Here is a 141290-nt window from a genome sequence, read left to right as displayed (position 1 = left end):
ATCAACTTAGGAAGGTTAATAAAAACTTCTTTTTTTTAAGTTTTGAAATAAATATTTGAAACTTAAGTAGTATGGGGTGAGACAAATTGTCCCGCATAACCTCGTATATTTTAAAAATTTATGTGTCTGCACCCCATATTTAAATAGTGTTTTTTGTCTTTCTAAAATGCATAGATTGTTTAAGTTTCAATACTCATCAAATGTTAAATGTAGTAGGCACACCTTAGTTCTTTTATATAATAAAATTTAAATATAGTATTATTATTATTATATATATATATTATTTTATATTATTTTTCTTTAGAATACGTGTATTACCTTAAAAAATTGTATATATTTAATGAAGTGTCTTATTAATCAATTTAGTAGTACGATTAAAATTCAAATTTCACTAAAAATCAAAACAACATTATAACATTTTTACCCATATCTTATTACGCATGTGCCGTGAGAATAATATTGTGATATCATTTACCTAATTCATCTAAATAAGAATAAAATAAGTTAATTAAAAAAAAATTCAAACTTTATTTTTTATTAATTTTTAAAAAAAAAATCTTATCTAAACCGATTTGCAGACCTGCGAGCTAACCCGTATGCGAGGAGGACCAATAAAAAAACCACATATTTTATGCATGGCATACCTATGCGAGACGGACTGACCCACATTGCCATCCTTAAGAAAAACGTATGTTGAGACATTAAACTTCTAATAAATAGTTTTTGTTTCATATAATAAAGAGAATAGTGAAAAATTACATATTTAATAAATTTTGTTTAATTATTCTTATATATGATAACATTACAAGAAATCATTAATTATCAATTAATTTAAACATAAAAATAATTACTCATTAGGTTAACTAGGTTAAATACTATTTTGTAAACCAAAATATTATTGATATTCAAAGTAGTATGTATTATTAATACAAATTTATAAAATAATTTATAAATTTATATCTCACATTAGCTACTAAGATTTTAACTATTAACTACTTTAGATTTTAAATTAATCATTAATTTACTTAAAGATTAATTTAGTAGTTAATGTTACACACCAATTTAAAAAATACTTTTTAAAATTTTATTAGTAATAAAAAAATAATTTAAATACTAATAATTTTTATTTTATAAAATAGTATATGATATAATTAATATAATAATTAATTATTTTTAATTTTTAACTTTGTTGATATTTAATAGAACATTGTGATTGTGACGTAGAAATGAAAAGATATATCATTACATGTATTGTTTATATTTATTAATTATATTGTATTTCTCTTTCAACTCATTTTAAATAAATCAAGAAATACTTGTTGAATTTAATATATATAAAACTATCATTACATTTATTATTTATATTTATTAATTGTATTGTATTTACTCTTTCAACTCATTCTAAATAAATCAAGAAATATTTGTTGAATTTAATATATATATTATATATATATATATATATATATATATATTATATATGTCACATGCATGCACGTTAATTGGATGTATAATTTCATCTATTAAATGTACATTATTATAATAAAAATCACATAATAAATACAAGAATGATAAATAATTAAGTTAAATGACAAGTAAATATATATAAAAAATCATAATTCAAATATATAAATCAATATTCGATCCATTAATGTACAATTCATTTATAAGATGACACGATAATTAAAATTTTTATATTAAATATGTTATACTAAATATTAATATTTGATTTATTCTATAAGTCTGATCCGTTTGACAAAATTAGTTGATAACTAATAAATTAGTTGATAATTGATAAACTAACTTTTAGATATGATAGATAATAAATCCTAAATTTGTTAGCTTATAAGTTTTGAGCTCATAAACTAATTTATTGGATTAAAAATGATTAAACTAGTTGGTAAATATAAATTAATATAAAATAATATAATTATCTAAACAATAAAACTAAAATTTAATAAAATTAATTGCCATCAAAATTTAACATCAATTAACATAAATTTAACTTGGTTAAAAAAACTTTCATGATTAAATAAATATATAAGATTACATTAAATTTCGTTAAAATTATTTTTGTAATGTTTATGAAAATATTAAAAAAATCTTCATTATTTTTCTGAATTAATAATTTTTAATTATTAAAAGTTATTTAATATTAAGATAAATTTTCCATTTAATGATAGTTAAAATAATTAACTAAATAATATATTAAAATTTAATAAAATTAATTGCCATCAAACTTTAACATTAATTAACATAAGTTTAACAAGATTTAAAAAAATCTTTATTAATTAAATATACACATGAAACACTCTTAAAATTATTTTTTACAAATTTTTTTATTTTAGAATAAATCTATACTTATATATAAAGGGAACTCCCCTTTTTAACCGCTCTCAATTCTTTTCTTATTTTATTCTTATATCAATATTTGGTTTTATTTTATTATCATGTACATATTGTGTCATTTCCTATTTTTTCTAAAACATTTTGTATACAACGATTTTGAATTGAAAGAGAGGTAGAGGGGCAGGTTTTTTTGACATTTCAGTCATTTATTTATTTTTTTAAATATTTACTAAACAACTAATTGTTTTTATAATTAATTGAAAATAGTTTTAAAAAAACTGAATGTGTGAATGTGGAGTTGATTGTCAAACATAGAACGAGACAATTTATTAGGCGTAGAAACATTTGAAATAATTTTTTTTCCATATCTTCATCTCTTAAAAATTATAATTTTTATCTCACCTTATTATTTGATTTAATTGACATCTTTTATTTAATTTTTAATATTAAATATAACTATATATAAATGATAAAAAATAAAAAAGTGAATGCACCGATACAATAGCACATGTGTTTCTGCTAATATTTATAATGAACTTAAACAAAATTAAAAAAAAATCATTAATTAAATTAATTTCTGAATTAATCTCATTAAATAACTTTCTATCAGTTTTTTTCCGTGTAGTATATATATATATATATATATATATTTAAAATTCATATCTAAGAGCGCAACCACATTACACAACAAAAAAATTGAAACGAAAATAAATACTTGTAGTGTATTTATTAAATATTATTGGTACATAAATTGATACATCATTTTGGTTTTGGGTACATTAACTGTTTACGACAAGTGCCATGAGAATTGGGACAGTTTATGTGTGTTTTTCCATCATCCGAATAACAAAGAGCTATTTGATAAAGAGCGCTGGCATTGTGTGTTGGATCCACATAACAAGCAAGTTGAGCATCATGGTTCGTGTGTTGGTGAACTGCACTAAGAACAGCAGTTGTATCATAAAGGTGGGTTTCATTTGGGACAATAGCTGCCTTTGTAAGGATATCCATTAGGTTGTTTTTAGCATAATTATCCAACCCCAGCTGGAAATATTCTAGTTTTGGGAACTCATTCTCTGAACATGATCCATGCTTCGTCCACTCAAATTGCCAAAACTTCAAATCCGTACCAATTAAATTTGGCCACTTTTTAGTAAGTTTCCCTTTAATGGAATGTATATCCTAGATAAATACAAAACAGAGCAAACATTAAACATTATAGCATATAAAATAAACTCATTCTCACCATAACAAATTGAAATATACTCACATGCTCAGTAAGATCGCTGGTAACGTTGCAACCACTAATTGATTGACCATTCGATTGTGGCCATAGTCCATGAATAGTGAATTTATGTGGTCTCGATTTGCATTTTCGCTTTCCACCAACTATCACTTGGTATTCACAAAAGCCTTCAGGCCATTGTTGAACGAACATGAAAGATGTGTAATTTTTTTCAGCAATACAGAATTTGGGTACACCTAGGAGAAGAAAGAGAGAGAAAACAAAAAGCATAGACATGATAGTGAAGACTAAATTTCATGAATTAGTTTGATTTAGAACCGGAGAAGTTAAAGGATATTTATAGGAGGTGAGATGGTAAGAATACAAAAGAGTTGTTGAAGCACATCGACTCTAATATTACATGCATACCTTAATTAATGACATTCATTTTAAAACTGTTTTCATTAAAGGATAATTAAATATACTTTCTATAGTTTTGAACAATTCAAAATAATAACTATAAGAATTTAGAATATAAGATAGTTAGTAGTTAAAACTTTCGTAGTTAATAGTTAACACTATAAGAAAATCATGAAATGGAAATTATTGTTAGTCACAAAAAAGAATTAGTTGTTATAACGACTAAATTAGAGATTAATTTAAAGACTAAAAAAATTTGATTTTTAAATTAGTTTATATTATTGTTAAATGGTTTTTAAATTGGTGTCTAATTAGCAACAAGAAACCAAAAAAATTTTAGTCTCTAAAATGGTCTCTAATTTAGTCACTATAACAACTAATTATTTTTTGTCTCTAAAATTTAGTTTCTATTTCATGATTTTCTTGAAGTGATTAGATACCAATTTAAAAACTATTTTATAATTTTTTGTTACTAATAGAAACTACTCTATTTTAAATAAAAGCTTTCATGTTAGGCATCACTATGCAACTTGAGATCTCAATTAGTCTAACACATTAAGTAACAACAATCATTTGTCATCACATGAAAAAAGTATTATTAAAAAAATTACAAAAATATGGGGGGATTAGACCAAAACTCATATGTTAACAAAAACAAGATACATGGGTAGACTATACCTATTCATAAAGAATTCTAAGAATAAACTAGATGAAAACCTATTATACCAATGAAAAGATTATCTATGAATAAATCATAAATTAGCCAACTTATCAACACATGCATTCCCTTCACAAAAATTATGAGTAACCCCAAACTTAATTTTCCCACAGTAGTTAAGACAAATATTTCATTGATTACGAAGGATCCAATAAACATTTGTTCTAGCAGTAAACGCAACACAAACCAAAACAGAATCACATTTCAGCCAGACATTAGTAAGCTCCATCTTTTGAGCTTCCTCCATAGCATGTATAACCCATAAAATAAAACTCAGTAACTAGAGTAGTCTGACAATACAATACAGTGTATTGATACAATAAATAAATACAAATACAATTAATAATTCATTCACAACAACAAGCTTAATCAATTTAACCAAAGGACTACCATCATATATCAATAATTTTTTTGTTTATGAAATGATCTCTAATTTAGTCAATACATTGATTAATTATTTTGTTCTTTAAAATTAGTTTTTATTAAAGAATTTTTTGTAATGACATATGTTAAATTTGTAATAAATATTGTTTGTTTTTATATAATAATGGTAATCATGAAAATATACCTGTTTAATTTTGCATCCTATTTAATTATTCTAATATATGATAATTAGGGGTAACAATACGGGATGGAACGTCCCGCAAAAGTGATGTGAGTTGAATTTGTTGACTTGTCCCGCATAAGAGTTGATTCGCGTAAGAAAAAATTGTATTTTTTTTATTATGATGTTTTTTCTGCATCCCATCAAATTTTTTCATGCACCTCATTAGTTTCCATAATATAAAACTAAAATCCATAAATGAAAATTTTGAAGATACAAAAGAAATTTGATAATAACCTTTTCAAAACAATTATTTTACCTTCAAAATCTAGAAAAACTATTTTGACTTTCAAAATTCGATTTCGAGAAATGATGGGGGTACAAGAAGATATTTGATGGGGTGCTGAAAAAAAAAACTTTTTATTTTTACGTGGGCTGGTGGCCCCCACCCCTAGGTCGTGCGAGTTATGCGAGACAATTCTAAGCGATTGGTAGGCCAAATAGTGAGTTTGTCCTGCGTTTTCTATAGTGGGTTGCGAACAGGCCCATAAGGCTCATCTTGCATTGTCACCCCTACCAATAATGTCATTAATGACGGCTAAATATTTAAACTCTCAACTATTTTTAATCTAAGCATTTTTTAAATTTAAAAATGCTTTCAATCCTTTAGTTTTCCATAAATTCTTCTCTCTTTTATTTTATGGTCACTTACTCAAATACAACCTATATATATAAACATATATAAGTTTATATAACTTTTATATTTGAATTTGAAAATTTTCTTTGAAGATAGACATTGTAGTCAAGGGAAACTATTTATGCCTTGATAGAATCTTATGATAGATGATTTGGGAGTCAACAAGCATTTTTTACTATTTTGTAATCTCTACTTTATTCTTCTGCACAACCATCTCAACTCTCCTTATTTTTATTTTTATTTCTAACTTTATTGTTTTTGCTAACTTTTCTTGTTTGCAAATAGATTATGAATATTGATTTATTGATTTTACTATTGAATTCGTTGGGAGATGAATTGGAGTCATATGATCACAATATTATCTATCTAACAAAATATTCTAGCACTGATTAGATAGCTTACGCTAAAATTATTTTAAATTTAATAACATAACAACAACTATAAAAATATAAGAAAATTTATATCTCAATTAAAATAAGAAAACAAATTTAATGAGATATTATATATATAGTAATTCTATATAGTTTGTACATTTACTTTACATTAATGTCTTCTTACAATATGAAAAATAGTTTAAATATGAAAACAAATAAAGATGTCATGTTTAAATTTTACTTATAATTTTCAACATTATATGCACAGTGTAAAAAAATATTAAACTTAATTTATCTCATATATGAAATATCCTACAAGTTAAATGGCAAATATAATTTAATTGTTCATTTAATTGCATTTGGAGTAAATATATAAACCTAAGACAATACATTAAAGCGCGAAATAAAAATATAGTGGGAAAAAATGTTTGGATGAAATTAAATGTCACTAACATACATTAAAATTCTAAATAACTAGAAATTGTATTAATAGCCTTTTAATGTAGTTAATTTTTTTTTATCTATAATAATAATTAAAATTAACAATAATAAAATTAAAATTAATATTATAACACCTTGTATAACTAAAATATAGAATTGTTTTATGTATCAATAAGTTTTTAGTTTATAAAATAGTATTTAACTCGTGTAGTTAAATATTACACTACAAAATAATACTTCCTCAATTGTTTTATTAATGTCATAAATTATAAAAAATTGTCATTTTGAAAGTATAAAAAAAACAATAATTACTTTTTTATTATTTATATCCTTATACCTAGGGGTGGCAAAGCGGGCCAGCCCGCCCCGCACTTGGCCCGCAAAAATACGGGGCAGGTTGGTCCGCCCCGCAAAGTTATTGCGGATTAGAATTTCCGACCCGTCCCGCATAAGAGTTGGCCCGCGTTTTTTTTTTTTTTTATAAATTAAATATTTTTTTTTTACATTTTGTTCTTAAAAAATTGTCAAATTAAACCTATATATTTATTACTATCAAATCCAAAAAAAAAATTCTTCCTTTTCAAACATAGTCAAACATCAAAAAATTAAACATTAAAATAAATATCAAATATCACTATTCTTTCACTTCCAAAACATTAAACATACCTAATTCTAAAACATTAAACATAAACATAAACATTAATTAAAAAACATTAAACATAAACATTATTGACATTCTTCCATTTCAATAACATTGGATGTCGCCTTAGAAGAACTTTCATCCATTTTTTCGTAATTATAATCTGCACACATTAAAAAAATGACACTTTTTTTTCTTGCGGGTTAGCGGGCCAGCCCGCCCTGCTGCTGGCCTGCACGGGCTGCGGGCTAATGCGGGTTGAAAAGGTTAGCCCCGCCTTGCGTTTTTTACATGCGGGCCAGCCCGCATGGCCCGCCCCGCTTTGCCATCCCTACTTATACCCTCTCGTTTTTCATTTAATTTTTAATTAGTTTGCATTGATTGAACGTGTGACATATAAATGAAAAAATGAAAAAAAAATTATATATACTTTATTAACTTCAACTAGTATTTATTGATTTATTTAAAATGATTTGAAAGAGTAAATACAATACAATTAATAAATATAAATAATAAATGTAATGATTGTTTATATATATGTCTTTACGGTAATTATTTAAATTTGTCTAGAACCATTAAAGAAAATCCTAATTCAAATATATAAATCAAAATTTGATCCATTTCAATATAAAATTCAAAAATAAATTTAATTCCAACTAAACATAAGATGACACGTAACAAAAAAATATATTTTGAAAAATTTGTAATAAATATGTTTTATTAGAAATTATCATCTAACTTATTCCAGATAAAAACTAGTTGATAAATTATTTGATAGCAGATAAACTAGCTTTTAGATAATAAACTAGGTGATAGTTAACAAACTCTTAGCTTATCTTATATAAGTTTTGAGTTGGTAAACTAATTTATCGGATAAAAAATGTTAAACTAGTTGGTAAATATAAACTAATATAAAAGAATATAATTACATAAGTTTGATTATATAAATGGAATTTGTGTTTCTAAACCAAAATATATGAAATCTCAATTTTAATGTTCTTAAATAACGAAAGCCATGCCAATTGTGCAGCATCCGAAATAACCAAAGCCTACTCAATAATGCTGTAACGTTCCCAGGCCAGCGCAGCCCTGGTGAAAATGAATCCTTGTATTTATTAAATATTATTGGTGCATAAATTCATACATCATTTTGGGTCTATTAATAATTGTGTGCCAGAACAATTGCCAATAAAATCAGACACACAATTTTTGTATGATTTTCCATCGTCCGCATAACAGATAGCTATTTGATAAAGAACGCTGACATTTCGTACTGAATCGAAATAGCAAACAAGTTGAGGATCATGCTGAGTGTGTTGATGAACTGCAGCAACAACAGAACTTCTATTATAGTGTTTTTGTTCATCTGGGACAATATTTGCCTTTTTAAGGATATCCCGTAGATCGTTTTGAGCATAATTATCCAACGCCAGCTGGAAATATTCTAGTTTTGTAAACTCGTTCTCTGAACATGTTCCATGCACCTTCCACTGACCGTACCAAACTGCAAAATCTAAGCCACCTAAACTTGGCCAATTCGAAGAAAGTTGTTTTTCCAAGGGTTTTATATCCTATATAAATACAAAACAGGGCCAACATTAAACATTAAAGCATATAAAATAAACTCATTCTAACCATAACAAATTGAAATATACTCACATCTTCACTAAGATTGCTGTCAGTGTTGCAATACTTTATTGGTCGACCATTCGGTCGCAGTGGCCATAGTCCATAAATAGTGAATTTATTTGGTTTCATTGTACAGAATCCACCTATCATTCTACAAAAGCCTTTTGGCCATTGTTGAATTAAAACGAAAGAACTGTAATTTTTTTGAGCAATACAGGAATTGGGTACATTTAGGAGAAGAAAGAGAGAGAAAACAAAAAGCACAGACATGATATTGAAGTGAAGACTAAATATCATGAATCAGTTTGATTTAGAAGTGGAGAAGTTAAATGATATTTATAGGAACTGAGATTATAAGAAGACAAAAAGAGTTATATAAGTGGGTGTAAACCTTACCTTCTAAGTTGATATCAGGATCATTTTGAGTCTATCCTAACAATTGTTTATTGGGCTTATCAAGTCACTTGTTATCGGACCACTCATAATGTAGGGATATCGTGTGCGGAAGCGTAATAATTTCAACTAAAGAAATGATACCAGAAATGTGTGTTGCTGTTTTTGTGTGTTACATTGTTTGAAGGAAGCCACTATATATAGTGGTTATAGGAGACAACAATAATAAAGACAATTAATGGTAATTAACCTTCCTTTAATGACAATTAATTGTAGTAAGAAACCTCCATTTGATTACAATTAATTGTGGTGAGTAACCTCCCTTTGATTGCAATTAAGTGTGACAAGTAACCTCCCAATTATGCCAAGAAAACGGTTTAAGGTGAGTCATAACCCACACATAATATATAGTCTCACGCACGAGACTATATATAGATATTATGACCATTTTATAGTATATAAGTGGGTGGAAAGACTTAAATTCCACTTCTTAATAATTATTTAATTTTATAGTCATTTTAGTATCCTTCAAACCTACGTTATAGTTAAATAATATATTTTTCTTTATGTAGGCTTAGTCGATACTACCTTGTAAATTTGTGTCTAATTGGAGGTTCTCTCTAATGCATAGCCATCAAAACATTAGTTTCCATTTCTATTGGGATGTTAAGTCCACACTAGTCTCAGGAATAGTCTTTTTTTTTTACTCTTTGCGTCGCTTTTTTGTGAACTCTACCATCATTATTTCTTTTAGCATTCATCTAATTATTAATTAGTTTACATTGATTAACTGTTTCTTTTAGCATTCATTTAATTATTAATTAGTTTACATTGATTAACTGTTTCTTTTAGCATTCATTTAATTATTAATTAGTTTACATTGATTAACTGTTTCTTTTAGCATTCATTTAATTATTAATTAGTTTACATTGATTAACTGTGACATATATAAATGAAAAAAAAAAAGTTATATATATTTTATTAACTTCAACTAGTATTTCTTGATTTATTTAAAATGATTAGTTGAAATAGTAAATACAATATAATTAATAAATATAAATAATAAATGTAATGATTGTTTATATATGTGTGTTTTTACGCATGCTAATTATTTAAATTTGTGCAAAACCATTATACAAGAAAATCCTAATTCAAATATATAAAATTTACAAAATTCCAAATAAATATAAGATGACACGTAAAAGAAAATGCTTTTTGAAAAAATTGTATTAAATATGTTTTATTAGAGATTATCATCTAACACATTCTAGATATTTGATCCGTTTGAAAAAAACTAGTTGATAAATTATTTGATAACATATAAACTAGATTTTAGAAAATAAACTAGGTGATTGTTAACTAACTCTTAGCTTATCCAAAATCCGTAGGTAATTTATCTTCGAGTGTATGTGGTAACTGACACGAGAGTTACCTACTAACTCCATAACTTTAATATCTGAGTAAATCCATGATAATTCATCAATTTTATTTTTAAATTTTAAATTATTATTTGAATTTGTTTATTATTTTCAAATATTATTTATTTTCATTTTTAGGATTATTATTGAAAAATTGTTACATATGTTATTACAATGATTATTAATTAATATTAGAAATAAACTGTAGCGGGTGGGACTCGAAGTCATGATCTTTGTTGTCATGTTATGATGATTATTATTATATTTATTATTATAATGATCAATATTAAATATTATTAATATTCTAAATAGTATTAATATACTAGCGGGAATAAGCGTTGCACCTGTATATCCGCATTTTTTTATTTTTGTTTTTAATGTATATCAATATTTTTTTATTAATATAATGTATCCAATATTTTATTTCTACCATTATTGTGTATCTGTATTTTTTATTTTTGCTATTAGTGTGTATCTTTTATTATTATCATTATGTATCCATATTTTTTATTTTTATCATTATTATGTATTCATATTTTTTATTTTTATCATTATTATATATGTATTTGTATTTATTAAAATGAATTATAAACTCATACTCAAACATTCTAATTCATCATAAATTTATGTGTTTTTGTATTTTTTTTTAAATATCAAACTGTATATCTGCATTTTTTAGTTTTATCATTATTATATGTGTACTTGTATTTATTAAAATGAACTATAAAATCATATTATAATATTTTAATTCATCGTAAATTTATGTGTATTTGTATTTTTTTAAATATTAACATGTGTATTCACATTTATTTATTTATTTTATCATTGTTATATGTGTATTTCAGTTTACTAAAAAGAGCTATAATACATAATATACAATATATTTTATCATTTTTTTAATTCTATTTCGAATTTGATTTTTTTAAATGTATTTTTTTTTAATAAATTGAATGGTAATTTTAAAAAAACTGGATGCATATCATAGGTTCTAAGGTGGAGGAATTTACCTAATAATATAAGAAGAATGAATGCAACAGTATATTGTGAGTGAAAAGAAAAAAGTGAATACCAAAAAGAGAAAAAGAAACAGTTATAATGGAGAATTTTCTTTATAGGTACTAGCGGAACACAGGCACGCACTAACGTACGTGACTGTGTATCCGCATTTTTTATTTCTTTAGTATTTTTTTATTTTTCAAAAACAATTTCTCTTAATAACATTAAAATGAGATAAAGAGTAGTGGAGAGAGAAAGTGGGAAGTAGGTACCTAGGAGAGAAAAAGTGGAAAGTAGGATATGTGGGTTATGTGTAGTGGAGAATCATAAAATCTGTTTCTTAAATCAATTTAATAAAAAAAATATCAATTTAAAAACTTTCCGTGATCCACAAAATATTACAAATATCTTTAATTTTTTATTTAATAGAGAAGAAGATTTAAAACAGAAAAGTAACTAATCAATCTCTCAACTCTCTCTATTCTCTCCACTTTCCAGTTAAATAATAACAAATAAAATAAATTAAAAAATTATTTTATTAATTTTTAAAATTATAAAATGTCCAAATAACCAAAATAAATTAATACAATAAATTATTAAGTAAGGATAAAATGGAAAAAAAATTAAGAGTAGTTAAGAGGGGAATAAGAAATGACACAATGACCATAATACAATAATAAAATTAAATATTAATATAAGGATAAAATAGAAAAAAAAAATCAAGAGCAGTTAAGAGGGGAATCCCCTTTATATATAGTAAGTATAGATAAATTATTAATATTATCAATAATATTAATAAAAAAATTAATATTATTAATATTATTGTTATTAATACTATTATTAATGTCATTAATAGTATTAATAATATTATTATTAATGTTATTTATCTTATTCATGATATTATATTAATATTATTAATTTTATAATGTTAGCATATATATATATTAGTTATGATTATTATTATTTATTATTATTATTTATAAATATTAATTATAATTTTATAATTATTTATATTATAATAATATTTTTAATATTATGTATATAACTACTATGATTAATATTATGTATATTATTAAGATTTTAAAACTATTAAAATTATTTATATTTTTAGTTATTAATATTGTTAATAAAAATATTTTTATTAATAATATTATTAAATTTATTTTTTAATATAAATTTGTGGATAATAATTTGTAGATAATATAGATAAGTAAGGTTGAATTTACCTACAAATTCAAAATTTGAATTCGTAGATGAAAATCCATAGATAATATTATTTTTTTTATATAGTGTTAAATGACTTGATATAATAAGTATTAATCAAGTTTAATTTGCATTTATTTTTCAGATATTTACATTTTTATTTATCAATTTAAATTGTTATTACATTGAATTCCTCCTTTACAATTTTTATTGTATGTAATTCTCACATAGTCATGTAATGAAGTATTTGTTACCTCACCTTTGAATGTTTATTTTTCAATTTTAAGTACATAAAAAATCTACTATCTTAATTATATGAGTGAACTAATCCAATTCCAGTATGTCATAATCAATTCAATCAAAGATATTATGATATTATATTATTTATGGTTCTTTATTTGTATATATGTATTTAAAATCCATATCTAAGAGCGTAACCACATCACACATCACACAAACAAGAATTAAAGGAAAATGAATCCTTGTATTGCCTTTATTATCATTGGTGCATAAACAAATACATCATTTTGGGTATATTAATTCAGTGCCATAACAAGTGCCATGAGGATCCAAACAATTTTTGTATGATTTTCCATCCTCCTCATAACAAATACCTATTTCATAAAGAGCGCTAACATTTCGTAGTGCATCGAAATAGCAAACAAGATGAGGCTGATGCTGAGTGTGTTGGTGAACTGCAGCAACAACAGAACTTATATTATAAAGTTGTTTTTTATTTGGGACAATATTTGCCCTTTTAAGGATACCCATTAGGTCGTTTTGAGCATGATTATGCAACGCTGTCTCGAAATATTCTAGTTTTGAAAACTCTTTCTCTGAACATGTTCCATGCTTCTTCCACTCACTAGACCAAAAGTCAAAATCCCTGCCAATTAAACTTGGCCAATTCGAATAAAGTTGTTTTTCCACGGTTTTTATATCCTAGATAAATACAAAACAGGGCAAACATTAAACATTATAGCATATAAAATAACTTCATTCTAACCATAACAAATTGAAATATACTCACATCGTGACTAAGACTGCTGGAAGCGTCGCAATTAGTTAATAATTGACCATTCAATCCTTGTGGCCATAGTCCATGAATAGTGAATTTATTTGGTCTCGATTTACACTGAACACCCATCCTATTACAATAGCCTTTTGGCCATTGTTGAGCTAACATGAAAAACTCGTAATCTTTTTCAGCAATACACGACTTGGGTACATTTAGGAGAAGAAAGAGAGAGAAAACAAAAAGTATAGACATGATATTGAAGTGAAGACTAAATATCATGAATTAGTTTGATTTAGAAGTTGAGAAGTTAAATGATATTTATAGGAACTGAGATTATAGGAAGACAAACAGATTTATTGAAGCATATCAACTTTAATATTGAACGTAGACCTTAATTAATCACTTTCATTTTAAAACTCTTCTAATTAGTAACTATATTTCAAGATAATTAAATCTACTTTTAATAGTGCTAAAACAATACAAAATAATAATTATAAAAATATTTTTATTTAATAGCAATCAAATTTAGAAGAAAAAAAAAATAATTAGTCACCATATTAACTAAATTATATATTATTTTAGACTAAAAAATTATTGATATATAGAGTGATTCTATTAATAATAAAAATTTATAAAATAATTTTTAAATTGATATCTAAATTAACTATCAAGATTTTAGTCACTAATATTTTATATTCTAAATTAGTCTCTAGAAGACGGATAGATACTAATTTAGAATATAAAGTAGTTAGTAGTTTTTACTTTTAAATAAAAGCTTTCATGTTAGACATTACTATGCAATTTGACATCTCAGTTATGTTGATACCTCAAGTAACAACAATCATTTGTCATCGCATGAAAAAAAATATTATTAAAAAAGAAAAAAAATACAAAAATATTGAAGGATTAGACCAAAATCCATATATTAACAAAAACGATACATAGGTAGACTATACCTATTCATAAAGAATTCTAAGAACAGACTAGATGGTAGTATATTATACCAATGAAAAGATTTTCTATGAATAAATCATAAATTAGCCAACTTATCAGCACATGCATCCCCTTCACGAAAAATATGAGTAATCTTTAACCTGATTTTTCCACAGTAATTAAGACAAGTATTTCATTGATTACGAAGCATCCAAGGAACATTGGTCCTATCAGTAAACGCAACACAAACCAAAGCAGAATCACATTCTAGCTAGACATCAGTAAGCCTCATCTTTTAAGCTTCCTCCATAACATGTATAACCCCATAAAACTCAGTAAAACAGTTTGAACTTCAAGAAACGCAGAGAAAGCTCCAATAAATTCCTCCATACTCCCACGAAAAATACCTCCACAAGTAGCAAGACCAGGATATCCCCTAGCATCTAGTAGTTAAAACCTTGGTAGCTAATGGTTAGATACCACTTTATAAATTTTTATTAATAATATAAACTATTTTAGATACCAATATTTTTTTAATTTATAAAATTATTTATAATTTAGTCAATATAGTGACTAATTATTTTGGTCTCTAAAATTAGTTTATATTTAATTATTTTCTTGTAGTGTTTTAGAATGTAATGTAATTAAGCAGTGAAAGATCATTCCTATCTGATCAGATTTTCAAAAGAGTAAGTTTATATTTACTCAATAGAATCTTTGTCATCTTCTGCTTTTAATGATTTTGTCATCAGTCTTGGTGGGATCCATTGATAAAAATGATTATATGAACTTGATCAACCTTATACTGAATTTTTGTTATGTTTGGATTCGTGTTATGGGTACCCAAATTTTGTATAACTTTAATGTTTGAATTAGTAAATTTGTTTTGAAGATAGACATTGCAGGTAAGGAAAATTATTTATGCTTTGATAGAATCTTAGGATATACGATTTAGATGTGAAGTTGTATATTTAATTGATTATGTTTTTTAAAAAAAAAATTGTGTACTTTATATGAAAATTCGATAAGAATATGAATTTGTGGTCACATGTTTGAGATTATATGTGGACTATTATTTTATTTATGTATTACTTAAGTATCGACAATTATGTTGTAACAAAGATCCTCTTACTTCACTAATGATTTAAGTCACATAAATTATGATATCAGGTGATAAGAAGCTAAGGGGGAAGTTTTACACACGGTGACCATATGTAGATGCACGATTTGGACTGTAATGAAATTACCTTGGTCCATTCTCTTAGGTTCAATTGTAAATCTAAGTTGTATTTAATCAAATCTTAGCATATGATAGACTAATATTAGTATTCTGAAAGACGTTAGTTGATATTAATGTATAAATCCATGTAAGATCTATATTGTTGTTGTTCGTTGGTGAATGATTGAGATCTGTTGATTAAAGTGTCTTTTTTTTTATATACTTTTCTTATGTTGAAAATTTATTTCAATAACTCATTTTTGAATATCTTGTTTATACTGTGAATTGACAAAAATATATAAAAACAAGTGTAGAAACAATATCTAAAGGATAATAAAAACTTTATTTTATCTTTTTCTTTTGTAAATATGTGTATGCATATATGTATTTTATGAATTTTTAAGTTTTAATTTAAAATACATTATACTTTATACAAATCTTTTGTTGGATTTATAGTTTAGTGAACAACACTATACAAGTTCTTTTGTTATATTATAATTTTTATTATACTTATTATTATTATTAATAATATTATTATTATTAATATTAATATTAATATTAATATTATCATTAATATTAATGATATTATTAATATTAATATTGTTATTATTAATACTAATATCAATATTATCATTAATATCAATATTATTATTATTACAATTATTAAAAATATTATGTATGTAATACTTTATATATATACGGATACAATCCGTAATAATTATTTTCGCTTCATACGCTTCATGCAACACCTAATTTTATTTTTAGTTTTTTAATGGGCCGCAACACATATGGCCCAATTAGAAAAAAAATGTTATTATTCTAATTGAATTTAGATAGAGACGATCAATATGAAATATTATTATTGATACTAATATTTATATATATATATATATTTAATTTTAATATTATAAATTTTTGTTTAATTAAATTTTAAAAATAATTAAACTCAAATTAATTTTCTAATTTAATTATAACAACATAATAAATATTAAAATTGTTTCAATTCCCTATAACCTTCTTTTATATTTTCATTTTTATTTTCGTTTGTTCATTGCTTTTAATTCCCATAAAGAACTATACGAATTTAAATTCGTATGTAAAAATCCATATGTAACGTTCACTTTATATATGGATCTGGACCCGTATGTAAAAATCGGTATGTAACACTTACTTTACATACGAATCTGGATCTGCATGTAAAAATCGGTATGTAACACTTACTTTACATATGGACCTAAATCCAAATTCGTATGTAAAATCCGTATGTAATGCTCACTTTACATATGAATTTGAATTTGTATGTAATAACCGGTATGTGAATAACAAATTTCTTGTAGTGTATTACTCTTGTGAGATAAGTTATTTTATTATTTCTATAAAATAAAATATAAGCAAAATTTATGATGTCGATGAGAAAATAAATCTTGAATGAGATTATATATATATATATATATATATATATATTAATTCTATATAGTTTTTACATTTACTTTACTTTAATGCCTTCTTACAAGATGAAAAATAGTTTAAATATGAAAACAAATAAAGATGTGATTTTTAAATTTTAATTATGTTTTTCAACATTATATGGAAAATGTAAAAAAATATTAAACTTAATTTATCTCATATATGAAATATCCTACAAGTTAAATGACATGTTTAGTTAATTGCATTTGGAGTAAATAAACCTAAGACAATACATTAAAGCACGAAATAAAAATACAGTGAGAAGAAATGATTGGATGAAATTAAATGTCACTAACATACATTAAAATTCTAAATAACTTGAAATTGTATTAATATGAATTTTAATGTAGTTAATTTAGTTATTTTTTTTATCTATAATAATGATTGAAATTAACAACATAAATTTAAAATTGATATTGTAACACCTCGTATCAGTATAACATACATCAATTATCTACTCTGTTATTTTGCATTAATCTTCCATTCAACAATTGTTTTAAATAAAAATTGAATATTCAATAAACTATAACTCATAAGAACGTAACTCTTTTTATTTAAAAATGTAACTTAAACTATTAGTTAAGACTGTAACTTAAACTATAATATTATTATCATTTCATAATTTCTAATTATACTAAATTTTGATAAATTAACTTGTAAATTATAATCTTTCTAAAATAGTAATTACTACATAATAATTTATGTATCGGTAGGCACCGGACGAACGTGGCCGACCGACTGAACCCATAATAAATGTGAGGCATGTGTGACAAAGCTAAAGTGGTTAAGATACACCTCCAAAGAATAAGGAATACGCGTTTAAAGAAGATATGTTCCCCGGGCATTCCGGAGCACGATTGGCAAGACCTATCCACAACCACCCTGAGCCCAAGGGATAGAAAGCCCATTAGGCAATCCTATAAATATGTGCTCAAGCCAGAGAAAGGTACGTTTTTGATTCACTTACTAAAACACACTTAGAATCTCATACTTACTTGAGCGTCGGAGTGCCTTCGCAGGTACCCTCCCCCGCCCGACCGAAGGAGACACCAAGAAGGAGCGACCGACCGAAAGAGAAGAAGATCGACACGTCAGCAACTATACTACATCAACCGACCGTGCCTGGGCCCCATCTCTCCACTCAAGTACAATTGGTGCCCACCGTGGGGCCAAGGCAAATCTTCAATTTTTGAAGCTATAATGGTTGCGACAAGAAACAACAACGACGCTATGGCAGAACAGATTACTATGATTCAAACCCTCCAAGCTCAGATGGAGGAACTGCGACAAAAGGGGATGGAAGACCATCGTCAACCTGAAGAAGATAGACGCCGCCAAGAAGAAGAAATCGCCTTATTAAGAGAGCAGAATGCACGACTCCAACAACAGGTCGATAATCCCGAACGAGAAGGCCAATCCCATATGGCCGACCGAACCGCCTCTCGCATACCTACACCGGCCAATACCAATCCTGCTTCCAGAGCTGAAACAGTCGAAAGAAAGTCAAGTAAAAGGGGTCATCCTTTTACAGACGAAATTATCACCACACCACTTCCTGACAAATGGAGAGGTCTCGCTATTAAACTCCTAGAAACTCAAGTACATTTTCATCCTTAGTGTTTATGTGATGCACTAAATGATCTTCACATGTCACAACTTTTAATCCCTCATGATTTAGCAATGATTTCTCCTCCATCAGTAGAGGTTGGACAATAGCAGTCAATGGTGTAACAATCTTAGGTTCAGCCAGCTCAGCTTCATGCAAATCATTCAGATTAGCTTTAAAAACAGTTGATATGCCCCACTTCTTTTCGAGAGTGTCTATGGCAGAGGTAGGTGCTTCAATGCCTGGATCAAGAGTTATATCTGGATCACGAGGTGATTTCATCTCTTGAACATAATTTGCAATCTCTCCAATCATTTGATCAGTTTTCTCTCTTCTTGCTACAACATCAGCCTCTTGAATTTTTTCATCTGCCCATTCTTGAAATTTTATGTTAATCTCCGTCATTTGCCTCATCAACTCTTCTAAAGTTGGTTCTTCCTTTGGAATTGCAATTTTGTTAGCCGCCCATTCTTGATCATATTTCATGTTGACCTCCTTTATTTTCCTTGGTTCTTCCTTTTGAATTGCAAATTTTTCAGCCGTCCATTCTTGAAATTTTGTGTTACTCTCCGTCATTTTCCTCATCAACTCCTCTAAAGTTGGTTCTTCAAGATTACGAGGAGTATTATCAGTTTGCACAAATGGTTGAAAAGATGTTTGACTTTCATCAAAATAGTATTGCTGATAATATGGTTGCTGTTGAGGTTGCTCATAAGACGGTTGACAATATGGATTATAACGTTGAGGCTACTAAAAGTGAGGTTCACATTGCTGTAGAGGCTGTTCATATTGTTGATAATATGAATTATAATGTTGAGGCGGTTGAAAGTAGGGTTCACATTGCTGCAAAGGCTGCTCACATTGTGGATAATATGAATTATAATTTTGAGGCTGTTGAAAGTAGGGTTCACAATGTTGTAAAAGCTGCTTATAAAACTGTGAAGATTGCTGCAAATATGACTCACAATGATTATCATAATTGTAAATTTGTTCAGCTAATTTCCGTTCCATTTTAGAATTGAAAACATGGGAGATATGTAATGGACACCAACACCTATTAGACGCCTCAGAGCAAACTTTTTTTTTTTAATTGAAAAGCAAACCAAGTAAACTCCCAGGAAAGAGAGGTGAGTCACAAGCGGACAAACTTAAAAACCAAGTCTTTCCTAGCCAGAGTCTTCCCTAAATTGCTTTCAATTTAAAAACTTAAAGAGTAGCAACTGAAGTGTCTACCCTAAATGCAAAATCCTATAAAAATAAAAACTAATGCAAATGCTACACTTAATGCTTTAAAAAAAAGTTAGAGAGAAAAAAAAAGAAAAAATATTATGTAAAAATAAATAAAATATAGAAAATAAAAACAGTAAACAAAAACAAAAATAGAAATAAATAAAGATGACAAAACAAAACAAAAGAAATAACTAAAAACATAAAATATATAAAATAAAGACAAAATAAGATAGAGATAAAAGATATAAAGGAATAAAATAAAAAAATAGTAAAGATAAAAGATATATGAGATAAATAAAATAAAATAAAAATAAAATAAAGATAAAAGATATAAAGAAAGAAAATAAATTAAATCAAAACAAAATAAAGATAAAAATATAAAGAAAGAAAATAAAAACAAATCAAAACAAAATAAAGATAAAAGATATATAGAAAGAAAATAAAAACAAAATAAAGATAAAAGATATATAGAAAGAAAATAAAAACAAATCAAAATAAAATAAAGGGAAGAGATATCCTAAATATTAGATTTTTATTTTTTTTTCGTTTTTTTATTGCTATAATAAATAAATAAAAACTAAAAGGAAGAGAACACAGGTTAAATATGCAGAAAAAAATTAGGAAAAAAAAATTATGCAGATAAGAAAGAAAAACCTGATAACCAAAATCAAATTGGATTCCCCGGCAACGGCGCCAAATTTGATAGCTGTCGTTTTGCTATCAAATTAATATGATTCTAGCGTAGACTTGTCTAACACTAGAGATATGATAGTATAATTGTGGACAAATGTCCCCAAGTCGTCTCCCAAACGAATCCAATAGTAAAATCAGTTGATCAGGGTTTAAAATCTATCTGCAAGCAATAAAAGTTAGCAATAACAATAAAGATAAAAAGGGGGTTTGAGATAGTTGTGCAGAAAATATAAAAAAGATTAAAATAACAAATAAAAAGCGGTTGATCCCAAGTTCTTCCACCATTGAATTCTTCACAGGTTCTCTAAAGATTAATCTTTTCTCAATCCTCTAACAGAGCTAAACCAGATTGAACATGCGCCGATCTGATTCAACTGAAACTCACCAGTAAAGCATGCGTCTACTGGTTTAATCAATACCCACTTTGTTCCATGCGTATACTCCATGGGAATGCTTACCTCCTCTCCCTTGAATCATGCGCCCAAGAAATTAATTAGAACAATGTGAACTAACTAAGAAACCAAAGTTCAAGATAAGGAAGACTCTCAATCATGCGTTCAAGTACAACCTCTCACAAAAACCAGTTTTCCAGGAGATTAGACAATAAAAACAACTGCTATAGAGAATTAAAAATCGAAACTTTTATTGAACAAAACCTCAGAACTCAATGGGGAATTACAAAAGAATCAACCAAAAAGACTTAGCCTTCCATGCGGAGGCAAAACAAAAGAATTACTAAGAAGAAAATAAACTAAAAAAACCCTATAAAGCTCTCTCTTTTCTCCTTGATGCTTGTGTCCTTTTATAGGCTTTTCTGCTCCAAGGATCTTGGGAAAATATTGCAGTTTAGATTTTGTAAACAGTTTTACTTTCCATAATTCTTTTTATTTTGCAGAAGATTTGCTTCCAATTCTGTTTCTGGAATCTTGTAGCTTTTATTTTCTCTTTCTTCTCCTCAGAATATTTTTCTATTTTGGTTCAAGAAGCAACTTGGACTTTTGCATATTTGGCCCATTCACAAAGGTAGATGCTTCCTCTGGATAATTTACTCTAAAAAGACAAAATTAACAATAATAATAGTTAAGGCCCAAATAAACCCAATTATAAGAATATTAATTAAAACAATGGATTTATTTATTATTATAGTCCAATAATCTATGAATAAGGCTAGTGAGTGTGAATAAATATATGCTCATCAACCACTCCAAGGTCCGACCGGAGCAGAGGAGGCCGAATCCCCAGGTTTAACAGTTACACCCCCTTAACTGTGCCGAGGGGACGAGCCCTAGATGAAGCACTACAAACAGACTTAATCCCGATATTGAAGCAATATCAAATGCCACCGAATGCAGACACCGCTAAGCATTGTCAATACCATCGAAACTTCGGCCACACGACCAAAGGATGTCAGGCGTTGAAGGACAAAATCGAAGAGCTCATCCAGGCTGGTCATTTGAGGCAGTTTGTTAAGAGGACAAGAAATTCAAGATCCCCACCACGGAGTACCGACCGTCCATCTCGTGGTGTCAACCGGTCATACCGTAACGATTACAAACGTCGAACCGACCATAACCAGGCTTCGCGGAAACGCAGTGAAAGCCCCGTTCGGCGTACACGCGCCGGCAGCACAAGTCCCGACCGAAACACTCGCCCTCGCCAACGAGTCCACGAAGTCATCAACATGATTGCTGGACTCGTTAACTTGGGCGAACCGAACCACGAAGCAAATTATATAGCCGGGGGCTTTGCCGGTGGCGGGTGCTCAAATTCCGCCCGAAAGAAACATCTCTGGGACATCCAGTCCGCTCATGCTACCACAAGGAGGCGTCCACACATACCTCCGATCACCTTCACTGACGATGACTTTACAGCTATAGATCCAGCCCAGGACGACCCTATGGTAATCACTGTAGAAATTGACAAGTTCGCAATTGCCAAGACCTTGGTCGACCAAGGTAGCTCAGTCGACATATTATACTGGGAAATTTTCAAGAAAATGCGCATCCCAGAATCAGATATTCAACCCTATAACGAACAAATTGTAGGGTTCTCAGGTGAACGGGTCGACACTAAGGGGTATATAGACTTATATACAACCTTTGGTGAGGAAGACGGTCTCCACAAAACAATAAACGTACGATATCTGTTGGTTAACGCCCAGACTTCCTACAACATCCTGCTCGGCCGACCGTCTATCAACAGATTAAAAGCCATTATCTCCACCCCACACTTAGCCATGAAATTCCCTTCGGCCACTAACGACATTGCAACCATCCATGTTGATCAAAAAACCGCTAGAGAATGTTATGTCGCAAGTTTGAAAAGTGAGCCAACTCGACGACTCTACACAACCAATCCGGACGACCGAGTCCCACAAAAACGAGGACGATCCCCCACTCGGCGTTCCGGACGGCACATGTCCCGTCGTAAGATGATAGCCCTTGTTGACCTCGACCCTCGTATGGACGATCCCCGTATGGAAGCAGGAGAAGACTTGCATCCATTCCCGCTTCACGATGATCGCCACACTACGCACATCGGCACTTCGCTGAAACCGGACGACCGAATGGCCATCGGAACGACACTTGTTAAAAATGCCGATCTGTTCGCCTGGACGGCCGCTGATATGCCTGGCGTAGACCCACAGGTTATCACTCACCGACTATCACTGTATAAAGAGGCTAGGCCAATAGCTCAAAAGAAAAGACATCTAGGCGAGGAACGACGTCAAGCCGCACGTGACGAAGCGGATAAATTATTACAAGCTGGATTCATTCGAAAAGCCCATTACACCACATGGCTCACCAACGTGGTTATGGTAAAGAAAGCGAACGGAAAATGGCGAATGTGCGTTGATTACAAGGACCTCAATAAGGCATGCCCAAAAGACTCTTACCCTCTACCTACCATTGATCGTCTCGTTGATGGAGCGGTCGGACATCACATCCTCAGCTTCCTTGACGCCTATTCAGGTTATAATCAAATCCAAATGCACCCGGCCGACCGAAAGAAGACAGCCTTCATGACTGATTCTAATAATTTCTACTATGAAGTTATGCCCTTCGGACTCAAAAATGCCGGGGCCACTTATCAAAGACTAATGGACCATGTATTCCACGACATGATCGGCAGGAATGTTGAAGTCTATGTTGATGACATTGTCGTCAAGTCCGACTCATGCAAACAACATACTGCTGACCTAAAAGAAGTTTTTCAGGCCCTTCGCCAACACCAGATGCGACTCAATCCTGACAAGTGTGCGTTCGGCGTTGAGGGGGGGAAGTTCTTAGGTTTTATGCTAACTCATAGAGGCATCGAAGCTAACCCCGAGAAATGTAAAGCTATCTCCGAAATGAGAAGTCCCAACTCCATTCAGGAAATTCAGAGACTTATCGGCCGACTCACCGCTCTATCCAGATTTGTTCCTAAACTTGCCGAACGAACGAGACCCATCGTCCGACTATTGAAAAAAGCATCCCGCTTTGAGTGGTCGACCGAATGCGAAGAAATTTTCCTCCAATTGAAAACTTTTCTATCTTCCCCGCCGGTCATCCAGAAACCGGACGCCCGAGAGCCCATTATAGTCTACCTCGCCCTTTCACACGAAGCCGTCAGTTCAGTCTTAGTGCAAGAAATTAATTTTGATGAACGGCCAGTTTATTTCGTCAGCCGCGCCCTCCATGGCGCCGAAATCCGATACCAAACGATCGAAAAAGTAGCTATGGCTCTCGTTATTACCACCCGACGAATGCGGATGTATTTTCAAAATCATCGTATTATTGTTCGGACAAATTACCCCATAGTAAAGATTCTCACTAAACCAGATTTAGCCGGACGAATGATCGGATGGACGATAGAACTATCCGAATTCCATATTCAGTACCAACCACGAGGGGCCATCAAATCGCAAGCTCTTGCTGATTTCGCAGCCGAACTCACTCCTTCCTCAGCCGAGACTGAACACTCATCGTGGATCCTATACGTGGACGGCTCCTCCAATGAAAAGTTGTGCGGCGCTGGAGTCGTTTTGGAAGGCCCCGGCGAGATTGTCATCGAGCAAGCCCTAAAATTCGACTTCAAAACTTCAAACAATCAGGCCGAATATGAAGCCATTTTAGTCGGTCTACGCCTCGCTCAAGAATTGGAAATCACTAAGTTAATTTGTAAAAGTGATTCCAGGCTAGTCATCGGTCAACTTAATGACGAATATGAAGTCCGATAAAGCTTTTTACAGCGATACTATCACTTAGTCAAACAATCGATGAGCACCTTTTCTGAAATTTCTATGCAGCACGTTCGACGCGATCACAATACTCGCGCGGACGCCTTGTCCCGGTTAGCAACCACGAAGTGTAAAGGAATGCATAGGTCGGTCATCCATGTTACGCTTGCACGCCCAAGCATCGACCTACAGGAATGCCTAACAACCGACGCAGAATCTACTTGGATTACCCCAATCAAGCAATATTTACTCGACGGCACATGTAGTCCTCTCGACGAAAAAACCATGAAGCTGCAGGCCGCCCGTTTTGTCTTAATTGGCGACGACCTTTATCGTCGAGGTTATACCCAACCACTCCTTAAATGTTTAACACCCGACCAAGCTTCCTATGTCGTCCAAGAGTTGCACGAAGGAATTTGCGGAACTCACTCCGGCGCACGAACAATGGCTGCCAAAGTATTCCAGGCCGGATACTACTGGCCGACCGTCCAAGGTGACTGCACCAATTTCGTCCAAAAATGTCTTAAATGCCAAGAGTTTGGCACTTTGTCCCATCAAAAACTTGAGGAACTCCATTTTATGTTATCACCTTGGTCGTTCGTCCAATGGGGTATGGACATCATTGGTCCTTTCGCCCCCGGTAAAGGCCAGTGTAAATTCTTACTAGTCGGCATTGATTACTTCACCAAGTGGATCGAAGCCGAGCCTCTGACTGCAATCACCGCCCGCAATGTTCAAAATTTCGTATGGAAAAATATCGTTTGCCGCTTCGGGCTTCCACAGATCATCATCACCGATAACAGTCGGCAATTCACCGACCGGACGTTAGCTGAATTTTACGAGAAGCTCCACATCAAACACATCGCTAGTTCAGTCGAACATCCACAAACAAACGGACAAGCAGAAGCTGCAAACAAGGTCATCTTGAACGAACTAAAGAAACGTCTCGGCCCAGCAAAGGGCAACTGGACCGAAGAACTCTTAGAGGTCTTATGGGCATATCGCTGTACTCCTCAGACGACTACACAAGAAACGCCGTACAGCCTAACGTATGGCACTGAAGCTATGATCCCCGTCGAGATTGGAGAACCCTCTCTCCGCCGATAAACCCTTGATCTTGATATAAACAAGGAAAGCCTCTCGGTCGGCCTCGATCTCATCAACGAACTTCGGGACAAGTGTAGAATTAGAGAGGAAGCATGCAAAATTCGGGCGGCCAGACGATACAACTCCAAAGTCAAACCAAGATTGTTCCACAAAGGCGACTTAGTATGGCGAATGCGGAGCAGCGCCCGGAAGGAAGGAGGCAAGTTCTCTAGCAATTGGGAAGAACCATTCCGCATAGCAGATACGGCAGCCGGTGGAGCCTATTACTTAGAACATTTATCTGGGAAGGACATACCGAGAACGTGGAATGCCACGCATCTCAAATTTTATTACAGTTGAACTTAATAAAAGTGTACTCTTTTCTCGCTCGGTCGGTTTTTCCCTAAGGAGGGTTTACGACCGAGAAGGTTTTAACGAGGCACTATAAATTAAAATCAGTCTCCTACTCCTTTTATTACTCTCAATTTATGCCTCGTTCGGCATCCGAATTAACATTACTAACGTAATCAGGGTTATTTATGCCTCGTTCGGCATCCGAATTAACATTACTAACGTAATCAGGGTTATTTATGCCTCGTTCGGCATCTGAATTAACTTATTACTTTAAAGTAATAAGGGTTATTTATGCCTCGTTCGGCATCCGAATTAACTTATTACTTTAAAGTAATAAGGATTATTTATGCCTCGTTCGGCATCTGAATTAACTTATTACTTTAAAGTAATAAAGACTATTTATGCCTCGTTCGGCATCTGAATTAACTTTAATGTAATCAGGATTATTTATGCCTCGTTCAGCATCCGAATTAACATATTACTTTAACGTAATCAGGGTTATTTATGCCTCGTTTGGCATCCGAATTAACATTACTTTAACGTAATCAGGATTATTTATGCCTCGTTCGGCATCCGAATTAACTTATTACTTTCACGTCATCAGGATTATTTATGCCTCGTTCGGCATCCGAATTAACATTAACGTAATCAGGATTATTTATGCCTCGTTCGACATCCGAATTAACTTATTACTTTCACGTAATCAGGATTATTTATGCCTCGTTCGGCATCTGAATTAACTTTAATGTAATCAGGATTATTTATGTCTCATTCGGCATCCGAATTAACATTACTTTAACGTAGTCAGGATTATTTATGCCTCGTTCGGCACCAGAATTATCTTATTACTTTAACAATGAGAAATTATTTATGCCTTGTGCGGCATCAGAATTAACTTATTACTTTAACAAAATCGCAATTATTTATGCCTCGTTCGGCATCAGGATTAACTTTCGCATTATTGCTAACGAAATCAACTACGCCTCGGCCGGCATCCAACTTAATAAAATCTACTTACAAGGTTCAAAAATACCAATCCGGTCAATCAGCAATTCAAAATAAAACCATTGTACGATGCCCACATGCCGGGTCCAGCAATTATCTATGAAATATTCATTAATTCTTCGAACGAGGCGTCCGGTTGTGGTCCCGGAGTCTCCGCCTCAGCCTCCTCATTAATGTCGCCAGGGTTGGTCGGCACAAGTTTTCCTTCGACCACCATTCTCTCAATGTCATAGCGGTCGTCCTCCAGTGGCGTACCGTGCAGACAAGCCACTTGTTGGATGCCCAACCGGAAGTATTCTTCGCTAATGCGAAGCATGAAGTCGTGACACTTGGCCACTTCCGCTTTTAAAGCCTCCTCCCGGTCGACTCCTCCTTTCAGTTGCGCCTCAAGGCTCTTCGTGAGTTCCTCTTGCGCTTTTAAGGCTGTCTGCTTCTCCTCCAACTGGACCTTCAACCTCTCGGCCTTCTCGGTCGACATCTTAGTGGCTTGAGTAGCCTCGGTCACATCTTTCTTTAACCGGGGTATGGTAACGGTCGTCACTCTCTCGAGCTCTTCAACCACCGTCCGGCTTGCCATAAGCGCCCGGCTTTGTAACTCTAATGTTTCCACCATCAGTTTAGTTGTAGGGATGGTGGCAAAAATTTCATTCTCTTCGGCGATCAGCTCCGCCTGCAGGTGGGCAGCTATGTCCATGCCGACTGCCAACAGCGTTGGCTCAGAGGTTGTTCGGGATGGCCCAGCTCGACCGTCCTGATTTCCCTTCGGAGGCCGACCCCTTTTCTTCGCAGCAGCCGAGGCCCTCGCCGCAGGAAACGTTGTAGACGGAACTGCCGCCAACACCCCGGCCGTGTCGACAGAGGCCGACTGACAATCCCTACTCTGGCGCAGCTTGTTCATATACTCATGCAAAGAAGCGTTCGCCCGACTCATGATTTCTGCAAAACACACAGGAATTAACCACCATTAATGAAGTTATTCAACCAAACCAAATTTACAATCACATACCAATAAAATCCGCCCAGGGATCGGACGACGCATATAACGAAATTATCTCCCTCGTAGGTAACTTGTGAGGGAGTTGGTCAAACACCACCATAACAGCCTTATCCAAAGCCGACAGGGCCATACGGGAACTCGTGTTAAGCACAGTCGGATTCTAGGTCCAATGGAACGGAAACTTGGTAACATCATTATTATAAAAATACTCTCGTCCGTCCGGCTCCACAAATATCTTGAAATATCGCTCCTTGAAGTTCTTGTAGGACGTGGTGAAAGCCGCAAAACGTACACACCCCGGACGGCTGGTCAACGACACCCAACTTACCGGGTTGGACGAATGTGTGTTATAATAAAATAAAAACACTTCCGCTCTGGGCGTCAAGTCAAAAAGTTGACACACCATTCGGAAGGCCTGCATGCACGCCCATAAGTTCGGATGAAGTTGGGTTGGAGCTAGGTTCAGAAACCGTAGCACATCCATCGTGAACTCATCGAACGGCAACGTCACTTTCAAATCAGCGAATAACGTACTATAAACATAAAAGAAATCTACCGGAGCGTTCTCCCTTCCATGACAGACACGGTCGGTATACCCACATATTTCGGCAATAAGAATATCTGAAGGTAAACCCGACCGCACGACAGGGGCCCTAGCTATCACTTTATCCAGGTCGTCCGGTGTCTTAAAAACAGTGGGTATATTCCTAACGCTAATATCTACCCACTCATAACTCGGATCCACGGACCCACTCGTACTTTCGTCACTTCCGGACGATGACTCCCCACTCTCACTCGACTCCCTACTACTTGCTCTATTTGAAGAAAGTTGAGACATAACTAACCTTTCGTTCACAAATATACACCTCGGTCGGCAACTATGTTTCGTACAGCGCAACAACTCGCAAAGTGGACTCAGCAATCAAAGCAACTCGGATGCCGAACTCAAGGAAACGTGGTCTCCCTACAACTGGGGATGCTATTTATAGCATTTCCCTCTCACCCTCATCCGTTGGATTCCCGCTCATCCTACGACCCATATCAGCCGGAAGTCGAAACGTCATTTAATCCACACCGCCGGATCCATCTCCGCCGTCTTCGACAAAAAGCGAACGTCCCGTCATTCCGTTACATTTAATGCCTGACACCTCGAAAGGCACAACAATCATTACGACTCTTCGGCATTTATTCACCTCGAGCCTGGGGGGCAAGTGTATCGGTAGGCACCGGACGAACGTGGCCGACCGACCGAACCCATAATAAATGTGAGGCATGTGTGACAAAGCTAAAGTGGTTAAGATACACCTCCGAAGAATAAGGAATACGCGTTTAAAGAAGATATGTTCCCCGGGCATTCCGGAGCACGATTGGCAAGACCTATCCACAACCACCCTGAGCCCAAGGGATAGAAAGCCCATTAGGCAATCCTATAAATATGTGCTCAAGCCAGAGAAAGGTACGTTTTTTATTCACTTACTAAAACACACTTAGAATCTCATACTTACTTGAGCGTCGGAGTGCCTTCGGAGGTACCCTCCCCTGCCCGACCGAAGGAGACACCAAGAAGGAGCGACCGACCAAAAGAGAAGAAGACCGACACGTCAGCAACTATACTACATCAACCGACCGTGCCTGGGCCCCATCTCTCCACTCAGGTACAATTTATACAGTTTTATTCCATATATATATATATATTTTGTTGGTTTAAATTTTCTTAAGGCATAAAATGAATATAAGATCCATAAACTAAAACTTTTATAACTAATGAACGACCCACAATCATTCCCACATGAAAAAAACATAATATTTCACAATTGTTTTAAACTATATAAAAACCAACACTGTCATTGGAACCTTCATCGACATGTTATCTCTTCTAAACTTGAACTTTGTTAATATACATCCATCATAATAGACATTCTAACTAGGTTGTATAAGTTTGGTATGGTTACTTGATTTGTCAACATTAATGATTTTTTTTAAATACTTTTTGAAAATTAATCAATAACCTTTTAATCGATTAAAGAATAATATAATTGATTATTGTAAATCTTTTAAGTGCTCAAATCTGAGAAAATACATCGACTCGCAAAAATTCCATTATAAATAAATAATTAATTATGACTAAGAAATAATTGATTTACATATTTTTTTATTAAATTATTTGTTTTATGATTAATTCCTTTTTAATTTAAAATAAGAGAAAAAAAAATTACATATTTTTTCAAAGAAAGATTCAAGATTTCTTCAAGATTCAATTTTCTTCATAAACATCTTTTTTTATCAAATGAGAAAATGTTATCGCATGCAATAAGTTGCATAATGTTCCTCGGAAAGTTTTTTTTTTATTTGCTAGTTTAGAATTAATTCTTATCATTACTATTATTATTATTATTATTATTATTATTATTACTATTATTATTATTTACAACAATAATATTATTTTTATTATTATTTATAATAATAATATTATTATTAATATTAGTAATAGTATCATTAATAATGTTATTATTAAAATTAAAATTATTATTTTAATTATTATTAATAATATTATTGATATTATTATTATTTTTATTATATTTATTAATATTATTAATGTTAATATTACGATCATTATATTTATTAATATTATTAATGTTGATATTTATTAATATTATTAATATTAACATTATCATTATATTTTTTAATATTAATATTATTATTATTACTTTTATTATAGTTATTATTATTAGTATTATTTATTAATATTATTATTATTATTATTATATTAAATATGACCCATTTTTAAGTTTTTGAAATCGATTTTGTGATAGATTAGATGACCAATTTTTGTGACTAAAATTATAATCACTATTTAGATCATTAAATCATATGGTCATAGTTACCAATTTTTTAATCACTAATGTGACTATATTTTCCAATAACTGAATTTAATTAGAGTTTTTGAAAAAATATATATAATCTATTAAAAATATGTAGCAGTCTCTTAATTTTTCGCAGTTAAATTAATTGGCATTTTTCAATAAATTAGGGCCAGCCATCATGGTTGCAGCACTGTGACATCATGCAGCAAGACAAACTAAACATTCCCCCTCCAAATTTATGATCAATAGCATCGAAACAGGATTATCTGCGTAGTATATGCTAGCCTTGCATTAAACTAATACAAGCTCATGAAGAATATTTCAATGGTCATTTAAGGCTTTTTTACTATTGCCTAGTTAATATGCTGAGCACTGACATGACAAAACACCAATATTTATTGAATTCATTCTGCATATGGCGAATTGCCTTGCGTCACTCATAATTCCACATCTTTGTTACACTAAATACACCACATAAAATATCATTTGACTTTCAGGCCTTGGTTTTTCAATTGGATATATAGGTGGCTCCAAAATTCAGATTCTTGTTTCTACAAGCCACTTCTTGCTTCCTTCCCACACCAGATTTGTTCTCCTGCAAACCAATGATGTTCTTGAAGCTCCTGTTCCACTTCTTCATACTCTTTGCTGTCGCATATGCCTCATCTGATTGCCAATATTATTCTTGGTGCAGCGACAACAACATCCTTATTCGTTTTCCCTTCCAAATACAAGGTCAGCAACATCCATATTGCGGGTATCCTGGTTTCAAACTAACTTGTTCCAATGATAGCAAAACAGTTATAACACTTCCTTACACGGGAAAGTTCTTTGTCCGCAACATTAACTACCTCAGACAACAGATGCAAGTGTATGACCCAGATGATTGCCTTCCAAAACGTCTTCTAAGTCTCAACCTTTCAGGTTCTCCCTTCATTGTTGCCTCTTCACTCCGCAACTACACCCTCTTAAGCTGCCCAACACGGCACACGGGGTCACAGTTCATTCCCATTGACTGTCTCAGCAATTCAACATCTTTTGTGTCTGCTATTCCTTCTGTCAACTTCACCAATTCATTGCTCCAGTCTTGCCATGTTCTGAAGAAACTCTCATTTCCAGTCCTGGGACCAAATCAGGAAACTTTCAGAGATGAACTCCTTAGTGGAGATCTTCTATTAGCATGGCATGCACCTGACTGTAGATACTGTGAATCACAAGAAGCTATGTGCGGATTTGAGAGCATAAACAGTGATCAAGTTCGTTGTTTCTCTGATTACCAAACGGGTAAATATACTCCTTCAATTTCACTTTATTTATCATTTGAGTTTTTTTTTTATAATTTTTTAAATTTAATTTTACTCAATACAGTGATGACAATATATTATTCTATACAATTATTGTTCAAATTCAATCAATCATCTGTGCATTGTAAGTTATAAAAGTAGGAGAATTAACTATTCGGATAAATCAAAATGGAGAGAGTAATATGTTGTTTGATTTTCAATCTGCTGTGTTTTCCACAATTAGTTATAAACTTGATAATGGAAACTGTTTAAAGTACTAAAACAAACAAAAGGAGCTACTGATTTGTTCGTGTTCTCAATGGAGCTGTCATTTTTAGGTGGGCCATAAGCTTGCTTCCTATTCTTAGTACGATAGATTGCTAGAAAAGTTAAAGTTTTTTTTTTATACACCCTTTGACTTTAATAGTTGGTTTGCTAGTTGAGACTTAATTAATGGCAAAAATGATTTAAAATAATACTGATGTCGTGGCTTTTGCAAATTGAAAGTCGTCCATCATATTCTAATGCACATGGCTCAGGGTTTTCTCTATCGCATGAAATCAGATTTACATTGACCCTTCAAAAATTACACAGTGATTTATAAGAATTATTTATTTATTTATTGTTATCATAAGAAAAAAAAAGTGGATATACATATATACATGTGCTAGGCACATGTATTTTATACTAGTAGATTATAATCACAGTTATAAACTTGAAAGATAAGTCTGATAAAAAAAATCAATCAGATCGTATTAAAGAAACACGAAATTTAAAATGCTCTGGATTCTAAAACTGACTTGAATTGGAAAAATACAAAGTTGTCTTTTTAAAACCAAAAAGTTCTTTATAAATAAAGCATTATTAAGACGTGAGGTTGATAAGATTTTCATATGGCAAAGTGGAATTTTGAATTTTCAGAGCGTCCACAGCATGGTCTTCGAGTTTTTGGAATCATCACATTATCCACTGTTGGACCAGCTATCATATGCGCCATTGGAATGGCATGCTACGCCTCCTTCATGTACAGAAGAAGCAGCACAGCCAGAATTGGTGCAGCACAGAGTTCTACACCAACTGGCATGTCACCTCAACCTGCCATTGTTAGGATGGGCTTGGATGAGTCTACAATCGAGTCGTATCAGAAACTGGAATTGGGGGAGAGCAGAAGAGTGCCAGGACCTAATGAGGGATGTTGCACCATATGCCTCTCAGAGTATAAAGCCAAAGACACAATAAGATGCATTCCTGAATGTTCACATTGCTTCCATGCTGACTGCATCGATGAATGGCTTCGCATGAACAGTACATGCCCTCTTTGCCGCAACTCTCCTTCCCATCCCTCCTCTACTGTTCTATCCACTGACCACTGATTGGTTTTAGGTTTAAGCACAAATCTGAGACCGAAATTCAGCTGCTCTCATTGCTTGATAATCACACTTCAGAGGCTTAGTTTAGTGATACGTTCCATTGTTTGGATAAGTTAATGTTAAACGGTTGTGAGCTTGTTATGTTGTAATAATAATTGGATAACGAAGAAACAACAATATCCAACCCAAGGTTATCAATACTAAGGTTCAGTATCCAAAAAATTACTTCGAATATATAATCATATAGGTGATAAATGTTCAGCGTAAAAAATTTACACTCTTGGAATCTCCACATCTGTTGATCGGGAACTGTAGCTCACGACAATGGCAGAGAGAAAGCGTTTGAATCTGAAAATGAAGGAAAACAGAAAACAGAGAAGAGAAAGGTAGGGAGAATAAAACATGAAAAAGATGCATCTTGAAGGAAGTCGTCAAAGAAAACCAAAATCCAAATTTACATATCACTGAAAAACTTTATAAATTTCTTATAAAAATTTATTTTTTTGGAATTTTTCATTATTTATTCTTAAAAATAAGATAAATTTGATAAAAAAAATATAATATTTATTAAATCATCTTATAAATAGTAGTGAACAAGTTTTGAAAATATTTTTTCTTTAAGACAATTGAAAAATAGAAGAACAAAAATGTGTATCTTAGAAAACACTAAAACAAATAAAACAAATTATGTTCAGAAGTGGACTTAAATCTGACTCAATCCCATAAAATTGGTTCATAGGATTGAGGTTTGCACTCACAATGAAATATCCTTATCTATAGTCGATGTGCAATTTCCAACAAATTATGATAATTTTTTTATATCTAAGTTTTTTTCAATATATACATGTACGAGTATAACATGTGATCTTCAAAATGAGAATATGGTGAAATTCCATAAGAGAAACTCTAAACCCAAAATCCTTAAAAAATAAAATGATGCTTGTCAAATTAATAATAAATATATTTTTATAAATATTTTTATTCGGTTTTTTCATTATTAAAAAAAAAATATTGTTAAATTATATGTTTATCACATAAACTAGTTTAAATAAATTAATATTTTTTTAGTATTTTAAAATAAATGAAATTAAACATATTTTCTAAAATAAAAAGAAATCAATTAAACGGAACATTTGACTAACTTCATCTTTTTTTAAGAAACTTTATTTAATATATTTTGAATTTTTAGTCAATTATATATATATATATATATATATATTTATAAAAATAATGTAAATTAAACGTTTTATTAATTTCAATTTATTCTTCAATTAAAAAATATTGTTGGAACTAGAAAAAATGTGAAGGTGTAAGAAAAGGTAGGGAGGTGAAGAAAAAATTTAGACGCAGCTCAACTCGTAGGCTGCTTCTTTCTGCAACTCCATGTATTCTACACCCTCTCACTTATCAAAGGCTTTTGCTTCCTACACCCTATCACTAATGTGAAATAACAAAAATACCTTCTTTAGTTTTTAAATAAAAGTAGGGATACAGATCATAATATATATTCTGAATTTAGTATTTTAGAATAAAATTTCATATTTGAGTTTTCTCTGACACCTTTCTAGATTAGGCTCTCCAAAATAGCTTTCCATAATAATTATCCTGGAATATATTATTTGTATTCCAAATTTTTCTTTTCAAAACAAGATTTTGATTTTTCAATTTTTTTATGAAATTTTATTTCTGAAACACAAAAACAACCTATTCTAGATTTCCTTTTCCGCTCCAGATTTTCAATTTCAGAATGCACGTGCAAAGGCAATTCTGAAATCTTAGAAATTGATGGCTGCAGGTTAGAATTGATTCGTTGCAGAAAACAAAAGTTCCTACCAAAATCCCATGTATATTTGTCTCACCTCATAATTCTTTCTTGCACTAAAACTCTCACAAAAATTTGGACACTGACACATTGTGATTGTGCAAACCTTTTATTACTGGTAAATAATTATTAGAGGTCATTTTAATTTTAAAGAGACGAGCACTAGTAGAAAATCCAACCAAAACTAACCTATACACTCTATTTCATGATCACATGATCATGGACCTGTAATTTGACGAGGCTTCAATGTATCCATGTTTCTTACAATGTCATTGGATTTGGGTGACTTCTGTTCATGTGAAAAAATTTGAGGAAGGCTGATTGATAAAAAAAAAATAATTGATTAAATTAATTAAGTATTTAAACCATTCAAACTATTGAATATTTTAATTTATTGTAAGAATACATGATTATGGGAACCATCTATTGGAATTTAACAACTGCTCAATATGCTGAGTGTGCTGACTTAACAAAAAAATGACATTTGGTATTCTAATTTTTCATATGTCTAGGAGTCCTGAGTTATATTTCCCCGTTGTCATTACACAATGTAACCCATTTGTACATGATTTGACTTTCAGAGATGATAGAGATCCTAGATTGATAGTAGTTGCATGGATATCAATATTTGGAAGACTTGAATGTTGAGCGGTTCTGAACTTATTATAGAATGGATTGTAACAATTATTGAATAAATAGGAAAATAATATTCAACCATTGTTGATAATACTTTCTGATAACATTAAAGAAAAAAAAAAAATTGGAATTGTTCATAATGCATAATGCATAATTCTTGGATTATACAGTGTTCAGCTTCCTTTAGCTGCTGGTAAAGGTATTATTACTACATAAACGAACAGAAAAAGGCATGCATCGGTCAGTTCCCCAAGTCAAAGGATACAATTGACACCTAAGTAAAAGGTGCAGATAGTTACGAAATACTGTACAGAGAACGAACTGGCATCTGAAAACACTCTTTACTTCTTAGCAAGCAGCTTCTTTGGAAGTTTATCCAGAGGAGTTGATTTTAAAAGAAAAAGCCTGGCAGCCCGCTCCTGCAAAGTACCTCCACATTTTAACCCACGTGACTGCAGTTCAGACTTCAACCTTTCCAAGCCAATAACCTGTCAAGAACATACGGAATAGGCATTAAACTTCAGAGGCTAATAAACAGTCCATGATCAATGCCCTAATTGGTGGAGGTGTACGGGGTTCTCAAGGGGCCATTACTACATGCGTACTAGATTTTATGTTTAGAGCCTCGGATCCACATTTCAGATGTGAAAAATCGAAACTACTGAAAGCAGCTTCATCTTGAATGTGGATCACGATTGACTAGATCCAATATCAAACCAAACATACATTTTTCCGATTTTCCCACAAATATAAAATTACAGTCCACAAGAATGAAGAACATTGCTAAATTATAAAAGGTATAGGGTTGGTCATGGACAAAATCCAATCTAAATCCAAATCCAAATAAATGGATTGGATTCAAAATCCATATCCATTTTAACTAGATCAAATTTATTTGGATTTTTCTTAAATCCATTTAAAGTGGATTAAATCTAGATTAAATATTCTTTCTTAATTATATTAAATCCTCTTAGTCAAATACATTAAATTCACTTTGATATGGACACAAACTAACCTGGCTCGAACTGGGCCTAATCCGACTCAACTTGTACGCGGACCAACTTAGTTCAACATCGACACGGACCCGATCCACCCGACATCCTGAACCCGAACGACTCGACATCGGCTTGGTCTCGAACGAATCAACATCAGCCTGGGCCCAGACGACCCAAGATTGACCTGAGCCCGAACGACTCGACATGACTCGGGCCTGGACAACTCGACATCAGCTCAGGCCCGGACGACTCGACATTGGCCCAAGCCCGAACGACACGACATCGATCGGGACCTCTCGGCTCGACATCAGCCCGAGCCCAGACGGCAAGACATCAGTCCAGGCCTGTACGACTTGACATCGGCCCCAGTCCGTATGACTCGACATCGACCCGGGCCCGTACGACTCCTTACGCCAAGAGATCGGCCCGGCCCCGTACGACTCTAGATCGGCTCGGGCCTGTACGCCTCGAGATCGGCCCGAACCCGTACGACTTGAGGTCGGCCTGAGCCCGTACGACTCGAGATCGGCCCGAACCCGTACGACTTGAGGTCGACCCGAGCCCGTACGACTCGAGATCGGCCCGGACCCGTACGACCTGAGATCGGCCCGAACCTGTACGACTCAACATCGGCCTGGACCCGTACGACTCGAGATCATCCCAGGCCAGTACGCCTCGAGATCGGCCCGGGCTCGTACGACTCGAGATCGGCCCGAACCCGTACAACTCAACATCAGTGCGGGCATGTACGACTCGACATCGACCCAGGCCCGTACGACTCGACATCGACCCAAGCTCGTACGAGTCGACATAGGTCTGTGCCCGTACGACTCCACATCGATCCGGACCCGTACAACCTGACATCGGCCCGGGCCCGTATGACTCGACATCGACCCAGGCACGTATGACTTTACATCGACCTGGGCCCGAAAGACTCGACATCGGTCCGAGCCTATACGACTCGACATTAGCTTGTGCCCGCTCGGCTCAACATCAGTCTAGGTCCGTGACAACAGCCCGAGCCCGCTCAACTCGACACCGACCCGGGCTCGCTCGAATCGACATCAGCTCGGGCCTACTCGAATCGACACCAACCCGGGCCCGCTCGACTCAATATTGGCCATGCCCCGCTCAGCTCGAAATCGATCTCGACCTGGACGACTCGACATCGGCCCGGGCCCGGACACTCGACAACGACTAGGCCGGGCCCGAACGACTCAACATCGGTTTGGGCCTGCTCTGCTCGACATCAACCCGGATTGTCTTGGCTCAACTTGGATCGGGCCAAGTCAAAACCCAACCCAAAATGCAATTTGGATAACCCAAAAATGTATCCAATCCATATTTAATCCATATCCAATTAAATGGATTGGATTTAAAATCCAAAAATATGGATTTGGATTTAAGATAAATCCATTTAAATGGATTAAAACTAATATGGATTTAGATTATTATGGATTGGATTTTGTAATTTGGATTTTTTGCCCACCCTTAGTATATAATTATTTATGCTTTACCCAAGCAAGAAAAATCCAACACGTAGCAAATAGATTATACTTTTATGGATATACACACTACATGTAGCCTTAGAATTAGTTACTAGCTTTAGCTTAGTGGTTTCAAAAGTTGGAATTATCCCCTCAACAAATTGCAGTCACGAGAGTCCAATATAACTATTATAATTCACATTACTTAAACCACCTTCAACTATTAGAGTTATTAAAAAAACTAAACCATGGTAACAACTGAACAGATTACAGTAAATTTAATAGTGATGTGATTCCACCCAAATTGAACCATTTAGTTTTGCTTACTTTTCAAAACTGATGATATATCCAACAATTTAACAATAAAAAAGGGGGTTTCGGAGGCTTTATTTATACCACCTTCTCTTATAGCACATGATGCTTTGATTACAACAATGTACAAGTCAGAGGGTCCTCTAATCTTATAACTAACCAGTCGACCTAGTATCAAAGGAATTTTTATTGGCTCCGCAACAAACCATAACACCTAAAACAGACTTCCATTTGAAGTCCCTCTTTAAAATGCTTCTTTCTTACTTTGTACTATATTGATAGGACTAAGGTTCTAGCTAAGCCTAAACATAATGACATATTTCTATTCAAGTTTAAACCATTTTTAAGTTAAAATAAGAATGCATATTTAATAAGGACAAAGAAATAAATTGTTTAAACAATTTATCATTAATGTTTTATCTTATAAAACATATAATTTAATATTATTATTTTATTAATATCGATGCCATTACAATAGAACCAATAAACCTTGGACTATTGTTGTCATTCACTGGTTCAATGACAGGCCCTAACTTTTAGATAACCCCTATTGCACTCTATACTAGAATCATGGATTTCACCCTAGCAACTAAATTCAATCTACTTCGACATACTAAAGAAGCAGCATATAGTTAAAAAATAGCAAAGGGTACCACACAAGTGCAGGATGCTACTGAAAACACACCTCAAGATCGGCAGAGGAGTTAAAGGCATCAAAATTAAGGGGCTCATCCATTGCAGGTTCACTAGTGCTTGGCGAGCTCTCTTCATTGACTGCTGCTTTATGCTCAAGTGATCCATCAATTTCCATATCATTATTAGATTTGCCAGTGGCCACAGTTTCAGAGCCTGTAATATTTGAGGCCTGATTCAGAGCACCATCAAACTTATCAGACACACCTCCATGGCAATCCTGATTTCCATCTTCTTCCGCATTGAGTCCAACAGCCACCGACTCATTTGGCATTGCAGTAGTCTCATTGCTTATCACAGGCTCGTCCATGACCTGAATACTTTCATCAGTCAGCAACCCAACAGATCCGACATTTACTTGTGCAACAGTTTCCTTTTCTTCCTCGGACCCACTCTCACAAGAGCCAGAACCAGAGGCGCCTCCTCCACCAGTTACTGAACCCAGACTTCCCTCAGCCTTAGTTGACTCAGACTCATTCTGGTCATTCAACAAATCAGATTTCTCCATTTCCCCCTCAACATCGGAATCGTCACTATAATCGCTATCACTTTCATTCAATTTCCTCTTCCCCATCCTGCAAAACACAAATACCAATATCAATAACCCACAAAGTCCAAACAATCATCAAACGGAACCACATAACAATAAAGTAACAAACAACAACACACAACACGAGTGAATCAACCTACCATATCTTCAACTTCTTGGCATCACGGGGGGGTTGTGAAGGGCTCTTGCGTTTGGCAGTAAGAGCCTCCTTAACGGACAAAGCAACATCCGCAACACAACGTTCAGATTCCGCCCGATATTTCTCCACGTATTTGTGAGCTTCACTATCACCGTCAGCCTTTCCCTTACCCTTACCCTTCTTCATTTGCTTCTTGAGAAAGTCCTCCGCCACCTTCTCGAATTTTCTCTCGTTTTCTCCGGCCTTCCACTCCTCCAACCTCTTTTCGGCGTTGACGTGCCTCAGCCTCCGGCCACTCATGTCCCGACACGCGTCGAAATTGTTGGTCTTCTTCTGCCCTGCCTTCGTCGCGGCGCCGCGAAGAAGAGACCCGAAGCCTCCTTTTCCGCCTTTGAGACGCAGCAGCAGCCGCACCGACGGGAACATGTTGCCATCCTCCGGGGAGCATTGGATCGCCGAATTTTCATCGTTGAGGTGGCGAAAGCCGGTGACGAGGCGCTGGTGCTGCACGGGAATTCCGGTGAGTTCGAAGAGGCGATCCTTGATGGAACTCGCGTAGATGATCGGAGAGGGGAATAAGAGGGTTAGGGTTTTCCCGTCCAAGTGCTTCACGAACAGGTTGCACATCTTGCTGCCCCGGTTCTGCTCCATTCTTGAATTCCAAAACTAGAAATTGGGGGATTTCGAAAATTAGGGTTTAGGGAAGTTGGAAAGAACAGAGCGAGAGACAAAATAAATAATGAACTGTATCTATAACTATATATAAAAGATTTTTTATAGATAAAAGATTTTTTATTATAACTTTGGTGTACAATTTTTTTATTTATTTTATCTTTATATTAATATTTATTTTAATTGTTTTATTATTTTATTATTTTATAAATATTTAAATTTAAATTATTAAATAATATTAAATTTAAAAAAAAGTTGTTTAGGTAACCGTAAGCCCTAAACCATTATTACAATTAATTAATGGGTTTACTTCTTTTTATTACAATTAATATTTTTATATATTTAGTTTAGTGATTTACATTTTAAACTCGGATACCATCTCTTTTCTTCACATAAAAAAATAATAATAAAGAAAAAATAATTAGCCATATAATTTTGATATATATAAAAAATATTTCTTACCGTTCCTTACAGCTCTCACGTCTATGTATATTCACACACTTATATAATTTTAATATATATAATTATATATATATATATATAAAACATAGTCAATATAATAATTAAATTTATAAATATTATGCAATATATGGTAAATTTACAATAATAAGTTTATTTTTATCATGCGATATGTAAAAGAACACAATAAAAATGTTATGAATATAGTTTTTATCTCTTTTATTTAATTACAGTAAAAAATATATTAAATAAATTTAAATTTATAATAAAATAAACATAATTATATTAAAACAATTACGTCATCGGTTTTATTCTCAAGACTGGTAAATTACTAATTTTGATCTGTTATTACTAATATAAAACTAAAAAAGATTAATATAAACAATGAATTTGAATAGGAAAAATATTATTGAAGACGATGATTGATATCACAAAACTATATGTTACCCCTCCCAAAATCAAAAGTTCAATACAACAACGCAAAAATCTAGTATATTGATTCAAATTTTGTAGTATTTATTTATTTTAAAATCATTGTATTAGTCCAACGTGTGTGGTGGTCTTGGAGGTGCATGCTATGTAGGGATTGAGAGTGGTGAGGTTATCTCTCTTTGGTAAGGTGAGAATTGAATACTATGAATGTACATATATTTGCATTGAAAACAAGATAAAAGATGAATGATGCAGATGCATGAAAAGGGAAAGCTAAAGGGCATTCACTTTCCGGTTGAAAGGAAAGTTCGTTTGTGTGTGAAACTGTTTGATTTTTTTTTTTCTGTATATCACAGGCAAATGTGTAGGAATTTACCTAATGGTATAAAAAGATAAATGTAACAATATATTGTGAGTGATTTATTTTGGTTAATTAACAGTATAATTGATTATTAGAATAGTGGAGAAATATAGAGGGATTAAGGAGTGGTATTAACCAAATATTTAGGCTCCATATCCAAGTTTCTAATAACTAACTCAACAACTATATCATTATTCTTTTACACATTACCCAACAATCATCTTTTTAAATAAAAACTTTCACATATGATATGATTTATACCTATTTGAATATTTTTTAAACTTTTTATACCTAACCGTTTTATTTTTAACTTTGCAATGATTTCGAGAGGAATTTAAGTTAGGGTAAAGAAGATGTAGAGGAGGAAGCACAAAAAAGAATATAAAAACAATATGTGTTTATTTTTATTTTTTTTTCCTTTGTGGCTCTTTTATGTAAAGGAAAAAAAATGGTCAATATTTAAACTTAAATGTACTTACACATCAGAATGTCAAAATATAAAATATTAAGGAATAAAAACAACATTTAATCTTGTTTTTTTTACTCAAAATAATTTATCAGTTTTGAAAGTTTTTATAATTATGAGATTTTTTTAAATAATATTTTATTTTTTGCTTAGGTAACTAACAAAGTATTGATCACTTATTTAAAAAATTAACTCCGTTAAATGTTGAATATTAAAAATGAAAGAAACAATTTAATTATTAACATACTTATATTGTCAGTATAAATTTATAATTTATATATGTAAATGATAAAAATAAAAAATACGGATACACAGGCGCGCGATAACGTCTGTGTTTCTACTAGTATGTATATAAAGTTAACAATCATCTTACTTAAATAACTATTAAACTAAATTCTGAATAATATATAATATTGTGTTTGTTTATGGTGATCTCTTATTCACGTGGAAGGAAGAAAGTTGATTAATGCATAATTGGATCAGAGGTTTTGCGGGCAAGCTTGAAGACAGAAGAGTAAGCAAATAAGTTTTTGCTTCCTCTCTGATGAAAAGAGGAAGAAGGACAAAGTCACATAATGAGATTAAGTCAATATTTTTCAGTTGAAAATCGATTCTCACGCATGTTATGTAGAAGCAAGAATCGATTCAGAAGTATTTCAAATTGAAAATCGATTCACATGCATATTATGTAGAAGTCAAAATCAATTAAAGAGTATTGAAAGTTGATAATCAATTTCATGCACTTATATAGGAGTCAAAGTCTACTAAAGAGTATTGAAAAGTTAAAAATCAATTTGAATAAAGTTATAGTCCATGCATGATCAGTTAGCTTTAAAATTATATTAACTTTTCATAATAATAGTCATAATTATCATTAATATTAATATTATTATATACATATATATAATATAATACAAATAAAATAATCTAAAATAATATTAAAATCATATAAATACAAATATTATTTTTCTGACACAAATATTTAATAATATTATTAATAAAATAAAATAATAATAATTAATAAAACTAATAATAAAATAAAATTTTAATATAACACAAACATAACTACTTGTTTATAATAAACAAATTATATTATTATTATAAATATAATAATACCTTTTAAATTTTATAAATATTTAAATTATTTATGTCAAGTAACCAGTATTTTTTACAAATTTTAAATATATTCATAATTTTACATGTAATTTTTGTCAAGTACATAGTATTTGTTTTTAAAATAATTATTCTATAGTATTAAAAATAATTTATATAATTTTAATTAACTCAAATTAAAAAAACAAAAATCTCATATTTTATTATTTAATTTTTTATAAAAATAATAATAAATTTATAATCTTACATTTTATATATTTAAAAAAATTCAAAATATCTTGAGAACCATTACATTATCCACAAATTTTGTTGGAGATCCCACATCGAATAGAGATGAAAGCCTTTCATTCTATATAAGTGGGTGCAACCCTCATCCTCATGAGCCGGTTTTATGGGGGTTGAGTTAGGTTTAAAGTCCACTCTTTCGTAATATGGTATCAGAGTCATTTCGAGCCTATCCTAGTGAGTGTTTGTGTTGGACATATCGTGCCACCCGCTATCGGGCTACCCATAATATATAGTCTCACGCACGAGCTTCTATCTATCAATAAATATTGTAATGTACCACAACCCTAATATAATCACTTTTTTTTACACTTTTCTCTTGTCACACATTCTTTCACTTCAATCCTCCTGCTTTCACTTCAAGGTATTCACCAAGTAACATTAATGTTCATTTACTATTATATTATATAAAATTACTAATATAACTGACTTTATAGATTGAGTTCTATCAAAGTAGACAGAATAAGACTAAATTAACTAGAAGAGATGAGATTGTTTTAGAAAGACTACCTGGAACATTTAAAATCATGTCTAAGGCCTTTTCATGTCATTTTTTTCTTCATGGTAACAATTCCAACATGATAACTCGTGGTGACTCTAGTGATTTCTGTTATACATTGGTAATGAATATGAATTGCGCATCAGATCCTCTGCTTTGCAGTTGCTTGGGATTTGTCACAGGGATAAGGTCAAAAGAGTGTATTTGGTCCTTTGCATAAATTCTAATATGAATACTTGATATATGTATGTATGAGTTCTAATATGGATGGGCATGTTGAAGTATTTGAGTTATACAGAGATGTTGATCAACTTTTTTATTGAATAGTTAACTAGAAACTTCTGACAAGGGTGGCAGATGTAACAGTAGAAATTAGAAAACTGTTTAGCTTGAGTCTCATGATATTGGGCCAGCTTTTATCTTTAATGTGGGCCCAATCTGTGGATGGGAGTTAATACACAGATTCAAGATGGTGATGTTTTTGGGGTGCATACAGAAATTCTCTAAGTTTTATTGTTAGACTTGGGCTTGAGCTAATACACTGAACAAATTGTTTTGGTAACTTCTTCCTGCACCCCTACATTTATCTTCCTGTACCCCCATAATGTTGTGCAAAGACAAAACCATCCCTATATAAAAACTGTACATTTTTTTTCATTCCGGATTATGAAATCTGGTAAATATTTGGATTGATGCGTTCAGTAACCTCTCGGATTGGTGTTTCCGGTAGTACATGAATGACAGTGTTAATCCAAAATAAAAAAATGCAGAACATTCATAATTAAAAAAACAGTTTCGGATCCACCAATCTGTAATTCAAAATATGCATTCTGGATTCAGAAATTCATAATTGAAAAAAATCATTCCGGATCCACCAATCCGTAATAGAAACTAGGCTTCTGGATTCAACAATTCGAAAATCAACAATTTATGCAAACTTTGCTTCCGGAACATCCTTCATCCAGAAAAAAAAACATGATTCACTTTTGGATTGATGAATCCGTAGCACGCTCTCAGATCCCGATTTCAATTAAAAGGTGAAGGTCAGTTTTGGAATTTAAAAAATTATGGGGGTGTAGGAAGAAAAATGTAAGGATGCAAGAAGAAACTGCCAATTGTTTTTGGATAGAAACATACAATAGAAAGGCAATTGCTTCCTGCACCATATCACTACACCCGATTCCAGTGGAAAAGATGAAACTGTCCGTAAATTTTTTTTCCAAAATATGTGTTCTGGATTTTTTTTTTCAGAACGAAATTTTATATTACGGATTTTTTTTTTATCCAGAATGGGTTTTTCATTTTTGTTTCCGGATTTTCATTTCCGAAACACAATAATCTCTTTTCTGGATTTTTTTTCCAGAATGTATTATTTTCAATTCTGAATTTTTTTGTCCGAAATAGAATTTTAATTTTTGTTTCCGGATTTTTATTTCCAAAACTCAATAACCACTTCTGGATTTATTTTTCTGGAATATATTATTTTCAATTCCGGATTTTTATTTCCAGAATAAAGGGCATTTTTGGAAATTAAAAAAATATGTTGGGTGCAAGTTAAAAATGATTGGGTGTAGGAAGCATTTGCCCAATAGAAATTAAATAGCCCAATATTGCACACAGTGCGTGTATATATATATATATATATATATATATAAAGTTTTTTTTTTTTATGTAAGAAGCATTTGATATTAAATATCATATACAATGCTTGATATATCACACCTTTGGAATGACATTTGTAAAGCCAACAACTGAGACGTCTGAATCAGTTCTTCCTATCAGTTGCCTATACTAATAGGATTCACTTTTGTTCACTCATGAAGTTTGCATGCATTTCAAGTAGACAGAAGAAACCAAACAATTCTCTACATACATGTATATATATATGTATGATATTTGGTTCGTATTGAAAACAGTTCAATCCCAACTATTCTTAAAGGTGTTGTTGCTTCTTTACCAACTAAAATGGCAAAAGCAGCAATGGTAGTCATTGCCATTCTCCTAATTACTGGATGTGAAGCTCTGGCTCCTATAAAATGCAGCACAGTTATTGAGGATGTTGCACCTTGTGTTAGTTTTCTCAAATCAAACACAGAGCACCCCTCTGAGAAGTGTTGCAGTGGTATCAAGAGTCTAAATGACGATGCTGGAAGCGCAGAAAATAGAAAAGTCATATGTAGGTGCCTTAAGAGAGGATTGGCCGCAATAGGAGATTATGATCCCAAACGTATACCTTTAGTTCCCAAAGAGTGTGGACTCTCTATTACACTTCCTCCTATTGACAAGAAAACCGATTGCAAAAAGTAAGCTTCTCTGTTAATTTTCAAATTCAGTTCAATTTTTTTGTTATGCTTCTAACTTAACTTTGGATATGGCATGGAAGGTGATGATAACTATTTTTTCTTTTTGGTAATGCAGAGCAATGTGATGGTTGCTGAAACTGTGGGAAGTATTATAAAGAAAGTAGACAAATAAACTGATATCAATCAGCTTGTACTATGAGTCATGAATAAATAAAATATCTTTTATATGTGAAATTGCTTTGTCAATTAAACCAAATATGCTATAAAGTTCTCAATAAAAATTGAATTGTAATTTTCAATCTAAAGTTGATGTAATTAATATCTAAAGTTGACATAATAATTTTTATTCGAAAAGAAAGAAGATTAATCAAAGGAACAATAAATGTATACATGTCTAAAAATAGAAGCAGCATAATTTAGAAAACAAGAGTAAGATATTTAAGGAAAATATTTAGGTATGTAAGAAACTATAAAGGTTGTATTTAAAATTTGTAATTCAATCATCTTACATAAATATTCTATAAATTGAATGAAATATTACGTCTCCATGAAAGCCTCTTGCTTCCACATATACACATTAATTTATTAAATGAATTCTTAAGCAACCTTCCCAGATATTCACACACAAGAGCAATGCAGCATGGATAACTTATCCTTACTCCTATTTACAAGTTAGTGTTTCAGAGAAGTGAAATCTGGCTCGGCTGGCTTTGGAGGTAGCAAAGGCAGTAGTCTCTGTTGCGTTCTATTCTGTCTGTTATTTTCTCTCAAGTTTCGCAGTGCATTGGCAGCAAACCTTGATGCATATATGGTTGCACCAAGGCTTAGAGTAGAGCCATCATCATTTGTCAAAGCATCTTGTAGCTTGTCTTCTTTTACATGCAAAGACCTCTCAATCTTCCTTTTCCAGTATCGACGCCAAGCTGCTTGAATGAAACAGGCACCCCATGTCCGAAACTGTAAGGAATAGAACCTGCATGGAAAACAAGTTTGTCGCAGAATTGAGGAGGTTATGAAACTTTTTTGTCAAAAAAATAAGAGAGCATTGTATTCTAAGATCTTTTCCATGATCCCGCATGTGCTCTAGTGTAAAACACTTGAGGTTGGTTGTTGTCACATGGTTTTTTACTGCTGTTATTGCAAAAAAATTTATAATCTGATTTTAAAATGATTTTGATGGGATTATATAAGTGAGTTCTCTCAGAAGTCAGAACCTAAATAGAACTTTGAGTTTTGAATTATATCTGCCCCTTGTTTCCTATTGTCCAGCACTGTTCCACTACATGTAATGATGCATCATCAAAGAGGAAAAAGGAGAAATTAACATGATATAAACTATGAAGTCTTGCCTGAAAGCGTGTTGGAGCTGTTTGCTGCTAAGACGGCGAAATTGGGAAGCAACAATCTTGAAGTCATCCGCCATGAGAGCAAAGGCTTCAACTTCTGATACGGTTTCTACTGTCCTAGTTGAAATGGGAAGATTCGAGGAGGAGTTAGGATCCAAGGCCCATGTCAGAAGCTCCTCTCCGCAGAATTGACCAGCTACGAGAAAAGAGGAATTGAAGAAACCAGTTCTTCCACCATTTGTGGTCACGGTAGAGACTTGTCCACGCATAATGAAAAGCATCTCATCAACCGGATCTCCTTCACGAAAAATGTGGCTCTTCTCAGTATAAAGGACTGGCTTCAGTCTAGTGCATATTGCATCCAACAACTGCTCATCCATTTCCTTAAACAATGGCACCTAGATGAATAAGAACATGAAAATGTTCATTACACAAAAGTTTGATAAAAAAAATTATGTGGGGAGACATGATTATGGATCATACTCACCTTTTTAACCAAAGCTAGGCAAAGGTGACGCTTTATGTCCCTTCTGAGATCTTTAGGAAGGTTACGAATTAATGCCTCCTCCTCAACACCCCTATTTTCTTGCCATTGATACTGTTCGTAATGTCTAATTCTTCTCTTCAAGTTCTCAGGTAGCATACGGTGGGACATCCACTGTTCTGCGTCCTGTCTCTTCACTCTCATCTCCTCCACTCTAACAGTTGTAGATTGCAAATATTCCTGTAACAACGTTCAACACAATAATGGGAGAATATTTGGTTAACAACTTCTCATCATAAAGTTAAAATTTCAAAAACTACTTTCTGGCAGACAATGACTTACCTGCATGTTTCCAATAAGTGACGAGAATAAAACCAATCCAAAGATGGAAATGAAGATTGCAAAGGCTATCTCTGGCACATAAGTACTTGTCTTGAGATCTTGTCCAAGAGAACTGCAAAAGATGACAGTTTTTAATATAGGTACTCTTTTGGGACCCATCTTCAAATAAATTTGCATTAACTTTTCCTTTATAAAGATGTTACAAACACTAATAATAAATGTATAGAAATATTACGAACGAAACTACATGAAAGTTCTACACTTCATGCTACAAGTACGTAGCATTTGCATATATATGAAAAGCAAGAACAAGAAGATTTGACCAACCTTAAACTGCGCAAACCCCACCAAAAGCAATAGAAGAACTTATTGGGAAATTCTGTTGTTGATTTTACCACACCTGAATGTAAAGCATAAAAAAAGATTCCAAAATTGTAGTTTTCTCCGTCTTTGATATCATCAGGGTCAACCAAAGAACATGTTTGATTGAGAAGTGTAATGGTCTCTTGGATGCGGTTTCTACAACTCAAGTCTCCATTCTCCACCTTTGTGCGCCAGCAACGCACCTCTGACTCTACCGAGAGCAAATACCAGAAAGCTCCAACTAACTGATAAGCCAGATGTATTTGGTGATCATAAAAGACAACATGATGAGTACCTAGGAAAATGCATAAATTGGATTTGAATAAGCAATAAAAGTAAGCTTACATGACTTGCTAGCATATAAAGAAAAAGATTATAAGCAGCTCCAGCCCCTGCTGTCTCAGTCAATATGCCAGAAGTTCTAGTTACTTCTTTGAACAGTGGATGGATCCGCAAAAGCCTTGGCACATACTGGATTAATACAGAATACTTCAACAAATCCTTTGCTACAAATGGATTCATTTTCATGTTTGGATGAATGGCTAAAACAATCACCTAAAACACAACATAAAATAATTATGTCTTTGACATAAACCGAAATGATATATGTTAATTGATACATAAATAAATATAAGAAACAGTTTTTGAGGGAGATACCTGTGGAAGTGGAATAATAGATAGAACGTCAATGATGAAGTATGAAGTTAAGTATCTTTTAGTTATAGCCACAGGATCATCATTGAGGTCACCCGATCCAAAAACACGAGAAGAAGGGGAAACGAACCCTGTCTTAAACTGAAAGATTATGTGAAGAACGTAGAATAGATCAAAGAAGGTGCGAAAAACACTGGCAGTGATCTGCAATGATCCACTCATATCAAGGCATTTTTTTTTATCATTAATCACTGGAATGTAAAAGAAGAACGGGTCCACAGAGACTGCCAACACACACGATATTACAAAGATTTTGTTCCATTTCTGAAGCATTGGATCCTTTGGATCAAGAATGACCTTCCTAGGTGGCGACTTTTTCTGTCCATCACTTACGGGATGAACATCTGAAACTCTGTTAAAGTTCTTCATCTTCTCAGACCTACTCTCAACCCTTCTTCCTATACTCTTCAAAACTGCAATCACACTTGGTGTTCTTTTGTGATTTTCATCGTTTTTCTGTACGTTAAAAGATGACTCCGATTGCCACTCTTCAAACCTGGATGGAGAGAAATTTTAACTTAACAATCAAGCATCAGATATGTTAGCTTCCAGCTATTACAAAGAAGCTTCGAACTATTACAAATATCATATGAATTATGATCAAGTCTCCAAATAGACCCCTCAATGGTGGTGTTTGACTACAAAATACTCCAAAATCAAAAAGATATCATGATCAAATCTCATTACCAGAGGCTATTGGTGGAATGATTCTTTTAACTTGAAAGAAAAACAGAGAACACAAACAAACCACTCAGAGCAGACAGTAATCTATTTAAAATTGGCAATAACCCAAATTGTAAAACTACAGCTGCAATATAGTAATTTGGATTATTAATCGCACAATTCGGGGTCAATCTATCATGTATAATAAAAATGCATCTATTAAAATAGTTAACTTTAATATTTTCTGAGGCAGATGAAACTATTCTGAAAGAAAATAAATAGCTGAAATGAAGCATAATGAAATTAAAAATAGACGAAGCAGAAGGGGTTCGCAAGGTGTGTACCAAGAGTACTAAAATTTAAACGACAAAAATATGTGGCAAAACCAGGACTGAACAACCGAACCTCACAAATTTATGTCCTTTTGAATTCATGATTTGGCTAATTCAGCATCCAGTGGGAACAGGCAAGCTTTGCAGAAACAGAAGATTCAGACCTGCAAAAAATCCAACATCAAATTTGAAACTTATTTCGTCCTCTTCAAGCTAAAAGTAGTGTGAATGTATTCAACTACAGAAGGCAAGGGTCAATGGTTTATCTTAAAACAATATTAATATAATTTATTTAAAGTTATAAAAGTGTAGCCACCAACGACATGGATGTAAACATATATACATATAAGTGAAGTCAATCGGAAAAATCAAGTACTGGCCATAACCACCAACCTCGACCAAGTCATAAATGGCTGTTGTAAATATATAAAAAGCAAAACAAAAGGGCACGCTAATTTTTGAGAGAGAAAAAGAAGAGTCTACACTTTTACCATATGAAATGAAACTATTCACCGACATGAACGACTAATGATGAAGAAAAAAGAAGATAAAAAAGAGAACGAAGAACAACCTTAAATATGGAAAAGTTTCATTAAATGTATATGCTGCAGCCTTGGATGGAGCTTTCTGAGAGTTGAGAGAGTTGAGTGTTGAGAGAGGGAATGATTGTGCTTTTATTGAGGAGGGACAGTTAAGGATAAAGAGAGGGAGAAAGAACGAAGAAAGAACGAAGAAAGAGAGGGAGAGAAGGTTTGGAAGACCAAGTCTCCCCTGTAAGAAGAGTCAAGTCATCACGGTAAGACATGCATGCAAAATTCCAATGCTTTGAATTAAACCCAACTTCCTCTTCAACTTTATTATTATATTATTTATATTTATATTAATAATACTAATAATATATTAGGGATGAAGTCTTAGGTAGAAAAATCAGATGCAGAAAATACAAGAAAAGAATGAAATGTGTTCAAAGAATTTAGCCCTAAGTAAATTTATTCACCTCAATTATAATTATATGTAACCTATATTAGATCATTTTTTCTCATGGCAACTTATTTTCCTTCTAGAATGTAAATTACAATCTACAGTACACTTTCAGAAACTAAAAGAGTTAGATTTTGACAGTGTTTAGAAAGTTCTTCCCAGCTTCTTTTTATTTTTATTTTATTTTGTAATTAGACTGGACACTCAATTCAACCCTTTTCATTTTTGCTTTTTTTCTTTTGACATCATATATTTTTTTTTTGTCAACGTATCATTATTTTATTTTTACTATATTCCAAAATTGTCCTCTTTTCTATCAACTACTTTTTTTATTGTGATTGTCTTTCTAGCTCAGTGGTCTCTTTCGTCCGCCTCCCCCCGTCAAACTATTAAATGTTGACTGCATGTTGATTTCTTTTTTATATTTAAAAAAAATGAATTAATCATATTTCAGAAATCAAACTTACCAAAATCTACCGTTTTTACTAGGAGAAATTGCAGTTATTTCTTCTAAGATTATACTAAATGATTCTCGTATCTCCATTAAGGTATGCAGTCATATTCATTATCTTTTTATCACAATGGTACTTATATTTTTTTATAACTTTTAAATAGGTATGTCTTGTATAAGTATCCCATTAAATTTTTTAAATATGTATACACTCATATTTTATAATTTTTAAATAAAATATAAATGACAACAGTTTTTTTTTTTGTATTTTCAATAACGTCACATTGACCTTCTTTATTTTTTAATATTTTTTGTTTGTTTTTCGTTTAACTTTGCTCTATATTATAAAAAATTAATTTTAATTTTATTTGATCAGTATAATTAAATACAATAAAGAAAGTGCGTATCATTTTCTTAAAAATAAAAGAAAGGTGAATATTGCTTATTGAAATTAAAGAGACAGTGATTCTCTAGTTTAAAAAAGCAGGAGATTATTTTATTACAATTATAGGGCGAATATCTACTTTAAAATTATAGAGATTTCAAATATCATTTAACATATATCCTAAAAAAATGTAAGTGTAATTTACTTCATTTTATAAATATTTTCATAAATTAATTGACGTCTACATATTTCTTGACATCATAGATTTTAGAATGTGATGTTCAAATTAAGTATATGATGCGCCCTTGGTCAATTACAAAAATCAATAACTAATTACGAGTTATTTAGGGTTTATAATAATAAATACGACAATATTATTAAAGATGGTATTAATAAACTAAACAATTTTAAAGACAATTTCATTTAACTTTTGTGTTTCTTATCTATTTTTGCTTTCTTTTCTTTGTTACTCTTTCTATATATTTTTTCTTCTGCTAAATATACTATCAACTACTTAAATAGTAACAACATCAAATTCACCACTTATTTTTCAATTATTTTCTTTAATGTATTTTATATTATTATTTACACTGACATGGTCTAAGAATAAGAGTGTGTACAAAAAGGAAAAATAAATATTTTCTACTGCTATCTTAACTTTAACGTTACTGTGATTTGTATTATGAACTTTAACTTAAATAGTCTAGAGTTGTCACTTAGCTTACTATCACTTCCAAGCAAACTTCTATCTTTGTCAAATTTTTGTCATATAATATAAAATATCTGCCCCGAGTTTTGCGCACTTAGCTTCAATCGGCAATATAAATGCCGATATTTTCCGACAAGGGCAAAACTCTGGAAGAAGAATCAGCTAGTCTTATTCACAAAAATTGCTGTTATTACATGATAGCAGACAGTGTTGTGCTGGTTGTGACCACTAGCGACAGAGTGGACTTATACATTATGGTTATGGTATAAGGACATCCAATTTGACAGATGCCACCACAAAGTTCGGAGCATATTGGCCGAGACAACTTAGAAACCACAAGATCCAATTCTCAGGATTCTGAAGGTTGAATGGAACCGCAAGAATGGTGAACTTTAGTTGTGCAACAAGAGATGACTTATTTAACCCAACCTTCGCCAAACTTAATAGGCAAATTATTCGGAGGACCACAATTCTTTCTCGTGTCAGCCCGTGAAATACCACACAAAGGACACAAGTGTTTTCTGCGGCTTGTCTCGTTTGGACTATAAGATTCAACTAGATGCATAATTCCTAACCAAGTTATGAGTTTTACATGATACAGATTTTCAGCATAAATTAACATCTTAGCACCAGACAGGCCCCATATACACATGAAAATAAGCAATGATGATTGTAAAGATAAGTTGCACTCACTCTCCGAGATCCTACTTAATGTAAATAGATGTATAACAAACTAGGATGGGTTTTGTATTAATTAAGGCATTTTTGTAGAGTCAATAGAGCGTAGAGGATCGAGAAAAAGTTGTTTAAGTTTAGGGGATGAGTATAATGCCCTGGACATTGTGCTGAGTCACCAAAAAAATATTAAGCTTATTCATATTTTTACATTTTTGCCATCGGGATAATCTGTTACATACAGCATTGTTGAACTTGAGTGATAGGCTTCTTCAGAAAGAAAGGGTGAGAAGCCATATAAAAATGACATCTAATATTATTTTGATATTGTTATTGTTACACAGTTAAGACTTTTCAAAAGTTAAAGAATATCTACCAGAGGGAGGACCTAAACTACAACACTGTGTATGAGAAGCTGACAAAACTGTTAACACGGTGACATTTCTGAATTCTGAACCTAACCCAGTTTTGTGATTTAGGGTTTTGTGATATTTCTGAAGTATATCCAAACCTTGAACGAAAACTAATCACCGAGTATTGCATCCTCTTTGCTACTACTGTTCCTCATCCTAAAACAAAGTTCAAATCTTCGATGATAAAATGTAAACAAAGTGGGTCGATCACCTGTAAGTGTACACGAGGCAGGGGATAAACGAAGGGCATTCCCGAGAAACAAGAATCACAGGAAGAGCAAAAGTTCTTTCTTTTTTAAGGGTGGGGTGCCAAAAAGAACCTGTAATAGGCGGGTTTCACATAAAAGTTTTCCCCACTTACATTCCTCGCCTGGCTGTCTTGATATATTCGAGGGAAGATAATCCTCCTCCTCTTTAGGTTAATAATTCCACCTAACCACTGATCTGGCAATAGAATCAAAGCCCCCTGTTAAAAAATCAAAAAATTCAGATATCATCATAAAGCAGTCCAATTGAAGTATATTAAGAACCACCTCAAAAAGTGTTAAAATAAATAAGGCACTTCATCCCCAGGGAAATTTGAACTAAATAGTGAAAACATACTTCGGATAAATAACAGGATTAAAAAGATTAGGCACTGGGATACTAACCATCCTAAAAGTAATATAACTAAATCAATGTGGCAAGCTGCCACAGACATCTATTATTCTCGTAAAAAGTGATAGCTGGGACACAAAAAGTTTACCTTCGGAACTTGGGTGAAGCAGGTTGATCGGGTGATGATTGTTGAGCAGTGCCACCATTAAAGCTTTGCTCCTCAAATGCTCCACCAGTTTGGCTTCCCTCGTTGAGCAGTGATACTTCATTGACACTGGGGAAACCCATAGGTCCCATAGTTCCAAATTCGAGCTGTTCTGCTGGTGTGCTGTAGCTAGCATTATGATCATATGAATACCACATTACAACAGGTGGAATTGTTGGTCCATTTGATGATATCCCACTGGGGCGCATGCCTGGTAGAGAGCACATTCCATAAGCCAAATTTGATGAACTGTTTTGCGAGGAATTTAACCGGACAGGACCATTCTGGTGAGAAAGAAAAGAATCAGGTCTATGTGAACCCCATGGTCTTTCAGAATGGCTCTCACTCATTGCCAACTTTTCTTGCCTTGAGCTAGTTCGCTCAGCTTGACTGCGGTAATGGCTACGCGCACTTGTTCTCAACTTTGAGTTAACATTCCAATTCCCTTCTCTGTCACCATGCTGATCATTTCTGTCATAGTTGTGATTACTCCTTCTAGTGCTTGTAGAATGTCGATCCCGAGAAGAAACCTTCTGAAATAAATTAGAAAAGAAGGTAAAATAAGCACTGCTAGAGGCAGATTGACCTTAGGCTTAGGAATAGAACCACTACTATATCTACAAGACAGACATATAGTCACACTTGTAAGTTCTATTATAGTAAGAAAAGAAATTACAGCATCACTATTAAGTACCAAGTTGAATAAGAAAATAATCTTACAGGATTTGGCAGGTAGGTTCCTGTCCCACTTCGATACCGTGGTATCTCATCTATAAATCGTGGGTAAATATTGACTGGTCTGTTGGAAACTGAATGGAGAGGAGCAACAGGCACTAGGTGTGGCCCATAGTTCGTAAGCTGAGTGAAAAGATTCACATTAGCTGACTGTGGTCTTCCAGGACCATCCCAGGGAAAATGACTCTGCAAATAAACAGGAGGTACCACAACAGATGAAGGATAGTTAACTGAATCAGGATGGCGTGAATTTTGACAAATTCGCCCATACTGCAAATTTTGCCAATGGCTAACAAAGTCACCATTAAGAATGTCAGGCTTGGGCTCTGATGTGTCAATAGCAGCTCTTCTCACAGAATTGGAAGAGCTCAGCACCTCAGGCTGATCATACACCTCAGATGGATCAAAATTCTGACAGCGGTCATTCTTATCTGCATCTTCCACATTGAAATTGCTTGCTGGTGTGTGAGAAGATTGAGTAGTGGGAAAATTATATAAGGGGAGCATGGTAACAAATGGTACTGGTGGCCCTGTGGGATAGAACGCAAATGGAACAGCCCCAGAATTATCCCCTGTTCTTTGGCGAGAACCATGACCTATAAGTACTGGAGCCATGGGTAACACAGAATCTGATCCACTAGTCCGAACAACTTCAGAACTAGACACTGGCTGCTTAGGAACATGCATAGGAGCAACCGCCAGTGGCCCAGTGCTTTTATCTGACATATCAGATGCTGTAGTTGACAGAGTTGTCCATTGTCTGTTTTCATCATCCACAAGATTACATGAAATATCTGAGACATTCTTGCCCTTACCGTAAGCAGCCGATGGCACTGAGGAAGTACTTTTCTTCCCTCTTTTTTCCCTAGTTGATTTTGAAGATTTTGCAGATGGTCCCTCCAAAGAGCTTTCTGAAGACGTCTTACTCCTAAATGAGCTTGAAGACGGTTCACTGGGCAACCTAGGATTTGCAGTTCTATCATCAAAATATGCCCCATTTCCTCTGCCACCTTGATATTTAGGACTATCAATTTGCTCTTCTCTTGTAGAACCTCGATTTTCTTTAGTAAATGTTGGCTGAAGTATAGCAGAATTACTAGAGCTGCCAACATGAGATAATGGTATAAAGTTATAACCACCAGAAGTTGACTGTCGCTTATCATCTGGAAGCATTTCAAAATTTCCATTATCTACATCAATCCCCCTAGCAGCAGCCCTTTCTTGCTCATGCCAGAAATCTTTATCAGCTTCTGCTGGACTCATTTCAACAGAATTGAAATTCTCATTGCCAGTTTCAATTAAATCTTCCGGATTTGAGGTCAATCCTATGCCAGGGAAATATGAAGTCCACGGGGAAGGGACTAAACCTTGGGGAAATTGCACATTAGTACCCCAATTGAAGGACTCAATTAAGGGAATGTTACCCATGTTCCTATGAGCATATCCCATTGATGCAAGAATGGAAGGGGAAAGTGGAAGTGGTAGGTGACCTGGAGCTAAATTCACTGGTATTTGATTCTGACCACTGAAACCTTCAGTTGTGGGGGATGTCATCATGTTCAAAAGGTCCTGCTCCTCCTGATGCATCATATGTGTTCCACCTACTCCAGCAACAGAAGCAAACTCTTCACCCACAATTCCAGGGCCAGATTCATTATCATAACTATTTGAGCCATTGTTTGAATCAGCACCACTATCATGAACCTGATGTGATATTATTTGCCTACCAGATGAATTGTCAACTCTAACCGCATAACTAGCAGGGATGTCAGAATCAAGATGCTTCCTGTGACTATTCTCCAACTTTGCAGAGGAAGTTGGTCCTTTCCCACTTTCTGGGGCTTTTGTATGTCTTCCTTGCCTAGGAATTTCACCGTAAGAGTCTGTCAACTCAGGACTAGAACATGTTCTTGCAAACAAAAGCCTTCCTGGGACATCATTGAATGGGTTATTTGGTTTAGCATTTCTCTGTCCTTTATCAACTCGAATACCTTGATTACAGTTAGCTTCCCTTTTGACCTGATCAAAATCCCTTGCATTATTTTGGTTAGCTGTAGAATCACCACTACTCTTAGATAAACTTTTAGAGGACAATATACTGTGTTGAGATAGCACACTCTGTGAAGCATGCACCCCTTTCACTTGAAATTCTTGATTATAGGTATTCTCAGTTTTATTGCTATTTTTCTGGAAATTCTTGGACCCGTGTGATTGGTCATGATTAGATATCGTCAAATGCCATAAGTCATTACTAGGAGCATCAGGTCGCTGCCCAGTTCCATGTCTGACCCAAGTGTTCATAAAGAATTGATTAACTTCCAAAAACAAATCCTCCTTTGGGCAGTCAAGCAATCTAGCAAGCCTTTTGGCCCCAAATGCAAAAGCACTGCGAATTCTAAAGAAATTTCCTGGTTCATGCACATCATAAATGAAATTATTAGCCATAATCAAATCAGACAGATGGTTCAGTGAATCTAATAAACTAATAATATCAATAAAATAATTATTCAAGCTATATATTCCACAGCATGCATAAACTTTGCATAATTTTAATCATGCATTCTAATCAGATAAATACAGTGTAGTTCAGTATTTAAGAGAAAAATACCAAAGCCATAAATGAGCATGAATGCTGATTCAAAGAGGAGAACAATAGCTTCAATGTATCTTTAACTGATTTCTCCAACCTTATAATATATACATGCTACCAGCAACAGAATCAGGTCCGTATAAAAGCCAACTTAGAGTTTAAAATATCATATGAGCAAGTTATAGACATGCAAAAATGAACTGAATCCAAAATTTCAGCCTAACAAACCTTTGCTGACACTACGCCCAAGGTTATTGTTGACCCGCAAAGGATCAATAACATTGAAATGCTTGGAAGTAAATGGTTGCCCCTGATTTTCTTGGCCAGCAGGGAAAACAGCATAAACTGAGCTGCAGGCATCAAGAAATAACTTGCTGAGCAATAAATCTCCACCATCTTTCCGAGGAGGTTCAGCTGTGGAAAATGTTGATTAGGGGAAGGAAAAAATTGATAAGCGATGGAGCCATATCATTATTAAAGAACTAATCAGATTGTAATTACCTGTCACATCTGGAAGTGAACTGATGGGTACAGGACCCCATAGACTTACACAGAAATTATCCCAATCAAACTTACTAAAAAACTCCAAAAACCTATACAATACCTACGAAAGCAAGGGTACCCACCAAGTCAATTCAACCATCAAAACGACACAAAAAATAACACCATTTATAAATTGCTACCTCAAGAGGTCCAGAAAAGGAGTTGTTGAAAACATGAAATATGTAAAGAACCAAAGTTTCTAATGCGTAAGTTGAGATAAGTCCATGGTGGGCACCAAGTATTCGACTCTCATAGTAACACCAGGCTTTTATAAGTATAATGCTACGCTTGAATAAATGGTTTTGGTTAATCAAATTATCAACCTACAGCAGAAAAAAACATTAAACTCTAGTCAATACATTAAAACTTAGTATCAGGGTTAAAATTCAAAGATGGATAAAATGAGAATTCTAGGACAGTAGGATTCACCAAAATACCTCCTCAAGAAAACAAAGGGTGCACAATCCTCCAAGCTGGTTAAATGAAATGTCCACCACAATATTCTCAACAAGACACTTTATAATCTTCACCTAAAAAAATTAAGAAGAACAAAGCAAGTAAAATACAAATTCTACAATCCAGTAGTTGGCCAAAGCCAACATAAAATCTTAGACCAACTTAAATTAAAGCAAGGAAAATGAAAAGAATTATAAAATAAAAAGCTTATAGCTCAAGGCTTTCAGTAATAAGGAACATATGGTAACCACATCTCAACCAAAAACTCTGAAGTTGAATGTTAATTTAGCAATTGGTAATCATGTAACAGGTTTTTCAGACAAGAAACGGTTTACCCAGGAAAGTCGCATTACTCAGTATTGGTTAAGAACTTAAATGTTCACTCACCGTTGTCTCATAATAAACCCTAGAGTGTTTCAACAATCAATCTCCAGACAGAACCACTTAAAGTCTCATCACATACATAATAAAATCACATATCTATTATTTCATCAATCTATAATTTATTAATATAGCGGCCACAAAGATAAACAATTCTAAAATTGTTGTTACATAAGAGAACCTACTTCAGCCTGGATGTACTGAACTTCTTTGACATGAAACTCTGCATTTTCATCCTTTTCCTCATTTTGGAGCATGTCATGAACCTGGTGTGCCCACGCATCCTTCAGATTTTGGTTCTTGCTGAATGCTGTCAGGTCAATATCTCCATCAGGTAAATAGGTTTTGAGGGGTACTGACCCAAAGGTGAACACCTGTAATCATGAACGATCATGCTGAATGCTGTCAGGAAATTAGCTCTACAGTCCTTTCCTCAGCCTTTAATACTTTAAATATCATTCGACAATGCAGCTAAAATAGTGGCATTGCATACATAATTAAAAGTTCTTGACCAAACAATCATTTCCCATTTTGGAAAGTTGGCAGAATTTATTAGTTTGCACACATGAAATGATTAAGACCCACCTGGCAAGGGAAGCACTTCATGATCAACCGCTGCACATAGTCCGCAACAGCATGACGGCGCTCCTCGGAGGGCGGATTGGGCTGAATGCAGGCAATTAGCTCAGCAGTCCTTTCCTCAGCCTTCAACCACCGATCCATGTCAAGCACTCGCATCACCGATGCGGCGTCATTGGGCATCAAGCCATTAGGCAATATCCCACTTGGTGGCTGTGCCCAACCCTCATGCTCGCCCATGCAACCCTAAGGTTTCCCGTTGAAAACTCTTCCACAAAACCTAAAAACCCAACCCAACAATACACTACCACACCACTAGCGGAGGCAACGCATGAGAGGAAGTTTTGCTAATGAGCTAGAACTACTGCAGAACAAACAACACAACACGGGAATTTCAATCCCTCTCAATAGCAGGAGCAGCAAAGTACGACTTAACCAATTTTTGGTATGTTTCCAATTAACACAAACACAATATCAGAGTGCATAACAGCTAATATCAACTGAATCCCAAAAAGGGCAAAAGCTAGTAATCAATAAATACGGAAACAAAAGTAAATGAATCAGAAATGTCAAGGGTTTTTTTCTTCTTTCTTTTATCTTGTTATTTTGAAAATAACAGTATAGTAGTTGAGATGATTAAAACCCTAACGGAAACTGGTGAATCAATTTCCGGAAGAGTTGGAGTGTGGGCGTAGCACCAGCGATGACAGAAACGCATGGGGCAAAAATGGAAATGCAATGGTGGGCATCAAATCCAATGGGCGCCGATCAAAAACAGAGCGTCGGAAAGAGAAACGGTTCGAAATGCAGATTAATAGTTCAGAGTCTTGTGCTCCTTTCCTTAACGTTTTTTAAAATGGAGAAATTATTGGCAAGCAGAGGATGGTAGAACAGAATCTGGGGATAAGAGAGAGGAGAAGAAGAAGAAGAAGAAGAAACAGGGAAATGAAGAAAGAAAGAGAGATATACAAGAAACAGGGAGAAGAAAATTGAAAATGGAAAAGAAAAATATAATTAAAATCTTTCTTTTCTTTATGGGCCTTTTTGGTGTCTATTAATGGGCCTCGTTATTAAAAATTAAAAAGTGACAAGTTAAGTCAACTCTAGGGTTGCAAATTTTCGAATTGGTGCTTTCGCATTCGCCTGATGTTAATTTCTCCTGCTCCTGTATTTCCTAGTTTTACAACAAAGACTATTTTGTTAATTTCGTTCTATTTAATTACTTTTTTTTTTTTAAATTACAGGTTTTGCTATGAGTTGAAAACACTACTTAAGATTGCGGCTTTCAAACATTTTTCCAGAAAAATATTAATATTTTTATATTATTTATTTAATCAAAAAGCCAAGAAAAAATTAATTACTTCTTAATATAGACTCATTTATAAAGTCTACATTTCCCATTTCAACAAGAATATGTGAAAAATAATTTGCAATCTTCTATATATTTTCTAAAATATATAAATATATTTTTCTAACAAATGAGTTCTGATTCTACCTAATAAATTTTATAAAATAAGTATAAGTGTTTCTCTTATCTATATAGGACACTGGTCTCTCTTATTTACATAGGATTGTGTGTTTGCTTTTGGGGTGATGGAGGTTGAGGTTGAGGGTAATAGTGAATGAAAAGTTGAGGGTATTTAAAATCTTCTCATAATTGAAGAGAAATGAGAGGAGAATGACATGAAAAAACCATGATACAATAATATTAATAATAAAAATTATTATTAATAATAATTTTGTGTGTATATATATAACATAATTTAAAAAATCATAAATAATATTAAAATTATCTAAATAAATTAACTTAAGTAATAAAATTAATTTAAATTAATAAAATGAAAAATAATAAAATTATACTTACATCTAAAATTATATTTAATTATTTTTTTTAATTTTACATTTTTTTCTTTTATTTATAAATAAAATTTTAAATTATTTTAATTAACTAAAATATGCACAAAATTAATAATTATTTATTCTTTTTTTTATATATAAAGGTAAATTTGTAGTCTTACCATTTACACTATTCTAAATAATTTAAAATACTCTTACAATCATCACATCACTCACATATCTTAATAAATTTTCTTCACACGGTACACTTTAACATACCCTAATCCAAACACAGAGACACAGAGAGTCTCACTCTCACTCTCCCACACCGATAAGGTTCACACTTATTCATGTGTCATTATCCTACTACAAACAACACCAATGTTAGTTCTCTTCTCTAAATAAAAATTGCATTTGATGTAGTTCTCTCATTACAATATCTCACATTGTTGTACCCACTTTTTTACTTCCTTAAGCGTTCATTTACAATAAAATTGTTTTTTTATTCTCTTCTAACTTAGCTCAAAGCCTGAATAACCCTAATGTCTGAATCATAAAAGTGTTGGAGGATTCTAGTCTTCAAACCTGCATCATTTCTCACCACTAATTTGCCTTTCCTTTTGAGAACTTCTCCATGAAAAGTATAATGCAAGCAAGGTTGTTGTATGTTCTGCCACATTTTACTGCAAATAAGATAGCAAAAAAAAAACTCTGTTTTATAAGTTGTCAGTGTCCTGCCACTTTTTACTGCAATTAGGGTACCAAAAAACTCCTTTTTATAAATTGACAAGGGTTGATACTTTGGTCCCATAACCCTGCTTAAAACTGCACCAATACCAATATCTGAAGCATCGATCTCTATAATGAAAGGTTGCTCTGGCAAGATTAAGACAGGTGTTGAAGTTAAAGCCTGTTTTAACTTGTGGAAGGCTTCAGCTTTTGCTTCAATTCATATGTAATGAGAATTATTCTGTAGAAGGCCTATTAAATGCTTCATTCTCACCGCTTCTTGAATTGTTTTTGGTTTATGGACATAAATTTTTCCAACTCTAAGCTTAAGCCTAATAGAAAAAAAAACTTAAGGTTGTCTCCTCAGAAATTGTCACCCTATCCAAGAGGTTATCAAAATTTTCCAAATAATCAATTAAAGAACTTCCCTATTTCAATCACGCGAGTTTCGCCACTGGTTAATCAAATATCTTTCCAACATCTTGCAAGATCTAAATCATGTTTTACACTAAATATTCAGGGATTGAATACAATGGTGTTGCCATGGGAATGCCTTGCCACCCATAAGTAAACGCTCTCGTTGATTTTTTGGTGTGCCTTCAAGCTCAATTTTTTTTTCTGTCTGTGCGCGTTAAGCCCAAAAATTGGTACCATCAAAAGACGAAAAGGCGGAAATTGTAGCTGGGCTCTATCAAGAACCACCGAGCAATTTTTCGATGGATCTCTGTGGGGTGCAGGCGTTGACGTGATTTGGCGGCCAAAATTCAGAGATGTAATGGAAGAAACTAAGCAGCCCTCGATCCATTGTTGCTTCCAAGGTTTTATGTGTTAATTCTTGAGAATCCGACATCGTCTTCTCCATTGAATCCATGCGAGTTTCAAACTCTTTATGGTCATCATTGTTGCTGACTTACTGATACCAAATTGTCAAAAACAATTTCCTATCTTCTACTACTCTTACTCTCAACAATGAAATATTGAAGAGAAACAATTGATCTAATACTTGTGTATATTTCGGAGGAAACACGGTACTCCCAACAAAAGAGTTTAGGATTTAGGACTAATTAATAGACTCCCCGAACGAACTATATTAGATTAACAAGAAAGTACTAAGTTGCCTATAATGGGATATATGTTATAATTTAAAGATTTTGGTTTGTTTTTGTGGCTATGATTAGGATAACTGTGTTGCTTCGTTGCAATTTAGAAATGGATTATTGCATATAATCATCATTTTTTTCTGTTAGTTTTTCAGATGTATTTTCTTTTGAATCGAGATAGAGTCAAATACTAGATGTAGATACCTCTTTGACTCAAGAACATTGATGCCTTACGTTCTGTGAAAGGTTAATATTTTCTGTTAGCTTTCGTCAAATATTATTATTGTTATAATATAATCACCCATGCATCATTATTTTATGCTGGTAATTAAACCCCTTATTCTGTTTTCATAAAGAAAAAATATCCTTTCCATTCAGGGAAGGTAATTTGCATTTGTCCAAGCTTTTGACTATCAGACGGTTGGAATGGTTTGCATGTCAATTGTCATCCAGTATTATCTTACTTGTGGATGCATGGAAAATCTATGGAAATATTTCTTCCATTTTCTATAGGAATTGTCGACATTTGTATGCACAAGGTTTTCCGATGTGGAGTAACAGATATACGCTACACAAGTTCTTTAGAATTTAGAAATATACATAAAACACAGTGATCTATTTTGCTAATGAATTCCTCGATTTTAATTAATTTGATCATGATCTATCGGAACCTCGGAAGAAAAGCCTTTTTTCAAACCCCTGTCACTATCTCCTTTGTCATCAAGCTGCATCTCTCTAAGTTCTGTTCATGGCTCCATGAGTGTGGAGATGGTGATGTCAAAAGTGGCCATAACTGATTAATCCTTTGCTTACTTGCTCTGCGAACGAGAATCTTAGAATGTTCCCTCAAGACTCCATTGACGGCTTTAAGGTAGTTACTGGAATCGTGGTCTCTCAGAATTGTGCCTTCTGAACCATATGCTGTTGGGTCACTTAGTGTGTCAATGGGGTGTGGTTGATTCAGGAAGGTTCTGAGAACACTTGGAGAGTATCCACGTTTAGTATTGTCCAGGGCATAGAAGGCACTTCCTCGAGGGAGTAAAGGATGTGGAGGAGACGTCTTCTCATCGGGTTGGAGAATGAATATTTTACCCAGTGGTGAGTACAACAGCTTCTGAAAAATTTCCAAAGAAAATGAATGAATATTTTTTACCCACTGCTGAGTACAGCAGCATTTCATATTTTATATTAGGCGGGTTCATTAGGAGTTTATAAAATAAGCTTCAAGCCAAAAGTCATGCCAGAAAGCAATATAAATATAAACCTGCGGCCAAATGATGTGAATAAATTTGGATTTTTTGTATGACTATTATGCAAGAATTGATAGAATGATGATGCTTACATTTTTCAGCAGACAAGGATGTGAGCGAAAGGAGCTGTTTAAGCGCTTAAGGACTACAGCTACATGATTTGGGTAATTGCAGGAGAAGGCCCTGGGAACAATATCTCTATGCATCATCACACAGTGGATGTGGCTCTCGTCTATGCCTAGTTCATGGATAATTTGATGGCCTCCACAGAATACAAATGGTGAGCCAAAAGTCACAACTGGTCGAAGAGTGGAGGGACTCACAACCTTGTTAGTCAAAAGCATCAGATGAACCAATAGAGAGAGACTCCCCCCGAGGGAATGCCCAGTGAATTGAAGCTTTGCACGATCCCCGTGTCTCTTCAAATGCTCCATTATTGCCGGCATGAATTGCTTGTATATTCCTTTTGCAGCTTCATAAATTCCTCTATGAACAAGTACATCTGTACCCTGCAACAGAATAGATCATGAGTGATCTGGTGTTTTTCTTACCAAATTCAAGATATGGAAGTTGCAACTGAACAAGGAATGAATATCTCCACGAAATAAGAAATTTTCCCACCTCAAATTTTGTAGGCTCAAAAAAGAGGTTTGCTTGCCAAGATGCCAGAGAGTCTGACCCCTGCAACATAGAACAAAATTTCAAGGGTCAAACTTCAACAATGTATAGCCTTATGGTACAGATCAAAATAGCAAAGAGTGATTGAGAAATTACCTGAATCACAAAGCATCGAGTGTGATTGCTGGGATCATCACAAACAAACCATTCACAAGGTGAGGAATGAAGTGACTGGAGGTCATTTGCTGCTTCTTGTTTTTCCTTCTCCCCTGCTGCAACCACTGCGGTCATTGTGGATGCTGCTACATAAGCAGCAACCTCTGATTTGTAGCCTCGCGAAGTGCCTTCCACCTCTTCTCCAGGTGACTCTCCTCCTTGGTTAGGCTCTTCATTTTCACTCTTTTGTGACTTAGCAGCAAGGTACAAAAGGTCCTTAGCTCGTAATTGAACATACGAGGCAGCTGAGGTAGCGATATCATAAGCAAGTTGGATTTGATGCTTCTGTGCATTTCCTTTGCCTTTCTTTGTGATACCTTGAGAGGCTACCGAGTCATCTAAAGGAACGCAAGTGGAGTCCTGGTCAAGTTTCATTTTTAACTTAGCCACTTCGGCCTTCTTCTCTAAAGAAGATGTTATAAATTGAAGGTTGTAGTATCGTCGCAAGTCCTTAGCCTGCAAATTATTGGCAAGAGTTGTTGTTTGTTTCTGTTTATTTATTGAATATTCATACATGAAAAAAGAAAATGGAAAAGCACATGCAAACTCTCTCATAAATATGCAGATCTTAGAAAAGAAATCGATGAGTTATCCTACCACTGGTGAATGCTTACCTTGATTTGAGGAATTACATAGGCCATGTTGCACAGGAAAGCAAGTTGAGAGTACAATTGGGTATCAGACCATGGCACTTGAACCAGAAATTCTGAGAATGAATCGCGATCATATGTCACTTCCTCCTCATCTTCGTCTTCACCCACCACGCAAACACCATCATCTCCATTACATTCACATTCCTCGTAATTATTGTCTTGGCATATGTCATCTGGATCCAGGCTTTCTTTTGGCAGTCTATTTCGCCAATGTTTCTTGATTTCCATAAGCCTCTCCACCCAGTTGGCTCTATTTACTCTCTCTTCTTTGCTTCTTTCCACCATGTTTTCCTCAATGCTTACCTCCTTCTCCCCCACACCTATATCCTTGCTAGTTTCTGGGTCAAACAAGAAGGAGCGCAGTGAATTTGGAAGAATGGAGCCTGAAAATTGAAACGGGGAAATTCCCGTTGACCGATTGCTCTTAAGTTTTGGTGTAACTGATGTGCCTTGTACGCAATTGATGGAGCAACATAGGTGGTTGTCAGAATAAGACCTCCGCATAATAGAACTTGTGCATAGTTCTTTGCTGGATTGGGAGCGACGAAGACCATTATGCTCCTTTGCAATGTCCATAGTTGCAGTGTTAGCTGCTGGAGAGGTAGGCATAGCAACCGCAGTGTATGCCATGCTTGTAATTTCTATGCCTCGGATAGCTAAATCCTTCACTGTCTTTGGTCTCTGTAGATTTCAAAATAATGGGACCTCAAAGCCTGATATGTTATGTTGTGGTGTGGTTATTGAAACAAGTCCAAACATATGAATACAGATTTTATAAGAAAACTGACAACAACTACGTTTCTTGTTATCAACGAGGATCTTCTTAAAGATGTTGAAACTTCAAATCTAGTCATTGTTAAATTAGTTTACCTATCAATGAACGCAATTCCTGTATCAAGGTATAGACGAAAGCATCGTTGAGTGGTGTGTTAAGACCAAAGCCAAAACATAGTTAAACTCGAAACCTGCCTCTTGGAAAATATTGACCATAGGACCAGATTAATATAAGGGAAAGACATGTCATGTTCGTAGAGCTCTATGATTCTCAATGAAGACATATACTAGCTCTCTATTTGTGAACGTCCACATGGGGACAGTAATAAGGGGAGAAAAGCTACATCAAACAATGATAAAGAAAGGGGAGAAACAAGTTTCATTTTATTTTGAATATGAAAACAAAAGGCATCATGAATTAATTTAGCCACTTCATTTGTGCACTCTATTTAAAAGTGAGAACTATTTTTTCATTGAAATTTAGGCTTCGTGTCCAAAGTTAAGAAAAAAATATTATTAAGTTTGTAATTTCAAAACTATTATGTGATAGTATTTATCTTAAACAGTGGCCCAACTAAATTCCTTAATTTAGGCAGCAAGGGTTACATTAACTTTCTTGGGATTCTCGCATATTTAAGATATCAAGTTTTCAACCGACATTGTAGGAAGGAAAATTAAAAGGAAAAAGACTTCTTCAACTTGAAATAACCTAATGAATAGTACTATACCAAACTCAATAAACCCCTCTTCCACACACAAAGTATCAAACAAAATAAAAAGCACTTTACAAGGCAAAGTATCTCGGAATTGCCGAAGTACCTACATATTCTTCTTGTTAAAAATAGACTCAGCTCTCAAAAAGGTAAAATAAAAAGTTGTTAATATCCTTTAATTATTTTCATAAAAATTAATATTTTTAACAACCACTAATTATAGTATATTAATAATTTAGCAATTTACCAGTGTACTAATGCTATGGTGAAAAAAAAAATCACTATCTTTAACATGCGTGCCAATTCAACCAAAAAAACAGGTGAATTTATACTATTGTTGGTGCCAAAGTGTGCCGAACTTTAACCAGATGATTTGAAAGTAGTTCTTCTTACCTACTTATTAGCCAATGTTTCAAAAGTCAAATTGTGCAAAGAAAGTGTTCTGTTTACATAAAACTATAAGCTAAGTATAAAAAAATATTTTGGCAAACCATCACTTCTTTAAAGAAGAAAGGGAAGCTGGAGAAGGAAAAGTAGTTTCACCAAAAAATTTATTAAATAAATCACTAAAAGGGACAGACAACAATGATCAAACACCAAAGAAATTGAGGAATCAAAACCAGCGTGAGTATACCTGTGCAAGTATGACATCACTGAGATGCATCAAACCAAAAATCCCAACAAAGATCTAAAAATTGTAATAAAAAAAGATAGAGAAAAGAACTTGGTTTATATAAATAATAACATAACCATTGATTTGGAAAGTTTAAGAGATTCAAGTAGCAAAAATGTGTGGAATGTGGAAAGTAAATAACTGATATGAAAAGTTCATCAACCCTGTTCCAGTGTTTGACACTCTTGCAGCATGGTTAGGCAATTTAAGGAGATGAACACATATAATAAATAAGCAAAATAAAAAGAAAGGATGTGAAAATGCATGTAATTCATGTATCCTGAGAAGCAAAGTACCTTTATTTGGAAGAAGGTTCAGAGAAGACAGCCATGATGAAGCTCTGAAAATGGTGGTTGTTGATGCTAGCTGGACAAGACAGGTATAGTTTCTGCCAATGCTGTGCATACGGGGAATCTTGCCTTTTATGGTATTATTATTTAAAAATAAACCTCAATCTTTTTTTATAGTAACAATTGGTTCCAAAAGAAAAAACCAGCAGCATGGTGAATAAAATATTCTAATTTTATGTGTTTAGATCAGGCTCAGTAACCCTTCTCTCTATTCTTTCTGTGATTCCTGCCAGCATGTCCAGAGAGTTTGGATGACTGAATGAGAAGGAAAAGAAAGAGATAATGATACTAGTTTTTTTGTTGAGAGAAAATGAAAGTAAAGCATAAAAGTTGAGATTAAATCAAACTTTCCTGGCAAAAATGAGATTAGAAAAAAAAAAACAGAATCATTTTATTTAAAAACAAAAAATCATATGAATTATCATTGTACATAATCTGTTGTCAATATAATAAATAAATAAAATACTTATATTTTTAAGAATTTCTTTTCCAGTAAATCACTCTGTTTTTGTGTACTTTCAATTTTTTCACTTTTTGTTTTCTCATCAACTCACTTCATTTCTTTCTTCCTTAACACTGACAGCAATATTTTACTGAACTATGTTCAGAAAACCCACGGAGAGAAGGGATAATAATGGAGTTAGAAACAACAACAAAATGAGCATGGGAGAAGATGCCCACGTGGGGTCTCTAAACTTCAAACTCATAGACACAAGCACCCTTTTTTTTATCAAGTTATGTTAGGGGAAATTATGGTGATGGCATAGGAATCTTGTCCACGTTTCTATGTTACTCAGAAGGTGGTGGCAGGTGTAAATGGTGAGTGAGAAAGAAATGGTTGGTTAGAGGAAGGGCCAAGTGTACAGTTGCATGAAGCAGGAGCACCAGTGGCAGCCACATTTCTTCACACTGGTGGCTGCTGCCGTCACCTCCTCTTTGAGGTCGCTTCTCCTCCACCAGTTCTTCTCACTGTCTTTGGGTTTCACACCTGTTGCCTGCAGCATTTAGTACTGTAACGCAGTGTTTCATCAACCAATTTCATTTATTACATATCTGAATAAGGTGGGATAAAATAAAAATTATAAATTTTAGTATATTAGGAAATCGAATTTAACCCAATATGAACTAAATTCATCTTGGTTTAATCAATGTTAAACTGAGTAGATTCACCATTCCATAATAAAAAAAACTAAAAGGAAAAAATAGTTTGTTTCAATACAACAATAGCCTAGCACATGGAACATGAGAAATATACACAATCAATACTAGTATACACAATCAATAAGTTTCTGTTATTTTCTTTCTTTCTTTCTCTTCCAAAATTAAAATATTTCAATTTATAGTTTCTATTGAGTTTAGGATTAAGATGTATTTGTTTATTTAGAGTTTAAGTTTTAAGATGATATGTTAAATTGTTTTTTAAGATTATATTTGAATGTTATTAGAAATTAATATTTAGTATTTATGTTTGATATTCTTATTTATATGATATTTAAAATTATTATTTATATTTTATCAAAGAAAATCATTTCATATTTGATAAAGAAGTTTAATTGTAAAAATAAAGGATTTTACTCTTAATAAGAAGTTTAATTGTTGAAATAAAGAATCTTACTCTTGTAATAGAATTGGACAATTATGATGAATCATATAATCATCTTTTAAGGTGGTTGTAACTTATAAAGAAAGTGTTCTAAGTACAATTGTAAAATATGTTACTCGTCCTTATGTTGTGATGATGTTGGACACAACTTTGTTTATATTTTAAAATGTGGTTTTTGGTATTTTAAATCATGTATTGATGGGTTCAACTTTTGTAAATCAATAGTGCAAGTTTATTGGATTTTTTTGACTAAAAAAATATCATGACACTTTCTTGACTACAATTTATCAAGATGACAATCGGAACATATCTCCTTTAGCTTTTGTCATTGTTCAAGATGAAACAAAGGATGATATAATATGTTTTTCTAAGTGTGATGAGCATATGTCATGTGTCGGCCAAATGTATGCATGATAACCGATTGAGAAACAACTATATTGTCAATATTATAATATCCAAAAGTTTGTCAAGGAGGGGATAGTGTGGTATCAGTCAATTGCATATGCCATATTACATCAAATTTCAACAAGTTAAAAAATTATGAGTTGAATAGACAACTATTAAACATTGGTATCTAGGTTTTTTAACTTCCATTATGAAATATTACAAAATCATTAAATGTTTAAGTAGATTTATTTACTATATTGTCACATGTTATGAAATGAAACAACTCACTCTTTAAGCAAAATTATAGGATGCAATTAGAATTTAGGTAAACAATCTCTTTGATTTATCAAATATCACTAGAAAATGGGTTTATATATATGACGGAGCAAAAGTTATGGACATATGACAACAAATTTAACCAAATGTATTTTTTTTTAAAGAAGTACGATCCTTATCCATTTGTGCTATTGTTAAGACAACATTTGAAAGAACAAAATATTGATTTGTAAAATGACCAAAATTGTTTCAAACTTTGATGAAGATATTATCTATATTTTGAAATTTTTTCTTAATGTTATATATTCTTATATACATTATATCAATATGAGTTTTTTTCATATTTCTCTTCAATAATTAATTATTCATTACTATTTTTTAATACTTATTAATTTAAATATTAATAAATTCATATAAAATTTATCACTTTATCCATACATTATTTATAATTTCAATGTATTTGATATTTTTTTTTCTTCTCAATGAAAAAAAAAAATTATCAATAAAAGGATCAAAGTTTCACTAGAAAACAAGTGACCAACTTTCTACTAATTCCAAAATTAAGACATTGAAGTAACTTCGTAATAGACAATCAAGACACTAAATTAAGAAGTGAAAAAGTAGTTGTTGGAGTCAAATAAACCAATATATTAAGAAATAAAATAAGTTCATGCCCACATTAGAAAAAACATTAAATAAGAAAATGAAAATAAAATATTAAAATAAATAAATAAATAATAAAAACTGTAATAAAAGATTTTAAGAGTGATTTGCTACTATTTTTTTTAAAGTTTAGAGAGACGTTGATACACAAATGCATAATCCAATCTATTTAACAAGTTATTGTGACTTTGGTGTTCCCTTTGTTTGTTTTGACATTTTCTAAAGGATGATAAGTTGAAATGATATCTGAAAATGCTGCTTCGTGTGCTCTAGTTTTTATTTATTTAATTTTTCCAATCTTATGAATTTTAGAAATTTTCTTTAACACAGCATCAAACTATTGAAGAAGTGATGAATCTTTTCTAATGTACATGACTGGGCTGAAAGAAATTATAATAATAATTCTACAAATCTTACATTAAGTTTTAAAATGATAAAAATAAAAAATAAAATATTATTAAAAATTATTTCCTAAATTTCATTACACAGATATAGCACTACGGTGTCGTTTGGTTTGACAGAAAACCTAGACGGGGGGAGATGGCGAAGAAGAGATCAGCGCCGATCGGCGGTCGTCGGGAAAACCGAGTGGAATCATCTTCAGTACGGGTCAACTCAGCTTTCAGTGGCAGAAATGTTGTTGTCTTCTTCATAATATCGTCCATTATTGCTACTGTCACTTACCGCTTCAGACAATACTCTCCTTCGCAATATGAAGAATCGTATGTGTATGAGCAAGGCCTTGTCACAACCCATGCTAATTACCAACATGTACTCACCGTAAGTACCAAAATCAAAATCATAACACCTTTTTTTACTTATGAACAAATAAATTATTTCTAGTTTTGATTTTAGTATCCGATGTTGTTAATTATCAATGGATTAGGAAAATTCCAAAGTATCAGAAAATACCTCTCAGCGCCATTATAATTATCCTGTGCTTGGCTACATTACTCCCTGGTATGTTTTGTGTGTGTTAATTTAGCAAATTTTAGCATTTTCTTTGATGAATCATCGAATAATGAATATAATACTTGGCATGGAATATTTTCTGCTGAAGAATTTTTTTTTGTTTGATGTAATGTTGATACTTTTTCCGATTATGATATAATATGAAAGAAGTTTTGGAGCTCCTAATTTCAAGTGTCGAGTGCTAATAGTCAAACTGGCCATATCTGATCCTGGCTTGAGATGGTATGTTATATGAATGAAACTAATTAGTACACAATAATCAGATGAATAATTTTGAACTAGTGGCACCGGGAACTGCAATGCAGGTGTACAAAAATTTGAACTTTATTTTAACGTTTGATTGCATAATAATTTATTCTTATTTTTATACTTGAGCATAAACATGCTCAAAAGTCCTCCCATCATGTAACAATTCATTTAAAGCTCTCTAAAAGTAGGGAGTGTGTGGAATAAATAAAGGGAGTTGAGTCTTGTGAGAGAATAGGTTTGGTAAGGTGGCAAATTATATTTTTAATTATAATTTTAGTGAGAGATAGATCATCAGACGGGTGAAATGGACATTTTTTTCCATAATACAGCTCATTAATCTGCATGATCCTTAAAGTATCAACTCCTTGGCTTGTTGAAACAAAGACGTGTGTTAAGTAATTGATTCACTCAACCCTCAGCACTTTCCTGATACAGGGGTATTATCTTTATACATTATGATAGAGACATGTATTCCTATTATATAGTTCACTAGTCTGGATGATTCTTAAAATTTCTACCCCGTCTTTAATTTTAGCTGATAGAAACAAACAATAAGTATAAATGATTTAAAACCTTGTTGAAATTTCACAATTTGAAAGTTATAGTTTTGATTGTTACAGTATCACGATTCTTCTTTTTGGTAAGATTCAATTAATGTCATCTACTATCTGATCTTTTAACATCTTCATAGTTATATTGCTTAATGTTTAATATGAAATTTCAATATTCATATCTATTTGGATGAGATTCTTTTCCTCTGTGCCATTCTTCCCATGATTACAATCCTTTGTATGTCAAAAAATGTTAATTATGACAGGAATTCTCGAGGTTATGAATTGGCTAAAAGGTTCAACTCTAAGTTTACACACATATCACCCGTTTGGTATGACCTAAAGAGGTATGTACATCAGTTCTAAATGACTTAATGAAGAAAATAGAGGGGTGGGTGCAGAGTTAAGACCTATGACCTGTGTGATTCATAATTCTCCTTGTACCTGTTAATATGAGCTTTCAAATGTAATTTTCAAGCACTTAAAATTTCTAGTAGCTTTAATTTTTCGTTTCTGAAGTTTTATACGCTATTGTATCCAGGGTTGACTTTAACTGACATCACAGCCTCCTTGAGGATCAGCAGAATATTTTAATCCTCATAAACTTTATAATTTCTGCACTGCAATGAAATTCTAGTGAATACTTGATTATAAATCCCTGGGTTTGTTATTTAGTAAGTCTTTATTATACGGCTTTATGGTTTTGTTTAATCAGTTGTTATTGCCAGCCAACAGACTAGCTTAGTTCTAGAGGGGAGACACAATGCTGACAGAGGATGGATCTCAGAGCTTAGAAAGACAGGAGAAGCTTTGGTACATTTAATTAGTTGTCAACTTTTAAACTTATTTTCATTTCATTCATTACTGACAAATTAAATGCATTTTCTATTATTTGTGGTTGAAGAGGGAATTTTTTTTAAATTTCAATTTTTTATTTATTTCATTTTCTCTCCTCCCTCACTTACTTTTGTCTAAAGTTCCAAGTAGAAGCTTCTGGAACAGTCTGTTTTGGACCTTGAACTGGCTACAATGCGGCTAATTCCATTTTTTCATTAACTTGTTGGACCTAACACTTGTTTAATTGTCTTGGGATTATTTTATACTTTTCTTTGTAGCTATGAATCCATCCATTTCTTTTCAATTGCATGTAGATTTTGCCTAGAGTTGTTCTGGAAGCATCGCCAGCAGTGCTGTTGGGAAAGGAAAAGCAAAGGAACAAAGCCATTAATCTTATAGTAACAGAGTGCAAGTAAGCCTCTAAACAGTTTTCTAGATACCTCTCTTAGGCTATGGCATTATGGGAACAAAGCCATTAGGCTATTCCGTTTTTTATTATCGCAACTCTCTGAGGATAAATAATTGGATTTGTCTCTTGGTGCTGTGTGTGAAAGGAATTCTTGATATTTGATATTGTAGTTTAGGAATAATCAACTGACCACTTAATTGGTGAATGATATCGAAACACAAATTAATTTAATTAACCATTGAATTGATTTGTTTGTAAACCAGGAATACTTTTGCCAATAATTCGTTTTTGCTTGTAATTTTCCCATTATTTATTCTATCTAAAATTGGTTTGTGGTGTACTTATTGCTTCCTTTACCCAGCTAAAGGCCTTATGTACAGTTTCTTCCCCTACAGCAAGCCCATTATGTATGAATTGCATGAGTGTCAGAAGTTGTTCATGGAAACAAGTATATTCAGATCCATATATGAAGCACTTCCTTTCTCAATATTTTGTGCTATGATTTGCTTTTCATGTGAATGCTTTGCTTCTGTAGGGAAATGGGATATGATGGTATTGTTTTAGAATCTTGGTCAAGGTGGGCAGCCTATGGTATCTTGCATGATCCAAACATGCGGAATTTGGTGAGCAGTTGTTCCGTTTAATCTTTTTCAGTACTTTTTATACAGCCAAGTTATTATACGGAACTCTGCCTGTGATTCATGGACTAAGCTATTGAGCCTTCTTCCAAACTGTGATTGACAAGGTCAGTCATTATATGGTTACGTAAAAATTGTTATTACTTCAGTAATGAATGACTGAGGTGCTTCTTTTTTACCACTTGGAACATGGGTCACATAATTAAGTTCTCTTCAATGGAAGCACACTATTACAATTCTGTCACCATCACCTGTAAGACAGTTTTGTTATTGATAACTCTATTAGCATAGATAGACTTCCACGGGGAAAATTGTAAATTCAATCATCGTGTTTCTGTGAAACAATGTATTCATTTTGTATTAAGGCACTGTAGTAATTGATGTGGTGCTTTCTTCTTTTGCTAGCACAGGCACTGCAGTTTGTAAAACAGCTTGGAGATGCTCTGCATTCTATAGGCTCAGAGAAAATTAGTGGGCAGAAGCTGCAGCTAGTCTATGTTATAGGTCCACCATCTTCTGAGAAGCTGCAAGAGCATGACTTTGGTCCTAAAGATCTTGAGGTTTTAAGTGCAGCTGTGGATGGATTCTCGTTAATGACATACGACTTCTCTAATCCTCATAATCCTGGTCCTAATGCACCTTTGAAATGGATTCAAATTGTTCTGAAGCTGCTTCTTGGTACCTCTGGCAATAGAGCCCAAAGCCTCGCCCCCAAGATACTTCTCGGCATCAACTTCTATGGAAATGATTTCTCCCTTTCAAGAGGTAATTCCTTTGTTTCTTATCTGTGCATTTTTGGTAGGAGGGAATAAAAGGAGGTTGGGTACCAGGACTAAAATCCCTCTTCTTTCATCCTTTGAACTAAACTTATGTTTAATTTCACGGTGGCAATGTAGAGTACACACACATAGGTACTAGAACAGCTAAAGTGGTACTTAAGGGACCCGGGACCCCCACTAAGGGGACCAAGGAGGGGGGGATCGAGACAGGAATGTGCCCATTAGATTAGGCATGATATTTATATTAATTTCTTATTGCTTTTTGAGTGGAACAAGAACACCTTTTTTAGCCATTTTGAGGCTTTGAGATCATCCTAGACTCTCTTTCAGTTTTTCGGAGGTATTATCATGTAAAAGCATTTTTTGTTTTGCACTTTAGTGAAATTTGCGAGTGCAGGTGAAGGTGGTGGTGGAGCTATTATTGGGAGAGATTACCTTGCACTTTTGGAGAAGCATAGGCCTGAACTGCAGTGGGATAAGAACAGTGGGGAACACTTTTTCTTTTACAATGACGACAAGGATATCAAGCATGCGGTATTCTATCCATCTTTGAAGTCAATTTCTTTGCGGTTGGAGGAAGCCCGTTCATGGGGATGTGGCATCTCGATCTGGGAAATTGGCCAAGGTTTGGATTATTTTTATGATCTTCTGTGAAAGCCTAACTTTCAGAAGTTTTGTTTTGAGGAAATTTGCAGTTAGTTCAACTACAACTTGCAAAGATACGATGATGTCATAGCAAAACTGGTATGGTAGGATTATGCTAAAAGGACGTATTTAATTGTTTTTCTATTAGTTGTCTCGATGATGTATAATATATCCTTTTGAATTTTAAAAAAAAAATATCTTTATCAATAGTTTTTTGAACTGAAATTGTGAGCTAATATGAGTAGGTTTGATCTAATCTGCTTGTGACAATTACTTATTTGAGTTTGAATAATTATCTTTAATTTAATGGTCCTTGTATCCGATTAAATTCTGAAATCGATAACACATTAATACATTGTTATGTTGTTGGGAATATATTATTGGTCACTGTAACAACTGGAACTACTATTATAATTTTACTTAAAAGTATCATTAAGATACTATTTCATTAACTAATCTAACTTTAACATTTCAGAAATTAAAAGTTGGAAGTATCTGTGTTCTAAGAACTATTAAGTTTTAAGAAAAATATTATTAAAACGATTATTATTTAAAAGGGTTTTTAAGCCCAAAAAAAATGTTAACAATTTTTTAACTTAAAATATATACAATTTCTCTATTATGATCTTTTAAGCAAAAAAAGAATAAAAAGAAATTTTTGCATAAATTAAAATTAGTCTAGAGTAGATGTGCGAGAAAATTATTCTCATAAATTAGTTTATACGCCAGATAATTTTAACTTCTGCAGAAGTTTTTTTTTCTACAAGCCTTATTAGGAAGAAATATGTTAAAATTAACTAAAAAGTAATTGGGTGACCAGACAAACTTTAAATGGTCTTAAAATCTCAAATCAATCTATTTTATTTCAGTCCAAATGCCATACTAATATAGTTGCAAAACCTTAATACAGCATTCCTTGGGCGTACAACATGAATTAGCCAAGAGACTTGCAAATCTGCAATTACAAATAAAAGTTTTAAAAACTTGAATTAGTTTCCAAAATCACTTACACAGTACACGAAAAATTATTTCATCCACAAAGCAACAAAACAAAAAGACTGCAGATAATAGAGTGAACAAAAATCGTCTTCTATTCATAGATAACATCGATTCCGTTACCTTCAATTGTTTTAAGAGTTCCTTGGAGGCCACTTTACGAGCTTTATCCTTGTTAGAAGCTTTAGCAGTGTGCTGGTAAGTGATCCTGTTAGCTTTCACCTTAATTGTAACCAAAGTTCCATCGTTGTCACTCACAGGGGATTGCACTTCCATTTTATACTGATTTTTCTGGCACAGTTCTTGCAACACACTAATAGGATGTCGCCTCGCTGTTTCAGGTGTTACAAGGGGTTCCAAAAGGGGCCTTATGCTTTTGAAAACGATCTCTTTCTTGTAACCTGAATCAACAAAAATTGCTCCTGCTATAGATTCTATAACATCTCCAAGCACCTGACATAAATTGAAAAAAAATGCACCTGATTTAAACACAAGAGAATCTCATGACTAAATAGTACATTAAACTTCATATTCTATTCAATACAGACTTGTAACGTTTTGCATGTAACCATAAACAATGAAGAGCTCCCATGAATATGTTAGTAATGTGAATAATAATGAAAAATGTTGGGATTGGAAGAAGTCATGCACTGAAATATTGAACAACTGACCGGACAGAAATATGTTTCTAGCTCCCATCCAAAAGTTGATTCCAGAGATAAATTCTCAACACTTTTTATTGTCTCCTTAATATTCTTTTCTACTACGGGGTCACACAGTATGTGTTTGTGCAGCTCAGCTTTAATGGCTGACAAAGCGTAGCACTCATTGTTCACAGAAATAGACCTCATGGTAGTAAGAAATTCCGGTGAACACTTTTCATTATAATATTCCTCATAGAAATGCATCGTCATTACATTGTCCAGCACTGCATCGCCAAGAAATTCTAATCGCTGCAGATCATGTTAAGAATTTATCAGTGATACGGTATTACAAGGACTTCCAAATTTGATGGAAAGAGATAGAATAAAATGGAATGAATTAAAATATAATACTGTTATATTTCATTATTTCTTTTATTCCATCCTCTTCTATACCCTAAAGTTTTCATAGTATATGATGCTTCTAGTTAGTAAGTAAATAATCATGACAGTACCTCATAACATGTCGAAATTCCTGATCGTTTGCAAGAACTATGGGTGAGAGCCTCTACTAAGAGGTAAGGGTCTTTAAACTTGTACTTCAGCTGAGATTCTAAAAATTTGACATCTACAAGATTCTCGGGGTGAGTGCTAAGGTGCCTCTCATATGGCATAATCTTGGTGTCAACATCGATGCCAATCCAATTAATAAACGATAAAGCAGCCTTTTCATCTTTTGTGCTTATAAAGGCACCAATTAGTGCCTCAACAACATCAGCAACCTTTTTTACCTCTATATTTCTCTTTCTGCCAACATACATGCTTGTTCTTCCACTTGAAACCAACTCTTCTTTCAGCAAGAGACTCCTTGACTTATCGCCAGGTATGTCCCACTTCTTTGGTTCAAATGCTTCCATTCTTATGAAACCCTGCAATATGTGAAAAAGGTTTCCTTTTCAAATTCTTTTCAAAAACAGTGCCAAAAAATAGAACCAGGGATAACTTCAATGTTATCAAATACGAGATTCCAAAAGGTTATTTTGACAATACGGACACAAGCATTGTTCAAGGTTTTGTATAGTTTGGCCGATCTGAAAATATGTTTAAGGCACATTCCTTAAGAGTAAATTAGTTTACTTCTTTTGACATAGTCTGAAATATCAGAAATTACAATGATAAAGAAAGTCACAAATGGTTAAACAAGAAACTAAGATTACTATAATGAATTCTTCGCTTTTGTATTAATACAGAAGTGGTTGAAATGAAGCTTATACTGAAAATATAAGAATAGGAAGAGAAGAGATAACAAGATAATAATAGTGTACCGGAAGATTTTTGGCAGAACCAAAATTACACAAGGCATAATTGGAAATGAGTTTGTCCTTGAGCTTGGAGAGCACACCCTCTATATCGTTTTGATGGGTCTTGAAAAGCTGAAGACTAACAGCAGATTTTAGAAAAGAATCTCCAAGTGTCTCTAAGTACTCGTAATTGTAAGCCTCTTGACATCCCTTTGCAGTTATTGCTTGTAGTACCTACCATAATCATAATAAACTTTACTCAAAACTTCATGCAATCATGTACTGTTTTCTAATTATAATTTTTTTCAATGATTCAATAATGTATATATTAGATAAGTTTATTAAATATATAATGTACTGTAAAATAAAACTTTAAAGTAGTTATATTTGCTGGTATAAAAAATCAAGTGAGTAAAAAGATGTTTAAACCTGCAAAAAAATTAAGGGAGTCAAATTGAGTTGACTCGCTAAGAAACTCTTAAATTTTCCTTCATCTTCTTCACAGTGAGAAATATTATTATATATATAAACTAAATAAAGATAAAAATGTCATTAAAGATAATATAACTAGTGTTGCTTTTGAATTTTTAAATAGATAATAAAATATTCTTTTAATAAATGTGACATCATATTCATGTTCATTGAAGACAAATGTAGTCATAAAAAAAATCTTTGAATGACCAAATATGAAAATGCTTTAAAACTTAAAATATGATAATTCACAAATCTTAAAGAAATCAAAAATTGGGAGATTTTTTAATAGAAAATAATAAAATGTTTTTAAAATGAAAATAAAACAAAATCTCTTCACTTAAATCAGCGTGATTGACTTCTAAAAAATATTAGAATTTATTAAGCTTGTCCAATTAAACCATCGCTCTGAAGTTCATATTCTGTTTTCTTCACTTTAGGCAAATCAGGCATTAATCTCCGTTGTTCAATTCAAAAGCATATTGCGTTTATAGTTTCGAACAATCTCTGCATAATGGGTTGAAGTATTTTTATTTATAAAAGAAAAAAAACATGAAAAAAGTCCGAACTATCTAATTTGTTCTCATCAATGTAAAATATAATCAAATTATAATTATAAGCATTTTTCACAGAAAGAAGTGGTTTACCTTGCTGATTGGGATATCATTTTGGGTACAATGATCCATGAGCATCTTTTTTAAGTTGAAAGCAATGAGCAAGCCTTCAAGCCAATGCATGATTGATGGAACAAAAGAAAATGAATATATGGTACCAATTGATATCGGTGACATGATTACAGAACAAAGTTCTGGCGGCAATTCTTCAGAACTCATTTTTTCTCCTAGCCAAAAGGGGTCAAAAAGTTTTATCAGGTTTCTTGATATTTATAATAAACTTGCTCAAATGGCATTTTAACAGCTTCAATATTGTAGACGAGCAAGTTATGTGACAGCTTAAGCAACATAAAACAGAATCAAGTTAATACACTGTTAATGAAACATTATGGTCTGCACATCCCAAAAAAATGCAGACATGTTTTATATAGTTTTTAAAATCTTCTAATGGGATAAGCTTTTATTCCCTCTGTTACTGTGATGGACATTGATTCTGTGGTACCTTAATACATGACTATAAACAATAACCATGTGTGGACATACAACACACAACATTAAGGCATATTCTTTCTGTTTCCTCCATGGATTCATGAAGAACACTATAACTACAAAGCCTTTTAATATTTTTGGGTAATATGAGTCACATAGCAATATACTAGGAACTAGACTATATGAAAAACGAATTTGTAAAAGTAAAATACTTGAACCTTTTTTCTTATTTTGCCTATCCTTCATAAGGTAATTCCTGACTTCAAAACCTTTCCTTCCACGGAGTAAGGATTGGTGTGGAAAACTCAATTCGATCTTGTGCCTGAAATTTCAAACAAAAATTGAAAGCACTCATGGTGCTCAATGGTTGACATCTGAAACACAAGTAGATAAGTAAGCTACAAAATTTACTTACTTGTTTTTGAAGTGCTCCTTGTAGGTGGCACTTCTATTACGACCTGAGTGTAACATTGTTGAGTTTCCATTCAAATCCCTCATTATATGAGCAATGATATAAATAGAATCACTATGAGGAGTGTAGACAACACAGTTTTCAAGTTTGCAAGAGCAAACTGAACCATTTTGGATCTTCACATCACAAGCATGATGATTGCAGTTGCAATCACAGGTACTTTCAGATGAAAAAGGAAAAGAATAGACAGACTTCCAATCAATAATTGATTTTGAAGGTCTCTGGTCTTTAACAGTGGCTGGGAGCAGAAGATAATCGATTTCAGGATTATCTCCTAAACTGAAATTATCTGAAGCACTTGGTAACTGATTAAAGTCCCCATTCAGCAGGATCTTAAACAGGGTAGTCTGAAATCTTCTACACTTCTCAACCTGGAAAATAAAAATGCACAATATAGGTAAGTGTTCTTGAATATTGAGATAAATAAAACCAATAGAAACAATATTTTAATAAATATAAGTTTCTTAAAATAAAATTAAAAACAACTTTTTTCAATGGGAAGGAACCATGTTTTTATCTATCTATATTAAATATTATTTCTCTCCATAAAGAATTTATGCAATAATAGTGTGAGAACATGTATGGTAAAAGATATTTTAAAAAAATTTCTTTAATATAAAAAAAATTAGTGGAATTTTTTTAATTTGTATGCAAATAGATTCTAAATATAAGGCACTACTAGATTACGTGTGACTGAGAGTATGAAATAAATATAACTTAATTTTTGTTTTAAATTTAATTTTGCATTTATGATTGTTATATTTTTTTTTAAAAAAAATGTATAATTATTTTTCCCCTCAATATTCATGATTTAAAAAAAAATCAATTTGGTCCAAAGGTTTTTCTAGAAAGGTTCAATTTACAATGTTAACTATTAATTGTGGCGCAGCACACAGTGACATTGATTCGCACACATGGACTGAACAATTTTAGGGTTTGAAAATTGGAAAAAGAAGATTAAGGGAGAGAGGAAGGCAAAAGCAACTGTGGTGGTTTTTTAGAAAAGTTCAATTTAGTCCCTTATGTTAATTTTTTACAGTGGTAACTATTAATCGTAACGGAGCACACAGTGACATTGGTTCGCACACGTGGACTGAACCAAATTTTAGGGTTTGAGAATTGGAAAAAGAAGATTAAGGGAGAGGAAGGCGACAGCAGCGACTGTGGTGATCTTTTAGAAAAGTTCAATTTAGCCCCTTATGTTAATTTTTTTACAGTGGTAACTATTAATCGTGACGCAGCACACAGTGACATTGGTTCGCACACGTGGACTGAACAAAATTTTAGGGTTTGAAAATTGGAAAAAGAAGATTAAGGGAGAGGAAGGCGACAGCAGCGACTGTGGAGGTTTTTCAGAAAAGTTCAATTTAGTCCCTTATGTTAATTTTTTACAGTGGTAACTATTAATCGTGACGCAGCACACAGTGACATTGGTTCGCACACGTGGACTGAATGAAAATTGGAAAAAGAAGATTAAGGGAGAGGGAGGCGGCAACAACAACTATGGTGGTTTTTTAGAAAAGTTCAATTTAGTCCCTTATGTTAATTTTTTACAGTGGTTACTATTAATCGTGACGCAGCACACAGTGACATTGGTTCGCACACGTGGACTGAATGAAAATTTAGGGTTTGAAAATTGGAAAAAGAAGATTAAGGGAGAGGGAGGCAGCAACAACAACTATGGTGGTTTTTTAGAAAAGTTCAATTTAGTCCCTTATGTTAATTTTTTACAGTGGTAACTATTAACCGTGACGCAGCACACAGTGACATTGGTTCGCACACGTGGACTGAATGAAAATTTAGGGTTTGAAAATTGGAAAAAGAAGATTAAGGGAGAGGGAGGCGGCAGCAGCAACTGTGGTAGTGGAGTCAAGGAAGAAACGATGCCTAGGAAGCGCCGCCAAAACCAAAGTATCTAATATCCATTGTTGAAAACACAAGGTTAAGTGGTAACCAGCCTGTAAGTCGACGAACGGAGAAATTTCTTATATAAATCATACTATTTCATTACTATGGTGTTTGTTATCTCCCCCGCCTCCCTCCTTCTTAATCTTCTTTTCCTAATTTCTAAACCCTAAAATTTCGTTCAGAGAGTTCACATATGCAAACCAATACTACTGTGTTACAATGTGCAACACGCCATCAACATAACATCGTTGGTAATAACTTAGCAAAAAGATCAAATTGAACTTTTTAAAACCAACCTTTGAATCAAATTAATCTTTTAAAAACCACTAAATTAAATTCAACATTGATATCTCAAATTATACCTTTTAAAAAAAATAAGAACACTTAAATAGTGATAAAAGATATTTAAAACTTTCAAAATATAAATATACATTTTGGTAGACATAAGGTATGAAAGCGATTGAAAAGATAAGAAGATGTAAGCAAGAGACCTGTTCTGAGCTAAGTTGAATGGGTTTGGCAGGTGTGAGGTTGAGTGACAATTTTCCCCTTTCAACAACCAATGATGTGCCTGATAATGTTTCTATGATTTCAGATTCAAGTTCAGTCCTCATTGCAAGTACAATGTCACCAACCTTCACCTCGAACTTGTAATCCTCCTTCAACTCCATCAAATAGCAGTAGTATTCGTACGTTACACTGCAAGATTTTGATGAACAATTCACCAGTTCCGGTGGGACATAACAGGGGTGCTCCTTTCCTGTTCAAATAAATCAGATTTACAACTACCAAGAATGAACTAATAAATATAAAAAAGTTCATAAAACAACACAAAAAAGAAAGAAAAAAATTACCAATTCCTTTCATGTTGATGAAACGGTGAAGAAAAGAGTTTGCAATGTCTTGTGATGTAAACGTTCAGTCCAATGTCTATATATAGATAGAGAATTGGAAGTGAGAGAACGCTCCACTTTGCATTTAATAAAAAGCATTTAATAAAAGTAATTTAATAAAAGTAATTTAATAAAAGCAATTTAATAAAAGAACACAGCTAAAGGAAAAGGAAAAGGCAAAACATGCCAATGAATAATTGGATCTTTGAGTGCCTTAGGCTGCAGACTACTTCGATATCAAGCAATTCCATTCTAGTCACTGCTAAAATTCCAATCCCAATTATTCATTAAATTTGCTAGAATAGGTAAATATTTTTTAATATTTTATATCAGGTTAATTAATATTTTTAGTTAATTCGAGTTTATAAACATTTAAGACAATCAATTTAATTAACTAAAATATTATCTAACCTAACATAAAATATTACAAAAAATATAATGCATATTTCATCAGAATTTAATTCACGTATCAAAATTGAAAAAAATCTTCGCCTATGCTAAACCTGCACAAAAAAATTCAAATACAAATTCTATGAATCCTATATATAAGAAGGTGATTGCACCTACAAGCATATCACGAGCAGACTATCCTATACCTTAGAATTATAAATACTTCATTTTCTTCGCATTCGATAAAAAAACCAATAAAAATATGAAGTAAAAATCAATTTTAGAGACAAAAAATAATTAATTGTTATAGTAATTAAACTAGAGAACATTTTAGAAACTAAAAAAAATAGTTTTCAAATTTATTTCTATTATTATTAAATGATTTATAAATTGGTATTTAATTAGCAACCAAAGTTTTTCTACCAAATTTAGAAACTAAATAATTGGTAGTTAAAGCATTTGTTACTAATTAGATACCAATTTAGAAACCAATTAGTAATAATACAAACTAATTTAGAAATAAAAAAAAAGTTTTAAAAATGATATCTAATTTAGTCACTACAACAATTAATTATTTTTTGTCACTAAAAATTAGTATTTATTTCATGATTTTTTTAGTGTCTTATTAGTTATTATTATTCATTTTACACGTTTTTTTTTTAATTTGAGCTCAGAAATTATTAGTCATATAATTATTTCAAAGTAATTCTTTTTCTATGATCACTCGTAATTTAAAAACAATAATCACTACACTAAACAAACTTTGGTATGATATTATAAACGTGACGTAGCGAATAATCTAACCCTTCATTTACTCTGTCTCATGGTTATACGTACTTGCTTTGCTCTTTCTGTTAATAACAAAACGAAAATTCAGAAGAAAAAAAATATGCAATTTAAAACGAAAATGTTTATACTGTTTAATAGGTTATTAACATTTATAATAACTCGTTTAAAATCATAATAATGGTAATGATGTTAGTAATGCTAAGAAACGAGAAAAAACATGGAATTGCAAGGTTTACTAGTTCTGAGAGTGGGGTCCATCACATGTTGGATTTGTATCACAAATTGCTACAATGATTCACTTCCTTTTTCCTCTCTTGTTTCTTCTTCATTTCTTGATTTTCTTTCTTTCATTGCTAGGTAGTCTAAGACAAGTTTGTGGAAGAGTCAACACTAACAAACATATGGTACTTGGCGTGGAAATGTCATACATTTCATATAATTTTAATTAATAAAATAAGGTAAACTCAACTGAATAAAATATATAATAATAAATTTTGTGAGAAAAATGCTACTACCACATAATCTTGTTATGATTTATTGAAATATAAAAAAAAACATCAATTTTAATGGATTTCACTTATTTTTCTCTTTCGGCTTAGAAACTTAATTCACCACCTAAGTAACCGAATGAAAGTTTAGAGAAAGTTTGCTAGCATTTGTAATTATTAAAAACTATTTCACCCTACATCATTTAGGTTTTCGGTTCCTTTTAATTATCAAATTTTAGTTTGATAATTATTTTTTAAAGTTTACGATATCGTTAATTAATTTTTATTAATTATACTCTTATTTTTTTCATCTAATATTCAGTTAATTTATAATTTTATAAAGTATAAATAAAAATGATAACTACTTTTATTAAAATAAAAAAGACAAACAGTGATAGATTGGCGTTACTGGACCCCTGTCCGGACCAGTAACAGACCATTGTGAGCCGACAATGGTTTGGAGACTGAGAATGATAGGTAATAACAGCCATATCACTCATCCCGGGCCAAAATTTAGGTGCTAAACTACAGAAATTTCTAAAATTTTACTCTCTAGATTAAGCTAAAAGATATAAAATTATTAAATGGTAGTGTTCTGCGAAGACCGAGTACATCGAGTCAGTCGGGAACTTCATCACTTAAATAATTAATTACAATGAGAAGGTTATGAGACGACATGTGACCGACTGACCCATGACAGACGAGTCATGGGTTAATCAAGTCAGTAATGTTAATCCATTAAAGTTCTAATTCTTAACCTGAATCAACCTCCTAATCCGGCTCACCAACAAATGTCCATTAAGATAATATAAATAGTACAAATTCTAAGGACCAGGTATGTCATTATCTACAATACTCTGACACCCGAGTACCGACACCCTGACTGACTTAAGTATTGAAGTGCCTTCTGCAGGTACCATCCTCGCCCGTAGAGTCAGACGACCGAGGAGAAAAAAGAAGCAAGAAGCTTGGAGTGACAGTGACCAACCGAAGGTAGAAGTAGAAACAATCGTTTTCTAAGCTCCAACCCCTGTTCGAGAAGGTAACATTATTTTTATTATGTGAAAGTTACTCCATTTTAAATAACTTAACCAAGTAAACTAAATAATAATAATGCCTTAAAAAATAAAAGACATTAAGTAAAAAAGACCTTAAGTAGAGGGACACAAATAATTTGAAAGGCCTAGCCAAACGGGTGTTTGATAGTTAGTTATCTTGATTTATGAGTGAGGAGAAGAGATTGGAGAACCACGAGTTCCAGTGTCCATGACATGATATCATCATTTTCCGCAAAATATCGGTGGTTGTTTCGTAGAAATTTTCGGTCTTGTTAGCTTTTGTCAACATTCTCACCTATCATAATTCACGATCTTTCCGATTCAAACTTCCCTACCTGGTATGTTTGCAATAACCATTTCAGTTATTAGAAATTTTTATTTTAAAATAGAAGTATGTCTCAGTTAACCATCTACAATTGATGAAGACAGAGGTTTGATGAATTTATATATATAAAATCATCCGTTATAGATTTCATCTTGAAAATATTTAATTTTTCTATTATTCCTATACGTTTAATAGTTTTATATTATTTAAATATTAATGATAATAATACTTTAAATATATATTTTTAAATTTTTTTAAGACGTTTCTAAAAATAAAATTGTAGCAAAACTTCAAATTTCAGAACAAATAATGAATTAAATATAATAATAGAACAATAACTCACGAAATTGGATTGGAACAACTATTCCTACAACTTTTTTTTAGATATCAAAGTTGTTTACCGAAAAATAATTTTATTTGGAAAATTAGCTTAAATTTCAAAATATTTTTTTCCTGAAAAAATAATATAGTTTGTTGAATCTCTAGAGTCCTATTGTTTGATTAAGCTGGAGCAACTTATTTTTTCTTTAGAAGTGTAATTTCTAACCTATATATAAAGTCCCATTATAATTTTTTTTTCTTTTTACATAAATATTTTATAATTCTACTCTTATTTAATATATTTAATTTTATTAGTATAATAAAATATTTTGTCATTTTATATGAACTACTTAAAAAATAAAATTATTGTTTAATTTTTAAAATTAATATTAATGTATAGTTTTTATGTACAAACTAACTTTTCCACTCTTTCTTTAATTTCTTATTTAAAAACAACATAAAAAGAAAAAGAGAGTATATTCTCACTCATTCTCAAACCAAATCTTACATATCAAATAAAATAACATTCATTTCCAATTACTTTCTTCACTCCATTTCAAACAACTATATTATCTGATAAAACCATTATTCTTTTGTATTTACCATCAAATCAATCCTAATCATAACGTGAATATCATCACACTCTCTGATATCGAAACTACTAATGAAAGAAGAGAAAAAACTTGAAGAAGAAGAGAGACTCAGACCAGAGAAGAAAAAAAAAAGATTGTTTAATCAATTCATATTTTCTTTTTACATATTAATTTTTGTTTTTCAATTTCGACTAATCCATTTTTTTAAATGTATGTAAATTTCTATCATCATTATGAGTAAAAGAAAAAAAAATCAAATAAACAATGGTTATTGCACATGTGTTTCCGTTAATATATATATATATATATATATATATAATATACAAATACATACTTTATTTTTTTTATAAAATCTGATATTTTTTCAAATAGACTAATTATCTTATAGTCGTTTTTGAACAAAGTTACCTAAAAAAAAATATTCTGACTATAATAGATTAATACAATGATATAACTTTTGCAGTTGCCCACATACACACTTTTTTCTTCTTCTTTCCGTCCATTTAACTTCTACCGAATAAACTGTAAATATATAATTTTATTAATACCCGTGTTCTTATTTATAAACAAAAATATTTTTAAATATGAGCAACTTCTAACTACTTTTACTTATGATGATTTTTTTTTCTAAAATGCCTTAACTTTGATCAAGGTCTTATTTTTAATATAATATCATAGTATATAATCTTAGATTTACAAAAAAAAAAATTAAAAAATATATTAAAAAACTAATATAAAATTTAATATAGTTAGTTAACTAATTTATAACATAATTACACACTAATAAATATGGGTAACTTACTTATGAGTTTAATCAAATTTATTATTGATTTTTTTCCTATTAGTATTATTATTGTAATTGATGCAAAGACTTCAAATGAATATGTCATACTTTAAACAAGGTTAAGTACAGAAAAAACATAATGCTTCCTAAATTACAAATGACCTGGACCATTAAATTTTAAATGGAGTAATATTTTCAGTTTTTAATGAAATATTAATATAAATATTTTTTTTAACATAATTGCATTAATATTTATATTTAATGCACAAGAGTGAAATTGTTATTGTGGGCAATATATTTATTGCTATTGTTAATCTATTTTAAAATCTGAAATGGGATAGAAAACTGATGATGAGGTAAAGTTTTCAAGATTTGAATGAAATATTTTCCACTGTGTGGACCGTGGAAAAAGCTTTCACAGAAGCTTTTGAGGCTCAGTAATCATTGATTTGAAGTACAAACGCGTTTCCGAGTCGAACGTGGAAAATTTCAATGCCCGAACATGCGGCCATAATTCAGTTCTATTACTAAGAAAGAACCACTGAGGAAAATTTCGTTAACATTGTGTGAATTTAATACTTTCTATAACATTCCTATATTCAATTTGAAATTATTTTATTAATTTTATTTAATCAACAACAACTAAAAAGTAGTAAACTAATATATTGATTTTAGAAAATCCAATAAAAGTTTGGACATGCGATGGGTCTACCACTACTCAATGCGTCTGTTCTGAAAATTTTAGTTATTCGAGAATTTGTGGTTTTCATATACATGTTAATTATAAATCAAATCTGTAAAAGTAAAAATGTTTATCCTTTCAACTATAAAATATCTGCTCAGTTAACTAAAAATGCAACATCTTTTTTCCTTTGAGAATTTTTTAGACTAAATTTATTACTATGAAGAGAGAAAAAAATGGAATAAAGTTGAATAATTTGATTATAGTAAAATGTAAAGAAAAGAGAAGAAGTAAGGGAGTGAGTCATATATCTCTGTTTGTTTCCCATAAAACAGTAACAAGGAAGAAGTGAAGTTTCCCATATATTTCATGGTGTTTTCTCTTTAAAATATGGCTAAGCCAAAATAAAAGTGGGGTAGCTCTTCTTTATGCATCAATATTCATGCTTTTATGTTTATTTTGACCATTTCTTCTCCTATTTTTTTATTCCAAATCCTATAAAATAGAGTTTTAAGTATTACATATTTAAATGAAAAAGTATAATTAATTAATAGATTTTTCCTATTATTAAAAAAAAAAAACAGTCAAATACTTTCCCTTCCGTTCAAATTTTGAGTCTTATAAATCCTTCTTCGTCTCACCTTCCGAAGCAACTCCTCTGTCTATTTCACACTTACCTTCACTTCCACTTCGTTGCTTTATATCTCCTCACTCAAGCATCCCCTTCATTTGGCATAACATCACTACTTCACTTTGCCTTCAATAATCTTCTTAAAATTATCAAATCCCTGAACTCAGGAATTCAAGGTTTTGTGCAACCAAGTAGGAGAGTAATTCCCTATCTGTTGTTGTTTTTAGTTCATTTACACAAAATGGAAGAGAGCACCAAAAGAAAATACTCTAGCCTGATCCATGAACTTATCCAAGGAAAGGAGCTAGCAAAGCAGCTCGGTAACCATCTGGTTTCTTCTTCTCCATCACCCCATGAAACCAATGAATTGTTGGTTGATCAAATTCTCTCGTCCTATGAGAAAGCCCTCACCATGCTGAACCGAGGGTTTACTGTGGGAGAGGCCAAACCCACCACTGGCACCATGATGGATTCCCATTGTTCTCTTACAAATGGTGCAAGTCCCAAAAGTGAGGTCGCGGACCGTGAATTTGAGCACAAAGCTGTCACCAAGAAAAGGTAATTTCAAGAGTTGCCAAGTTCTTGTTTTTGTGACTTGTGTCAGTTGTTGAGACTCGTGATCTGATTTCAATATGGGACCCTTTGAATTTGTGGCGTGCAGAAAGACCATGCCTAGATGGACGGAGCAAGTGAAGATTTGCTCAAGTACAGGACTCGAGGGGTCTTTGGATGATGGATATAGCTGGAGAAAATACGGGCAGAAGGATATTCTTGGAGCTAAGTTTCCAAGGTCAGTTAGAAGCTCTCTTCTCATTTAACTTTCTTGTTATAAATTAATCAAGTCTGATTAACAGTAATTTTTCTCAGGATAAGTTTGTATAATCGGTGGTTAATTACCTGAATGGGAAATAAAATATGCATCTACGATTACTTATCTTTCGTTGTTTTAATTTTTCTAGTCCCTCCAGTATTTTAAAAATGACTCTGCATTCAGTAAACTAATTCAAATGAACCTAAATTCGTGCATTGTGTTAAAGGCGTTGAGTTGTATTAATGAGGTTATGTGAGTGGTGCAAGGGATGTACGTCCTTGTAGTGGAGAAACGTGGAACTCTTATCAAACAGGACCACTTGTTGTAGAGTGTCATGCTGGTTGAGTTTGACTGCTAATATACGCCATTCATTATTAAATGCTATAACATGCAAATTGCAATCGAGTTTTGGCTATTTGGAGCAAACTAAGTTTGCTAATCTAGTTTTTATGTAAAGAAGAAGAAACTATTTCATAGTTTTGCAAAAAACTGACGAGTTGTGGTTTGCATTGCAGAGGATATTACAGATGCACACATAGAAATGTTCAAGGGTGCCTGGCAACAAAACAAGTTCAAAGGTCAGATGAAGATCCAACAACAATTGAGGTGACCTACAGAGGAAGACATACGTGCACGCAAGCTAAGTATTTGAACAAGTCATTCCCCTCAAACATAAAGATGGGTTTGGGGGAAAATCAATTTCACAATGATCAAAATAATCAACCACTTCACGAGAAAACACAACATACCCCAGCGGGGATTTTTACCTTTGAAACAGAGGGTATAGTCAAAACCGAGGAATTGGAAATCAAGGAGGATATCCTTACATGGTTTTCATTTCCTTCTCAATCAAATGGATCAGAAAACGAGGACAACATGTTACCCGAGTCGACGCTTGAAAACCAATTCACGGAAAGCTTTTCTCCTGTATTCATATCACCAGCAACTTCAGAATCAAACCCCTTTTGTTTGTCAGCATGCCACTTGGACAGCACTGAACTGTTATGCCAACATATACAAACCTCGGACAACACTGATATCACTGAGACAGTTTCAGCCCCAACTTCAGTAACCAACTCCCCAATTCTGGATTTGGACATTTGGCTTCATAAAGGGGATTTTGACACAGATTTCCCTTTCAACACTCCTGATTTTTTCTCTTTATTCGAACTTCCCTGCACTTCCACTTAGATAGTTAAAGAGTGGGTACGAACTAAGAACAGCGTAGCCATAGTCTGTTCCGGATTAACTGGCGAGTCTTACATCCTGGCTATGGAAGGGTAATCATAAGTCATGTTGATAAACGAAGACAATGAAACCTCCTTGTCATGCAAGTTTAGTAGAGTTTTCATGTATGTAATGTACGTTTTACCTAAGGTGTAGTGCGTAAATAATTTGTAGCTGTAGTCTACTTATGCATTTTGTTACTTGTAATTGGTTCAGGTGTTTCTTTGGGTTCCTCAGGAATTGAGTTTCTGAAATGAACGAGTTCTCATATCAGTTGTTGTCTAAAGTTTTGAATTGCGATGAATGGTCAATGTCATATCACTAAACAAGAGAAAAAGATTGTGATCAATTTGGCATAAGGATCCCGATTCCTTGCAGTAAGGGAATTCAGGCATTCAGTCAATCATAACTGTCTGGTGAAGATTGGTAAATTCGACGAAGAATATACATTTAAACCGCAAACAGCCTGATTTTCATACTAGTCTGAATTCATGACTAACTTCTCGGCGTCTCGGGCTCATAATCTAGACACTTCACAACTTTCTTCTGAGGACCAGTTTTAAAAGTTAGTTGTTAAGTTAGATAACTTCTCATAATATTCAATATGAAACTTAGACACTCCATTATATCCAAATCCCTTTCAATTTGGTAACTCTCAGAGAAAAATTCACTTCTCTCTAGTTGATTTGAAACTCGGTTTATTTTTTAATCAAAAATAAAAAAAAGTTCTAACAGTAATATAGGGAGGAACAAGAAACGAGGCAGATGCCTGGTATTTGTTGTGTTACGGGCAGATACAGCAAGATGGTGTAGATGGAGACTAGATTTCACCCATCCTTCTTGCACATCTGATACAATCATCCAATATCATCTTGGCATCATATTTGTATACAAATCCTTTGTCACACAGCTTTGTTGAGGTCCACTTGATATCCTTCCTTTGCCCATCTTTATATCTGAAATGTAATTTTCAGACGAAAACTGTAAACAACTAGTAGGAAGAAAACTTAATTGGTGTAATCCAAGACTATAAAATCATGTAAAAATGTGATCTTAATCGTGCTTAAAGTTATTCCATTGAAAATGTCCTTATTTAACATCTATTTGCATAAAAGATACTACTATTTAGGCCTTTGAGTTAGTCTTTAAGAAACAAACAAAAGAGACCAAGAGAAGAAATAAACCTAGCAGTAACTAAGAACAGGAAATCAAATCACTTACTCTTGTTTGACGGTGAATTCTGGATGATAAAGAGCATAATGGTTAGCCATCTCTTGTAATGAAATGTAAGAACTTGCACACAAGAATCTTCCACTGATGGAAGTGCTTTCCATGCAGAAAATATGAGCTTCACAGACGTCATCAATGTGTACAAGAGGTACTTTACCCAGCAATCCATCTAGGAACTTGAGTGATTTGTAGGATATTTCATTTTGCACGATCTGTGCAATACAAACTATTCTGCTACCGAGTGTAGACGGTACAAGGCAGTCACCTCCCACTAGTCCACAAACAAGTGTTACCACCTCCAATCCTCCACCATTTTCATCATTCCCATAGCTCAACAGATGTTTCTCAGACAGTGTCTTTGAATAAGTATAGTCCTTGAAATATAAGGCCAATACAATAAAGTCAACATTTGGACATTTGCACCTCTGTATCATATTTCATTCTTGTATATGAACAATAGCAATAAACAATCTCAATGATGTAAGAAAATCAACCGATGAAATTCCGAAGATTGATTTGTAGTACATGAGACTTAATATCAATAATGAATTTGGATGACTTGTATCCTAACTCCTAAGTTAAATTTATTATTTCATCAACAAACTTTTACTAGGATATGATTTAAATGACTCTCATACCATCTTAAGTAGTGGACTTTAATCTTATAAAACCAACTGGTTTGTAAAATAAGATTTGAACTCACTTATATATTATGAATTGACTTTATATCTAATTGTCGTGAGATCTTCAAAATACTCCCTCACTCCAAGCGATTAATGTGTGAGACTAGATATTTATGGGTGATTCGATATCAAGTGACACGATAGGTACAAGGTCTCATTAGGATAAACTTTAATATCATCATAAGAATAAGACTTTAAACCTAACTAAACATTACAAAAAATAAAAGATGAAATTTTCATTCACTTTTGTACTTTGAATTCCAATAAGAATGGATGTTGCATTTTTGCATGTCTTTTTCTTCTAAGTCTTAAAAATAGGAATACTCTTGTTTTACGTTCTCCACCGAGGGATGTTTTTTTTGGAGGTGACTGCCTCTCGAGTTTCTCTTGAGAAACTTAGAAAAAAGTTAGAAAGTTCCTTTGATTAAGTCTCAGCCATATTAGTAAGAGTTTTGACATCTCCAACAATAAATCACATTGCCTATGACCGTTACTAGCACCTTTTTCTTGTTTTATTTACTTTTTCTGTTTTCTATTTCATTTATTTATATAATTTTGTTTATCTTATCCTCTTTTACATTGGTTAAAACGAATGGAAAGAAAATCTTCTACCTTTTTCAATTCATCTGTATCATAAATGTTTATATCTTTGTTTCTATCACATGTCTTGTTTCTTTACTTACCTATTATAACCCAGACAACAAAAAGAAGTGCAAATGACACAGCAAGGAGTAGCAAAAATCCGAATGCTTTCTTTGAAACAAATTGAAGAATTTAAAGCTGACAACTAACCTTGTACATAGGATCAAGGTAAACGTATTCCAAGGAATCATTGAGAGGGGTCCAGCAAGTTTCATCCATCACATCTTTGAAGTCACTCCCATCTTCTTTCAGTGGAGAGGCTGAAACAACAGACGCAGTGTAGATCAGACGTTTCACCGTCCCTGATCTCACACAAGACATCACAATACTTTTTGCCCCTGCAACTGCTGCTTCTGAAGTATCCTTGTACTGCGATGTATGCATTATACATCATCACATCACTCATATATACTATTAACATGTTAAAACTATAATCTGTCAAGACTCTTATGCCATGTTTTAAACAGATTTAGTTATGTATAGAGTTAGACAGGCGAACCTGAGGTGAATCTGGTTCATGGGCGAGGGGAGTAGCAACATGAAACACAAACTCACATCCTTGAATTGCAGGATCAAATTGAGTTGGATTGTAAATATCAGCTTCAAACAGAACCAGATTGGCTTCTGCATGAGGAAGACTCTTTAAGAGCCCTACCTTGGACTCGTTCTCTGTTGATTATGTTCCAAAATACGAATCAAAATTCACAAGAGAACATACATAGTGTGCAGAAAGAGAAAGAGAGAGAATACTAACTCAAGTCTCTGACAGTTGCATGAACAATGTAACCCTTGGCCAGTAACTTCTTGACGAGCCAGGAACCTATGTAACCACTGCCTCCTGTGACACATACCTTGCTCCCTTCCCCCATTTTTATTCTCTTTACACAGATAAGTATACACTACAAACAGTTACAACTTGAACTGAAGTTGGAGTGGTTTATAAAGTGGATTTCCTGGCTCACAAATACTGCCAAAACACTCTTCAAACACGAGTGGACTGTTATATTTTGAATTGGTACCCTCTTGCAGATTTCAGTAAAAATGCATGAATCTATTTAATTTATTATATAATAAAGTGATGTTTAGAACTAAATTTTCATAGTGTGTTCGTCCTTGATTAATCTCTTAGAAGAAGCCGCCTATCATTTTTTTAGTAAGAGTAAAACAGCGGTACACGCAATGTTAAAACAATTTTTATTCCATCACCATTCCCATTTTAAAGTCTTGGAATGTAATAATTATAAAAGAAATTAACAAACCAGAACGACACAGATATATGCATAAATAATAGACATGGCCGGAGCCATTACAAGTACTTTTCCATGCCTTCTGTAGTTCAGTGGCTGGCCTCCACTGCACCAACAGTATCGGTTCGGTAATATATATTTTAGCACATACGCTTTAATTTATTAAATATTTATTCTTGAACGATTGTTGGGACATAAAGAACGATTATTTTGTTTCCACTCGGTCGGTCGTTTCCGCACTCGGCTTCCTGCTTCACCTTTCTTTTCTCGGCCATCTGGTAGTACAGGCTTAGAGCACTCCGACGATCAAGTTTCAAGGTGTCAACACTCGGTTGTTAGTTAGATAATGATGTACCTCATTCTTGAAATTCGCGTTATTTATATTACCTTAATGAGTCTTTGTTAGTGGACCAGATTAAGAGGTTGGTTCGTGTTTAGGGTTGCGTTAAACAACCATTAATCTGGGTTAGCCCTGTTGACTTGGTCACCATGTCTCGTCATCATGAGCTTGATCGATCATGTGATCTTTTTCCTATCATGAACGAGTAGTCATATGATTCGGTATTCTGATCAACTTACAATGTGGTCTGGCTATGAGAGTACAATTTTTAATTTACTTTTTAGAGAATACTAAGATTTTTTATTTCCACTCACTCTTAAAAGTGTGTGTCAAACTTCTAATATCAACATAAATTTTCAAATTTCAATTGTATCCTTCAAAAATATTAATAAAAATTTTATAATATATTTCTCGTTTCTCCGTTTATTAATAGTTAGAAGCTATAGAAAAACAACTTGTGTGCAGCAAGGAGTTAATGATTTAAGGATTAAACTTTATAACATTAAATTAACTTTAGTTACTTATCAAATTTTAGATTATTTTGATATTTATAATATAAAAATAATTAAAATAAGTTTTTTATATGTAGAATTGATTCCATTTTAGTTTTCACTTCATCAGTACATCAAAACTAATTATAATAGACACATGTTTTTTGTTTTCCTATTAAAATTATAATTAGAACCACCAAATTTTATCCCTTTATTAATGAAATCCGGCTGGTTGATTTACCAACCAAGAAAGGGCAAGGGGAGCCCCGCAAGATGAGGGTAGGGATCTTTAACATTGAGCAAAAGCCCTGCAAAAGCTTCAAGAAGTATAACGACTTCAAAAAGATTTTTTTTTATAAAAATATTATTTTTGAAAAAAAACTAAAATTTATTCTATTTAAGAACTAATTTTAATTATTTTCATACTATAAATAACTAAATGGTCGACCAATGATAAAAAAATAATTTCATAATGATACAATAAAAAAATATTTAATCATGATTAAAGATTTAAAGGTGGTATTTCACTATTTGGATAGGTTTAGGTTTAAATACTTGTTTTTGCTTAAAAGTCTTATCGAATAGGAAGATTCTGGAGATCTCGTGGCATGTGCTAGTTTGATAAAAGTCTCTGCCAAAAGATATATAAATATATTAGTATAATGATAAGAATTTATTTACTAATATACAGTAATTGGTAATAATTTTACAAGGATATATATGTATTTAAGTTTCATTTTTAATATATATATATATATATATATATTATAATAGTAAAAATACATAAGTGACGTTGAAATAAGAAACGTGAGATATTATGTGGATTTCTTGTAATGAAATAAATTAAATAAATTAATTCGGCATTGTTTCAGACATGACAGTTAAAAACAAAAGAAAAAAAACAAAGTATATTTAAAACTGCTAGAAAATGTGTACAAGTTAAAATAAAATATTTGCACCAGTGTCGACCTCCAAAGCAGATAGTAAAACTAAGATTAAAATATAAAACAAATACATTGACTTGTATTCACACAAGTTGTAATGCTGTAAGATAATTTAAAAGTATAATAATAAGCTAAGATATAAAGAAATGATTGTGTTCTTAAACTGCAGGATCAAAGTCACATGGGTTTAGTTTGAAACAGCACCACTATCTTAACTCAAGTAACATTTCTTAATTTAAAATGCTAACTTTCAATTTCTTACATATTATTTCTCTTTTATTTTAAAATGTATTCATTAAATTTCCTTTTCATATTCTATTTTTCATAACTCAGGGTTGTATTATTTTTTCTCTTTTTTTTCCTCTTCTTAAAATAGGTATTTACTTTTTTCTTTCTAGTATTTTTAATGATTTTTATATTACAAAGTTTATTTTTATTTTTAAATAAAAATATGTTATATATTATTATGCAACTTAAAATCTCAATTACTTTGACAACTCAAGTAACAACAATCATTACTCATTACATAACAAATATTATTAAAAAAAATACAAAAATATGGGAAGAATAGACCAAAACTCATATGTTAACAAAAACGATACAAAAGTAAACTATACCTATTCATAAAGAATTATAAGAACAAACAAGATAGAAACCTATTATACCAATGAAAAGATTTTTTATGAATAAATTATAAATTAGTCAACTTATATTACAAAGTTTATTTTAACAATGATTATTCTTTCAATATATATTTTATTATTTTAGGTTATATTTAAAATTACAGATGGTTATAGATAAGAAAATATATTTTTAATATTATTGTTTAAAAAAAATATAATATACTATTCTAACTATTACACTATTTATATTATTTTAATATTATAGTTCAAAATATTATAATTTATAACATAATAGTTCAATCAAAATATATTAACTGAAATAACAAAAATATATAATTAAAATAATTTATCTATAAATTTTACATTAAAATAGTAAACAAAATTGTATAAAAATGACACATAAACATGTTAGTTTTTGTAATTTTATACGGACCGGTTTATTTATTTATATTTTTTAATAAAATAAATTTATGTTTTTTAATGCATTTGTCTACTATGTTTATTTTGAAAATAGCCAATTCTCTGTTTTATTAGAAGAAAATTATACATATATTAAATAATTTTAAAAAAAATGTCTTATTTGAAACACACTTATTTTAAATGTAAATAAACCAAATTTATATTTGTCAACTATCTCCGAATCTGTAGATGAGATACTTATAATATATTTTAAACCATTTAAATTATGTTCATTACGCATCTTACCATTTGTTTATTATGCTTAATTGAATTGGATTTAAATTTCAGTCCAATTCAGAGATACTCCTATTTTGCTAAATCGTAAATCCTGGTCATGGTTCAGGTATATTTCTAGAATTGTGTAATCAATAGTCAATGATCATTTCTCCTAAAGATTGATCAATTTGGCCCCACACTGTTTCCTACACAACAAAAAGGCATCCCTTTACCACTCTCCTGTATATATGTGAAGGACCAACTAAGATGTTTGAGTGGTCCATATGAAGAGCATAAACTCTTTAAATTAGAAAAAAACTAAACAATGCTAGATATGATATCTTTTTTGGAAACTCAAAAAACAACATATAGGTAATAAAACTTGTAACCATTACAATACTGATTGAAACACCAAATGAACATGATATACTACAGGGAAATGCTTAGTAAATAAATAAATAGAACAAAATATTCTGTAAACAGGGATACTGTGTAGTAATGATCACAGTCCTTATTTTCTAATTAATGTAGTACTATTTCAATTAATTTAGAACTGAGTTTTTTTTAATCAACAAGACAAAAACAAAAGTATTGAAGATAGGGAAAAAAGAGACATCCACATGTTACAAGCAGATGCAAAGAGGGTGTAGATGGACACTAGATTTCACCCATCTTTCTTGCATATCTGATACAATCATCCAATATCATTTTGGCATCATATTTATATACAAATCCTTTGTCACACAGCTTTGTTGAGGTCCACTTGATATCCTTACTCTGCCCATCTTTATATCTGAAATGTAATTTTCAGATGAAAACTGTAAACATTTAGTAGGAAGAAAACTTAATTGGTGTAATCCAAGACTACACAATCATGTAAAAATTTGATCTTAATCGTGCTTACAGTTATTCCATTGAAAATGTCCTTGTTTAACATCTATTTACATAAATATACTACTATTTAGGCCTTTGAGTTAGTTCTTTAAGAAACAAGGAAAAAGGAGACCAAGAGAAGAAATAAATCTAGCAGTGACCAAGAACAGGAAATCACTTACTCTTGTTTGACGGTGAATTCTGGATGATGAAGAGCGTAATGGTTAGTCATCTCTTGTAATGAAATGTAAGAACTTGCACACAAAAATCTTCCACTGATGGAAGTGCTTTCCATGCAGAAAATATGAGCTTCACATACGTCATCAATGTGTACAAGAGGAACTTTACCCAGCAATCCCTCTAGGAACTTGAGTGATTTGTAGGCCCTTTCCTGTTGCACGATCTGTGCGATACAAATTATGCTGCTACTGGGAGAAGATGTAAGGGTTTCACCTCCCACTAGTCCACAAGGGAGTGTTACCACTTCTAATCCTCCACCATTTTCATCATTTCCATAGCTCAACAGATGTTTCTCAGACAGTGTTTTTGAATAAGTATAGTCCTTGAAATATAAGACCAATACAATAGCATTAAACAATCTCAATCATGTAAGAAAATCAACTGATGAAATCCCGAAGATATTGTTCTTTAGTACATGAGACTTAATATCAATAATGCTTTCCTCGTTAAAGATTAAAATTATTTCTCACTCACTTTACAGTTAGCTGAATCTCTCTAAATGACTATCTCATCTCTCTCAAAGAAGTAAATCCTTAATAAATCACATGCATACACTTTCTCATGTGAGGCTCAGCTAATATATGTTAACATGCTTATCACATATCACTCATACTAAGTATATATGAACTTCATAAATGCCTCTTGAATAGTGTGTTATTCACATCAGACACTGATAAACTAGGATACGTACCAAAAATATCAATTTTTTTTTTTAGATTTTTACAATTCTAACATTGTTACAACATAATTTTAAAATACTCAAATACAATACTTTTTTAAAAATTTAAATTTATTACATAAAATTTTATTATGATTATAGAAATAAACAACAAAAATATATAGATTATATATGTGTTATTGAAAATGTTTTTATTTAATTTTTTATTATATCTTTATATAATATAAAAGAATTAAAAATTAATTTTTAAATGAATTTATAGTAAAATAATTTTTTTAATAAGGATGATAAAAAGATAGAAGAATAAAATAACTTAAATAAATTATATTGTCTTTTCACTTTTTAGATTTTAAACAATAAGTTAAATTTATTTTTATAATACGTTTCATATACGTTTCTATCGGTTTGTATCACATCACATGTCTTGTTTCTTGACCTTTCTATTATAATCCAGACAACAAAATGTGCAAATGGGAGCAAGAGCAGCAAGAACCCGAATTCTTTCTTTGAAACAAATTGAAGAATAAAAGCTGGCAACTAACCTTGTACGCAGGATCTTCAAGGTAAACGTATTCCAAGGAATCATTGAGAGGGGTCCAGCAAGTTTCATCCATTACATCTTTGAAGTCACTCCCATCTTCTTTCAGTGGAGAGGCTGAAACAACAGACGCAGTGTAGATCAGACGTTTCACCGTCCCTGATCTCACACATGACATGAAAATGCTTTTTGCCCCTGCAACTGCTGCTTCTGAAGTATCCTTGTACTGCAATGTATGCATCATCATCACATCACTCATATGTACCATTAACATGTTAAAATTAAGAATTTCATGCCATGTTTTAAACAGATCGAGTTATGTGTAGAGTTAAAGAGGCGAACCTGAGATGAACCTGGTTCATGGGCGAGGGGAGTAGCAACATGAAACACAAACTCGCATCCTTGAATTGCAGGATCAAATTGAGTTGGGTTGTAAACATCAGCTTCAAACAGAACCAAATTGCCTTCTGCATGAGGAAGACTCTTTAAGAGCCCTACCTTGGACTCGTTCTCTGTTGATTATGTTCCAAAATGAATCAAAACTCACAAGACAAGAGACATAGTGTGCAGAAAAAGAAAGATAGAGAATACAAACTCAAGTCTCTGAGAGTTGCATGAACTGTGTAACCCCTGGCCAGTAGCTTGTAGATGAGCCAGGAACCTATGTAGCCATTGCCTCCTGTGACACACACCTTGCTCCCTTCGCTCATATTTTTTCCCTCTCAGAGAGACGACAACAAGCAGGTAGAATACAACTTGCAACTTGCAATTGCAATCAGAAATCTTGAACTACACTATTATATTTAAGATTGTGATCCAGGAGCACATTCTCATCCACTCATTTTATTACTATTTGTTCAAATCTAACATGGACTATAGATATGAGAACGATCAATTATTTTTATATATTGAATGTAAATTTTATCTCATCTGATTTTATGAATTAAATTAGGTTTAAAGTTCACTTTTAATATTATTATTTATTGTAATTTTTATCTTTCTTTTAATAATTTAAATTAATAATATAGTATATTTAGGGTATATATTTATATTGCTCGTATAATTTTTTAATTTTTTTATAAACTCCGAATTTAATGATTGAAAAAGAAGCTAGTGGGTCGAAGACTTTGTGGATGAATAATTTGCTGGAGAAGTACTTTTCCATACCACTACCCTTTAATTCAAAAAGTATTATTAATTTACCTTTTGAGAGAATGTTTACATTTCAATAATATCGGTACTATCTTTAAGATTTTTTATTTTCACTCAGTCTCTTAAAAGTGTGTGCCACATCTTTAACATCCCATAAATTTTACAGATCTCAAGCTCATTTCTTCAATAATAATAACTAAAATTTATAGTGTATGTAAATTTTGTCACTTTCTTAGTTTTTTATGTGATCAGAAAAAGAAAAAGACTGATTCTTCCCTCCACCAAATCAATTCAAATTTTCAATCAATATATATACACATAAAAAGTCTCTTTTATCCTTAATAATTTAAAATACCACCTAAGGTTCATTGAGCACAGAGGCTGTGGAGAGTAAGGTGGTAGAGAGGAGTTGTCGATGGAGAAGATGGAGAAGAAGTGTGCACCGAGTGAAAGCGATACTGAGATTGATGAATTTCGGATTTGTATATGTAGAATTTTTTTTCCTAGATAGGGAAATCTGGAGGTTTTGCACATGGTGCTGTCTGAAAACTTAAAGGAAAATTGATTGTTTACATTATTTGAATATTTATATTTGAAAATCCTGAAGATAATAGTGTTTTGAATGTATAAATTCAAAAGTCAATAAATTTGTCTTTTTTTTATTTAATACCATTTTTTTGAAAATAAAGATGAAAAAGAACATTTTCAAATTTTAATTTTATATTAAGTGCACTTTATAATTGATATGGTACTGGAAGAAACTACTTCAAAAAAAAAAGTGTGGACCAAATATAGTTGAATTTATTATTTTTTAATTATAACAATTTCTATATAAAGTCTTCTTATAAAATTATGATATTTCATATGCCACAAACTTTATGTAACACATATTTTTAATTATAATTCATGTATTCTACAAAAAATCTCAAAATTTATTGGCAAACAAAATTTTCTATTAAATATAATAACAACTTTAAATTATTTTTTTAATCTAAAATTAAAAAAGAAAAAAAAAACTTTGCGTACTGTTCTGCAACTAGTTTATCCAGTGTCACTAAAACTCTTTGTGTGGCCAAATGCGGTTGCTTACAGAAAAAAGCCCTTTAAGATATTAGTAGTTCAAAACGTGAGTGACAAAAACAGAAAACATTCCTACTTTGGATACTCCCACTAGTTACCCTAGCACAACTTCACAAATTTAATAATCTTTTCATTTATGTAGGGTCCACAATTTATTTCATTAATCTCTTGTAGTTTCTTCTATGCACTGTTTGGAAGAGAGTGAGAGCAGAAAGAGAAAGAAAAAGAGGAGAGAATCCGGAAAATTAGATTATTTAGATGTAAGGAGAATGAGTTATAATTTATTAAATTTGATGGAACCTGATTTCATTGTAAAAAGAATAATTGTTATTTATTTATTAAAAAAATATTTTAGAATTGTTAAAATTTTTGAATTAAAATAAAGATAAATATTTATTTATGAATGTAGAAATATGTATTTATATATTTGGATAGAAAATTGTAAGTAAGAGAAATAAATTACAAATAATATTATAATGTGAACGATAAAAAAAAAATATTTAATTTTAAAAGATGTGATATTATTTTTTATGTTAGCTTTTTATGATGACAATATAAATTTAACTTAAAGTAGTTATAAATTATTTATTTCATTTAATTTTTTATTGCAATTAATAATAATAAGTTATATAGGTTTTCTATGATGAAATGTTGAGTGAAATTATTTATTATAACTGTATCCAATGTTTATAAAAGACATTCTACACTGATCTTTCTTTTATAAGTTAAGAATCTAAATATGAAATATATTGTTGAAAATAATTTTTTTGCAGTCATGACAACGATAGTAATCTAAACAGGTGTTGGGTTAATTAGAGCATTTAGAATTGGCCTAATAGATAAAATAAGGAAAAATATTTGTTGACGGCGTCTTTATTGTCTGCATTCATTTTGACAAATGTTAGGATGAAAGCTTATATTCATGCATAGATACTTTATGGAAAGCTCATATTCTGCAAGTAATTACGCAATTATTAATATGCTATATCTCTCCGAAGTTAAGAGAAAAGGATAACCTGCAGCCACCGTGGAGGAAACCACAATCCATATCGTTACATGATTTTGTTTTCTATCTTAAAAATAATTTACTCACTTAATCTCAAAAATCGATTTTATATGTGAGATTTGTAATATGAGATCTATACGTGTAATCTTAATTTTTAACCTATTCATCTTATTTCTTATGCTTTGTTTGGATTAGAGGGTGTGTGGGAGTGGAAAGTTGAGGGTGTGAAGGAGTGGAAGTGTGAAGAAAGTTGAAGTTGTTTGTATTGGGGTATGTTAGAATGAATATGTAAGGAAAGTTTATTGAAATATGTGAGTGATGTGATGGTTGTAAGGATATTTTGAATTATTTTGAATTGTGTAAATTGTAAGATTACAAATATACCCTTATGTAAATTAATGTATTTAGTTAATTTTAATATTATTTATGATTCTTTAAATTATATATATTTACAAATTTACTCTTATCTTTAAAATATTTAAATAATAAAATATGAAATATTTTGTAAAATTTAATTTAACTAAATTTTTATACTATTTTTATATATAGGCATTTTTATTTTATTAGAAATATATTTAATATTTTTATTTTTATTATAAATGATTAATTTTTTTGGGTGTGTACAGTTTATTTGAAATAAAATTAAAATAACTGAAATGATTTTAATTAATATTTATTATCATTATTTTAAAAATTTATTTTAAAAATTATTGTTATTTTAATATTTATATTATTAATATAGTTAATTTTTTTATTAATATATAAAAAAATTTACAATTTTAGTCATTTTTTTATGATTTATTATATGTGCATGGGATAGTTAAAAAAATAGATACAAAATTAGATGTGATTAATTCATAGCATATTTTATAAAAATATGGGAGCACATGCGTAATTGTAGACATCCTATGTGGCTTTTTCTCTTCTCTCACTTATTTCTCTGCATTTGAGAGAAGAAGCTTGAACCTTCCACCCACCCACTCCTCCATCCCTCATCCTCCTTCATTCCCAGATCTAAACAGGGATGCACCTTCATTTCTGTCCGCAAGAACAGTACACCCCCTATCCAAATAGACACTTAATTCTCTTAAGTTGAGACTGTCAATTAAAACTTTATAACTGGTTAATAGTAATAAATTCTATTGTTAGATTTTTATAACAATAATAAGTTTTAAATATAATAAATCTAATTCAATCTCTTATATAATATTTTATCTATAGTGAGATTGCACATATTATATTATATTATATTATATTATATTATATTATATTGTATTATATTATATTGTATTGTATTATATTATATTATATTATATTATATTATATTATATTATATTATATTATATTATATTATATTATATTATATTATATTATATTATATTATATTATATTATATTATATTATATTATATTATATTATATTATATTATATTATATTATATTATATTATATTATATTATATTATATTATATTATATTATATTATATTATATTATATTATATTATATTATATTATATTATATTATATTATATTATATTATATTATATTATATTATATTATATTATATTATATTATATTATATTATATTATATTATATTATATTATATTATATTATATATATATATACATTTATGAAAATATATAGTAAGCAATAGCTTGCTTCTATAAATGAAATTGAAAATGAGTATGAAGATAATAATTATCAAATGTTTGTTTGAGGAAGGAAATAAAGGAAAATTTGAGAGTGAAGTAGGTTCATAATATACTGTATTTAATAATGAACTTTTATTTTTTTCATGTAAAAAATTCTTTTATCTTTAGAGATTGTTTTGAATATGAGAATTTCAATATCTTGTCTTCTTTTTAAACTTTTATAATCAAACTAATTTAAGTGTTCTTATTTCTTTGGAATATTTTTTATAAAAATTGGTTTTAAGAAGATAAAACGGAATCTTAAAGTGTTATATGTTTTTCTATAAGTATCTTTTAATTGTAACTTATTTATCATAAATTTTTGTTTTAGTAATTACATCTCTCAAAGGTTCTTATTCAACTATGGATGATTTCAACTATTTATGAATTCAAGAATTTGAAAATTTCAAAGAAATAAAAACAATTCATTACATATGTGTGATTTTTTTATAATTATATTAAATTGTGTGTTATTTTTTTTATGTTAGTGACAATAGTAATAATATATATATATATATATAAATATAAATTTTAGTATATTATTTTGACTCTCAAATTATTGGTAAAGATTTATAAGTGAATAAGATAATCACTGAAAATAAAAAAACTGAACTAGTGGGCTTATTGATTACTAAATTGCTAGGGGAATGGTGGCCATTTCTTTCTACACTCCGAATGATTTTAACTTGCACCCCGTGAGATGACAAAATGACCATATTACCCTTATTGAAAATACATTTCTAATTCTGCATTTTTGGAATTTTATTTTGGATTTCTTCATTAAAAATTTCAATCCATAAATACATTATTGAATGCAAATTTTTATTGTGAACATATATTTTAAAATATAATTCAAAATACAAATTTATATAAATAATTTAGAACAAAAAAAAGTAAGTTTTACATTTCAGATTGTATAATAGAAGAGAGGTTTCTCCATATTATATAATAAATTAAAACTCAAAATATAAAAACAAAAGAATAAATTTAAAATATTTAAATATATGGGAGTTGCATGAAATCATGGAGGTCCAAGAAAAAGTGGGCAGAAATGGGTGTGTGGATGGATACTCAATTTGGGTTTGGGTTCTATAGAGAGAGAGAAGAGGCCCATTGTGCATAAGATGATTATACAAACATTAATAATAAAATGTGGTTGAATCATATCATGATGATGAGTTGAATATTAGAATTAATATTTTATTACATCATTGAAATGTGAGTCTAACTCTACCTCTGAATATAGTCTAAGAACTCTACTCCAGTGTTAGGTATTAAATTAACAAGTAAAACAAAGAAAAAAGTATTATATTTTTGAACTACAGCACATGATACAGTAAGAAGTGAGGGATATTATTATGACACAATTGGACCTATTCTACAAAAATGTAGGGTAGAGACGCATAAACTGACGATGAAACCGATAAGATAATTCCACCATAAAAGTTACACAGTAAATGGATATAGTTCCATTAAAGAAGAAGATATTATTGAGTTGGATTTGACCTCAGCTTAAAGGAATTAAAATAATAATTTCCCCAAGAATATACGTTGGAAAATACTACCCCAGTTTGTGATGTTTTTGCTGTGAATAAAATTAAAATTTATTTGTCTTCGTATATGTATTTTCATATTGTTATGTCGTATTAATTACTTTTCTAGCATATTCAAAATTACGTACATCTTAAATAAAGATAACGAACTCATTCTCTTAGGTACAAATTAATAATTTAAGATAAATTAAAGATTTATTTTCTATTTTTACATATTAATCGAATAAGTAAAAAGTAATTAGGTGAAAAGGATACATCGTTTCGATAATTCTAGGAGTATTTTTTGAAAAATAATAAAATTGCTAAATATTTAATATCATTAACTAAAATAACCAACTTTTTTTATCCGTATGAATTAATTAGAAGTTTGGACACAGGTAGTAAAATTTGATTATAATTATATATTAAACATAAAAAAATCACGAAATATTTGAGTTAAAAAGGTCCTTAAACCATTTGATTATTTTTAATTAGGATAATGAACTAGTTTCCTTTTTAATTGAATCCTTAAATTTGTTTTTTTTTAATTATTAGGTCCTACGCTTAGTTTTTTGAAGTCACAATTAGGCGACAGAACTTAATTAAGAAATAAATATCAGATAAAGGTTTCAATTAAAAAATGTTAGAGACGTCGTAAAGATTGTCAAACAATCAAAGGGTGTATAACAATGACACGGAAATGCATGTATTGATTTCAATTTTCCCAATTGTAGAATACGTTTCTGTATTTGAAATATATTTGCAGAAAGAATTCGTGACCATGTTGCTTTCTTCTTTTTCCTTTGAAGGATATATCTTATTACTTATTAGTTATTGTTTAACTTTATATATTATTTTGTTTTTAATTAAGTAAGAAGAATTTTATAAGAATATTTTAAATATATAAATAGGTGTAAATCTTATTGAGTTAAATTTTAAAATTTGTTATTTAACAAATTTTGAATATCTTTTAAGATCTAGCAATTTCTCTTTCTAGTAATTAGAAATGATAAACCAAAAGAGTAAAGAAAAGATAGTTGCATAAAATTACAAGATAGAACGTATATATCTTTCCAATTGCTATAGAAGTGGAGGAAAACCAAACTTTCATACCAAACATGTTTGCCTGAAAAGTGTTGTGCACAAACTGGTTTTTGGCAAGACGTGTCCAATCATCATGCTATATATGAATTAATTCCAGCCACAAAAATTACCATAATATATAATAGGGGAAAGTTAATTAAGGTTCTAATTGCAGAGACAATAGTAACAATTACACAAACCTTAAAAACCATGATGCCGTGAAAACTTGGTATGAATGCGGTTGACGTGGTGAGGATGCACTTGCTTAAAAATTCAAAGTCATGATAACTGTTAGGAAATGAAGAACTCATTGAGTTTACTATATATACCATATCAGACATGACATTTTAGAATTGACAAACATTTCCTCCAACATATAAACAAGACACTCTTAAAACATTAAAAACAAAATTTATGTTTAAAATTTTGATCATACTTCAAGTAATCAAGTTATTAGTGTAAATATTCACACGTACGTTAATGATTAATTGTCAGAAAAAAAAAAAAAACATTCATGATATTTAAATCTAAAATCTAACATATAAATTGAGTCGAAGTAATGGGAGTCACTCTGTTTACCTCGCCACAAGATTTGGAGTGTGACTTTGATTTATAAACTCTGAAGAGCCAATCATCCACTTTCCTCCAACCCCACGGAACTAACCTTCTACAACTACCTGTCAATGGAATTTAATTTCGTAATCCTTCTAAATCCACCATCCATTTTATCTATAGGAATAATATATATAGTTAGTTGGTTATGGATTAGAAGCATTATGTATATGTTTCTACTTTTCACAATTATTAATAATATAATTTTCTTTCTTTTCTTGTTTTTTTTTTAACTTTACATGGAGTTACTAATGACTTTTTTTTTCTCTGATATGTTTAATCATGAAGATTTTTCTTTATCCTTTAAGTTCATTCCTAATACCTTCACCATGCACATCACCCTTAAGTCAGACAAAGATTATTTTTTTATTTGTAGCAACAAATTCTTGTTACTATTATTATTCTTTGATAATCCACAAGTTTCTCCAAGGTTCAAAAATGTTATGATTTTTGTGTCAACAATATCAATCCTTTTTGTGTCATGAATGAGATAAACTTATACTCATTTGGCTTCTTGCATCACTTTGAATCCTATCCTCACCAAGATAGTGGATCTTGAAACTTCTGCTCAAATTTAAATAAGATTGCACACATATTATGCCTCTCAAACTAAGACACAAATCAAGAAGCTGAAAAATAAGCTATGTACTTCAATGAAGAATCATGGTGTCACTATGTATATGTTTAAAATCAAGAAAACGGTTGATACTCTTGATGCTATTAGAGCTCTCATTACAGTTGAAGATCATATAAATGTTATTTTTTATGACTTGTATGAAAATTATGATCATTTCATTACATTTATCACATCTAGCTTAGAACCTTATTATGTTATTATATTGAGGCATTTCTTATAGTGTAAGAAGAAAGATTTAGAAACGTTATCTTAATGATCAGTCTCCTCTACAAGCTAATAATATTTTTGGTTCATGATCTTTGTCAAATCATCAACAAAATCACAATCGAAACAATACTTCTCAAAATAGGAGAGGACGAATGTTTTTTCATTCCAATAACGATATTGATTACGAGTTTGACATTGATGATCATAAATCTACTAGTGATTATTGTATTTATTTAGAATCCAATCTTGTCTTTTGGTCTTCTCACAAGCAGAATGTGATATCCTGCAACAACACTGAGGCGATATAAAGGAGTATTATTGCGTAAAATCAAATAATTGTGTTCCCTTCTCACTAATATTAGAGTTTCATCCCCTATTTCAAATATTTACTATGATAATTTGAGTATTATTTTTCTTGTTGTTAATCTCATTTGACACTTCAAATTAAAATATTTTGAACTTAATCTTCATTTTTCATGATAATGTTCAACAAATCAAATACAATTCATCTTCTAACTTGTTATCAGATTTTTTATTTACTGACTAAACTCGTTTATAGTATCTCTTTCCTTAAGGATTGTGATAAATTCTATTGTTGTAAATCGGGGGTGTCAGGAATAATGTATACGGTTAATTAGAAGGTTTCATGTATAATATACTGTATTTATATATGCTAGACATTTAATCAATGATAGAATTCTTTCCTTCCTTACTTTTGTTATACCTTGCACAGCGTAAATCATTGACTAACCAGTATTTAAAGTCTATAAAATTTACCAACAAGTTAATATTTTTAATACTGTGACAACGCACTAATTTTAGAACTTATAATCTACAAACAGAAACTTATTTGTTTTGATTAAATTGTCGAAATTTATCGTTTTTACGCCGATCAATTATTCTCATATGGAATTAAGCTTGATAAGATTTGATGGACAGATCGAAGAGGACAAGAGGCCTAGGAGTAATAATTGAACTTACTTTAAATTTTAAAGACCAAAATTAAACAAAAATCTTATTATAAATGTGTATAATGAGTTATTATTGCATTTAGTAGGTAAGGAAGGCACCCAAGAATTTCACTTGGAGGAAGAGTAGGTAAGGTCTGAACTGATGGAGCATTATAAATTGATTACTGAGTATCACCTTTTCCAACTTTTTAATTTTGTTTTCACCAGCCATGATTCATAGTTGTTACATTCATTGTAATTTCTGTGTACTGTGTAAGTATAGAAAATAAATAACTCTTTAAACATTATTTTGCACAACTTAGTAAAAGATCATAAAACGATTTAATTCGATTCATTGATCAAGTCATTTTACTTATTTACTTATGAAATGTTAAAAATTGTCAAGTGTATTTGTAATACTTCAATAGTATTTTCTTAGTTTAATAAAATATATATGCATATTTCCAAATTTTAAATGTATTTTTATACTGTTTTGTTTCTATCACTCTTCAAATAAGCATTGCATACGAATTTGATTAATAAAAATAGTTGTACTAAAGACTACACTCTTCGATTATACAAGTAATTCTAAACTCAAGAAATCAAATTATATTATCAAGATCTATAATCATCTTTATTATCAAAATCATTTACTTTCATTGATCAAAATAGCTCTCATTGTACAGGAGTTGTTTGTTTACTAAGCAAAATCAATATAGAAAGAAAGTTGAAAGAGAGTAAAATCTTATAATATTAAAAAAAAAAAGTAAAAGGAAACAAGATAGAGAAATTTTAAAATAAAAGGGAATAACCTTAAACGCTAAATAAATTATGATGATGGATAAATAGATTTTTATCTCACTAATAGATTTTATTTAGGAAAAATATTAGAAACTACTCTAAAAAAAACTAAAGAGAAAATATAAAGAGAATGAGACTTAAATATTGAGTTGGTCCATTGAGTTGCTAGTTTTTAAATATATATATATATATAATTCTAAATATTAAATTATTAAATAATGTTTTTATTCGGATAAATTGAAAAAATAAATACTTTTTAAGTTATTTTACTAAGTTATGTAATTGAAAATTAACTTGTATACGTAGATATTCATGATTTAAATTAGAATATTATTATTTTAAAATAATGTAACATAAAATTATAATATTTTAAATTGAACTTATTTTAATTTTAATATTTTATGTATATAATAAAATAAAATAAAAATCGGTCAACGGACTAGGTAAGCAGGTCAAGATGGTTTGAAGATAATATCTTATCTGGCATCATTGATGCCGGTTGAGGGGATCCACCCGTTTTATGAGCTTCAAACATAGTTAATACAAACTAATATAAAAGTCAATTGTTTATTAAAATGTTTAAAAACAATTCTAATTATTTTAAATGAGAGCACATATAAAAAATGAATGAAATTTGGATAAAATTAAAAAATTGCAGCATCAATAGTTTTAAGACAGAAAAAGTATTCAAGTAGTGGTCATCTATTTGAACCCAATATATAAATGGCATATAGCATTTAAGATTCCTTTCTCTTTTGTGCACACTTTTTCTCTTTTTGAAATATAAAAGGAAGGTAAAGCTTCTCCGTAACTCCTCGTGCAGAAAACGATATTAGGATGCTATAACATTTAAGTGCCACTTTGTTTTTATCAAAACTTGAATGGTTTATATTATGTACATATGTGTTTAACGTAAAATCTCTTAAGAATATAAAATAATGATACTGTTAATTTTAATATAGTAAAATCACCTCAAATTATTAACTAAAACCTATGAGACCTCGTCATAAGAGAATACGAGGTTACCACTTAATCTCAACCAACAAAGATGAAATGCAATGTCTCTCTAGCATCTCACTAGGATTTCTGTTAATCAAAGAAAAAAAGAATTAAGATTTCTAATCTCATACTATGATGGATATCTATTATCTCATTTACTATTTATGTTGTTCTTCCCTTTTGCTTGTATTTCTCTTCCTCACAAGTTTCCTTTATATAGAGAATGAAAAGAAAACTTCCTTATAAAGAGATAATTGATAATTAATGTTTGTCGTATTTTCAAGATACTTTGAAAATACCATCTTGAACTTTTTAGGCTGAACTTCAAAGTCTTCAAAGAGATATAATTCCAAGACTTTGGAATTTTCATCCTTGAATATACTCAATGAATCAATTATCAATATTCATTAGTCATGGTCTCTCATTAAAAATTAGTCATGGTCTCTCATTAAAATTAAAGTGAGATTCCCAACAAAATCTAAATTTGTGGTTGAATTAATCCGATTACATTTTTTCAAGAGCAGTGATAATTTGACATCCATTGCTCCAAATTACACCTCTTCAAATGACAAAAATATTCTTTTATATTTCATAACCTCTATCATTTGAAAGTTGTAATTTGAAGCAATGCAAAAAGTGGATGTGAAAATAATATTTTTCTTTTTTCAATTATATTTGAACAGTATGAAAATAATTTTATTCTCTATAACAGGTGGATCCTGAGAAGCACACTGTTTTTGAAGAGAGCATCATATAGATAGTGTGGCTGACCAAGGAAAATGCCATCCGCATGGGACGGGGCCAGAGACAAAAGATGACGAGCAGTATTTGTAGCATTTCTACAAGAATGCGATAAAGTCTATATGAATCAAGCACTTAATCCTAGATTATGAGAGAAATATTATTATGTTATAATCTCCCTTAATCTGGTTGAAGGCATTTTACCAAACTGAAGAAATTAACGCACGTTAGCTAAGACTTATTGAAAGAAGTGGTTGAATGAAGTAAAACCAAGATTAATTTTCTTATTACAATCATCATGGCGGGCATTGAGTTATGTGACGACACCTACACATGGAATCCTACTCCTTCCAAGTTCTACCGTCTAATGCTAGCCACGTCCAGTTTTGGATATATTGTTACTGGTCACGGTGGAGCTACGAATTTTGCGTCCACTGGGCCCTCCTCTTTTTCGCCACTATCCCTGGTCGTTATCATTGGGATGTGAAGCGCCACGTGAAATTCAATTTTATTACACTTCTTCACACTCTACCCAATTTTTTATTTATTTATTTATGCCATTTTATCCATCTGCAGTGTAGTAAACGAAGTTATGATCCAAATTTGAAAAACTACAGGCATATTTATAATTAAAAACAAAAATAAGTTAAGTGGGGATAGTACAGGAGGAAGGCTTTAATTTAATTGACGAGGTTTTGGAGCAGTTTTGTTGGCCCAGATGAGGGCCAAATGGGAGATATGGTTGGTGGAGGAACCGTCTTCAGCGAGAGCCATGGCAGCAGCATCCTTCAGATCCTTCATTCGGTAACGCAGCTTCTTCCCCTCTTCACCTTCCATCAGGGACTTCACAACGCTACTTATTTGCTGTCTCTCCACTAAGCCATTATCGGAAACTTTGGGCCTCAGCGCTACCTTGACGTCGTGGGTGAGCATAAAGGCGTTCATCCTCTGCTCCGCGAAGAGGGGCCATGCGATGAAGGACACCCCGTTCACCACGCTCTCCAGAATGGAGTTCCAGCCGCAATGGGTGAGGAACCCAGCGGTGGAGGGATGGGCCAGAACCTGAGGTTGCGGAGCCCAAGAGGGAACCAAAAGGCCCCTACCTTTCGTTCTCTCCACAAACCCTTCGGGTAAAAACCCAAACGGATCCGCCGCAGTCTCCGCTTTGAAATAAGAACCGTTGGCGATTTCGTCGTTTGGGCTCTTCACCACCCACAAAAACCGTTGCTCGCTCGCTTCCAGCCCGTGAGCCAGCTCCTTGATCTGGGCACTGGAGAGGGTCCCAGCGCTTCCGAAGGATACAAATAACACGCTCCCACGAGGCTGCTCATCTAACCACCTTAAACACTCCGACTCCACTGGACCCGTTTCCATTCTGACTAATGGCCCCACCGCGTAAACCGGGGGCCGTCCCGGTTGTTCCTTCTGCAACTCGCGCCAAGCTCCCGGTTCAAGCTCTGCGAAGCTGTTCTCGATTATTCCCTCGGCTTCTCTATACCTCTTCGCGTGGTGTAGGACCCACTTGTAGGCCTCGTTCTTGCGGTCCTGAACCGGGTCGAGTAAATCCCTTCCGTGAATAGGAATGCAGCCAGGGATGGTCACCGGTTCGGGGAGGTCCCGGAACTCGCAGTGGGCCTCCTGGTCTAGGGTTGGGAGGTAGAAGAAGAGGGAGAGGGCAGTGGCGGTGGATGGGAAGAAGACGTAGCGGGAGGCGTTGAATTCGGCGGCGATGTCAAAGGCGTCGGTGGAGAAGAGGTCGACAACAAGGGCTGCGAGTGTGTGGGTGGCGGAGAGAGAATGGAAGGCTTCGCGTAGGGAAGGGAGGGAGCGGAGGACGACGTGGGACATGGTGGTTTCGATCATTGCGTCAGGCGGGAGGTCCGAGAGAGTGACCGGAGGGAGGAAGGTGTGGGAGATGGAGTCGGGGAGAGCGTGGAGGACGGCGGTTTGGGCCTTGGAAGGTGGGCCTTGGGTGGGGATGACGAAGGTGACCGACAGGTTATGGTAGCGAACGACTCGCTTGGCGAACTCGATCATCGGGATTAGATGGCCCATGCCAGGGGATGGCATCATGGCCACCATGGGAGGTGCGGGAGCCACTCGAGCTTCTTGTTTTGGGATTTCCATGGCACCAAATTCTGAAATTAAGCGGTTCACTCTTTTCGTTTTGTTTTCTCTGTTTTGGAATGGTTGTGAAGATGAAGGAAGAACAGAGAGGGAGTGTTTATATATAGTGAGGGTGTGTTGAGGGGTGAGGTTTATTCATTGGTTCTGAGTGCCTACGCTTGAATTTCAGTGAACATTCTGATATTTTTAATTTGTGATGGCTATAATGGAGACTGGTAGTAGTGTTTATTAGTAATTAATTTATTTTAATAAATTATTATTATGATTATTATTATTATTATTAGGTGATTGTTGTATGATTGGAGTGTGGATGTGGGAGGCAGTGGAGTTTATATTTGATTTAATTGAATGGTATTTAAGGAGGAGGCAATGGTATGTTGAGATAATATGTATCTAGAAGGAAAGCGTTGAGTGCGGAATATGTGAATTTATGTAATGGCTGGGGATGGATTATGGATGATGTCAGTTCAAACGTAAGGCTTATGTGATCAAAACTATTTTGCATTTGGTGTTGGAAGGTGCGGTTCATGTGTCCCTCCTCAACACAAAAACCGTGTCCATTCAATTCCGCCTCCCAGTCAAGGCCCTCACCCCACCCTCCAACTTATAATACATTCAAATTCCACCTCTTCTTTGCAACTCCACCAATAAAACGACATCTACCACCGCTACATTCTGCTCATTCAATTCAATCTACAATTATTATTTAAATATATACAATAATATATTTCTATTAAATACTTCAATTTTTATGTATTTACTACAGAAGTAATCTTGTTAGAATATACCTTATCTCTGTTTAACAGGACTTAATTATGAGCACCACTACATTATGCTCATCTATTCATCTGCATTAAGTTAAATTGTTAATATTATTAAATTAATGTGTTTGTTCAAATATGAGTCTCGATACCACTGTGGAATTCATGTTGAGGGGGAATTGTAATATTAATATGGAGTTTTAAAATAATTATAATTATTGTATAAAGAATATTATAAATAATATATAATTTTATGATTCTATACATATATTGCTAGATCAATCAATTATATATATTACTAAATTAATAAATTTGTGTTTTAATTATATGTAATATCTTGGAAAGATGTTCAATGATGTATTATATTATTTAAATTATGATTTAATGTTTAAATAAGAGTGATATATATATATATATATATATCATTTATACAACATTCAACATTTGAGTGACAAGTAAACGCTCAAGTATTACGTTGTGTTTGTGGTGTTTTTGAAACTTGTTGTACCATACAAAGATATATCATCACTCGAGTCGCAATATAATCATTCAAGTATATGAAACAATGTGCCTGATGTTTTTTAAACTTGTAGGATTATAAAAAAATTCCTTACTCAAATGTTGATGTGACTTTATAATGATAAAAGAGGATGATGGTTGCTAAGGTAACAGTGAATGATTGAGCGAGAGAGATGTCAAATCACTTATCTTAGAGTTAGTTTTCCTAAGTAATGTAATATCACTTAAACATGAAAGTCTTCTTATTAGGGTAAAAAAATTGCTAGAACAACATAAATCTTTTATATATATATATATATATATATTGATGAGATTGATACATTTTTATTATATGTGTATATGTATTTGATATCAATACTTATTAGAAATGTGTATGTTGAAGTCTAGTGTGATACTCTAACCCTCATATGGATGTATGATTACTTGAGATAATACTATAACGTAATAAATTTGTAACTCCTTAAAAAATTGAAATATTCTATTTCAAGAATGATGGATGGAATGGATTCAAATATCTAGAAGTGAAAAGCATGATGAAGTAATTATACACGTTTCCTTGAGATAATATTTGTTAAATAAATTATTGTTAATTAGAGGAAATTGTTACCGTAATTTGCATACTTTTGATCTACACACCAATAAAACCACCACTCTCCAAAAGGGAAAAAGTTAACAGTTTTGTGTAAAATAAGTAGGATACAATATTGATACACGGAAAAACAACAAATCACTCTGTTTTCCATTTTCAAAAACCTTGATTACATAGTAACATCCACCACTTTGTTTTTCGTTTTCAAAAACCTTAATTAGATAGTAGCATCCACCTTCCGTTTTCCAAAACCTTAATCACACAGGAACATCCATGCACTCACACATAAAATATCTATTAAAAACAATAAAAAAATTAAAAGGAGGAGGGAGTTGTCAAAGGAACAGGGGAGAGAAAACACCAAGGGAATAACATTTTTTCTACTGGTTAAAATGAAATAAATGTTTGTATAATAAACCCTGTCTATAAAATATACTTAATTTAAAAATATAAGAGTTAGACTTCAATATATGTAACTTCCAAAAAAACATTTAATTTTAAAATTTGAAAAAAATAAATATAAGAATCACGTTCTTTTCCATCTTTATACTAGTTATGAACTCTGAAATATATTAAATTTATATAAAAAAAAACGTTTTGGTCTACTAAATGAAACGAGCATGAGTTTAAAATATACAAACTACAAAAAATAATTAATCTTTTACATTCAATATTAGCATAAGTATAATCCATTTGAATTAAAGTATATTTTATTTTAAATTTGTAACCTAACCTAAATGTCACTCTAGTCAACATTATTAAAGTAATTGTCAATATAGTATTTAATAAATATCATAATTAATATATTGTCTTTAAGAATATTATAATCAATATATGAATAAATATACTTTAGTAATAGATATTATGCTGTAGAAGATGTTTATAATCTATAATAGTCAAATAAAACTATCAAGTATGAACTATAGAATCAAATTAATCTAGACTCGTCTGGGTAAGATTATCAAAAAAATTTAAATAGCATGATATTTATATATGTACTGTTAATTGCACATTTATTATTCTCAACGCTCTCTTTGACTTGCACATGATGATATGATCTTTTCATAATGTTTTTTCGGACACATCTTCGGATTATTTTTTTAAAATACAGCCTAAAACAAAAACCATGAAAGTCTAGATCAGCTTGAAAGAAAAAATATAATTTATGGAACCATTTAAGGTACTTATAACAACTGATATATTATAAGTAAATTTAATTTCCAAAGTTAATTACATGATCGTTTTATACCAATAAATTAATTACTATATTTAAAGCTTCGTCAAATGCTAGTGAGACAAATTATCAAGTACTTTTTCAACGATAATTTATAAAAAAATATATATATAAAAATATGTATTTCAACTGTAAACATTAAGAATAAAACTGCAAAGGATCAGTGAAATTAATTAAAGAGTTTCTGAGCTGTTATCTATGTGAATGTAATAAATGGTCTCTACATTTAAAAAAGAAAAATATTATTCAAATGTTGGCTTTGAGTTTGCAGGTGCACGTGCACGTCCTCATGATTGAATATATGCAAAGCAAATTTTGCACGTACACTGATAAAATCCCATAATTTCCAACACAGTTATACACTCAAACTAAATTGTTGTGGTTTCAGGGAATGTTGGTCTATTACAAGCATCATCCTTCTCAGATGGCAAATTGATTAATAAATATCTTAAAATTAAATTATTTTAAAAGATTTTAACTTATTTTAAGAGCTTTATATTTCCAAGTTATAAGATATTTTAATTAGCTTATAATTTATTTAATATTGTTTGCCATTTTTAAGATTTTTTTTGAGTTTTTTTAATATTTTTTTACGTAATTCAAATTAAAAAATTAACATTGTATATTAAAATAATTAATGGTTTAGATATAATATCACGTGACAGACACACACAATGAAAATTATTTAAAAAATGAATGTAATAGTGTGTTGAATTGAGAAAAAAAATAAACTTTTTAAAAATAAATAAAAATTGAATTTGATTAATGCGTGTTATATCAACTTATTTAAAAACTGATTTCTCCAAATAAAAAACTATTTAAATTTTTTTAAAAATAAATGTAATAACTAAAAATTAATAAAAAAATTTAATTATTTTAAAATATATATATATATATATATAATTATAATTATGCAATAATATATTTTTTTACTAACACAAATTTCATGTATATAACTATATTCTTCATATATTTTGTATATATTAATTGTATGAAAAATATTTATATTTAACAATAAAAAATACACTACAAAAAATCATTAAATAGAAATTGATTTTATAGACAAAAAATTAATCACTATATTAATTAAATTATATATTATTTTAGATATTAAAAAATATTAATTTATAAAGTAATTTTTATTATAAGAAAATTTATAAAATTAATTTTAAATTGATATCTAATTAGTTCCTAGGATTTTAACTACTAACTTTAGAATATAAATTAATTAATAACTAAAACATTGGTAGCTAATTATATACCAATTTAAAACTAATTTACAAATTTTATTAATAATACACTACGAGAAAATCATGAAATAGAAATTAATTTTAGAGACAAAAAATAATTAGTTGCTATAGTAACTAAATTAGAGACCAGTGACTAAATAAATTTTTGATTTATGAGTTAGTTTCTATTATTGTTAGATGGTTTATAAATTGGTATCTAATTAGCAACCAAAGTTTTTGCTATCAAATTTAGAATCTAAATAATTGGTAGTTAAAACCTTGGTAGTTAATTAGATACCAATTTAAAAACTATTTAACAGTAATAGAAACTAATTTAGAAACCATTTTTTTTAGTTTATAAAATGTCTATAATTTAGTTATTCTTGTAACTAATTATTTTGGTGTCTAAAAATTGATTTCTATTTTATGATTTTCTTGTAGTGATAGAAATTATATATTATTTTTTTAAAAATATTAACTTAAGAAATAAAAGTAAAATATATTTTTATACAACTTTTTTTAAACAGTCAACTAGTTTGAAATCATGAGACACTGCAATAAAATTATCAAATACAAGCTAATATTTAGATACCAAAATAATTAGTTACATTAGTAACTAAATTAGAGACCATTTTAGAAACTAAAAAAAATGGTTTCTAAATTACTTTCTATTATTGTGAAATAATTTATAAATTGGTATCTAATTAGCTACCAAAGTTTTAACTACCAATTATTTAGATTCTAAATTTGGTAGAAAAAATCTTAGTTGCTAATTAGATACCAATTTAAAAATCATTTAACAATAATAGAAACTAATTTAGAAATAATTTTTTTTTTAGTTCCTAAAATAGTCTCTAATTTAGTCAATATAACAACTAATTGTTTTTTCTCTAAAATTGTTTTTTATTTCATATTTTTTTTAGTGAGAAGAAAGATTAAAAATTAAAAAACAATAATATAAATAAAAGTTAATGTTGTTTAAATATAAATAATTGTTTCACATAATAAATACGTGAAAATTAACATAAAAAAATACTTTTGAATAATAGTTAAGTGGAGTCTAAAGACTCTCTAGAAAGACCGTGATTTTAATAAATTAAATATATGGACTAGTGCATGTGAAATTGTTTTAAAAAAATATCTTTTTATAACAATAATAAATAAATATAATGACTGACAAGATTTTAATTTGTTAGTATAGTTAGTTTTTTGTTTTATTAGCTATAGAAGACATCCGTGGCATGGGCATAATTAAATTTATAGATTTCAACACTAAAGACGATTTATGATGGTAGTTTTATAATAATGTGAAAGTGACCCCATATCAAATCCACTAAATGCCCTTTATAATTCATAATTATTACTTGTTTTCTTTGGCAACTTTACATTCCAATTATTTTCTGCCTAATCTTTAATTGTTATCATACTTATGGGAAGCTTTTCGCTACACTTCATTCGCATCATTCTTTCATCATTGAAACGTGGTGTGAATACCAATAACAACAATATTTTCATGTGTTCAAATGGATAATGTTTAATTTTATTTTTATAAAATTTTTAATGTTAAGCAAGATAACACAACTTTAGTTTATTAATTAATTGAAATTATACTAACATGACAAGAAATTTAATATAATCAAATTTTAACTAATTTTACAAGATAATTTTTATAAATATTACACATTTCAGTAATTAACGTGTAAAATTTAAGATATTACATTTCTTTCTTAAGTCTTCCGTCTTACCTTAGCTCACTCTTATGAATCTATTTTTTTATAAATTTTTATTTAATAACAACTTTATATACTTATAAATATTGTTGGGTGTGAATGCTGAAATATTCTAATAATTAAAAAGGAAAACACACACGTGATGAGCTTGAAATTAAAGTGGATACAGAGGAGGAAATGAACTTCCTAGAAAAGTCTTCATATGCATATTTTCTTTCCATTCGCATTCAACATTCTTTTTATTTAAATTTTTAACTAATCCATGCAAATTATTCTTAAATCTGGAATGGTCATTGCTGCCCTTTGACTTTGAGCTAATTGTGGACCGGAGAAACCAATAAAAGTTTAATAAAAGAAAGTACATTAATTGTTTTCCAATTTGTTAGAGTTAAAAGTATAAATCATAAACCCATTACCTTATAATTTTAAATGAAAGTGGACTCATTATATGTTAATACTACCTTTTTATTCTACATTCACTTTAGAACTTAAAAAAAATACTATTGTATTATAATATAATATTTCATTAGAAAAAACAGTTGTAAGTAGAAGTAATTTATGTGTAAAAAAACTTTTTCCATGTTATTTTCTCATGTAAAATGATAAAGAACTTGAAATATTGGTGTTGGTTAGTAGATAGATGTGTCTTAGTTAAGCACTAAACATAGATAAAGTGTTTATAGTTCAATTTTATTAATTGACTCCCACTCAAACTAGAAAGCAAATCTAATTATTTTTATCCCACGATGTTGCAGAAGCATTAGCTCTCCAAAATCATATTATCCTTATTAATTAATTAATTGATTGATTAGATAGATCTAAACTTAATTAATGCTGAATTAGAATGAGTTGTTTACTACTACAACTGCTGCAAGAATGGAACCATAAAGTGAGTAAATTAAAGGTGTGTTGTTGGTGATCTTTGGCATATTGGTCATTCAAACATGGTGGCAGAAAAAGTAACAGTGCTGCTGCTTTTTGTGTACCAAAAAGTCATGCTTTCCAAATCATGACGTTGTATGCATGGTTGGATGCTTCGCTTTATGCCTCATTATGTAAATTATTCATTTTAATCAAATCATATCCTACCATTTTAATAAATTTGAAATATATCGCTTTTGAAGGAAAAAAACAATTTAATTTAATCACGTTGTCTAACAAGTTTTTATATTTTATTTTATTTTTTAAGAAATAAAAAATAATCTTGTAAAGATTTATTTCATCCATAGTTTATTCTATTAATATGTATAGTCTACCTAAGTATATTTTTGTTAACATATAATTTTGGTTTAATTCTTTCATATTTTTGTATTTTTTTTAATTATATTTTTTTTTTCATGTGATGACAAATGATTGTTGTTTCTTGAAGTGTCTGTACCTGAGTGGAGAGATGGGGTCCAGGCACGGTCGGTCGATGTAGTGTAGTTGCTGACGTGTCGGTCTTCTTCTCTTTCGGTCGGTCGCTCCTTCTTGGTGTCTCCTTCGGTCGGGCGGGGGAGGGTACCTGCGAAGGCACTCCGACGCTCAAGTAAGTATGAGATTCTAAGAGTGGTTTAGTAAGTGAATCAAAACGTACCTTTCTCTGGCTTGAGCACCGTATTTATAGGATTGCTAAATGGGCTTTCTACCTCTTGGGCTCAAGGTGGTTATGGATAGGTTTTACCAATCGTGCTCCGGAATACCCGGGGGAAAATATCTTCTTCACACGCGTATTCCTTATTTTTCGGAATATTTTAACTACCTTAGTCTTGTCGCGCCCTCACATTTATTATAAGTTCGGTCGGTCGGTCGGCCACATCTGTTCATCCGGTGCCTGCCGGTACAGTGTCAGTTTAACTGAGATGTCAAGTAACGTAGTAATGCCATAAAAAAATTTTATAAAAAAAAGAAAGAGTTTTGTTTCACCTTGTAAAACATAAATCAATTTAAAATGTTTTGTTATATTGAATTACATTTTACTATAATATTTGACGTTATATTCGTCTGGATATGATATTAAATTTATAAGACATATTACTGACTATTTTTTCTCTCATCAATAATATAAATTTAAGCCCAACCTATATATAAATTATCTTTTATTTTATTTGCAATAATGATGCAAATACCTCAATGCTATTGGATACTTTTAAAGTTAAACTGAATGCCATAAAAAAGGCTATACAGAAATATTTAAAACATCTAAAAGAAATTAAAAATATTCCAAAAATTAACTCATTGTGACATACAAAATCTATATTAAGACATAGAGTAAAGAATATCTAATAGTATACAATTTTTTTAATATTAGCGTCATGTCGTAACATGAGTGCGCTATTTAATTCTTAATTTTAATGTTGAATGATATATGTTGTATTTGAATGCAATGTCAAGTTTTGAATAATCAAATTGATGATGAATAACTAGACGAGGTGGTGACGTGAATAAATTAATAATAAAGTAATTTTGAAACTTGGTAAAAATGAAATTAATGAGCTTGCTACTTATTCGAAACTATTGAATTTTCAAAGTCATTTTGGATTTGTTTCGAATTCTTCTTTAAAGTTGAATAATCATAATTTTTTTTATTATACATACATATTAGAGTGTCAAACATGTTTAAATTAAGGTTTAAAGAAAAGTTAAATTTGGTTAGATTGAAAGGACACTCATTCTAGTTAATTATGAAAAAATTATGATTCTAGGATGGATGTTAATTCCATTTAGAGAGCTAAGAAATAATTTCAGACAAAATGTAAATTCATCTATTGGAGGAGATTTCTCTTAACAAATCTCAACCAAAACTTTGGTTAATTGAATTCTCTTAGTAAAATAATTGCTCAGTGGAATGACTATAATGCAAGAAGGAGTTGAATAAAATAAAATATATTTTTTTATGCATTTTATGAGTATTTTTCTTAATATTTTTTTTTTATCTCAACCTAAAGTTAATTGATATTAATTAAATATGAAATATATTATTGTTCAATTTATGATATGGAATGAATTAAAAAATTATGTAATTATTGATATATAATGACTAAATTCATATTACTATGATAATTATATGTGATTTGTGGGTAGTAACCAAGGAGATACTATAGAATGGATAATGTTTTGTATATGTATTAAATCAGGGCATTAAATGAAATTTTGTGATATAGAGATATAAATAAAGGTATCAGATAAAGAATCAATTTGATATTAAATTGGTTGTGAGAAGTGACTGATACTTAACTAGATATTTATAAAATTACTTTGTCATAGGAGGTTGCGAAATAAAATTATACAAAGTGTAGTAGATTGCGAAATAAACCAATATTAACACATATTTTTCTTACAATAAGGACCAAGAACACTAAAATTAGGTTGACAAGATTAGCTCTTATACAAATCTTCCGAACTTTGGGCTGGACTCTCTCGGTCTCTTCTCACATTGGGTGCTCTAGACTTCTCCTCAAGGTAGATACTCTCGGCTTCTCTTTCGGCTAAGTGCTCTCGGCTTCTCCTTCGGCTAAGAGCTCTCGGCTTCTCCTTCAGCTAGGTGCTCTCGGCTTCTCCTTCACCTAGGTGCTCTCGGCTTTTCCTTCAGCTAGGTGATCTCGGCTTCTTCTCGGGTTGGGCTCTCGGCTTCTTCTCCTCACAGGTGGGTGTGTGTACCTGCAAGGCGCTCCGATGCCAAAGTCAGATATAGTTTTTTGCTTATCAGATCAATTGAAAATTCTTCTTACCTTTTGAGTTGAACCTCTATTTATAAGGCTCTCTTATTGTGCTTAAGAGTTACTTAGGTCTTTTCTTTTTGCACCTAACATTTTGAAAACACACACCTGTATATTTGGGCCCATCTTATGGGCTTTGCTATAATCACTAATTTAATTTTACGCACAACCTTTCGGTCGGTCGAGACTTTCAGTAGACCTTTCGACGTCAGAGCCTCCGGGTCGGTCGAGACTTTCATTTGACCTTTCGGCGTCGAGACTTTCGGTTGACCTTTCGGCCGTACAACCTTTCGGTCGGTCGAGACTTTCAGTTGACCTTTCGGCCTAGACAGTACACATATATTTAAGGGATCCGTCTTTATATATGTTATGTGAATGAATTATTTGACAATGAAAACTATTTACATATTAATTATGATTATATATCTAATTTGATGTTAATTCATTATTTATTTTACAATTGCGTTTGTAAAAATACTATAATTATGTTTTGAATTTAAGACTTAGAAAAGGTACGCAATGATATAGTTTCTCTTTATATATATATATATATATATATATATATTGAATAAATCATGTAAGAACTTAGGTATATTTTTGTACTTAGGTGTTATATAATTATTTGTAAACAAGTTTATGTATCTAATAAAATAATAAATAATCACGAACTCTTAATATCTATCTACTTTTTGTTGCTGCAATGTTTATTTACTCATTGTTACTTCTTGCCAGTTTAATTAAGTAATTTGTCAGTTGAAAATTTCACAAGAAATTAGGACTTGAGAAAATAATGTTCTTAAGCTCAATGCTATCATGCATACAAAGTTAGATTTAGTTGCCTTTCTATACAATATTAAATAAAATGAGTTATTTCTCTCTTATTTATTTTTTCACTCCTTCAAATTCATTGACCAATCCAAAACACCCTTATAACAATGTTTGAATAGAAAAAGTGACATTTGCAAATTTGAAAATAAATACTATCATTTCATCTCTAATTTGAACATGACCACTTATATTAATACATTATTATCATGCTTGATGTTATTTTTAAAAACAATCTAATAAATTATGTCTTTAGAATATTAAAGTCTTAAGTTCATTCTTGTTTCTTGGAACATAACACTTTTTTAATACACTGTATATACACCACAATAACACTTGTATGAAAAAAAAAAAAACTCAGTTATCTTTCTTACAACATTCGTACGCATACATATTTAAAATACTTTACAATTTTACTAAATGTACGGTAGATCCTGTAATCTCTAGTTTATGATACCCCACTTCCACCAATATAATATATTATCCAATCCATGTTTCGTTTACATTTTTTATTTATTTCAGAATTGACTTGACAAACAGAACTTTCATCAAATACACGTAAGACATTCATGAAGGAATACTTTTAACTATCAATTTGAATCATGACTCATGATTCATGATCAACATCAATTCACTCCTAAAGTAAGTGTCTTTTGATTGCTTCAGGAATAAGTGAGTTAAAAAATTTCAATTTTCAAAACTACATATAAAATGGATTATAGTTATGATTAAAGTGAGCTTATCAACTTCAATTAACTTCTAAATATTTTTAAAATTACATAAATATTTTAAAATAAAAATTGATGTTTAAATATTTTATATTAATTATAAATTAATTTTCACTATTTATAATTTAAGTGGAAGGTTAACTTAATCAACTCAACTTAATTAGAGTTCAACCTAATCCAACATTGTCTAATGATCTTGACCAATCATAACTCATTTTAAATTAACAGTGTATGATTTAAACTTCTTTCGACATGAGTCCAATTCAATGTACTTCAAAGTGGGTATGACTTAACTCGACCCGACATTATTTGACCCACCTCGTATGGTGTGGCCCGATACGACTAGATCAGACGAGGGTCTCACTCAATGCAGATCTAAAATGACTCAATCCAACATGGACCCTACTCGATTTGACCCGATGTGAGCCTAACTTAAATTGATCCAAAATGGGTCGGATAAGACTCAACCCAAGGTGGGTCTGAATCAACTTGGCCCGAGATGAGTTCAACTCAACTTGGCCTAAACTGGACCTAACTGAGCTCGACCCGAGGTGGGTTCAACTCAACTCGACCAAAGGGTGGTTGAACATGACTCTACTCGAGGTGGACCAACACGACTTGGCTCGAGACGTGCCTGAGACTACTCCGTCTACCGTTTATACAACATTACTCAGCTCGACGTTACTTGAATGTACGTAACTTGTTGTAGGCTAGTCACGACTTAACCCAAAGTTTTAGCCCAACTCGACTCCACCAAATGAAGGACGAACTTGACTCGACTCGATGTGAACCCAATACGACTCGAACCGACATGGACATGACTTAACTTGTCAAGGGATGGGCTCACTTGGACTTGGTTTGATGTGGACCCAACTGGACTCCGGCATAGGTGAGCTTGAATTACTCAACCTAATATGGGTTTGAGTCTACTCAATCCATTGTAGACCAAACATGATTAGGTCGAAAGTGAGTCCATCTCGACTTGACTCAATGTGCACCCAACTAAACTCGTTTTGAAGTTAGCATGGCTTAACTCGACCTGCCTAAGTCTACTTGGCTTATTGTTTACACAACTCTACTCAACTAAACTGGGCTTAACTCTACTTGACCGATTATAAGCCTAACATGATTCAACCCAACATGGGTCTAACTCGACTTGGACCGATCAGGCTTGACTCAACTTGACCTAATGTAGACCCAACCTGACTTGACCTGACGTGTGCCTAACATGGACCCAACTTGACTCGGCCCAATGTGGACTTGACTTAACTTTGTCCAACATAGGCCCAACTTGACTTAGCTTACCGTGAACTCTACTTTACTTTATTTGAGGTGCGTTCGACTGGAATTAGTTCAAAGTGTGTTTGATTTGACTAGACTCAACCTGATGTGGGTCTCACTCGACTTGAATTAATATGGGCTCGACTATACTCGATCAAATGCGGGATCAAGTCAACTAAGCAATACGTGGACCCTATTAACCTTGGTATGACTTGAACTCAGCCTAACCTGGATCAATCGATCTATTTGACTTGGTCTGAGTCAATCTTATCCATCTTAACATGGGACTGACTCAAATGAACCTGGTCTTTACCTCCCTCAACTTAACCTAGGCACGACCTGACATGCCCAATATGAGTCCAACCCAAGTTGGTCCAACATGAGCCATCTCAGTTTGACCCAACTTGCCCGAAATTGTAATTGAGTTGACCTAAAGTTAGTCTAACCTAAGTTGTCCTAACCCTTGCTCTACTCGACTCAGCACAATCATGCCTAACTTGGCCTGACGTGATTCTAACTCATCTCAGTTTGAGTTGGAATCGACCTAATATGGGCCATGTCGACCAACTTGAGATGATAGCAATGTAGCTTAACTATAGTTACACCTATTTTTATTCATATCAAGTGTAAATTTGGATTGAGTAAATATTTTTCTTTATATAGGAATCTTTTTTTAAGTATTTATCATTTTTATTTTAATGGATTAAATATGTTTTTCATTCGCGTAGTATAACACAAAATTTGTTTTTGTTCCTAATCGAAACCTTAAACCACGTGCGTATTTGTAATAAGAAAAAGTTTGGTATGAGACACTCACAACATATCACATTAACTTTTTTTTGACGTGGCAAACGGACTTTCAATATGGAGTAGAGGAATTATAATGTCCACCTCAATGATGAATTATTGTCTATATAACCATGAAAGTAGAGGAACTAAAACCAATTTTAACTTTATTTTTTTATTTAAAATAATTTTTTTCATATAAAAAAGATTTAAAAAATATATCATAATTAATATTTTTTATATTAAAACTCAATCTTATAATCATGATAAATATTATAATTAATATAGATGTGAATATGTATTTATAAATATTAATTATAGTATTTACATTAATTATAATTATAAGATACAGTTTTAATATTAATTATAATATTAATTATGATATTAATTATAATATTTATATCAATTATAAATATTAATTAATATTATAATTAATATAAATATTATATTAAGTATTATAATTAATAATGAATTGGAACTTATAATTAATATAGATATTATAATTAATATTTATAAATAAATATTCAAATTTATATTAATTACAAATATTTATTATAATTATAAGATCCATTTGTAATCTAAATAAAAAATATTAATTATAATATAATATTTAAATAATTTAAACCTCTTTTGCATAAAAAAATATTGCATATAAAATAAAGTTAAATAATAATAATTTTTAATCTTTATGTTAATGTGAATAATCACTAATCGTTAAGATAAAAAAACATCATAATATTATAATATAATTTATGTTTTGTTTGACAAAAAAATTAACGTCATTGTTATGAAATATTCATTTTAATAATTTTCTTAATATAAAAATCTACTTAAATTAAAATTTTGACAAAAAATAAAAATAAATTCACATTATAATAAAGAAACGAAAAAAATATATTTAACTTGATTTTTAATTAAATTTTTTACTTTAAAAATTGATCCATAAGTTGACTCTAAACTTTATCTTATGTGGGCTTTTTAATTGTAATATATGTTGTTCAGAACCAAATCCTATGGAAGAAGCCGAATTGACATGTCTAATCACATTATGTAGATAGGATAATTTAGAACAATGTTCATAAAAATAATGTTTCTACTTATCAATATATCCAATAAATGTATACCACTTTACGTTTTTCTTATCATGCATTTTTACCTCTTTTCATTTTATTTTCTTTTATCTCTTTCTTGTAAACTCACAGCACATGGAGGATTTTCCTCAAGGAGAATTTTTTTTTTCAACAAAGTGTAAAAGTGATCTCAAACCAAAAAGACAACAAGGTGTAAAAAAAGACGTAATATTTTGGGCTGATAGAAATTTAAAGGAGGCAAATTCTTATTGCAGCTTATAAATTGTGACTGCACGTAATCTCCTTTTAAATTTTTAAAATTGTTTTCCTTCAAGAATTGAAAATCTGAAATTCAAAAATTACATTTTGAAAAAATAAATTTAGAATAGATGTTTGTATTGAGGAAATGAAATTCTGGAATATAATTGGAAAATCAAAATCCCATTTAAAAAAAATCGAAATATAAAAATACATTATAAAAAAATTTCTAAAAAACAAAATTCAGCAATATATTTCGAAAAAGGAATTCTGAAAATCAGAAAAATGTTCCAGAAATTTAAATCTTGAAACGTGTTCTAAAAAAAATTTAGAATGTATGTTGATCGGCACCTTCGCATTTTTGTTATTTCTATAAATATAGGTGCACGTTAAAATTTGATCAGGTGCAGAAAGTAATTGACTTTGCAAATGGAATACTACTATTTGCCACTCCCTCATCACTTGAACACAATCCTCATTTACCTACAGTAGCTTTTTCTTTCTGAAACCTATGAGAGGACTTTTAAATCGATATAATCTAATAATAATCGATGAAAAAAATGAATAATTTTATTATATTGAACTTAATATTATTTATAAATTCACCATTATTTTATATTTTTAAATTATCAAACAAGTTATACTTATTTATTGAAAAACCATTTAATTAAATTTTTTAGTAACTATTAAAGTAAAACCAAATTAAATGATTATTTTGATAGACTATGTAAAAATATTATATTACTAATAATTATATAAATATATTTAGATATTTTATATTTTTGTTATACTCTTTTAATATATTATTTGACATTTTCTTCGATAAAAAAATAAAAACAAGACAAAACAAAAAAGGAATCCCTTAAAATAGTTTTAGATTGAATTATTAAATATAATTTAATATTTTATTCAAATGAGTTTAATAATATGTTAAGAAAATCATAATAATTAATTCAAAATAGTTCTCTCCGCATAAATTAGCATAATTATTTAAATAAAAAAATAGGTTATGTTTTTTAAAACAAATTCACCTTCAGAATCTTTCTTGAAATTTCTTTAAACATTTTTCTCTTTAATCTATTAATTTCATCACTATTTAAACTAAATTTTATTATTTTCAAATAAATGATCAATAATCAATAGTCAACAATATATGTTTCAGAATATTTATTTCAAATTTGAGCAATTATAATATAGCTTACCTGTTCAAAAAGATTTATTTATCCTATGTATTGCACAAATAAAAATAAAAATATAATTTATCTGTTCAAAATCAATTTAATTGAATCCATGAAGATAATGTAAATGTTATTTGAATATTTTCAATTCTATTTAATCCTAACTTCACGTTGCCAACACAAGGAGACAGAAACGAATTTACAGAAATGGTCAAATTGTGAGCATTTGCAAAAGTAAGTCGTTCCAGGAGTCAATTGGGCCTGGGAGACACCAATGCAGGCAATCATTCTGGACCTTAGCATTGAGCAAAGGGTGAAACTGGCGGTATGGGCCTGGATGCCCATCGGGCCTCAACAGTGAAAGCCCAGTTGTGTCCAAAAGTTTGAAGTTGGCACTTGCATTCTTAGCCCTGTGAAACTCTTCAAGTTCAATGCTTCTCATGATGGAATCCTCATACCTCACATCTATCTGCTCCTCTTTGAAGGGAACTGTCCTATTGCAGTACCCTCCACTGAACCACTCCCCATTCTCAAAGTGGTCTGGTGTGGTGGTTCTGAAGAACACAACCGCTTTGTGCTCTGAATGTGTCATGAAATCAAAAACCTGATGCAATGCTTTGCGGTATGCATGTTGGTATCCTGCATCTGTTAAATTCTTTCCCTGGCATTTGTTGCAGCCTGTTACAGTGTTATTTTCATGGTATATTGCTGTTTTGAGGAACCATTTGCCACCTGCGATTACAATGTAGTCAAAGTTCTTGTATTGGCTGGTCCACTTGTCGTCCACAATGTCAAGATGGAGCTGTGTTTCTGAAGAGGAAACTCCATTGATGTCCTCGAATATATCTGCTTTGAGAAGGAATGGGCTCCATAGTGCCGAGAGTGTGAAGTTGTAAGAGGGGAACTTCCATATCCTTGATTTATATTCTTCATCATGGTACACCTCATCAGCTGCTTCCACCTGCACTGGACCACACAATCACTTGGACAAATCTATATCGATGCCACAAATCATGCGGCAATAATTGGTAAAGTAATAGATTAACAACGCATACCCGTGAAAGGAGCAATTGAAAGAGAAAAAACGATTGAACAAGAAAATGTTCTAGTTACTGAATATGAAGTTCAGACTAGAATACGTACATGGAGCAATGAATATTCACTGGAAGACACCTGGTGTTTACACTGGTTTATTCATGGCTAGTAAAAGTTTACTCTATTCCCACACCAAATGTTTTCGCACTAATGATCATTGATCACAAAATTAGTCTCTGGTTAGTGTTTGTTTACAAGTATTTCAGAATTGAGGTAGGCAAAGCTGTTTGAAAAAGACAACAAACTATCATGGAAGCAGTGGACCAACCATACATGCACAAGCTGTTTTCCACAATCCTACTTCTGCAGCTTTATTTACAAAGACATATCACTATCATATCATCAAGGACATTGCATGTAGTGCAAGCTGTTGAACTTTATTCCTCATGAATGAAATTTGGAACCACTCTTATAAATAATTACTTATTTATTAGCTCTAACCACTCTAACTACACCAACAATCTATGCAACTATTAGGCTAGATCACACCATCACATGAACTAGACTCTGTATAGACCTAATGGCCCCATTCCGAATTCTTGGCTTTATTGTAAAATAAAAAAGGAGGAAAAAAAAAACGAGAAACGTGAATCATTTTAGTTTCTTGTGATTTGACAAGCCAGCGAAGAGGAATCATGAGTGTGTCTAAAGCTGAGTAGAAAACAATTGACACCTAAGTATTACAGTTCACAAGAAACCATCTCTTGTCAGCCAGAGAGATCAAGAAAAGCATTAAGAAGCTCTAAAAAAGGAAAGTTAGAACAGAGAAGAGAGAACAGATAGGGTACTTTCTAATGACAAACCAAAAGGCCAAGCATGTGAAATTTGCAATTGGTTAGCAGAAGGAATTAACTGTACCTGTGAGAGAAGGCAAAGTAGAGATTGCACATGGTTGCGAGAGATGGAATCACCAATAAAGGCCCATGATTTATCTCTCATCATGTCAAGGAATTTCTTTGGACTGAACTTGGGTAGTTCACAGTCCCTTGGGTTCCACCTCCAATAAAGGTACCCCGAATCAGGCCGTCCATTTCTCATGCAGTTCTGATGATCTTCAATCACACGGCAGCTCTCATTATCGTACCTTGGACCATTTAGGTCCGGCACCCAATCTCCCACAAAAAGATCACACTCCACTGCATCTAAATATTTCAAAGGAAAATTATAAGCATTGCATCAATACACACACACATATACACCTGACATTTCTAACTTTTAATCACAAAACTTGTCGTTGTGGCATTTCAATTCAATGTAAGAAAGAACCTGACTATAGCTGAGAAAAAAAAATCATGATCCATGTGGTTAAATTATGCCCCACTAGTGTTCTGATGAACAGTTTGATAGGTAGCAGGGAAATTAATACTTATTTAAATATTAACACAGAAGAAAACAGGTCCCCAAAGTCTAGAAACTAAAAAGTTTCAGAATTCACATTCCGTGACAGAAACCATTGCATGCAGAACTGAAAGATCTAAATGGTTCCAAACAACTGAAACCCCAAATAATTATCAGAAGAAAGAAGTAGAAGTGGGGTTCTGCCACTTTTCTTATCATATATTGTTCTAGTTTGACTCAGAGGGGAATTTATCCTACCCAAGTAATGTAGAATTGTCTCCCAGAAAGGATAAAGGATGCATGTGGTTTTTTTACTAAAAATAACAAATCGCAAACACATTTTTTCTGTTGCAGACCATGCAGATGAACTGTCTTTGACACTACAAAGAAACATGAAATGATTTGTTACCTTGGGGAGATGTTTGGGTCTGGTTTACAGGAAAATCAACAGAATAAGATGGCGGAGGCGGAAAAGAAAGAAAGGGTGAGTGTGCTATTGCATTTGCAAGAGGGGGAGGATTGTGCACAACAGATGAAAAGCTGAAGGAATCGGTGAGGAGGAGGCGAATAATGAGACCCACCAAGAGACACGACACTGCCAACTTAAGGAAGACATGGTGATGACGATAGTTGTGCTTCTGTACGGATAATGGCTTCAAATCAGACCTCGTTTCCCTCATCTCCTGTCACTCCACACCGAGAAAGGAAAATCTGTGATGCTGAAAACAGTAGTTGAGAACAGAGGCTTGAGCCAGTAAACCGCTACTTTCTCAAAACAAAACAAACGGTCCTTACAAGAGTGACCAACTAATTGTGGGTATGGATAGAAACATTTTAGTATTAATAGAATTAAAGTGCTGCATGTTTTTTTGCATACTTCCTCTGCTTCTGTACTTTTATGTGTGCTATCACTCACGGGCAAGGCTCTGTTTGGATTGGTAAATGTTAAAACAACGTTTGCACAGTTCCGAGGGAAGAAGTGAAACTTGTCCAAATAGAATGTGTGTCGTACTAATAACACAATATGCTGTTTGTCTGTTTTTATTTTATTTTATGTATTCTCATCTTTCTACAGCTTTTATGTCCTGTCATGTGTTGTGCTCACATTCTGTCATTTTATATTTTAAGATGGGATTTATATTTCATCTTTTGTACATAAGTAAATTTTAATGAAAATTCTTCTTTTGAATTAACCACGCCATAGCTATAAAATCCCAGCAAAAAATGAATGAAAGACAAATCTATTTGACAGACCAAAATCCTCCTAATTTCGAGTTTGCTTAGAAGGAAACTTTTGTTGCAACTGTTGTTTTCTTACCAAGTATTGGTCAACTTTTCAACGTTGATGCTGAAATAAACCTAAATTTTACAGGTTTATTTTAGAAATAAAAAGATTAAGATTATATCACATGTTAACGACGTATGCTGAGGGCATCATATTCTGTCGCAATTTTTCTCTTTATGTGCCTTTTTCTTTACATTGTCGTGATCGCATCTGAATTTCTTTATCAATTGGTTTCATTAATTCGGAAAGCTTTATTCTCTAACCTTTTTTTACCCAATCTCATCTCATTTTCTGTCATTCTTTAGTAATCAAATATATAAAATTTCAGGATAATCTCTTTTCTTTGTTACAGATGGTCCCACACAAAAACCTTAAAACTGCATAATAAATTTAAATCATGACGGAATCTGTAAAAATATAGTTTGATTTTGGGTTTATTCAAATAGCACAATCTTTTGAAAATCTTCTTAGGACAAACACATGTGAAAAGAGATCCGAATTACCAATTATCACAAATCTCAACGTGTTTAAATTAAATTAATAAAATGTATCCTATAAAAAAACACCCAATAGAAAAAAGTATATATTTTTTAAATAGATTTTAGTTCTTTAGAACATTAATATTTATTCTGGAGGGTAAAAATAATTTGATTAAAGAAAGTTGACGATAGATCTATAATGAGTGGTAGTTAGCCAACATAACCCTGTCAAAGATCCTATCATGCTTCTCATTTTTCTTTTTCTTTCTTTGCTTCTCTCCAATAATAGTTATACAGAACTATATGACATATAACTTCTCAATTTTAATAGTAATAAAGTAAATAATAATATTTAGGTGAAAAATTCAAGTGCATAGATGGAAGTTCCATTAATTAAATATAAGTGGGAAGAACAATATATATTAAAAAACTATTATTTAATGTTTTATTAAAGATAACGTGAAATATTTTAGATATATATTTACTCTTAAACTTATGATTCATTAAATGCAAATTTCTCCAAAATACTTACCAACTCTGTGATTATATCCAGTCAAATAACCCAAACAATTCTTTGGCATAAAAATGATTTTCCATCATAAATTTGGTTATAATATTTTCTTAACTCTAATTATCCTGTGAGGTGACGTGCACTGCAAAAATCAAAGCCAAAGCTGAAAGCTCAAGGCCAGCTCATAATCCTTTCCATTATTAATTCCTTTTATTTGAAAAAAGGAAAAAGGATAGAGGTGTGTTGATGTGAATTGTATTCCACCCATTTTTTTTGTGTTGTTCCACATCTTATCTAAGATTATCATGAATAAACTTTTGTTTGGATTTTAGTTTGAATCACCTAAATCAATTTGTATATTTAACAATGTACCCTACATGGCCTACTTAATTTCTATGTATTGAAAAATCAAGTCCAACCATATACTTAAAAGCTAATCAATTAGACAGAATTTTTCTTTAATTTCAAAATTAACTTATAAATTCGTGCTAAATCAAAGTCACCAATAAGATATTTTTTTTTATAAATACATGTTTTCCAATATAAGATAAAGATATATATTTAATAATATCTACTACTTTCTATCATAAATATACTTAAATTTTAGATAATTTTTTACAAATATCTTTTATGTCTAAACAGAAGATTTGCAATCAAATAATGTTAGAAAAAGACACTAAATATATAAAAAATTATAAGCAGCAACAAGAATGTGATTTTCCCCTTCATACAAGAACAAACACTTTATTAAAATATTTAATATATTTTTAGATAATTAAATAAAATTCACCTCAAATTTCAATTAACTTAATTTATTCTTATATGAAATCCATACGTATTATCTTAATAAAACAATCCTTTTTAATTTTATTTTCTTTTACTTTATAAGTCTGAGGTATTTGGTATGTATCAAAATGAATTATTTTATATCTTTGTTTTTTAAAGATAAAAAGTCTACAGTGTAATAAAATAGAGGAACAGCTCCAGCTCCTTTCAACTTAAATATTCTCAAACGATAAAAAAAAATTCAAACAATAATAAATTTAACTAATTTTACCTTCTTTAATAATATTATTCTTGAAACATAATTTATTTAACGGACATTCTATTTTCAATAAAAAGATTATTCATCGTAGTAAGTTCCAATGAAAAATATTTTAGAAAAATGATATTTTGAATTAAAATTAGTATAATTAAATAATGTTAACTGATTTAATTAGTTAATATGTAAATAGTTATTTTTATTTATATGTAAATATAAAAAATACAGGAAAACATAGGGATAAAAGAAAGAGAGTAATGAAAGTCTTGGATGTTTTCCCCCGTAAAATAGATAGACAGATCAGGCTAAAGGAAACATGATGGGATGAAATAATATGTAAAATAGGGAATACAATTAAGCAAGCATACAATTATAAATAAGATATATTTTACAATATATATTATAAAATGAATAAAAATATATATAATATATAAAGTTAAACATTAACTAATACATGAATAAATTGTGTTATAACTTGTATTTTGTATAAAATATACTTCGTAAAAGTAGATCAAACTCAACATGTAAAATGTCAAATGGTAAGCTGTTAATATTTACCATAGTTACTTTGGAGCAGTCCCACCTTTCAATTGTAAGGTTTAAATCATAAAAAAATAGTGATTTGAATGAGATTTTTTTTGGAATATTTTACTAGTGAAATTAAAAAAAAATTATAAGTAAAAAAATTTAATTAATGAAATTTCATTTTATAAAATTGTGTATTTATATAAACAATTTTTTTAATCTTTTTTTAAAAATTAGTTTTCTATTTTTTTTTCATATTTGACTATATCCTAGTAATGTTAATAGCTAGAGAAGAGAATATAACTTGAATATTAGAATTTTTTTGTTTAAATTAAATTTTTCTTTATCCTTTTTCTTTCTTTTGTTGCATGGGTGGTCTGTATGTCTAGGGACATGTGATTGCATGTGTGATTTGATGACAAGAATACCTACAGGTCTGGAGTCACCGTATTACTTTTGATTTGATACTAAATTTATGTGTGTATTATCTTTATAAAAAAATATATGATATGTTTAATTGATTTTTTTATCATGTTAGATTAATTATGTTGTATAGAAAATGGATTGGATTGTAAAACATAAATGGATGTCATTTGATATTGATGATGTGAACATAATGTTTATTAAAGAGTAAGAATATTTGTCGTGTAATGGTAAATGTCTTGAATTAAGAATGTTTGTTTGTATAGAGATTATTTTAATTTTACTGTTTAATAAACTCATATTGAAAGATGTATCAGATATTTGATATAGATTTCTCTGATTTAGTTTACAATATAGGATAAAACAGAATCTTGTCAGTTATAAGAGTTTATCTTGTCACATGAATAATGTTACTTATTTTTACTGAGTATCAAAGAAGATGATAATGTATAAGGGCAAAATCTTTAACGTTTAAATCCTATGCAAGTGTTTTTTTTTTTTTTGAGTTTAAATTCTATG

General features: G+C 31.5%; 14 protein-coding genes across 32 annotated transcripts; 4 read left to right on the top strand and 10 right to left on the bottom strand.

Moving 5' to 3' along the window:
* Nucleotides 1-13566: 13566 nt before the first annotated feature.
* Nucleotides 13567-14191, bottom strand: LOC137833522 (ribonuclease 1). The gene is made up of 2 exons (XM_068641865.1): nucleotides 14075-14191; nucleotides 13567-13986 (listed from the first exon to the last, which is right to left on the bottom strand). The coding sequence occupies exons 1-2, from the start codon at nucleotides 14189-14191 to the stop codon at nucleotides 13567-13569; spliced, it is 537 nt and encodes a 178-aa protein (XP_068497966.1).
* Nucleotides 14192-32291: 18100 nt separating this feature from the next.
* On the top strand, nucleotides 32292-34646 carry LOC137831898 (putative RING-H2 finger protein ATL21A). Its single transcript, XM_068639793.2, has 2 exons — nucleotides 32292-33022; nucleotides 33943-34646. The coding sequence occupies exons 1-2, from the start codon at nucleotides 32344-32346 to the stop codon at nucleotides 34392-34394; spliced, it is 1131 nt and encodes a 376-aa protein (XP_068495894.1). The 5' UTR covers nucleotides 32292-32343; the 3' UTR covers nucleotides 34395-34646.
* Nucleotides 34647-36930: 2284 nt separating this feature from the next.
* Nucleotides 36931-41837, bottom strand: LOC137831896 (Ubiquitin-like superfamily protein). Its single transcript, XM_068639792.2, has 3 exons — nucleotides 41027-41837; nucleotides 40329-40911; nucleotides 36931-37337 (listed from the first exon to the last, which is right to left on the bottom strand). Exons 1-3 carry the CDS (start codon nucleotides 41674-41676, stop codon nucleotides 37191-37193), a joined length of 1380 nt encoding a protein of 459 aa, XP_068495893.1. The 5' UTR covers nucleotides 41677-41837; the 3' UTR covers nucleotides 36931-37190.
* Nucleotides 41838-47277: 5440 nt separating this feature from the next.
* Nucleotides 47278-47740, top strand: LOC137833520 (non-specific lipid-transfer protein). Its single transcript, XM_068641864.1, has 2 exons — nucleotides 47278-47615; nucleotides 47731-47740. Exons 1-2 carry the CDS (start codon nucleotides 47278-47280, stop codon nucleotides 47738-47740), a joined length of 348 nt encoding a protein of 115 aa, XP_068497965.1.
* Nucleotides 47741-48065: 325 nt separating this feature from the next.
* On the bottom strand, nucleotides 48066-52691 carry LOC137831895 (cyclic nucleotide-gated ion channel 1). 2 transcript variants are annotated; one of them, XM_068639790.1, is made up of 9 exons: nucleotides 52431-52691; nucleotides 51933-52023; nucleotides 50808-51360; nucleotides 50496-50705; nucleotides 50115-50395; nucleotides 49788-49899; nucleotides 49449-49685; nucleotides 48965-49359; nucleotides 48066-48588 (listed from the first exon to the last, which is right to left on the bottom strand). In XM_068639790.1, the coding sequence occupies exons 2-9, from the start codon at nucleotides 51959-51961 to the stop codon at nucleotides 48288-48290; spliced, it is 2118 nt and encodes a 705-aa protein (XP_068495891.1). In that variant the 5' UTR covers nucleotides 51962-52023; nucleotides 52431-52691; the 3' UTR covers nucleotides 48066-48287. The 2 variants fall into 2 exon arrangements, with proteins under 2 accessions (XP_068495891.1, XP_068495892.1); XM_068639791.1 differs by having other exon boundaries at nucleotides 52351-52433.
* Nucleotides 52692-55358: 2667 nt separating this feature from the next.
* On the bottom strand, nucleotides 55359-62556 carry LOC137831894 (uncharacterized). Of its 2 annotated transcripts, none has more exons than XM_068639788.2 (9): nucleotides 61566-62556; nucleotides 61166-61354; nucleotides 60581-60673; nucleotides 60284-60466; nucleotides 60102-60204; nucleotides 59829-60014; nucleotides 56996-59418; nucleotides 56219-56808; nucleotides 55359-55939 (listed from the first exon to the last, which is right to left on the bottom strand). In XM_068639788.2, the coding sequence occupies exons 1-9, from the start codon at nucleotides 61797-61799 to the stop codon at nucleotides 55930-55932; spliced, it is 4011 nt and encodes a 1336-aa protein (XP_068495889.2). In that variant the 5' UTR covers nucleotides 61800-62556; the 3' UTR covers nucleotides 55359-55929. The 2 variants fall into 2 exon arrangements, with proteins under 2 accessions (XP_068495889.2, XP_068495890.2); XM_068639789.2 differs by having other exon boundaries at nucleotides 56219-56805.
* Nucleotides 62557-65695: 3139 nt separating this feature from the next.
* On the bottom strand, nucleotides 65696-70618 carry LOC137831893 (alpha/beta-Hydrolases superfamily protein). Of its 4 annotated transcripts, none has more exons than XM_068639785.2 (6): nucleotides 70418-70618; nucleotides 67923-68674; nucleotides 67249-67764; nucleotides 67096-67155; nucleotides 66567-66983; nucleotides 65696-66338 (listed from the first exon to the last, which is right to left on the bottom strand). In XM_068639785.2, the coding sequence occupies exons 2-6, from the start codon at nucleotides 68589-68591 to the stop codon at nucleotides 65916-65918; spliced, it is 2085 nt and encodes a 694-aa protein (XP_068495886.1). In that variant the 5' UTR covers nucleotides 68592-68674; nucleotides 70418-70618; the 3' UTR covers nucleotides 65696-65915. The 4 variants fall into 4 exon arrangements, with proteins under 4 accessions (XP_068495886.1, XP_068495884.1, XP_068495887.1 ...); XM_068639783.2 differs by having other exon boundaries at nucleotides 67923-68642; nucleotides 70418-70553; XM_068639786.2 differs by lacking the exon at nucleotides 70418-70618 and adding an exon at nucleotides 68832-69155.
* A 2984-nt stretch (nucleotides 70619-73602) lies between these two features.
* Nucleotides 73603-78736, top strand: LOC137831892 (Glycosyl hydrolase superfamily protein). 13 transcript variants are annotated; one of them, XR_016521577.1, is made up of 8 exons: nucleotides 73603-74180; nucleotides 74287-74360; nucleotides 75439-75519; nucleotides 75901-75985; nucleotides 76324-76421; nucleotides 76954-77041; nucleotides 77462-77821; nucleotides 78233-78736. XR_016521577.1 is itself a non-coding variant. In XM_068639781.2 (8 exons), exons 1-8 carry the CDS (start codon nucleotides 73941-73943, stop codon nucleotides 78487-78489), a joined length of 1278 nt encoding a protein of 425 aa, XP_068495882.1. In that variant the 5' UTR covers nucleotides 73603-73940; the 3' UTR covers nucleotides 78490-78736. The 13 variants fall into 13 exon arrangements, 9 of the variants coding, with proteins under 9 accessions (XP_068495882.1, XP_068495881.1, XP_090159692.1 ...); XR_016521575.1 differs by having other exon boundaries at nucleotides 76954-77163; nucleotides 77467-77821; XR_016521576.1 differs by having other exon boundaries at nucleotides 76954-77163.
* A 428-nt stretch (nucleotides 78737-79164) lies between these two features.
* On the bottom strand, nucleotides 79165-86352 carry LOC137831891 (endoribonuclease Dicer homolog 2). 2 transcript variants are annotated; one of them, XM_068639779.2, is made up of 10 exons: nucleotides 86227-86352; nucleotides 85864-86132; nucleotides 83408-83835; nucleotides 83211-83314; nucleotides 82537-82730; nucleotides 81443-81652; nucleotides 80633-81046; nucleotides 80148-80429; nucleotides 79600-79929; nucleotides 79165-79435 (listed from the first exon to the last, which is right to left on the bottom strand). In XM_068639779.2, exons 1-10 carry the CDS (start codon nucleotides 86237-86239, stop codon nucleotides 79415-79417), a joined length of 2265 nt encoding a protein of 754 aa, XP_068495880.2. In that variant the 5' UTR covers nucleotides 86240-86352; the 3' UTR covers nucleotides 79165-79414. The 2 variants fall into 2 exon arrangements, with proteins under 2 accessions (XP_068495880.2, XP_090160213.1); XM_090304087.1 differs by lacking the exon at nucleotides 79165-79435 and having other exon boundaries at nucleotides 79459-79929; nucleotides 86227-86349.
* Nucleotides 86353-92303: 5951 nt separating this feature from the next.
* Nucleotides 92304-94637, top strand: LOC137831890 (putative WRKY transcription factor 46). Its single transcript, XM_068639778.2, has 3 exons — nucleotides 92304-92884; nucleotides 92988-93116; nucleotides 93653-94637. Exons 1-3 carry the CDS (start codon nucleotides 92568-92570, stop codon nucleotides 94326-94328), a joined length of 1122 nt encoding a protein of 373 aa, XP_068495879.1. The 5' UTR covers nucleotides 92304-92567; the 3' UTR covers nucleotides 94329-94637.
* Nucleotides 94638-94987: 350 nt separating this feature from the next.
* LOC137831889 (NADPH HC-toxin reductase 1) lies at nucleotides 94988-98017 on the bottom strand. Its single transcript, XM_068639777.2, has 5 exons — nucleotides 97674-98017; nucleotides 97419-97588; nucleotides 97070-97288; nucleotides 95586-95968; nucleotides 94988-95320 (listed from the first exon to the last, which is right to left on the bottom strand). Exons 1-5 carry the CDS (start codon nucleotides 97786-97788, stop codon nucleotides 95185-95187), a joined length of 1023 nt encoding a protein of 340 aa, XP_068495878.2. The 5' UTR covers nucleotides 97789-98017; the 3' UTR covers nucleotides 94988-95184.
* Nucleotides 98018-101713: 3696 nt separating this feature from the next.
* LOC137831888 (NADPH HC-toxin reductase 1-like) lies at nucleotides 101714-104497 on the bottom strand. The gene is made up of 5 exons (XM_068639776.2): nucleotides 104165-104497; nucleotides 103912-104081; nucleotides 103574-103795; nucleotides 102295-102674; nucleotides 101714-102032 (listed from the first exon to the last, which is right to left on the bottom strand). The coding sequence occupies exons 1-5, from the start codon at nucleotides 104277-104279 to the stop codon at nucleotides 101897-101899; spliced, it is 1023 nt and encodes a 340-aa protein (XP_068495877.1). The 5' UTR covers nucleotides 104280-104497; the 3' UTR covers nucleotides 101714-101896.
* A 12165-nt stretch (nucleotides 104498-116662) lies between these two features.
* On the bottom strand, nucleotides 116663-118894 carry GT72B1 (UDP-Glycosyltransferase superfamily protein). Its single transcript, XM_068639774.2, has one exon. It carries the CDS (start codon nucleotides 118185-118187, stop codon nucleotides 116736-116738), a length of 1452 nt encoding a protein of 483 aa, XP_068495875.1. The 5' UTR covers nucleotides 118188-118894; the 3' UTR covers nucleotides 116663-116735.
* Nucleotides 118895-134138: 15244 nt separating this feature from the next.
* LOC137831886 (protein trichome birefringence-like 25) lies at nucleotides 134139-137510 on the bottom strand. Its single transcript, XM_068639773.1, has 3 exons — nucleotides 136916-137510; nucleotides 136027-136310; nucleotides 134139-135034 (listed from the first exon to the last, which is right to left on the bottom strand). The coding sequence occupies exons 1-3, from the start codon at nucleotides 137184-137186 to the stop codon at nucleotides 134285-134287; spliced, it is 1305 nt and encodes a 434-aa protein (XP_068495874.1). The 5' UTR covers nucleotides 137187-137510; the 3' UTR covers nucleotides 134139-134284.
* Between the last annotated feature and the right edge of the window lie 3780 nt (nucleotides 137511-141290).

The sequence above is a fragment of the Phaseolus vulgaris genome, chromosome 6 (assembly GCF_051622355.1).
Source record: "Phaseolus vulgaris cultivar YP4 chromosome 6, ASM5162235v1, whole genome shotgun sequence".
Classification (NCBI taxonomy): Eukaryota; Viridiplantae; Streptophyta; class Magnoliopsida; order Fabales; family Fabaceae; genus Phaseolus; species Phaseolus vulgaris.
Note: the sequence above shows the minus strand (reverse complement) of the source record. Positions and strands in the feature narration are given on the sequence as shown.

Excerpts from the sequence above, each read along its gene's own strand:
- LOC137831888 (XM_068639776.2), bottom strand. The coding sequence starts at position 104,279 with ATGAGCGAAGGGAGCAAGGTGTGTGTCACAGGAGGCAATGGCTACATA. Across the intron at positions 104,082-104,164 it reads TGCAACTCTCAGAGACTTGA|AGAACGAGTCCAAGGTAGGG; the intron begins GTTTGTATTCTC and ends CATAATCAACAG. Across the intron at positions 103,796-103,911 it reads ATGAACCAGGTTCATCTCAG|TACAAGGATACTTCAGAAGC; the intron begins GTTCGCCTCTTT and ends CATACATTGCAG.
- LOC137833520 (XM_068641864.1), top strand. The coding sequence starts at position 47,278 with ATGGCAAAAGCAGCAATGGTAGTCATTGCCATTCTCCTAATTACTGGA.
- LOC137831893 (XM_068639785.2), bottom strand. The coding sequence starts at position 68,591 with ATGGCATACACTGCGGTTGCTATGCCTACCTCTCCAGCAGCTAACACT. Across the intron at positions 67,765-67,922 it reads ATGTAATTCCTCAAATCAAG|GCTAAGGACTTGCGACGATA; the intron begins GTAAGCATTCAC and ends AATAATTTGCAG. Across the intron at positions 66,339-66,566 it reads ATCCTTGTCTGCTGAAAAAT|AAGCTGTTGTACTCACCACT; the intron begins GTAAGCATCATC and ends GAAATTTTTCAG.
- GT72B1 (XM_068639774.2), bottom strand. The coding sequence starts at position 118,187 with ATGGAAATCCCAAAACAAGAAGCTCGAGTGGCTCCCGCACCTCCCATG.
- LOC137831890 (XM_068639778.2), top strand. The coding sequence starts at position 92,568 with ATGGAAGAGAGCACCAAAAGAAAATACTCTAGCCTGATCCATGAACTT. Across the intron at positions 92,885-92,987 it reads AAAGCTGTCACCAAGAAAAG|AAAGACCATGCCTAGATGGA; the intron begins GTAATTTCAAGA and ends TGTGGCGTGCAG. Across the intron at positions 93,117-93,652 it reads CTTGGAGCTAAGTTTCCAAG|AGGATATTACAGATGCACAC; the intron begins GTCAGTTAGAAG and ends TTTGCATTGCAG.
- LOC137831886 (XM_068639773.1), bottom strand. The coding sequence starts at position 137,186 with ATGAGGGAAACGAGGTCTGATTTGAAGCCATTATCCGTACAGAAGCAC. Across the intron at positions 136,311-136,915 it reads GACCCAAACATCTCCCCAAG|ATGCAGTGGAGTGTGATCTT; the intron begins GTAACAAATCAT and ends TGAAATATTTAG. Across the intron at positions 135,035-136,026 it reads TACTTTGCCTTCTCTCACAG|GTGGAAGCAGCTGATGAGGT; the intron begins GTACAGTTAATT and ends GGTCCAGTGCAG.
- LOC137831896 (XM_068639792.2), bottom strand. The coding sequence starts at position 41,676 with ATGGAGCAGAACCGGGGCAGCAAGATGTGCAACCTGTTCGTGAAGCAC. Across the intron at positions 40,912-41,026 it reads GCCAAGAAGTTGAAGATATG|GATGGGGAAGAGGAAATTGA; the intron begins GTAGGTTGATTC and ends TGTGTTTTGCAG. Across the intron at positions 37,338-40,328 it reads ACTCCTCTGCCGATCTTGAG|GTTATTGGCTTGGAAAGGTT; the intron begins GTGTGTTTTCAG and ends TGTTCTTGACAG.
- LOC137831895 (XM_068639790.1), bottom strand. The coding sequence starts at position 51,961 with ATGAATTCAAAAGGACATAAATTTGTGAG. Across the intron at positions 50,706-50,807 it reads CTATTATTCCACTTCCACAG|GTGATTGTTTTAGCCATTCA; the intron begins GTATCTCCCTCA and ends GTTGTGTTTTAG. Across the intron at positions 48,589-48,964 it reads CAGCTCCAACACGCTTTCAG|GTTCTATTCCTTACAGTTTC; the intron begins GCAAGACTTCAT and ends TTTTCCATGCAG.
- LOC137831889 (XM_068639777.2), bottom strand. The coding sequence starts at position 97,788 with ATGGGGGAAGGGAGCAAGGTATGTGTCACAGGAGGCAGTGGTTACATA. Across the intron at positions 97,589-97,673 it reads TGCAACTGTCAGAGACTTGA|AGAACGAGTCCAAGGTAGGG; the intron begins GTTAGTATTCTC and ends CATAATCAACAG. Across the intron at positions 95,321-95,585 it reads GAATTCACCGTCAAACAAGA|ATATAAAGATGGGCAAAGGA; the intron begins GTAAGTGATTTG and ends ATTACATTTCAG.
- LOC137831898 (XM_068639793.2), top strand. The coding sequence starts at position 32,344 with ATGATGTTCTTGAAGCTCCTGTTCCACTTCTTCATACTCTTTGCTGTC. Across the intron at positions 33,023-33,942 it reads TTTCTCTGATTACCAAACGG|AGCGTCCACAGCATGGTCTT; the intron begins GTAAATATACTC and ends TTGAATTTTCAG.
- LOC137831894 (XM_068639788.2), bottom strand. The coding sequence starts at position 61,799 with ATGGGCGAGCATGAGGGTTGGGCACAGCCACCAAGTGGGATATTGCCT. Across the intron at positions 61,355-61,565 it reads TGAAGTGCTTCCCTTGCCAG|GTGTTCACCTTTGGGTCAGT; the intron begins GTGGGTCTTAAT and ends TCATGATTACAG. Across the intron at positions 60,205-60,283 it reads CCTTTTCTGGACCTCTTGAG|GTATTGTATAGGTTTTTGGA; the intron begins GTAGCAATTTAT and ends TTGCTTTCGTAG.
- LOC137831892 (XM_068639780.2), top strand. The coding sequence starts at position 73,941 with ATGGCGAAGAAGAGATCAGCGCCGATCGGCGGTCGTCGGGAAAACCGA. Across the intron at positions 74,361-75,438 it reads CTTGGCTACATTACTCCCTG|GAATTCTCGAGGTTATGAAT; the intron begins GTATGTTTTGTG and ends TAATTATGACAG. Across the intron at positions 77,822-78,214 it reads TGATTTCTCCCTTTCAAGAG|TGAAATTTGCGAGTGCAGGT; the intron begins GTAATTCCTTTG and ends TTTGCACTTTAG.
- LOC137833522 (XM_068641865.1), bottom strand. The coding sequence starts at position 14,191 with ATGGGTGTTCAGTGTAAATCGAGACCAAATAAATTCACTATTCATGGA. Across the intron at positions 13,987-14,074 it reads CCAGCAGTCTTAGTCACGAT|GATATAAAAACCGTGGAAAA; the intron begins GTGAGTATATTT and ends GTATTTATCTAG.
- LOC137831891 (XM_090304087.1), bottom strand. Across the intron at positions 82,731-83,210 it reads TAGGCAAAATAAGAAAAAAG|GAGAAAAAATGAGTTCTGAA; the intron begins GTTCAAGTATTT and ends CCTTTTGGCTAG. Across the intron at positions 79,930-80,147 it reads TAGAAACATATTTCTGTCCG|GTGCTTGGAGATGTTATAGA; the intron begins GTCAGTTGTTCA and ends AATTTATGTCAG.